Source organism: Staurois parvus, unplaced genomic scaffold (assembly GCF_062004578.1).
Source record: "Staurois parvus isolate SC_StPar_1 unplaced genomic scaffold, SC_StPar_1.0 ptg001110l, whole genome shotgun sequence".
NCBI lineage: Eukaryota > Metazoa > Chordata > Amphibia > Anura > Ranidae > Staurois > Staurois parvus.
Genome location: NW_028318906.1, coordinates 298504 through 435278, shown reverse-complemented (window position 1 = coordinate 435278; position 136775 = coordinate 298504). Strand labels below are relative to the sequence as shown.

The 136775-nt window shown below is 49.8% G+C and overlaps 1 protein-coding gene, 57 non-coding genes and 3 pseudogenes across 58 annotated transcripts; all 61 read right to left on the bottom strand.

Moving 5' to 3' along the window:
* Positions 1-25368: 25368 nt before the first annotated feature.
* On the bottom strand, positions 25369-25567 carry LOC149440196 (U2 spliceosomal RNA). Its single transcript, XR_016307719.1, has one exon. It is a non-coding gene; the product is annotated as a U2 spliceosomal RNA (small nuclear RNA).
* A 6590-nt stretch (positions 25568-32157) lies between these two features.
* LOC149440195 (U2 spliceosomal RNA) lies at positions 32158-32370 on the bottom strand (annotated as a pseudogene).
* Positions 32371-38404: 6034 nt separating this feature from the next.
* Positions 38405-39583, bottom strand: LOC149440194 (uncharacterized). The gene has a single exon (XM_089658891.1). It carries the CDS (start codon positions 39581-39583, stop codon positions 38405-38407), a length of 1179 nt encoding a protein of 392 aa, XP_089515017.1.
* A 19583-nt stretch (positions 39584-59166) lies between these two features.
* On the bottom strand, positions 59167-59357 carry LOC149440193 (U2 spliceosomal RNA). The gene has a single exon (XR_016307707.1). It is a non-coding gene; the product is annotated as a U2 spliceosomal RNA (small nuclear RNA).
* A 957-nt stretch (positions 59358-60314) lies between these two features.
* Positions 60315-60505, bottom strand: LOC149440192 (U2 spliceosomal RNA). Its single transcript, XR_016307706.1, has one exon. It is a non-coding gene; the product is annotated as a U2 spliceosomal RNA (small nuclear RNA).
* A 957-nt stretch (positions 60506-61462) lies between these two features.
* On the bottom strand, positions 61463-61653 carry LOC149440191 (U2 spliceosomal RNA). The gene has a single exon (XR_016307705.1). It is a non-coding gene; the product is annotated as a U2 spliceosomal RNA (small nuclear RNA).
* A 957-nt stretch (positions 61654-62610) lies between these two features.
* Positions 62611-62801, bottom strand: LOC149440190 (U2 spliceosomal RNA). The gene has a single exon (XR_016307704.1). It is a non-coding gene; the product is annotated as a U2 spliceosomal RNA (small nuclear RNA).
* Positions 62802-63758: 957 nt separating this feature from the next.
* LOC149440189 (U2 spliceosomal RNA) lies at positions 63759-63949 on the bottom strand. Its single transcript, XR_016307703.1, has one exon. It is a non-coding gene; the product is annotated as a U2 spliceosomal RNA (small nuclear RNA).
* Positions 63950-64906: 957 nt separating this feature from the next.
* Positions 64907-65097, bottom strand: LOC149440188 (U2 spliceosomal RNA). Its single transcript, XR_016307772.1, has one exon. It is a non-coding gene; the product is annotated as a U2 spliceosomal RNA (small nuclear RNA).
* Positions 65098-66054: 957 nt separating this feature from the next.
* Positions 66055-66245, bottom strand: LOC149440187 (U2 spliceosomal RNA). The gene has a single exon (XR_016307771.1). It is a non-coding gene; the product is annotated as a U2 spliceosomal RNA (small nuclear RNA).
* A 957-nt stretch (positions 66246-67202) lies between these two features.
* Positions 67203-67393, bottom strand: LOC149440186 (U2 spliceosomal RNA). The gene has a single exon (XR_016307770.1). It is a non-coding gene; the product is annotated as a U2 spliceosomal RNA (small nuclear RNA).
* A 957-nt stretch (positions 67394-68350) lies between these two features.
* Positions 68351-68541, bottom strand: LOC149440185 (U2 spliceosomal RNA). Its single transcript, XR_016307769.1, has one exon. It is a non-coding gene; the product is annotated as a U2 spliceosomal RNA (small nuclear RNA).
* A 957-nt stretch (positions 68542-69498) lies between these two features.
* LOC149440184 (U2 spliceosomal RNA) lies at positions 69499-69689 on the bottom strand. Its single transcript, XR_016307768.1, has one exon. It is a non-coding gene; the product is annotated as a U2 spliceosomal RNA (small nuclear RNA).
* Positions 69690-70646: 957 nt separating this feature from the next.
* LOC149440183 (U2 spliceosomal RNA) lies at positions 70647-70837 on the bottom strand. The gene has a single exon (XR_016307766.1). It is a non-coding gene; the product is annotated as a U2 spliceosomal RNA (small nuclear RNA).
* Positions 70838-71794: 957 nt separating this feature from the next.
* Positions 71795-71985, bottom strand: LOC149440182 (U2 spliceosomal RNA). Its single transcript, XR_016307765.1, has one exon. It is a non-coding gene; the product is annotated as a U2 spliceosomal RNA (small nuclear RNA).
* Positions 71986-72942: 957 nt separating this feature from the next.
* LOC149440181 (U2 spliceosomal RNA) lies at positions 72943-73133 on the bottom strand. The gene has a single exon (XR_016307764.1). It is a non-coding gene; the product is annotated as a U2 spliceosomal RNA (small nuclear RNA).
* Positions 73134-74090: 957 nt separating this feature from the next.
* LOC149440180 (U2 spliceosomal RNA) lies at positions 74091-74281 on the bottom strand. Its single transcript, XR_016307762.1, has one exon. It is a non-coding gene; the product is annotated as a U2 spliceosomal RNA (small nuclear RNA).
* Positions 74282-75238: 957 nt separating this feature from the next.
* Positions 75239-75429, bottom strand: LOC149440179 (U2 spliceosomal RNA). Its single transcript, XR_016307761.1, has one exon. It is a non-coding gene; the product is annotated as a U2 spliceosomal RNA (small nuclear RNA).
* Positions 75430-76386: 957 nt separating this feature from the next.
* On the bottom strand, positions 76387-76577 carry LOC149440178 (U2 spliceosomal RNA). The gene has a single exon (XR_016307760.1). It is a non-coding gene; the product is annotated as a U2 spliceosomal RNA (small nuclear RNA).
* A 957-nt stretch (positions 76578-77534) lies between these two features.
* Positions 77535-77725, bottom strand: LOC149440177 (U2 spliceosomal RNA). The gene has a single exon (XR_016307759.1). It is a non-coding gene; the product is annotated as a U2 spliceosomal RNA (small nuclear RNA).
* Positions 77726-78682: 957 nt separating this feature from the next.
* On the bottom strand, positions 78683-78892 carry LOC149440176 (U2 spliceosomal RNA; annotated as a pseudogene).
* A 4817-nt stretch (positions 78893-83709) lies between these two features.
* Positions 83710-83866, bottom strand: LOC149440175 (U2 spliceosomal RNA; annotated as a pseudogene).
* A 957-nt stretch (positions 83867-84823) lies between these two features.
* Positions 84824-85014, bottom strand: LOC149440174 (U2 spliceosomal RNA). The gene has a single exon (XR_016307758.1). It is a non-coding gene; the product is annotated as a U2 spliceosomal RNA (small nuclear RNA).
* Positions 85015-85971: 957 nt separating this feature from the next.
* On the bottom strand, positions 85972-86162 carry LOC149440173 (U2 spliceosomal RNA). Its single transcript, XR_016307757.1, has one exon. It is a non-coding gene; the product is annotated as a U2 spliceosomal RNA (small nuclear RNA).
* Positions 86163-87119: 957 nt separating this feature from the next.
* On the bottom strand, positions 87120-87310 carry LOC149440172 (U2 spliceosomal RNA). The gene has a single exon (XR_016307756.1). It is a non-coding gene; the product is annotated as a U2 spliceosomal RNA (small nuclear RNA).
* A 957-nt stretch (positions 87311-88267) lies between these two features.
* On the bottom strand, positions 88268-88458 carry LOC149440171 (U2 spliceosomal RNA). Its single transcript, XR_016307754.1, has one exon. It is a non-coding gene; the product is annotated as a U2 spliceosomal RNA (small nuclear RNA).
* A 957-nt stretch (positions 88459-89415) lies between these two features.
* LOC149440170 (U2 spliceosomal RNA) lies at positions 89416-89606 on the bottom strand. Its single transcript, XR_016307753.1, has one exon. It is a non-coding gene; the product is annotated as a U2 spliceosomal RNA (small nuclear RNA).
* A 957-nt stretch (positions 89607-90563) lies between these two features.
* Positions 90564-90754, bottom strand: LOC149440169 (U2 spliceosomal RNA). Its single transcript, XR_016307751.1, has one exon. It is a non-coding gene; the product is annotated as a U2 spliceosomal RNA (small nuclear RNA).
* A 957-nt stretch (positions 90755-91711) lies between these two features.
* Positions 91712-91902, bottom strand: LOC149440168 (U2 spliceosomal RNA). The gene has a single exon (XR_016307750.1). It is a non-coding gene; the product is annotated as a U2 spliceosomal RNA (small nuclear RNA).
* Positions 91903-92859: 957 nt separating this feature from the next.
* On the bottom strand, positions 92860-93050 carry LOC149440167 (U2 spliceosomal RNA). Its single transcript, XR_016307749.1, has one exon. It is a non-coding gene; the product is annotated as a U2 spliceosomal RNA (small nuclear RNA).
* A 957-nt stretch (positions 93051-94007) lies between these two features.
* On the bottom strand, positions 94008-94198 carry LOC149440166 (U2 spliceosomal RNA). The gene has a single exon (XR_016307748.1). It is a non-coding gene; the product is annotated as a U2 spliceosomal RNA (small nuclear RNA).
* A 957-nt stretch (positions 94199-95155) lies between these two features.
* Positions 95156-95346, bottom strand: LOC149440165 (U2 spliceosomal RNA). The gene has a single exon (XR_016307747.1). It is a non-coding gene; the product is annotated as a U2 spliceosomal RNA (small nuclear RNA).
* Positions 95347-96303: 957 nt separating this feature from the next.
* On the bottom strand, positions 96304-96494 carry LOC149440164 (U2 spliceosomal RNA). The gene has a single exon (XR_016307746.1). It is a non-coding gene; the product is annotated as a U2 spliceosomal RNA (small nuclear RNA).
* A 957-nt stretch (positions 96495-97451) lies between these two features.
* Positions 97452-97642, bottom strand: LOC149440163 (U2 spliceosomal RNA). Its single transcript, XR_016307745.1, has one exon. It is a non-coding gene; the product is annotated as a U2 spliceosomal RNA (small nuclear RNA).
* Positions 97643-98599: 957 nt separating this feature from the next.
* LOC149440162 (U2 spliceosomal RNA) lies at positions 98600-98790 on the bottom strand. The gene has a single exon (XR_016307744.1). It is a non-coding gene; the product is annotated as a U2 spliceosomal RNA (small nuclear RNA).
* Positions 98791-99747: 957 nt separating this feature from the next.
* Positions 99748-99938, bottom strand: LOC149440161 (U2 spliceosomal RNA). Its single transcript, XR_016307742.1, has one exon. It is a non-coding gene; the product is annotated as a U2 spliceosomal RNA (small nuclear RNA).
* Positions 99939-100895: 957 nt separating this feature from the next.
* On the bottom strand, positions 100896-101086 carry LOC149440160 (U2 spliceosomal RNA). The gene has a single exon (XR_016307740.1). It is a non-coding gene; the product is annotated as a U2 spliceosomal RNA (small nuclear RNA).
* Positions 101087-102043: 957 nt separating this feature from the next.
* LOC149440159 (U2 spliceosomal RNA) lies at positions 102044-102234 on the bottom strand. Its single transcript, XR_016307739.1, has one exon. It is a non-coding gene; the product is annotated as a U2 spliceosomal RNA (small nuclear RNA).
* Positions 102235-103191: 957 nt separating this feature from the next.
* Positions 103192-103382, bottom strand: LOC149440158 (U2 spliceosomal RNA). Its single transcript, XR_016307738.1, has one exon. It is a non-coding gene; the product is annotated as a U2 spliceosomal RNA (small nuclear RNA).
* Positions 103383-104339: 957 nt separating this feature from the next.
* LOC149440157 (U2 spliceosomal RNA) lies at positions 104340-104530 on the bottom strand. The gene has a single exon (XR_016307737.1). It is a non-coding gene; the product is annotated as a U2 spliceosomal RNA (small nuclear RNA).
* Positions 104531-105487: 957 nt separating this feature from the next.
* Positions 105488-105678, bottom strand: LOC149440156 (U2 spliceosomal RNA). The gene has a single exon (XR_016307736.1). It is a non-coding gene; the product is annotated as a U2 spliceosomal RNA (small nuclear RNA).
* A 957-nt stretch (positions 105679-106635) lies between these two features.
* On the bottom strand, positions 106636-106826 carry LOC149440155 (U2 spliceosomal RNA). Its single transcript, XR_016307735.1, has one exon. It is a non-coding gene; the product is annotated as a U2 spliceosomal RNA (small nuclear RNA).
* A 957-nt stretch (positions 106827-107783) lies between these two features.
* LOC149440154 (U2 spliceosomal RNA) lies at positions 107784-107974 on the bottom strand. The gene has a single exon (XR_016307734.1). It is a non-coding gene; the product is annotated as a U2 spliceosomal RNA (small nuclear RNA).
* Positions 107975-108931: 957 nt separating this feature from the next.
* LOC149440153 (U2 spliceosomal RNA) lies at positions 108932-109122 on the bottom strand. The gene has a single exon (XR_016307733.1). It is a non-coding gene; the product is annotated as a U2 spliceosomal RNA (small nuclear RNA).
* A 955-nt stretch (positions 109123-110077) lies between these two features.
* On the bottom strand, positions 110078-110268 carry LOC149440152 (U2 spliceosomal RNA). Its single transcript, XR_016307732.1, has one exon. It is a non-coding gene; the product is annotated as a U2 spliceosomal RNA (small nuclear RNA).
* A 957-nt stretch (positions 110269-111225) lies between these two features.
* LOC149440151 (U2 spliceosomal RNA) lies at positions 111226-111416 on the bottom strand. Its single transcript, XR_016307730.1, has one exon. It is a non-coding gene; the product is annotated as a U2 spliceosomal RNA (small nuclear RNA).
* Positions 111417-112373: 957 nt separating this feature from the next.
* LOC149440150 (U2 spliceosomal RNA) lies at positions 112374-112564 on the bottom strand. Its single transcript, XR_016307729.1, has one exon. It is a non-coding gene; the product is annotated as a U2 spliceosomal RNA (small nuclear RNA).
* A 957-nt stretch (positions 112565-113521) lies between these two features.
* Positions 113522-113712, bottom strand: LOC149440149 (U2 spliceosomal RNA). Its single transcript, XR_016307728.1, has one exon. It is a non-coding gene; the product is annotated as a U2 spliceosomal RNA (small nuclear RNA).
* Positions 113713-114669: 957 nt separating this feature from the next.
* Positions 114670-114860, bottom strand: LOC149440148 (U2 spliceosomal RNA). Its single transcript, XR_016307727.1, has one exon. It is a non-coding gene; the product is annotated as a U2 spliceosomal RNA (small nuclear RNA).
* Positions 114861-115817: 957 nt separating this feature from the next.
* LOC149440147 (U2 spliceosomal RNA) lies at positions 115818-116008 on the bottom strand. Its single transcript, XR_016307726.1, has one exon. It is a non-coding gene; the product is annotated as a U2 spliceosomal RNA (small nuclear RNA).
* A 957-nt stretch (positions 116009-116965) lies between these two features.
* On the bottom strand, positions 116966-117156 carry LOC149440146 (U2 spliceosomal RNA). The gene has a single exon (XR_016307725.1). It is a non-coding gene; the product is annotated as a U2 spliceosomal RNA (small nuclear RNA).
* Positions 117157-118113: 957 nt separating this feature from the next.
* On the bottom strand, positions 118114-118304 carry LOC149440145 (U2 spliceosomal RNA). The gene has a single exon (XR_016307724.1). It is a non-coding gene; the product is annotated as a U2 spliceosomal RNA (small nuclear RNA).
* Positions 118305-119261: 957 nt separating this feature from the next.
* Positions 119262-119452, bottom strand: LOC149440144 (U2 spliceosomal RNA). Its single transcript, XR_016307722.1, has one exon. It is a non-coding gene; the product is annotated as a U2 spliceosomal RNA (small nuclear RNA).
* Positions 119453-120409: 957 nt separating this feature from the next.
* On the bottom strand, positions 120410-120600 carry LOC149440143 (U2 spliceosomal RNA). Its single transcript, XR_016307715.1, has one exon. It is a non-coding gene; the product is annotated as a U2 spliceosomal RNA (small nuclear RNA).
* Positions 120601-121555: 955 nt separating this feature from the next.
* Positions 121556-121746, bottom strand: LOC149440142 (U2 spliceosomal RNA). Its single transcript, XR_016307708.1, has one exon. It is a non-coding gene; the product is annotated as a U2 spliceosomal RNA (small nuclear RNA).
* A 957-nt stretch (positions 121747-122703) lies between these two features.
* LOC149440141 (U2 spliceosomal RNA) lies at positions 122704-122894 on the bottom strand. The gene has a single exon (XR_016307767.1). It is a non-coding gene; the product is annotated as a U2 spliceosomal RNA (small nuclear RNA).
* Positions 122895-123851: 957 nt separating this feature from the next.
* On the bottom strand, positions 123852-124042 carry LOC149440140 (U2 spliceosomal RNA). Its single transcript, XR_016307755.1, has one exon. It is a non-coding gene; the product is annotated as a U2 spliceosomal RNA (small nuclear RNA).
* Positions 124043-124999: 957 nt separating this feature from the next.
* LOC149440139 (U2 spliceosomal RNA) lies at positions 125000-125190 on the bottom strand. Its single transcript, XR_016307743.1, has one exon. It is a non-coding gene; the product is annotated as a U2 spliceosomal RNA (small nuclear RNA).
* Positions 125191-126147: 957 nt separating this feature from the next.
* Positions 126148-126338, bottom strand: LOC149440138 (U2 spliceosomal RNA). The gene has a single exon (XR_016307731.1). It is a non-coding gene; the product is annotated as a U2 spliceosomal RNA (small nuclear RNA).
* A 957-nt stretch (positions 126339-127295) lies between these two features.
* LOC149440137 (U2 spliceosomal RNA) lies at positions 127296-127486 on the bottom strand. The gene has a single exon (XR_016307702.1). It is a non-coding gene; the product is annotated as a U2 spliceosomal RNA (small nuclear RNA).
* Positions 127487-128443: 957 nt separating this feature from the next.
* LOC149440136 (U2 spliceosomal RNA) lies at positions 128444-128634 on the bottom strand. Its single transcript, XR_016307709.1, has one exon. It is a non-coding gene; the product is annotated as a U2 spliceosomal RNA (small nuclear RNA).
* Positions 128635-136775: the final 8141 nt, after the last annotated feature.

Sequence of the window (136775 nt, the reverse complement as noted above, 5' to 3'; positions counted from 1 at the left end):
AAATCCTCAATCTCAGAAAATTTGAATATTGTGAAAAGGTGCAATATTCTCGGCTCAAAGTGTCCCACTCTAATCAGCTAATTAAGCCATAACATCTGCAAAGGGTTCCTGAGCCTTAAAATGGTCTCTGTCTGGTTCAGTAGGAATCACAATCATGGGAAAGACTGTTGACCTGACAGTTGTGCAGAAAACCATCATTGACACCCTCCATAAGGAGGGAAAGCCTCAAAAGGTAATTGCAAAAGAAGTTGGATGTTCCCAAAGTGCTGTATCAAAGCACATTAATAGAAAGTTATGTGGAAGGGATAAGTGTGGGAGAAAAAGGTGCCCAAGCAGCAGGGATGACCGCAGCCCGAAGAGAATTGTCAGGAAAAGGCCATTCAAAAGTGTTGGGGACTTTCACAAGGAGTGGACTGAGGCTGGAGTCAGTGCATCAAGAGCCACCACACAGACGGATCCTGGACATGGGCTTCAGATGTTGTATTCCTCTTGTCAAGCTTCTCCTGAACATCAAACAACGTCAGAAGCATCTTACCTGGGCTAAAGAAAAACAGACCTGGTCTGTTGCTCAGTGGTCCAAAGTCCTCTTTTCTGATGAGAGCAACTTTTGCATCTCATTTGGAAACCAAGGACCCAGAGTATGGAGGAAGAATGGAGAGACACACACTGCAAGATGCTTGAAGTCCAGTGTGAAGTTTCCACAGTCTGTGTTGATTTGGGGATCCATGTCATCTGCTGGTGTTGGTCCACTGTGCTTCATTAAGTCCAGGGTCAACGCAGCCATCTACCATGATATTTTGGAGCACTTCATGTTTCCTTCCATAGATGAGCTTTATGGGGATGCTGGCTTCATTTTCCAACAGGACTTGGAACCTGCCCACACTGCAAAAATCACCAAAACCTGGTTCAATGACCGTGGGATTACTGTGCTGCAACACATTCCTGTGCAATTCACATTTGGTTCAGTGTAATGCAATTTGAACCCATTTATTTTGAATTGGCTCAAATCACACCACATCACATCAAAGAGGTGCATGCACCAATTTTGTAACCACAGTGCAACTGGATTGCATGTTTTGTTGTGTACCATGCAATCTGGTGTCTGCAAATGCACTGTGTTTGCAACCTGCGTTTTTAGGGTGCACTGACGTTGTAAGTAGTATAATTTCTATATTTGCTAGGATTGGAGAGTGTATTGATCATTACAAGAAATTTTGATAAACAAATCTTTTTTGAAGTATAGTGGAGATCTGATAAAAAAAAAATGTGAGGCCTTTTGAAAGGTGTAGAAAATGTTTCACTTGTGACAATAGACGTAGAGTCGTATACAAGTATTGATCAGGATGATGGTATTAAAGCAGTTCATTGGGCATTGAAATCTAAAACAAAACTCACTCATAGAGTTCATTATTGGAATTTGCGATGATTATTCATTCTTTTGAATAACTTCTTTTGGAATAATAAAGTTTATCAGCAGTGTAGGGGTATAGCTATGGGAGCCAAATATGCCCCTAGTGTTGTCAATTTGGTGATGGCAAAATGGGAGGAAGAATTTATCTATAATAATTGGCCAGAGATGGTACTATATAAGAGGTACATTGATGATGATGATGATGATGATATAGTGTGGAAGGGTATCCAAGATGAGATAGATTTTTTTTTTTCTAAATCTATCAATATTAATAATTATGGTCTGAAATTTACTATGACCAGTAATTTCAATCAAGTTGATTTTTTGGACCTGATTCTATTTAAGTTTGAAGGTCAAATTTATACCAATACTTTGTTCAAAGATGGGGACAGGAATAGCCATATACCTGTATCCAGTTGTCACCATCCAAGGGGGCTTTATAGTACACCCAGGAGTCAGTTTACGCGAATAAGGAGAAATTGTGATTTTGGAAACTGATTTTTTTGACAAACTGATTTAATAATGGAGAGATTTATTGAGAGGATATAATGATACATTTTTGGAGAAAGAGATCAGGTAAAATTTAAAAGTAGAGAGTCCTTATTGGAGAAAAATAACATCAATAAAGGAGTTATGTTTATCACAGATTTCAATGACCAATAAAAGGATATAGAAATTAAAAAAAAAAAAAATATTGGCCTAGAATAATGGGGGATGAGACTCTAAGGAATATATTTCCAAATAAACTGAATTTCGTGTATAGGAAAAATCATTAAGAACAAAATGTATGCATAATATCATAGATCCACCAAAACGCATTAGTTTTTTTCCAGGTTTGGAAGGGTTTTATTGTATAAAAAAAAAATGTAAGGCATGTAGAAATACTTAAAAAAAAAAAGAGTGGTAAAACAATTTAGATCGACTTCAACAAATAAAGAATATAAGATTAAATCATTGATATCCTGTGATTCTACACATGTAGTTTACATCTTAGCATGTCCTTGCCACTTTCAGTTCATAGGAAGAGCAGAGAGATCCTTGAAAACAGGAATAGGAGAACATATTAAAGGAGTTGACAAACACAGAGTCTCTATACAAGAATAGGAGAACATATTAATGTTAAAGGATTCGACAAACATCTCTAGACATGAATTGTTCTAGTAATTTGTCCTCGGATGAGCGGGGTGTAAATTGCTGGGTTGTGTATGTAGTGACATTCATCCTTCCACTCCATGAAGACGTCAAGTGACAAAACTGATAGGGTGGAGCTTCGGACTGACGTCACTACGTTCCGTATGAGGCCGGAGTCTCCGGCTTTTGAGATGATTTTAATGTTCTGCGGTTCATGCTAGTGTCAGCTGTGACACTTTACCATGTGAGTGGTTTGGATATGTTTTTAAATACAAATAAACCTGCTATACAGTGTTACACTAGCACCTGCTTTTTCTGTTCCCTTTTGAGCCTATGTAAGGGGAGTTGTATATATTGGAGAGTCTTGTTGCCGAGGTATCCTGTCTGCAGAACATTACTCCCAAAGCTAAGAGGAGTTGGATATATTGGAGAGCCTTGTTGCTGTGGTACCTGTCTGCAGTTCATTGCTCCCAGAGCAAATGTTCAAATTGCTAGTTTATAATATTACTAGTAATATGCTCTGGTGAGTTAATTCATGTCTACTGGTGGTGGATTGGTACACTTTGATATATTTCAAACAATGTGAAAAAAGTCCATCACCAGAGACATTATTTGAGCACTTTTATTGTATTTAATTATTTGATGATTTTTCAATTTCACATTTTTTTTTTTTTTAATTGATATAAACGCAACCTTTTTGTTGATTTATACTGTTACCTTTTTTAGAAAGTGAGGTTTAGCAGCTTATTTCAATTTGATTTTTTTAATTTTCTTTGGCGCTGTATTCACTTATGTTATTTTATTGTGCTGATGATATATCTGCCTGCTTCCTGTACTCACTATGGACAGTAATCCTGTCTGCTGCCTGAACAATTGCTTTTCATGTCGCTGACCATGTCCCTGCCTGCTGCCTGAACCAATGCTCTCCTCTGTGGACAACTGCACTACTGAAACCACAGGTAATCTTTTTCTTACCATTTTCTCAAATGTATTTTGGGATGTAATTCTTGGTATGTACATGCTATGTGTTAGACATATGAAGGGTCTTCAAAAATGATAGGTTGTCTTGAAATTAGATGTGTAATTTATGTCCCTAGAAAGCCTGACGATGCTACCTGGATGTTGGGCCTCTGTATGTGGCTAGACTGTTATAAAGTCTCATGTGGTATTGCCATGTTCAGGAGGAGTAGAATGTATTTTGATGTGTATTTTGTGGTATTTACATGCTATGTGTTAAAAATATCTTATAAATGAACAACTTTGTGTAAAAAAAAAAAAAAAGTTTTAATTTTCCACATAGTCCGAAAACTTGAGGACAAAAACAAAATTTTCAAAATAATCATTATGCCTCAGAATATATGTTGGGGTGTTTGCTTCTCAAAATTGGGTCATTTTGTGGGTAATTCCATTGTCCTGGTGCTTCAGGGTGTTAAAGTGCACATCTAATATCTTGACTACCCATTACATTTTTTATGTCCCTAGAACACCTGATGGTGCTCCTTGCATGTTGGGCCTCTCTATGTGGTCAGGCTGTAGAAAAGTCTCTCACATGTGGTATTACCATACTAAGGAAGAGTAGCAGAATGTATATTGGTGTGTATTTTGTGGTATTTACATGTTATGTGTTAGAAACATCTTATAAACCAACAACTTTGTTGTAAAATTACGTTTTCTTTTTTCCACATTTTCTGAAAACTTGTGGAAAAAAACGACATGTTCAAAAGACTCATGCCTCCTAAAAAATACGTTTTGAGTGTTTGCTTTCCAAAACTGTGTCATTTTGTGGGTGCTTCCTCTTTGTCCTGGTCCTCCAGAGCCTTCAAAAGTGTAATAGGTTGTCAAGAAATTAGATATGTTATTTTTGCCCTTAGAATGCCTAAAGGTGGTACTTGGATGTTGGGCCTCTGTATATGGCCAGGCTGTGGAAAAGTCTCACACATTTTGGTATTGCCATACTCAGGAGAGGTAGCAGAAGGTATTTTGGGTTGTTTTTTTTTTTTTTTGTATTTTACGTGCTATGTGTTAGAAATATTTTATAAATTAACAACTTTGTGTAGGGAAAAAAAAAAAAAAGTTTTCATTTTCTTCCCGCATATTCTGAAAACTTTTGGAAATGTCATGTTCAAAAGACTCATTATGCCTTTTATAGGTTGGGGTGTTTGCTTCTCAAAGCACCAGGACAATGGAATTACCCACAAAATGATGGTATTTTGAGACCTTCAAAATTGTAATAAATAGTCAATATGTTGTGCAATTTATGTTCCTAGAACACCTGTTGGTGCTCCTTGCATGTTGGGCCTCTCTATGTGGTCAGGCTGTGGGAAAGTCTAATACATTTGGCATGATTCTATTCAGGAGAAGCAGCAGAAAATATTTTGGGGTGTAGTTGCAAGTGTGCCTGTGCTGTCTGTGAGAAATCACTTAATATGGCAACTTTGTGGGTGAAAAAAAACACATTTAATTTTCCAAAGAATTTTGAGAAAAAATTATAACTTGAAAAACTCACCATGCCTCTTACTAAATATTTTGTAATGTCTGCTTTACAAAAAGGGGTCATTTAGAGGGTATTTGTACAGTCCTGGCTTGTTAGGGCCTCAAGAAATGAGAGAGGCCATCTGTACATCAGGTGTGATCAATTTTCAATGATTGGTACCATAGCTTGTAGACTCTATAGCTTTCACACAGACCAAATAATATGCACTGATTTTGTTTATTGAAATGTAGCAGTATAAATTTTGGTCAAAATATAAAGAAAAATTACTTGCAAAATTTTATAACAAAAACTAAGAATGCATTTTTTTTTCTTTTATTTTAAATTTTCGGTCTTTTTTTTGTTTATTGTGCAAAAAATTAAAAACCCCAATGTTAGAGTTTGGCTTTAACCACCTCCTGGTTATAGTAATATGACGGACGCAAGGTGGTTCTCTCGTTCTGGGAGGACGTCATATGATGTCCTCCCATTCTAACCACGCATGCGCGGCTCCTGGAGCGTGCAGCGTGGCGATCAGCGGTGCGCTGTGCCCCTAGGACACAGTGGATCACCGATCCATGTAAAGAGCCGAAGAGGTCGGCTCAGTCATGTGATCAGCTGTATCCAATCACAGCTGATCTCATTTAAACAGGGAAAATCCGGTTATTGGTATTTCTGTCCTCTCAAGCTGTCACGGTGACAGCTCGAGAGGAGAGTCGGTAATCGGCATTCCGCGGAGGGGACATTTACACTGATCATCAGAGCACTGATGATCAGTGTAGCCCCAGCAGTGCCACCTATCAATGCCACATATCCGTGCCTACCAGTGCACATCAATGCCACATCAGTGCCCATCTGAGCTGCCAGTCAGTGCCACCTATCAATGCTGCCCTTCAGTGCCCATCAGTGATGCCTGTCAATGCCCATCAGTGCCACCTATCAGTGCCCATCACTGCAGCACACATCAGTGAAGGAGAAAAATCACGTATTTACAAACTTTTATAGCAAAAACTAAGAACTTTTTTTTTTTTTTTTTCAAAATTTTCAGTTTTTGGTTTGTTAAAGAAAAAATAAACCCAGAGGTGATTAAATACCACCAAAATAAAACTCTATCTGTCACAAAAAAATGGTAACAATTTCATATGTGTATAGTGTTGCATGACCGAGCAATTATTCAAAATGCAACAACGCTGAAAGCTGGAAATTGGCCTGGACAGCAAGGGGGTATAAGTGCCCTATAGGCTTGTGGTTAAGGTTACTGACCCCTTAAGGTGGTATATGAAATACTGAACAAATCCAAGGTTTTTTAGGTTATTTTATAATTGCATCTGATTAATATTGTAGTGAGGCAGTTGTTTTGTCTTAATATTGGAATTGTATATGAATTGATCCAGTATATTGTCTTCGGACGAGCGGGGTATAAATTGCTGCGTTGTGTATGTAGTGACGTTCATCCTTCCACTCCGTGATGACGTCAAGTGACAAAATGCATAGGGTGGAGCTTCGGTCTGATGTCACTACGTTCCGTAAGAGGCTGGAGTCTCCGGCTTTTGAGATGATTTTAATGTTCTGCGGTTCATGCTAGTGTCAGCTGTGACACTTTTTATAGCAGGTTTATTTGTATTTAAAAACATATCCAAACCACTCACATGGTACAGTGTTACACTATCGCCTGCTTTGTTTCTCTTCCCTTTTGAGCCTTTTGAGTCTTGTTGCTGTGGAACCTGTCTGAACATTTGCTCTGGGAGCAATGATCTGCAAATTGCTAGTTTATAATCTTACTAGCAATATGCTCTGGTGAGTTAATTCATTTCTACTTGTGGTGGATTGGTACACTTTGATATCTTTCAAACAATGTGAAAAAAGTCCATCACCAGAGACATTTTTTTGACCACTTTTACTGTATTTAATTATTTGATTGTTTTTCAATTTCACAATATAATTTTTTTTAATTATAATTCTGATATAAACGCAACCTTTTTGTTTTATACTGTTACCTTTTTTTAGAGGGTGAGGTTTAGCAGGTTATTTCAATTTTATTTTTTTAATTTCCTTTGGCGCTGTTCACTTATGTTATTTTATTGTGCTGATGATATATCTGCCTACTTCCTGTACTGACTATGGACAATAATCCTGTCTGCTGCCTGGACCAATGCTCTCCTCTGTGGACAACTGCACTACTGAAACCACAGGTAATCTTTTGCTTACCATTTTCTCAAATGTATTTTGGGGGTGTAATTCTTGGTATGTACATGCTATGTGTTAGAAATATGACGGGTCTTCAAAAATGATAGGTTATCTGGAAATTAGATATGTAATTGATGTCCCTAGAAAGCCAGACGATGCTACCTGGATGTCGGGCCTCCTTATGTGGCCAGGCTGTTATAAAGTCTCACACATGTGGTATTGCCATGCTCAGGAGGAGTAGAAGAATGTATTTTGATGTGTATTTTGTGGTATTTACATGTGCTAGAAATATCTTATAAATGAACAACTTTGTTTAAGAAAAAAAAAAAAAGTTTTCATTTTCCACATAGTCTGAAAACTTGTGGACAAAAACATGTTCAAAAGACTAATTATGCCTCAGAATATATTTTGGGGTGTTTGCTTCTCAAAATAGGTTTTTTTTGGGTAATTCCATTGTCCTGGTGTTTCAGGGGTTAAAAAAAATATACTAGGTAGTCAAGATATTAGATGTGTAAACTATGTCTCTAGAACACCTGATGGTGCTCTTTGCATGTTGGGCCTCTCTGTGGTAAAAATATCTTATAAACTGAGAACTTTGAAAATGTGGAAAAAAAAATGAAAGTTTTTTTTTTTTTTTTTTTTTCACAAACTTGTGAATAAAACCGACATGTTCAATAGACTCATTATGCCTCCTAAAAAATATGTTTGAGTGTTAGCTTTCCAAAACTGGGTCATTTTGCGGGTGCTTCCTTTTTGTCCTGGTCCTCCAGAGCCTTCAAAAGTGTGATAGATTGTCAAGAAATTGTCATTTTTGCCCTCAGGATGCCTAAAGGTGCTATTTGTATGTTGGGCCACTGTATAAGGCCAGGCTATCAAAGTCTCACACGTTTGGTATTGCCATACTCAGAAGAGGTGGCAGAATGTATTTTAGGTTTTTTTTTGTATTTTCATGCTAGGTGTTAAAAATATTTTATAAATGGAAACTTTGTGTAAAAAAAAAAAAAATACGTTTTCATTTTCTTCCTACATATTCTGAAAACTTTGGGAAATAATCAACATGTTCAAAAGACTCATTATGCCTCATGGAATATACGTAGGGGTGTTTGCTTCTCAAAATTTGGTCATTTTGTGGGTAATTCTATTGTCCTTATTGTCTGTACATCAGGTGTGATCAATTTTCAATGATTGGTACCATAGCATGTAGACTCTATATAGCTTTCACACAGACCAAATATGCACTGATTTGTGTTTTTACCAAAGAAATGTAGCAGTATAAATTGTGGTCAAAATATATGTAAAAAAATTACTTGCAAAATTTTATAACAAAAACTAAGAAAAATGCATTTTTTTTTTCGGTCTTTTTTTTGTTAAAAATTAAAATTAAAAACCCAGTGGTGATTAAATACCACCAAAAGAATGCTCTATTTGTGTTAAAAAAGGACAAACCTTTTATATGGGTACAGTGTTGCATGACTGAGTAATTGTTATTCAAAGTGTGAGAGCACTGAAAGCTGAAATATTGGCCTAGTAAGGAAGGGGGTACAAGTGCCCAGTAGGCAAGTGGTTAAACCCGTCAATCCTTCCACCATCCACCACAAACTATTCCAAACGTCTTTCACAAAACCACATTCCCAAAACAAATGAATCACACTTTAATTCTTCCCACAGCCCTCACTGTCAACCAATCTCCTTCTCTGAAACACTCTCGTACGTAGACATCCATGCACTGCCATCCTTGCCACATCCTTCTGACGATTCACCAAATCTTTACTACACACCCTTTTTCCAAACATTCTCAAACTCCACTAAGCTCAATCCACCTATCAACTCCATTCCTTCTCTCTTATACATTAGACCCATAACTTTCTTACCTTCACACCACACCTCTACTTATTCCATCCAATTCATACTTCTTTATCCCCCCTCTCAATCCTAACTTAAAACCAGGGGGCATTACCACACTCTACTCAACACACTCCCCCCTACATACCTCATCATACGTCTGGTCATACTCTCTTAGCAATCTTTACACACAACCCAATATATTTCACCACCAAAAATCTCTCAATACTTCCCAATCCTTCCCCCACTCAACACCATCTTCACAACTTTCTCTCTTCAATTTCTCTATTTTCGACAACCAAAAGAACGTAAAACAAATTGACAATTTTCTTTAGCACCCTATCTGGCACTGGGAATACAGAATATAAAAACCACAAAATCGGCATAACAGACTTATTATTTTTCCCTCCAACAATGTTCTTAAAGACCAAAATTATACTTTTTTTTTTTTTTTTGTACCCTCAAGCTCACATCCTCCCAACGCTTTAATCCAAATAAATCATTATTAAACTTCACTCCTAACACCCTTACCCCCATTTTCACACTCCTTCCATCCTCATTGCCTCCCATCATTCCACTCACCAAAAAACTTACACACACTCTTATTCTTATTGACACTAAAACCACTTGCCATACAAAACACATTCACCAACAATTTTGCCCTCCTCAATCTTTCACCACTCTTACAAATCACTGTGACATCATCCATATATCCAATCACACTTGAAAACTTTCCCCCACTCCCAGGCACCTCCACACCCCTTACCAATTTATCCTTTCCTAACATTCTTAACAATGGCTCAGTTGCACATACAAACAATACTGGAGACAATGGGCATTCCTGTCTCACACCAGACCTAATCCTCACCACCTATGTCAACCATCCATTCACTTAAACTCTACCTCTCATTCCTTGATACATACACTTAATCCAACCAATCATTTTTTTCAGGCACTCCCATCTCCATTAACACCTTAAACATATATGCATGAACCACTCTATCATAAGCCTTCTCAAAATCAATTGTCAATACCGCCAGTTTCTCCTTTCTCTTCTTACACCACCATAACCCATCCCTCAAACATATAAAACTTTTCTGTTATTGCTATTGCCCGCACTGCACATACTTGCTAGTCACCAACCATCCCTTCCACAACATGTCCCAATCTATCAGCCACTATTTTTGCAATAATCTTATAATCTGTGTTTCATAATGTAATTGGCCTCCAATTCCTTAAGTCATTCCTGTCCTCTTTCTTATATAGCAACACTATCACACATTGATTTAGCCAATTTCCCATACGCCAACACTTTTACACACACTTCAAACACATCCTTACCTATAACATCCCAAAACGTACTGTAAAAATCCACCGGGAGCCCATCGTTTATCGGTGATTTACTTATTTTCATGTTTTTCACACACTTTCAAATTCCTCCATACTCACATTCTCTCCCAACCACTCCCTATCTTCCATTCCTAACCGTGTCTTAATTTCTACCAATACCTCCCTCTCTATGCTTTCATCTCTCCCCTTTTCAACATATAATCCAGAATACATTTTTCACACTTCCTCTCTATCATTCCCATTTACTATATTCCCATCCTCCTCCAATACATTCTTCATCTCCATCCTTCCATCACACTTTTTTTAAAGAAAAAACTGGATAATTTCTCATCCTTTTCTCTAATTACTGTCTTAGCCTGTATTAAAATATTATTCCCTTTCTTGTAAACAATTCACACCTGGAAAAGCTAAAAAAATCCCAGGTATGTCTAAAGTAACACAGGCCAACAAAAATCACTCAGCACTTTTGAGAAATTCTGTCCAATTTCAAAGAGAATTTGATTCTGGACCACAGTATAATACACACAATTTTTTGGTACTCATAGAGGTGGAAGAGGAAGATTTATGAGAGGTTCCTCTCAGGGGTCTGGATCGAATAGAGGAAGTTGGACACATAGAGGGGATTTTCAGATGGGACCAATGAGGAAAGGAGGTCTTTAGAACTCATACAGAGGTTGGAACCCTTCTATGAGAGGCCACAATTTTTCAAGGAGAGGGTGGAGAAAGCAAGAAAATTATGGAAGAAAGTAAGGTACGGGGGAAGAGAGGAGGAAAAGGAAAAGAGAATAGGTGCAGGAATTTTTAAGTGATGTTATTTTAACAGAGAATGAAATGTACTAGATTTGGGTTTGAAATCTGTTCTGTGGGCCAGTATCAACAAATTTGATACATTCGTAGATGTACAGAAGTTTGTGAGAAAATTAAATATATATAAAACATTTTTGAGATAAATAAAAAGACAGCAAATAATTTAAAGTAATTATAAAAAATGCGTCTACATTTAATCTAAAAAAATAAGGGGAATTAATTTATTGAAGTATTTAAAAACATGGTGGAGAATATTAAGAAAATTCAATTTTAAGAATAAAGGTATTTTTACTTGAGAAATTGAGATGGGTATAAAAGAATTAGAACAAAAGAACAATGTTATAATTAGAGCAGCAGATAAAGGAGGAAGTATAGTAGTTTTAAATAAAACAGACTATGAAAATGAGATGGAGAGGTTATTAACATTTAAAGGATACCTATAAGAAATTAAGTAAAAATCCTACAAAAAATTTAAGAAATCAACTAAAGAATATTAAGAAAAGAGATATTGGAGTCCTTAATAACAAAGAAGCTAGATATCTGCTGTTAAAAAATCCTTGGATTCCCACTATTTATCATTTACCTAAATTACATAAACATAAAAGTAAACCACCTGGGAGGACGATTGCAAGTGGTATAAATTCTATATTTGCTAGTAGATGAGCGAAGTATTCAAAAATTCGATTCGACTGATTCGGCGAATTCGTGAAAAAAAAATCGATTCGAGTCGAATATATTCGCTGCGATTTTAACTTATAAAAGGGTGTTTCTAGGCTTCAGAGAGCCTTTATATTAGTGCAGGACACTGTACCTTTAATTTAAATGCCCTTGGAGTCTTCTGGGGAAGAGAAATAATACTGTCAGTCAGTATGACATGCAGATGAGTGCCGTCGATCTTAGAATCACCGCACACTTCACTCATTTGGGCAGTCACGGGGCCAAAACCAGAGTGTGGAGCCACAGTGTGGCGGTGGAGGCAGCAGCAATGGGAGGCCATACAGCACCCTATGACAAAATGGAACCCACCAGCAGTGTGAGGAGACCTGAAAGTGGCACATGGCAGAGTGTGGCGATGGAGACAGCAGCAATGGGAGGCCGTACAGGGACCCACGCTGCTGGTGGAGCTGCCACTGCTCCTACCACCCCACCCCTCCCCTGCTGCCATGGCAGCGGAACGCGAGCGCACAGGGCCCACAGTGTCTGAGGATGGACGTTGGCGCAGAAAGGCAGAGACCAACTGACTACATAGGTGGTTTTTATAGTACTTTATTTTGGCCTCCCTCTCAGCAGGTGTGAGAGAGGCCACCATTTTGGAACGGTAGCGAGGGTCCAACAAGCTGGACAGCCAAAAGTCATCCCTCTGTCTGATGGTTATTATTCGGCTGTCGCTACGCAAGCAACCGAGCATGCTATGGGCCATTTGTGCCAAGGAATGCGAGGGACTCCCTGCCTCCATCTCCACAGCATACTGCCACGGTGCGTCTGGTGCTCAGGAATTATTGAGTGAAGTGGGTGGTTTTTCCACTCAGCGGACAGGAGTGGAGGAGCAGGAGCATCTGGTAGAGGAGGAGGAGACAGAGGACCCAATGTCCTCCTCTACATCCTCCTCTTCTTCCTGTCCTGCCCCCACAGGGGTCACGTGGCGTTGAGATCTGTGCGCCACGTCTACCGCACCCTGACCAGCCATTGTTAACAGCATTTGTTCCAGGACGTGCAACAGAGGAATGACGTCGTTCATCCCATTGTCCTGCCGACTCACAAATAGCGTGGCCTCCTCAAAGGGCCTGAGCAAGCGGCAGGTGTCACGCATGAGCTGCCAATGGCTGACATCTAAGTTACACAGGGGAGTACCTTTATCCGCTTGTAACATCAGGAAATGGGTGATGGCCTTTCGCTGTTCGTAAAGGCGGTCTAACATATGTAGGGTTGAATTCCACCTTGTTGCAATGTCACAGCATGAGGAGTCGGTACAGGGGCCCATGGCAGATTAGGGGCCTGGCCGCAGCAATGTGAGGCCCGTAATCTGCCAGCACCCTATGACAAAATGGAACCCAGCAGCAGTGTGAGGAGACCTGAAAGTGGCACATGGCAGAGTGTGGCGATGGAGACAGCAGCAATGGGAGGCGGTACAGGGGCCCATGGCAGATTAGGGGCCTGGCAGCAGCTATGGGAGGCCCGTAATCTGCCAGCACCCTATGACAAAATGTAACACACCAGCAGTGTGAGGAGACCTGAAAGTGGCACATGGCATGACACACTGTGGACCTGTCCCTGAGTAACAATTCTGTGTCTGTCCCTGAGTAACAATTCTGTGTCTGTCCCTGAGTAACAATTCTGTGTCTGTCCCTGAGTAACAATTCTGTGTCTGTCCCTGAGTAACAATTCTGTGTCTGTCCCTGAGTAACAATTCTGTGTCTGTCCCTGAGTAACAATTCTGTGTCTGTCCCTGAGTAACAATTCTGTGTCTGGCCCTAAGTAACGTTTCTGTGGCCCTAAGTAACGTTTCTGTGGCCCTAACTCTCTCCCTCAATACAGTAAGGTCTGCCTCTCTTGAATGACTGGAGGCAAATGGAGAATTCTAAAATGGCCACCATTTATAGCTCGACCATTACACAGTGCTGGCTGGCTGGCTGCTGATTGGCTAATGCGATCACATGTCATGAATGAATGCATTATGGGTCAGCGCGCCTTGTCTGCGCGCCTTCCCAGACATCCCCGCTCCATCGCCGCACATGTCGCCGCCATTTTAGGAAAAATTTCGATTCGCGTATCCGAAGTATGCTAATTTTCGGATTCGGCGCGAATCGAAATTTTTCTAATATTCGAAACGAATTCCACTTCGCCTAGTTCGATTCGCTCATCTCTATTTGCTAGGATTGGAGAGTATATTGATCATTACTTACAAGAAATTGTGATAAACAAATCTTTTTTGAAGGATAGTGGAGATCTGATAAAAAAAAAAATTGAGGCATTTTGAAAGGTGTAGAAAATGTTTCACTTGTGACAATAGACATAGTCGTATACAAGTATTGATCAGGATGATATTAAAGCAGTTCATTGGGCATTGAAATATAAAACAAAACTCAAAAAGACTCGTAGAGAGTTCATTAGTGGAATTTGCAATGAATAACAACCTCTTTTGGTATAATAAAGTTTATCAGCAGTGTAAGGGTGTAGCTATGGGAGCCAAATATGCCCCTAGTGTTGCCAATTTGGTGATGGCAAAATGGGAGGAAGAATTTATCTATAATAATTGGCCAGAGATGGTACTATATAAGAGGTACATTGATGATATAATAGTGTGGAAGGGTACCCAAGATGAGCTGGATATTTTTTTCTAAATCTATCAATAATAATTATGGTCTGAAATTTACTATGACCAGTAATTTCAAAAAAGTTGATTTTTTGGACCTGATTCTATTTAAGTTTGAAGGTCAAATTTATACCAATACTTTTTTCAAAGATGGGGACAAGAATCGCTATATACCTGTATCCAGTTGTCACCATCCAAGGTGGCTTTATAGTACACCCAGGAGTCAGTTTACGTGAATCAGGAGTAATTGTGATTTGGAAACTGATTTACTAATGGAGAGATTTATTGAGAGAGGATATAATGATACTTTTTTGGAGAAAGAAAGATCAGGTAAAATTTAAATTAGAGAGTCCTTATTGGAGAAAAATAAGAATAACATCAATAAAGAAGTTATGTTTGTCACAGATTTCAATGCCCAATACAAGGATATAGATTTTTTTTTTTTTTTTTTTTTTTAAATATTGGCCTATATTAATGAGGGATGAGAGTAAGGAATATAATTCCAAATAAACCAAATTTTGTGTATAGGAAAAATAAATCCTTAAGAACAAAAATTATGCATAATATCGATGCACCAAAACGCATTAGTCTCTTTCCAGGTTTGGAAGGGTTTTATTGTAAAAAATGTAAGGCATGTAGAAATACTTCTAAATTGTTTTACCACTCTATTCTTATTTTTTGATCGACTTCAACAAATTAATATAAGATTAAATCATTGGTATCCTGTGATTCCATACATGTAGTTTACATCTTAGAATGTCCTTTCCACTTTCAGTACATAGGAAGAATAGTGAGATCCTTGAAAACAGGAATAGGAGAACATATTAATATTAAAGGATTCAACAAACACAGCATCTCTAGACATTGCAAGCTGTATCATAATTGTGATCCAAATTTGCTGACTTTTTGGGGAATTTGATAAAATTGACCAACATTGGAGAGGAATTGATATGCTAAAAGTTTCTGGAAGGGCGACTTAATGGATTTATAATTTAGATACCCTGAGACCTCAAGGTTTGAATATTGATATTGATCTCAATTGTTTGCTCACAGATTTCTAGATTTAATAATGTTGTAACACTTTGAACAACATCTGGTATGAGATAATTATAATATATTTTTTATTAATTTTGTTTGTTATTTTATGATAATTGTAAGGAGGAGTGTACACTTTATATTTATAGTCTACTTTCCTTCTTTGTTTATAATTTATGGGGTTTTTGGAATGTTAGAGTTCGACTTTAAGGTTACTGACCCCTTAAGGTGGTATATGAAATATTGAACAAATCAAGTTTTTTTTAGGTTATTTTTTAATTGCATCTGATTAATATTGTAGTGAGGCAGTTGTGTTGCCTTAATATTGTAATTGTATATGAATTGTTCTGGTAATTTGTCCTCGGACGAGCGGGGTATAAATTGCTGGGTTGTGTATGTAGTGACGTTCATCCTTCCACTCCACGAAGTCGTCAAGTGACAAAACGCATAGGGTGGAGCTTCGGACTGACGTTACTAAGTTCCATATGGGGCCGGAGTCTCTGGATTTTGAGATGATTTTAATGTTCTGCGGTTCATGCTAGTGTCAGCTGTGACACTTTACCATGTGAGTGGTTTGGATATGTTTTATATACAAATAAACCTGCTATACAGTGTTACACTATCGCCTGCTTTGTTTCTCTTCCCTTTTGAGCCTATGTAAGGGGAGTTGTATATATTGGAGAGTCTTGTTGCCGTGGTACCTGTCTGCAGTTCATTGCTCCCAGAGCAAATGTTCAAATTGCTAGTTTATAATATTACTAGCAATATGCTCTGGTGAGTTAATTCATGTCTACTGGTGGTGGATTGGTACACTTTGGTGATGGACTTTTTTCACATTGAAAGATATCAGAGACGTTTTTTGAGCACTTTTATTGTATTTAATTATTTGATTATTGTTCAATTTTCACAATATAAGGTTTTTTTTTTATTATTATTATGATATAAACGCAACCTTTTTGTTGATTTTGTACTGTTGATTTGATCTGCCTGCTTCCTGTACTGACTATGGACAATAATCCTGTCTGCTGCCTGGACAATTGCTTTTGATGTCGCTGACCATGTCCCTGCCTGCTGCCTGGACCAATGCTCTCCTCTGTGGACAACTGCACTACTGAAACCACAGGTAATCTTTTGCTTACCATTTTCTCAAATGTATTTTGGGATGTAATTCTTGGTATGTACATGTTATGTGTTAGAAATATGAAGGGTCTTCAAAAATGATAGGTTGTCTTGAAATTAGATATGTAATTTATGTCACTAGAAAGCCTGACGATGCTACCTGGATGCCGGGCCTCTGTATGTGGCCAGGCTGTTATAAAGTCTCACATATGTGGTATCGCCATGCTCAGGTGGAGTAGCAGAATGTATTTTGAGGTGTATTTTGTGGTATGTACATGTTATGTGTTAGAAATATCTTTTTGTGAAAAAAACAAAAATTTCATTTTCCACATAATCTGAAAACTTGTGAACAAAAACAAAATTTTCAAAAGACTCATACCTCAGAATATATGTTGGGGTGTTTGCTTCTCAAAATGGGGTCATTTTGTGGGTAATTCCATTGTCCTGGTGCTTCAGGGTGTTAAAAAATGCAATGGGTATTCAAGATATTAGATGTGGTATTTATGTCCCTAGAACACCTGATGGTGCTCCTTGCATGTTGGGCCTCTCCATGTGGTCAGGCTGTAGAAAAGTCTCTCACATGTGGTATTACCATACTAAGGAAGAGTAGCAGAATGTATATTGGTGTGTATTTTGTGGTATTTACATGTTATGTGTTAGAAACATCTTAAAAACGTAATTTTACAAGTTGCTGGTTTATCTTTTTTTTCCACATTTTCTGAAAACTTGTGGAAAAAAACATGTTTAAAAGACTCATTATGCCACCTAAAAAATATGTTGGAGTGCTTGCTTTCCAAAACTGTCATTTTGTGGGTGCTTCCTTTTTTGTCCTGGTCCTCCACAGCCTTCAAAAGTGTAATAGGTTGTCAAGAAATTGACAACCTATTACAGAATGTGTAATTTTTGCCCTTAGAACGCCTAAAGGTGATACTTGGATGTTGGGCTTCTGTATATGGCCAGGCTGTGGAAAAGTCTCACACATTTGCTATTGCCATACTCAGGAGAGGTAGCAGAATGTATTTTGGGTTGGTTTATTTTGTATTTTACGTGCTATGTGTTAGAAATATTTTATAAATTAACAAATTGTGTAAAAAAAAAAAAAAAAAAAAAAAAAAGTTTTCATTTTCTTCCCGCATATTCTGAAAACTTTTGGAAATGTCATGTTCAAAAGACTCATTATGCCTCTTATAGGTTGGAGTGTTTGCTTCTCAAAATACAGTAATTTTATGGGTAATTCCATTGTCCTGGTGCTTTAAGACCTTCAAAATTATAATAGTCAATGTTAGATGTGCAATTTATGTTCCTAGAACACCTGTTGGTGCTCCTTGCATGTTGGGCCTCTCTATGTGGTCAGGCTGTGGGAAAGTCTAATACATTTGGCATCATTATATTCAGGAGAAGTAGCAGAAAATATTTTGGGGTGTAGTTGCAAGTGTGCCTGTGCTGTGTGAGAAATAACTTTAATATGGCAACTTTGTGGGTGAAAAATAAAATATAATTTTTTCTTAAAATTCTTTGGAAAATTAAAACTTGAAAAAACTCACCATGCCTTTTACTAAATATTTTGGAATGTCTACTTTACAAAAAGGGGTCATTTAGGGGGTATTTGTACAGTCCTGGCTTGTTATTGCCTCAAGAAATGAGAGAGGTCATCTGTACATCAGGTGTGATCAATTTTCAATGATGGGTACCATAGCTTGTAGACTCTATAGCTTTCACACAGACCAAATAATATGCACTGATTTTGTTTATTGAAATGTAGCAGTATAAATTTTGGTCAAAATATATGAAGAAAAATTACTTGCAGAGCACTGATGATCAGTGTAGCCCCAGCAGTGCCACGTGCTAGTGCCCATCAGTGCCACATCAATGCCACATATCAGTGCCTACCAGTGCACATCAATGCCACATATCAGTGCCCATCTGAGCTGCCAATCAGTGCCACCTATCAGTGCTGCCCTTCAGTGCCCATCAGTGATGCCTGTCAATTCCCATCACTGCCACCTACCAGTGCCACCTATCAGTGCCCATCACTGCAGCCTCATTAGCGCACATCAGTGAAGGAGAAAAATCACTTATTTACAAAATTTTATAACAAAAACTAAGAACTTTTTTTTATTTTTTTTTTAATTTCAAAATTTTCAATTTTTGGTTTGTTAAAGAAAAAAATAAACCCAGAGGTGATTACCACCAAAATAAAGCTCTATCTGTCACAAAAAAATGCTAAAAATTTCATATGAGTACAGTGTTGCATTTTGAATGACAATTGCTCGGTCATGCAACAGCTCTGAAAGCTGGAAATTGGCCTGGGCAGGAAGGGGGTATAAGTGCCCTGTAGGCTTGTGGTTAGGGTTACTGACCCCTTAAGGTGGTATATTTAATATTGAACAAATCAAGGTTTTTTAGGTTATTTTATAATTGCATCTGATTAATATTGTAGTGAGGCAGTTGTTTTGTCTTAATATTGGAATTGTATATGAATTGTTCCGGTAATTTGTCCTCGGACGAGCGGGGTATAAATTGCTGGGTTGTGTATGTAGTGACGTTCATCCTTCCACTCCGTGACGACGTCAAATGACAACGTATAGGGTGGAGCTTCGGACTGACGTCACTTATCCGTAAGAGGCCGGAGTCTCCGGCTTTTGAGATGATTTTAATGTTATGCAGTTCATGCTAGTGTCAGCTGTGACACTTTACCATGTGAGTGGTTTGGATATGTTGGATTGGTACACTTTGGTGATTGATATCTTTCAAACAATGTGAAAAAAGTCTGAGACATTTTTTGAGCACTTTTACTGTATTTAATTATTTGATTGTTTTTCAATTTCACAATGTTTTTTTTTTTTTTATTATTATGATATAAACACAACCCTTTTGTTTTATACTGTTACCTTTTTTTAGAGGGTGAGGTTTAGCAGGTTATTTCAATTTTACTCTTTTAATTTCCTTTTGGTGCTGTATTCACTTGTTGTTTTATTGTGCTGATATATCTGCCTACTTCCTGTACTGACTATGGACAATAATCCTGTCTGCTGCCTGGACAATTGCTTTTGATGTCGCTGACCATGTCCCTGCCTGCTGCCTGGACCAATGCTCTCCTCTGTGGACAACTGCACTACTGAAACCACAGGTAATCTATTGCTTAACATTTTCTCAAATGTATTTTGGGGTGTAATTCTTGGTATGTACATGCTATGTGTTAGAAATATGAAGGGTCTTCAAAAATGTTAGGTTATCTGGAAATGTGTAATTTATGTCCCTAGAAAGCCTGACGATGCTACCTGGATGTCGGGCCTCTGTATGTGGCCAGGCTGTTATAAAGTCTCACACATGTGGTATTGCCATGCTCAGGAGTAGCAGAATGTATTTTGTGGTGTTTTTTGTGGTATTTACATGCTAGGTGCTAAAAATATCTTATAAATGAACGTTTGTGTTAAAAAAAAAAAAAAATTTCATTTTCCACATAGTCTGAAAACTTGTGAACAAAAACACAATTTTCAAAAAACTCATTATGTCTCACAATATATGTGGGGTGTTTGCTTCTCAAAATGTGGTCATTTTGTGGGTAATTCCATTGTCCTGGTGCTTCAGGGTGTTAAAAAATATAGGTAGTCAAGATATTAGATGTATAAATTATGTTTCTAGAACACCTGATGGTGCTCCTTGCATGTTGGGCCTCTCTATGTGGTAAACATATCTTATAAACCGAAAAAAAAAAAAATTCATTTTTTTTCCCCACATTTTCTGAAAACTGGTGAAAAAAACACGATATGTTCAAAACACTCATTATGCCTCCTAAAAAAAAATACGTTGGAGTGTTTGCTTTCCAAAACTGGGTCATTTTGCGGGTGCTTCCTTTTTGTCCTGGTCCTCCAGAGCCTTCAAAAGTGTGATAGATTGTCAAGAAATTTGATGTCATTTTTGCCCTTAGAACGCCTAAAGGTGCTATTTGTATGTTGGGCCTCTGTATATGGCCAGGCTGTATAAAAGTCTCACACGTTTGGTATTGCCATACTCAGAAGAGGTAGCAGACTGTATTTTGTTTTGTTTTTTTTGTATTTTTATGCTATGTGTTAGAAATATTTTATAAATGGAAAAAAAATAAGTTTTAATTTTCTTCCTGCATATTCCAATTCTTTCCAATCACTCCCAAAACACGCAGTAGAACTCCACGGGAAGTCCATCCAGCCCAGGAATTTTCCCTTTTTTCATGCCATTCAAACTCATTTCAATCTCACTCAGACTCACATCCTCACTCAGAACCACTCTGTCATCTTCTCCCAGCCTCTCCTCAATTTCACCAATCACATCTTTCGCCACATTCGCATCTCTTACTCACAGAAAACAACTTGCTATAAAATTTCCACACTTCCCCAGCCACCCGCTCATTCCCACTTCGCATCCATTCTCATCCAACACACTCACCATCTCATTCTTCCATACAACTTCTTAAAGAAAAATCTAGTACACCTTTCATCCTGCTCTTTCACCACCATTCTCGCTTGCACAATCAAAGCCTTCCCTTTCAACTCCAAGAACCTTCAAACCTTCACCCTCGCTTCCGCCATCTCATTCTCTACACTCTCTCCCCATTCACCCATTTCTTCTAAGTAACTCAATTGTTTGTGCCACCATGCATACTCTTCTCTCTCTCGCCCTCTCGCCCTCTCGCCCTCTCGCCCTCTCGCCCTCTCGCCCTCTCGCCCTCTCTCCCCCCCCCTCTCGCCCTCTCGCCCTCTCTCCCCCCCCCTCTCGCCCTCTCGCCCTCTCTCCCCCCCCCTCTCGCCCTCTCTCCCCCCCCCTCTCGCCCTCTCGCCCTCTCTCCCCCCCCCTCTCGCCCTCTCGCCCTCTCTCCCCCCCCCCTCTCGCCCTCTCGCCCTCTCTCCCCCCCCCTCTCGCCCTCTCGCCCTCTCTCTCCCCCCCTCTCGCCCTCTCTCTCCCCCCCTCTCGCCCTCTCGCCCTCTCTCTCCCTCTCTCTCCCTCTCTCTCCCTCTCTCTCCCTCTCTCTCCCTCTCTCTCCCTCTCTCTCCCTCTCTCTCCCCCTCTCTCTCCCCCTCTCTCTCCCCCTCTCTCTCCCCCTCTCTCTCCCCCTCTCTCTCCCCCTCTCTCTCCCCCTCTCTCTCCCCCTCTCTCTCCCCCTCTCTCTCCCCCTCTCTCTCCCCCTCTCTCTCCCCCTCTCTCTCCCCCTCTCTCACATCCCTTCCTCACAAAAAACCTCTTTGTTTGCACATTCACCCAATCCCACCATTCAATCACACTCTCAAACTCCAACCTCTTTCTTTTCCACCTTTCAAACATCTTACAATATTCCTCTCACATCCTCAAGCAGCTCCACATTCAGCTTCCATACACCTGTTCCATACACCTTATCAGACTCCATACTCACACTACATTTGATCCGGCCATGGTCCGTGAATGACACTGGCTGCACAATAAAGGAAACAGGAGTAATGTCACTGGAACAAAAAAGAAAATCAATCTGTGAGCTTACATGTCTGCCAGCCAAAAAAAATGTATGGCCTTTGTCCTTGCCCACGTCCTTCAGGCCAAAGTCATTACACAATTCCAGTAACACTTTGCCAGATTTATCAATGCCACCAGCCCCCCCCCCCCCCCATTAGGTTTTGGAGGTTTTTCACCTGCCCACAGCTGGCAAAGTATTTGGTTGACTTCTGCGAGGAATCCGAGTCCTCCTCAAGGCTTGGAAACTCTGAGATAACTTGCGATTCTGGGAGAGCCTCAGCAACCACTTTCTTCCTCTTAAGTGTATCCCTGGAGAGATCCATCACCTCTTCGGTGCTTGCCCCACCACCTTCCGCCACGGTCAGTGGTGTATTTGTTTTGTTCTGCCCTAGGCAACACAATCACAGCCCCCCCCCTTTTCCCACCCCCACTGTCTCTAGTGCACCGTTTGCTGGGTGGAACTTAGTGGTCGGCCACATCTTTCTGTGAAGGAGTCGTTGGTGGTATGAGTGGTGAGAAGGTGTCATTAGTGGTATGAGCAGTGAGAAGGTGTTGTCATTAGTGGTATAAATGCCGAGAAGGTGTCAGTGGTATGAGCTGCTAGAAGGTGTCAGTGGTATGAGCAGCTAGAAGGTGTCGTTAGTGGTATGAGCGGCGTGAAGGTGTCGTTAGTGGTATGAGCGCTGTGAAGGTGTCGTTAGTGGTATGAGCGGCGTGAAGGTGGTGTTAGTGGTATGAGTCAGTCACCTGGCAGTCTTTCTGGTCAGTCTCTGTCCGCTCTCTGCCCCCCCCCACAATAGTATACATGGTATACAGAGTAGCAGGATGGAGATCACTCACCAGGCCTGGTGGAGGGGTGGAGACCCCTGCCTCTGCTGGACACTGCCGTCCTCCAGGATCATCACTCAGCCCTGGCTCCTCACCGCCATCCACTGTGGAGAGCTCTGACCCTCAGAGCAGCCTACAGCCTGGCCAGGCGCACTGGATGCTGGGACTTGTAGTCCTTCCCCCGCACACTGTGCTGGAATTGTAGTTTGCTCCTGTGGAGGTGGCAGGTCGGAGGTGGGGGTAAGACTTCAACTCCCAGTATGCAGTGCGCCCGGCCAGGCTGTATGCTGCTCTGAGGGTCAGAGCTCCCAGAGCTCTCCACAGTGGATGGCGGTGAGAAGCCAGGACTGAGGCCTACCACTCCCACTACTCACTGGATTCCTCTGCTGTAGTGACATCACTTGCCGAGGTGCAGCGCTGCTCCCCTGAAAAGTGCCACCCTAGGCAAGTGCCTTGTTTGCCTCGTGGAAAATACGCCCATGGCCACGGTAGCCTCAGACGGCTCTTTGACCCCCACAGCCGGGACTTGAGCCACTACCGCCGCATCATTGGGCTTAGCTCCTGCCACTTCGCTTCCTGGAGGGACTTCCACACATTTGGCCGCAGTCACTCCACTGGTGACCTCGGCATAAGACAGGGTCCTTTCTTCGGTGGTCCCAGCCACCTGCTGCACAGAGTCTGGTGTGTCCACATCCATGTTAGGACACTGCCGAGCCAGATGATCACTATTGCCGCATAGATGGCACTTATGGCCATCTGGGCATTCTGCAGTCCTGTGCCCCAGCTCAAAACAGTTCCTGCACACCATGCCGGCTTCACACTGCTCCTTAGTGTGCCCAAAGGAAAAACTATTTTGGCAGTACTGTGGCTGCTCTGGGTACCATAGCACACCCCTATTCGGCCCAATAGAGAAAGTCTGCAGGGGGTGCGCACAGCCACCAATACCATTGTCATCCTTTCTTAATTGGACATAGTAGCACCTATGCCTATTAAATGTCCCGAGAATGTTAGTTTCTGCAGGCGTAAAGCAGACAAAGGAACAGTATCTGGCGTGGAAGGCCCGAATTGCCTCTTCCCGGACAAAGGGATTGTACATCTGCAGAGTTAGTGGGATTCTCTGCTTGGATTTGTTACTCATGAAGGTAACTCAAAGGAGTTACCATCAATGGGTCCTTGGCTTTCTCACGGCTCCGTATCATACAGGTCTGAACATCTGCCATCTGGAAAAAGGTCAAATCATAAAATCCAGTTGTTGGGATTGTTGGGAAGGCTTGAACACAGAACATAGACAATTTCTTTTGAATGTGGTATAAACCACATTTGCCACATATGTCTTCTCTCACACACACCCTGATGGTGTTGGGAGCATCTGAAGGGACGTTTGCCATGCTCTGACTACCAAGCTTCACCAGCCCCAAAGGGAAGGATCAGCTCGGTGATCACAGCTTGTGGGCTATCAGGAAAGCACCACCCCCAATAGCAGCAAGGACACTTTGGAATACGTCAAAGGGCCGAGGGTGCAGATTCCCTTACACACCTCTGCCAATTTACTTGCAACACATGGATCACAAGCCAAAAGGCTGAGAAGTGATAACCAGAAATTTGGGCCTTGCCGAGGGGCGCCTGAGCTGGCAGAAGGGAACTGCTCACTGAGAGCTCTCCAGACTGGTTGGGCACACTCCTCAGCTGTCTGGCAGGTGGGTGGGGCTTCCAAAATTAACACCTTCCATCCCCTGGGGCCAGAGCTGCCACCCAGTCTGCTTCTCCATCCAAAGTGGGCACCAACAGGTGCTGCTGGTTTTAGGAGAAATGAGCATGGTCATTTGCATGGGCCCGCCTCTAGAGCCACGTGGGCAAGACTGGTCACTAGAGGGAGACACAGGCCTTGGCATGGCATCCTTGCAGCTGCTCGAGCGTCCCAGAGTCAAGCCGAGCAGCAGCACTCTCGGGCTGCCAGGCCAGGCAGGCCTGCTCCTACATGCTGCAAGCTAGGCTTCCGAGCTGCCTTCCTCCTTTCGGACAGAGAGCTTGCTGACTCTCTTCCTTAATGGGCCATTGGGCACATCGTCCCATCCAGGCCATGGCTTCCAGGCAACATGAGCAAGCAGAGAGCAAGAAAGAGACACCAACAAAACCACACAGGCACACCAGGGGTTAAGATGCTTTAATGGCAGCTATTCACACCTCCTTAGCAGCAACAAACAGATAAGACAGGTAACAATGAAGCCCACTGGTGGCTTGAAGGCAGGGTCTGCAGGAGCAAAGCCAAGGCTTGTTGGGACCACTCGGAGAGGCCTCCCTCACTCCCATCATTGTTGTCCTGAACTTCTGCCCTTTCCTTTCCATTCCTTCTTGGTTGAAAGGAGAGTGACTACTTGTCATTTTTGTCTGCTTTTGGAAAACTGCATAAGAGAGGGGTGCACCGGTCCTGGAGGTACTGCAATACCAGGTCGATGTGTGGAGTGGACAGAGCAAGCTCTTCTTCCATCTCTCTGTTCTAAAAATCCATTTAATATATGGTCCCCAGAGAGGGGACGTATCAGATATTAAACTGATAACAGATTTTTTTTTTTTTTTAATTCTTTTATGAAAATATCTATCAAAAATATATTAGTTTTACAACTTCACGTGAAAAAAACAAATCAAAACAAGGTCATGTTTAGACACATAATTGTCTTGGAAATTCGCTTTAACGAATTTCTCCTTACCGTGAGTACTCGCAGTTGGATGCGCAGAAATCCCCCATAAAGCTGTGCGAATCTCGCTTACCACGACTGCAGCCAAACTACACGATTCCTGCCCATCCAAATACTTTGGTTCTGTTGAATTTGTGGGTGATTGGAGCTCCGTTACCCTAGAATGATCACACGACACTCTAAGGCTGGTTGCAACTCACATAAGGGCCGGCTTTAGGCTCAGCTCTCTGTTTTTATTAAAAATACACACATGCCCCCCACATGAATAAAGTCAATCCCTCCCACCGAACAATACAATGGGGATTGCCTATACAGAGGATGTACATTCCAATTGGAGCATAGCCTTTGCTATTATCTATCACTGGTCCTCCCCCATGAGTCTTCTGAGGTCAGCAGACTTCCTCCCCTTCCCCCCTATGAGCCATCTGAGGTCATATTTCCTGTCCTACTAGCTTCTATTGGTATGCAAAATTCTCTGCACAAGCATCTCCCTAAAAATATCAGTCTGTACCTGGATGGGCCCGATACGATCTTTATTAAAACACATCCATCCCAGATACAGTTCAGATTAGTAATGGGTTGTAAGATATGCACAAGCCTACACGTGGAGTTCACACCGCTTGCGCCTTGCGTTATGAAGCCCACGCGGTACCATGCTGCTGATATGTGGATACAGGCCCACGGTCTACTGACAGCAGCATTCGCATGGAATGCCGTGGTGGTATACACGCCGGTCTATAAGCGCAGATCTGCCATCTCATCCATTACCAAGCTGAGTACTGTAATACATACATTGTACATGCGCATGGCCCAATTGCAGCCTTCAGAGCTTTAATTAAGCCACACGAGAGACATATGAATAACACGAATATATGACACATTTAAAGTTCGACCAACAATACAAAATTTCCATGACATAATCTCAATAGAAACATAATAGCAAAGGAACTACAATTTGCAAAAAAAACTTAAATAGAAATCAACAAAGAAATGTGCAATTATCACCATTGCTGTAGAAGACTTTTGTTATTTCTTTGCCTTTTAATCTTCATTTGGAGAGCTCTGTACTCACTTGGTTTTTGGTTTCCAGATCTTCTCCGTAAAGCATTCCATGTGAGTTGAACCTTCTGACCCTGTTCACTAGACATTCAACAAACCTAGTTACTTTCCCTCAAAAGCATCCCTTCCCCCCTCCACCGTACGTATCCCACCTATGGGGAAATAAAAAAAAGGTATTAATAATCACAAAAACAACAAAACAAGCTCTGTATCGCATATCCTCAAAGGATTCTTATGACCTTCAGAATCCCTGACATCCTGTTAAAGGAGACCAGGGTGACATAAACTTAATTCTTTAAACATAGCAACTAGAGATTAATGGGCTAGGGAAAAAAAATTATGCTACTGCTCACGTCTTGCAATTTCTAAAACGCCATAGTCTTTCTGCCTCATCAGTACCTAATTTCATGCGGTCATAGTATGCATAGGAAAATAACCGTCCACGGATCATGGCCGTGCACTCTCACGCTCAAACATTCCTTTTTATATACCACAATGTTCCTCGCATCCCACAGACATTCCTTCAGACAGCACACCAACATCCACAACACTCCTTTCTTTTCCAACTTCCACAACCCATACAACACCATCTCATACGTTAACTTTCTCACACAAGACAAGCCTTCAATCATCTTTTCCAAACACTTCCATACATCTTTTGCCAACTCACACTCCCAAAACAAATGAAATACATTCTCAAAACCCACACACCCCTCTCCCGGACATTTTTCAGAATCACGAATACCTCTGTTCCACTCAAACACCCTCACTGGCAGACAACCATGTACTCCCATCCATGTAATATCACTCTGCCTATTCTCCACCTCTTTCATACCCACATTCTTCCATGTCCTCTCACTCTCAGCAACAGTCAGACCACCAATCCACACCATTTCTTCTTTTTCATCCAACATTTTCTTACATTCACACCACGCATCTTTTTCCACCCCATTCAACCCAAACTTATCCATACCTCTTTCAATCTGTGTGTAGAACCACAGACTCTTGAAACTCACAGGTGTTTTTAAGTCCGTTTCACACCATCCAAACCTCCGCACCACTTTCCCACCAACATACCTCAACATACATCCAGCCAAATTCTCTTTCTTGCACAACTTCACACGCATCCCTACATACCGCACAAACAAAACTCTCTCCATACATACCATCCCTTTCCCACCATTCATCAGTCTTCATCACTTTCTCTCTTTAGTTTCTCCACCCTAGAAGACCAGAAGAAAAGAAAAATTTGCCTTTGTTTTTTTCAGGATTCTATCCTGGGCTGGAAAGACTTGGTATAAATACCACAGGATAGGCAAAAGTACCGCTTTAACTATTAACACTTTCCCTTCAAGCCCTTTAAAGACCATAAAGAAATTTTTTTTTTTTTTTGCTCTTTCCCGGCTACGTCCTCCCAACTTGCTCTCCCAAACAAATCACACTCAAACTTCACACCCAGAACTCTCACACTCTGCCCAATCTCTCTCTATTCGCCAAAAAATTTACACGGTCTTCCCCAGATTCATTCTAAATCCACTCGCCATACAAAAAATGTCAATCAATAACTCTCCTCAGACTCTCCACATTCTTGCACACCACAGTCACATCATCCATATAGCCTATCACTTTTAACATTCTTCCTCCGCTACCAGGCACCACCAGACCATTCACACATTTATCTTTAGCAATCATTCTTATCAGTGGTTCAATTACACAAACAACACGGGGGACAAAGGGCACCCCTGCCTTACACCCGACCTCACATTCACTCCCTCAGTCACCCATCCATTCACCTGCACTCTACTCATACCTGTATACAAAGATTTCACCAACCCACTCATTCTTGCAGGCACCCCCATTCTCTTCAACACACCAAACAAAGTCATGCACCACCCTATCCTACGCTTTCTCAAAGTCCACATTTAACACAGCCGCTACTTGTTTTCTCTCCTTGCAATCCCACAACGTGTCTCTCAAGCATACCAAACTTTCTGAAATCATCCGTCCAGGCATAGCACACACTTGCTCCTCCCCAATCATCCTATTAACCACTCCACGCAATCTATTAGCCAGTACTTTTGCAATCATTTTGTAATCTACATTTAGAAGTGATATTGGCCTTCAATTCCTTAAATCTCTTTTATCCCCTTTTTTATATAATACGACCACACTCTCAGACATACTTTTTGGTAACACACCCTCTTTCAGAACCGTCATGCACACTTCATGCACCCATTTCTCAATCAACTCCCAAAACACACAATAAAATTCAACAGGCAAACCAACCAAACCAGGGATTTTTCCTTTCCTCATATCTTTCATACTCCTTTCTACTTCACCCAAACTCACATCCTCGCTCAAAGCCACTATATCATCCTCTCTCAAACATTCTTCAATTTCACCCAATACATCCTTTTCCACATTCATATCTCACTCACTGAAAACAACTTGTCATAAAACTTCATACTTCACCCGCTCATTTCCACTTACCTCACTACCATTCTCATCCAACACACTCATCACCTCTTTCTTACTACCATACGCTTTTTTGAAAAAAAACTTAGTACATTTCTCTCATCACGGCTTTAGTTTGTGCCAGAATCGCTCTCCCTTTCGCTTCCATAAACTTTCCTACTTTCACTCATGCTTCCGCAATCTCGTTCTTTACATTCTCTCCCAACTCACTTCACTTCTTCCAAATACTTCAGTTTTCCCTGCCACCATTCATACGCCTCACGCTTTCTCTTCACTCTTTCACCACAAAAAACCTCTTAGTACTTTCTTTCACCCATTCCCACCACTCAATCACATTCTGAAACTCCAGCCTCTTCTTCTTCCATCTTTCAAACAACATACAATACTCTTTTCTCACATTCACATCTTCAAGCAAATCCACATTCAATTTCCAAACACCTCTACCGTGCACTCTATCTGACTTCATACTTCACATTCAATCCGGCCAAGATCTGTGAATGGAACCCGCTGAATGATGAAAAACTCAGCCGCGATATCTCTGGAGACAAAACAAAAGTCAATGGGAGAGCTTATCACTTGATATACCGAAAAATGTGTGACCTATATTTTTTTCTGTGTCTGTCAGACCAAGGTCAATGCATAATTCTCTCATAAGATTTCCTGAGCTATCTACACCACAACCATCACCTCCCCCCACCCTATTCCCAACCCCCAGCACACAACTGAAATCACCAAAAACTAATAGGGGCTCTCTGTCCCCCCAAAAAAACCTTAGTTTTTCAAATAACGTAATCCTTTTCTTTCTAACTGTAGAGGCGTATATATTTGCCACTCTAAATACAGAGCCACCCACCTCCACTCTTACTAGTAATGCCCTCCCCCTCTCTATGTGTATAACCATCAAGATATTAACGTTCCAACTTTTAAAGCGAATCCCCATACCCTTGTTTTTTTGGGTACCCAAAGACCACACAGCTGGTCCATATAGCCAATCCTTCTGGTGAGGTTCATCCTTAATGTTACATTCCTGCAGGAAATGAATGTCTCCAGGTACTAGTGAAAGGCATTTTAGTACCGCCACCCTTCTAGGTGCAGGCAAGATGCTCCTCACATTTAAGGATGAAATTTTGATATTCAGGCTGGAAAGATAAAGGTCACATACACATGATCAAGTTATGTTCTTTTTGGCCCGACGCCACCCCCCTTTACCATTTCTTTTGGCTCCTGCCACTCCCCCCATACCGCCCTTCTCCTCCCCACTTTTGCAAGCATGTTTTTTGAACCCTATCAGGGATTGTTAGTGTGGGACAAGTAGAAAATCTGCAAAGTCCGGAGGTGGATTCAGACTCCACTCAGTCAACAGGGTCTTAAGACTAAAGAACTCCTGGATGATATCCTGTGAGGCCTGTATTGCCTCTGCGTCATCCTTCTTCCTCTTTAATGTGTCCCTAGACAGATCCATTCCTTCTTCCTCTGCCCTTCTGCCATCCACTGCCATGGGCGCTTCCTCTAAGGCATGAACCTGAGTAACCACCACGGCTTGATCCGGCTTGGGCTGCTCTGATGTCTCCGGGACCTCCTCTTCTTCCCTTTTGGGTCACACCCCTGGTCACATCCGCATAGGAAAGAGTTGCTGTTCTTTCCACCACCACCGGTTTACCGCCCAAACATGAGCACTGCCTCGCCAGATGGGCCTCACTCCCACAGAGATGAATTTCCTTCCCTCGGGGCACTACATTGTATTGTATTCCAATTTAAAACAATTGCGGCACACAATTCAGGCCTCACACTGGTCTTTTATGTGGCCAAAGGAGAAACAGTTCCTACAAAACTGGGGCTGGCTCGGGTACCAGAGCACCCCTCCTATTTGGGCCAACAGAGAATGCTTGCAGTGGGTGTGCACATCCTCCCACCCTGCTAATGTCCTCTTTAAGTTGTACAAAGAACCTTCTGTGGCCATTAAATGTGCCCAAGATGTTAGTCTGCTTGATGCCTGCAGACACAGTGCAATATTTCCAGAGGAATGCCCATATCTTGTCCTCCCTCCATAAAAGGGTTGTACATTTGTATTGTTATTGGTATTCTCTGCTGGGCTTCATTCGCCACAAAGGAAATTCCCTCCAATAAGGGGTTCTGCGCCTTTTCCTGGTATCTCAGAAGACACGTCTGCAAATCAGCCAGCCTGAAAAATGTTATGTCGAAAATCCCACTGGTGGGGAAGGCTTGGACACAAAAAATACTTTCAAGTGGCATTCCAAGCAGCTCCATGACAATCCTCTTCTATACAAAATACAGTCCACATTCAGCCTGACGGTTCTCCTGAATAGCCACCCTCATAGTGTTGGGCGCTTCTGGCACCATTGCCATTCCTCCTTCAAACACCGTACCAACCCCAAAGGGAAGGTTTAGCAGGCAATCAAAACTCATACGGTTCAGGGAGCGCCACCCCCAATAGCAGCAGACTGCGCTTGGTAATACGCAGCCAGGCTAAGGGCGCTGGTCCCCTGCTTCCTAACCTTTTAGCAATAACCAAGATGATCGTGCCAAAAGGCCGAGAAGTGATAACCGGAAATGTGCGCCTTGCCGAGGGGCGCCCGAGCCGGCAGAAGGGAGCTGTTAGCTGAGAGCTCCCCAGACTGGACGGGCTCACTTCCAGGCAACAGGAGCAAGAAAGTGACACCAACAAAAGCACACAGGCACACCAGGGGTTAAAATAAATGTTAATTGGAGGCTATTCACACCTCCTTAGCAGCAATGCACACAGGACAATAACACACAGATAAGACGGGTAACAATGAAGCCCACTGCAGGCTTGAAGACAGGGTCTGCAGGAGCAAAGCCAAGACTTGTTGGGACAACTCGGAGAGGCCTCACTCACTCCCATAATCGTGGTCCTGAACTTGTGCCCTTTCCTTTACTTCTTGGAGAAAGGAGAGTGACTTCTTTTCTGCTTTTGGAAAACTGCATAAGAGAGGGGTGCACCGGTCCTGGAGGTACTGCAATACCAGGTCGATGCGTGGAGTGGATAGAGCAAGCTCTTCTTCCATCTCCCTGTTCTAAAAATCCATTTAATATATGGTCCCCTGATAGGGGAAGTATCGGATATTAAACTAACAGATTTTTTTATTTCTTTTATTTAAAATATTCAAGTTAAAACAAAAGCTCCGTTTTTACAAAAAGGTATCAAACACAAATTCTCACAGAATTCCATACATCATATACAAAAGAGACTTATAACACAGGTTTTTTTACAAAATTTACATATCCCAGCCCACAAACCCTCCCCCCTTATGTATACAAAAGAAAACAAACTAACAGTCCAAAAAACTCCCATCACCACTTTCTATATATCACATTATCAAATCCCATCCCTCTCCCACCCTCCTTCCCCTCCCACCCTCCTTCCCCTCCCACCCTCCTTCCCCTCCCACCCTCCTTCCCCTCCCACCCTCCTTCCCCTCCCTCCCTCCTTCCCCTCCCTCCCTCCTTCCCCTCCCTCCCTCCTTCCCCTCCCTCCTCCCCCTCCGCAATATACAACACACATAATCATATACCAAATATTTACAAAAACAAAAAACTTTACAAAAATGTGCATAATCAATCCCATACCATCCTCCCCTTTATTATGTATACAAGAAAAAAAAAATGGTGGTGGGAATGTGTTTGTTCTATGGTTCTAATACATAACTCCCATCCCTTACCCGCCCTCCTCCATATACAATAACCCCATCAAAAAGAAAAAACAAATCAACCATATCTGTGGTTGTTCTGTACAGAAGAAAAAAACTGTACATAAAAACTGTACATTCATATCACAGAAAAACACATCTTATGTACACCATTTTTTCCATTCTTGAAGCTTCCAGGTGCTTTTTGCTGTTGTCTCTCCTAGTTTTTTTTGAAATCATGGTATGTGTAGCTGTAGATCCTCCCACAGATCATGGCCACACAATCTTTCACATCCACTCTTTCTTGCCTGAAAACCAAAATATTTCTCACATCCCACAACCATTCTTTTACACAATTCACTATAATCCTTAACACCCTTTCCTCCTCCCTCCCTACATTATTCAAACCATACAAGACTGTTAAATACATCACCCTCACAATCCCAGTAAATCCTTTCACCATATTTTTCCATTCTCTTCCACACTTTTTTTTTTTTTTTGCAAAACTACACTCCCAAAATACATGCAACACTCTTTTGATCCTACCACACCCCTCTCTTGGACATACTTCACTATCTGCCAATCTCCTTCTTCTCTGAAACTCTCTTGTAGGCAAGCAACCATGCACATTCATCCATGCAATATCCTTTTGTCTATTATCCAACCATTTACACACCACATTCTTCCATACCTTTTTCATTTTGTACCACATTCAATCCACTGATCCCTTCCAACTTTTGATCACTCAAATGAAAAGCACAGGCGATAATGGGCAGCCCTGCCTCACACCAGATCCAATACATATCTCCTCTGTTAAACATCCATTAACCAACATCTTACTCACCATCCCTTTATATAAGGACTTCACCCACCCAATCAATTTTTCTGGCATCCCCATTTTCTCCAAAACTTTAAACATAAAGTCATGCGAAACTCTATCATACCCTTTTTCAAAATCAATCGCCAACACAGCCACCTCTTGCTTCCTTTTCTCACATAACCATAGTATATCTCTCAAACTTACCAAACTCTCAACAATTGATCTTTCAGGCACTGCACACACCTGCTCTTCTCCAACCAATTTTTCTACCACCATATGTATTCTGTTTGCCAGTATTTTTGCCATAATCTTATCAACATTCAATAAGGATATCTGCCTCCAATTTTTAAAATCTTTTTTATCCCCTTTCTTATAAAACAAGACCATCACACTTTCTGCCATTGATCCTGCCATTCTTCCTTCCACCAATACTCTCTCAACCACCTCATACACACATTCTCCAAACGCATTTCAAAACTTGCAAAAAAATTCAACAGGCAACCTGTCATTCCCAGGCGTCTTTCCTTTCTTCATACCTTTTTTATACACTCTTCCACCTCCTCTTTTCTCACATCTTCACCTAGCCATTCCTTATCTTCCATCCCCAGACATTCCTTCACCTCATTTAGTACTTCACTTTCAACTCTCTTATCCCTTTCCTTCTCAGTAAATAGAATATTATAGAACTTCCAAACCTCTCCACTCATCTTCTCATTCTCTCTCACCTCACACCCATTTTCATCCAATACTCCAGACATCTCCACTTTTCAACCATAAACTTTTTTAAAGAAAAAACTCGTGCATTTCTCATCCTTCTCTTTCATCACCATTCTTGCTTGTGACACAATCTCTCTTCCTCTCCATTCCAAAAACATCCTCAATTTTTCCCTTGCTTCCACCAGTTCAGTCCCAACATTCTCTCCCCATTCTCTTAATTTCTCCAAATACCTCAATCTTTTCTGCCACCATTCATACGTTTCTTGCTCCTTCTTTGCTTGCTCACACCCTTTTTTAATGAAAATCACTTTTGTCCTCACCTTCACCCATTCCCACCACTCAATCACATTTTTAAAATCATTCCTCCTTTGTTTTAGTTTCTCAAACCCCACCACATATTCATTCTGAATCCCTTCATCCTCCAACAATTCTACATTTAACTTCCATACTCCTGTCTCATACATTACCTTTGATGCCATACTTACAGTACATTCAATTTGGCCATAGTCCGTGAAGTCCTCCCTCTGAATTGTATAAGATCCAACTCCTAAATTTTTGGACAAAAAGCAAAAATCAATCCTGGATTGCAGATTACCCCTGTCACAAAAATATGTACATCCACCCCCTTCCCCTACATCCCTTAATCCAAATATTCTTCCCTGATTTATCTACACCACTACCATCTCCACCACCACCCCCACACCTATCCCCCGCATGCAAAATACAATTTAAATCCTCCAAAATGATGGTAGGATCCCTCCCTCCCAAATACAACTTCTTTTTGCAAAACAAATCCACCCTCCCTTTTTTATTAGTGGGTGCATATATACAAAATACTTTAAACATAACACCCCCATTTTCACAAACCACTAATAAACACCTTCCCACCTCCACCTTCCTTTCAAATTTGTATTTGGTTTTTAAAAAGAATCCCCACGCCACTAGACTACTTTTGGTCCAAGGACCAAATAGCCTCCCCATGGTTCCATTTTGCAACTGATGGCTCTTCTTTCATGTTGCAGTCTTGCAAGCAAAGGATATCTGACGATACTTGGCAAGGATCTGAAAGATTGCAGTTTTTCTATGTATCGCTCCGATGCTTCTCACATTCAGCGAAGAGAACCGTAGTTGCATGTTAATGAAAAGAAAGGATCACACTTCTGTTTTGTCATCTCTTAGTAGTTTTTCCTCTTGCTTTTGCGCTTAGTGTCCTGGGCCCCTCCTCCGGCTTGGCACCAGACATTTCAGGTTTATTGGCCTAAGTTTTTTTTTTTTTTTTTTTTTTTTACCTTCTCTTTTGGCTCCGCTTTCCCGTACCCAATTACCTCCTGCAGACAGGCCACCTGACCAGTGCTTGTATACGCCTGCGATGAGTTAGACTCTATAGACTCTATTGCCATCTCTGACTCCCCTGAGGCCGGGCTATCCGGAAAGGCACCGATATCCTCCGAGGAAGAAACAGGCCCCATGGCCTCCATTTTCCATTTCAAGGAGAGTTGCCCCACCTCCATCTCAGCAACCTCCTTGTCTTCCTCATCCTCCAGCACTTCCCCCTCCGCCATCAGGCTCTCAGGGACATTCTCCTCTATCCCAGGAGAAGCCCCCTCCGTGCCTCCGGCCTCCACAGGGGGGGGACCTGGCTCACCCTCCGTAGGCAAGCAAACATTTGTTTGCCCCATTTCTTCCTCAGGCAGCCTTTTGATCCCCTCTAAGGTGGTTCGGTCACCCCCTTTGCCACATCCGCATAGGACAGTGTCCCAGGCAATTCTTTCGCCCTCTGCCTCCGCTACCTCTGATGTGGTATTTGGCACCTTGAGACACTCTTGACAAATGATCACTGCTTCCGCAGATATGACATTTCCTCCTCTCCTTGCAATCAGTCGTCCTAGGCCCCTGCTTAAAGCAGTTACGACATACTAGCCCGGCCTCGCACTGGTCTTTTGTATGGCCAAACGTTAAGCACGGTCTGCAGAAGAGAGGCTACCCTAGGTACCAAAGGTATCCCCGATTTACTGCCTTTTGAGGAGGTCTGAGGGGGTGCCATGCACCACCTGCACCCCCCGGGTCAGCCTTAAAGACTACTCAGAATTTGCGATGGCAATTAAAATTGCCCAACACATTTTGTCTGCTTCACTCCGGCCGACACTGAGACACAATAGCGCATGAGGAACGCTCTGATCTCCTCATCCCTTACAAAAGGGATGAGGACCGTCACCGGAACCCGTAACTTTGTCTCACTGCTCAGAAAGGTAATACCTTCCAAAATGTCCTCGCCTTCCTTCTCACCCTTCCGTAGCAACACTGTCCTCCCTCTTCCAGAAAGTAACATCATACTGACCAGAATTGGGAAACACTGCACGCAAAAAATCGATTCTCTCGCCATCCCAAGACCGTCTTCAATCAACTCCTTCTGAATGAAGTACAGTCCAACATTGTCTTCTAGGCTCAGTCACGACCACCCTCAAGGTGTTATGTGCATCTGGAGCACCTGTCGCCATACAGTAGCCCACCCTCTGCCAACCTGTCACCAGCCTGCCTAGCAGACTGGTAGGGGTGATCATAACTTGTTGCCTGGGGACTAAGCCTATAGCAGCAAAGGAGGGCCCTCCGAAAAGGGACGCTCCCACCAAGGCCGATCTTCGGGTACCCCAGGCACCTTCTGACAAAAAAAAAATGGCTACTTGTTTAAGTCCGAACGTATGAAAAACCCGTAAGTGTTCACAAAAATGTGCAAGTGCAAAACGCCACACAAAAAAGTGCACTTAGGGGTGTGCTTTGTCCTTCCCCCGAAGGGGATGGACCTCCACCCTGATGCCCCGGGGCATGAAGCTCCTGACAGGGACAAGGTTCCCATTTGGTCCACCTAGCCAAAAGGCCTGGCGGACCCCGTTCCTTGTGGCCAGCTGAAGCCAGCCACCCAGTACTTGGTAAGGGGGCTCTCCTGAGGAGAAAACCCCCTAGTGACAGGGGAGGAAGGAACCAAAAGGCCACACATCCTCCCCCTAGACTTCAGGATAGGCCCAAGGACCCACACCCTACCATCCTGTAAGAAAGAAAACACACACAAAAGTGACAAACGTGGGAGAAAAAATAAATAAATAAGTGGCCGTGCAAATTGTGCACTGGCCAGGCCCTGAGGCCCGTAGCAAAAATTGCCCAGGACTTAGCCAAAAGGTGCAGTGCAAGAAAAGTGTTTGAACACAGTGACCATGTGCCTTTTCGCACGTTGGGGTCCCACACCCAAGTGTTACTAAGAGCACCCCTGAGGCGACCACTCAGGGGGCACTGGTTCACAGACTTTCTGCCTTCCTGGCCCCTGGCCAGACCAGGTAGATCTGTTCAAATCAGGAGGAACTGGGCCCCTTCAGTTTTCCAGGGGGAATTACTCCTGGGCCCCAGCAGCCTGTGGGCACCTCTGTTTCTGTTCCAGCCTGTACTAACCATCAGGACCCCCATCATACCAGCAGGGGTACTATACAACCAATCATCCCTGCAAAGCAGGAGTGATGGTGGAGCCCCCCTACTGGACACTGATAAGAACAGATTTTTTTTGATTGAAAAACAAACTTTATTTACAGAAGTATAAAAAAAAAAAACAATACTTGTATTTGGGGTACATCTCACCCTATACTGCGACGCAGCGCATAATACACCACATTACAATATAGTTCAAGGCATACAATATATACAATAAATACATTCACTCAGCGGTATGATGCCTGACGTGGTGTGCATGGCGGACGAATCTCCAGACCATTACGTCATGCATAACTCCGCTTACCCAAAGACTGTGGCCCCCTAGGTTACCCCCATGGGCGCCACCACACAAAAACCATAGCATGCATAAAAAGAGACATTTATGGGATATACAGAATCATGCAAGTTCAAACATGTTCAAATTCCAACAAGCATCGGATGTGTGGGGGGGGGGGGGGGAGAGAGAGGGGAAAAGGGGTCACAGGCCCAAAGCTTTATTGAAGGGGCAAAGACACGCAAGGGGGAAGAGGAGATCTTCAGACATCCTCTTCCTCAAAGTCCATCAAGTTATAGTCCCTGAGCAGACTGAGGATCAGTCTGCGGCAGTCCTCGATGGACATCCTCTCCGGCTGGTGGATGAGGCGCTTCCTGGTGCACCATAAAGTGTCCTTAAAACAACACAGCACCCGCCAGGTGCTGTCAATGTTCTCCAGGGTAAAAGTTCCACAAAAGAGTCCGTTCAACACCCCAAAGAGTGTGATGGCTGTCTGTGGCACAAAGTCCTTGAGTTCAGGTTCCAGGGCCCTCAACAGGTGCTGAGCAAAAGAGCACTCCCAGAAAATGTGCTGAGCTGTTTCCTCCTGGATGATGCAGAAGGGGCAGTGTCTGTATCTGCTCAGGTTCCTGGCATGCATAAATGTCCTGAGAGGCAACCCCCCTTGGATTGCCATCCATGCCAGGTCCTTGTGCCTGTTGGTGAGGCTCTTTGAAGAAACATTCCTCCAGACCACCTTGCAGGTATCTGAAGGCAGGCCTGTAACTGACTCCAAAATGTCACTTGCTCTGATGAGCTTGTAAATGATCTTTGGTTTCCACAAGTCAGGCTTTACTCCCTGTAGCCCCTGCTCCTTTATAAACTTGAAGGTATCCAGGTAGTACCAAGGAGTGTCCCAGTTGTAGGGGATGGAACTGTCCCAATTGTCCCATCCGAGGGACTGCCTAAGAGGCAAAAGGAAGAAGCGTGAAATTACTTTAACACCAGAATCCATATTCCTTTTCGTTAAAGTCCTGCGGATGCAGTTGCAGGCAAAGAACACCCTCAGTTGGGTGGCGATGTCGGGCACGCCCTTACCGCCCTTGAGGGGTTCCTTGAACATGACTGCCCGCTTCACTCTGTTCATCTTGGAGCCCCAGATGAAGTGAAACATCGCCCTGGTGATGGCCTTGCAGGTGTTGGCACGTGGGGGCCAGGCCTGGGCGAGGTACTGCAACACAGGGAGAATCTCGCTGAGGAGTACCAGTGTCTTCCCTTCGATGGTAAGTTCTCTGAGGCTCCAAAGTCCAAACTTTTGCTTCATCTTTGACAGTCTCTCCTCCCAAGACTTCAGGGCTGCGCCCTCCGCGCCAAACCAAACTCCCAGAATTTTGATGAAGTCCGTCTTGATGCCAAAGGGCATGGATGCAGAAGAAGGCAGGAACCACTTTCCGAAGAGCATGACCTCCGACTTCCCGCAGTTGACTTTTGCCCCCGAAGCTTGGCCGAAGTCCTCGCAGGTCTGGACGAGCAGGTCGATGGAGCGCTGGTTGGCACAGAACACCGTCATGTTGTCCATGTAGATCGAGCACTTCACTTCCCTTCTGTGTGGTCCTGGCGCGGTGATTCCCTCTATCTCTGGATTCTGCCTGATGCATTCTGCGAAGAGCTCTATACAGCAAACAAAAAGCAGAGGTGAGAGAGGGTAGCCTTGTCTGACCCTGGAGAGGACCAGAAGGGGTCAGTTTTTCAGCCATTCACCAGCACCGTACTATAAATGTCATTATACATAAGGTCGACATACAAACAAAACATTTCCCCCAGACCAAACCTGCGCAGGGCTCTGCACATAAACCCATGGGAGACATGGTCAAAGGCCTTTTCCTGATCAAGGCTGACCAGGGCCGTGTGCACACGGCAGTCCTTGATGTATTGGACAGTGTCCCGGATGAGCGCTAGGCTGTCCGCAATCCTGCGGCCAGGAATGCTGCAAGTCTGATCTGGGTGGATGATCTGTCCTATGACGGCCTTCAGCCTGTTGGCCAGAACTTTGGCCAGGATTTTGTAGTCCACGTTCAGGAGAGAGATGGGATGCCAGTTTTTTTAAATCACATCTCTCCCCCTTATGCTTGTACAGGATAGTGATCATCCCCTCCCTCAACGAAGGAGGCATCCTGCCCTCCACCACCATCTCCTCGTACAGCTCGAGCAGGTCCGGGCCCACGAGGTCCCACAGCGCTACATAGAGCTCTGCTGGGAGACCGTCGCAGCCCGGGGTCCTGCCCCGCCTAAAGGATTTAGCGGCAGAGTGCAGCTCCTCCAACGTCAAGGGGGCGTTGGTGGCCGACAAACCTGCAGGATCAATGGTGTTCGTGATACCTGACAAGAATCTGTCGGCTGTTGTCATGTTCGTTTCTTTGGGGGAATAGAGGTCGGTGTAGAAGTCGCTGACCACTTCCATAACGGCTTCTTTCCCCTTCTGGAGTGTTCCAGTCTTGTCACGCAGCTCCGACAGGGGTGTGTGTCCTGAGTGGAGTTTCCTGAAAAAGAGTTACACTTCTCACCTTTCTCCAGATGCTCCACCTTGGCACGAAAGACAATGTGCCTGGATTCTTCCTTGAAGTGCTTTTTTCAAGCTCTTCCTGGTGTCCTCCAGGTCCTGCCTAACGTCCCAGCCACAGTGATGAAGGTCCTGCAGGGACTGCAGCTGACGCTGCAGTCTCCTGAGTTCCCCCCTCCTGGCACACACTTGCTGGCATCCCCTGGCCTGAAAGAAGCTGCGCAGCTTAACTTTCACAAACTCCCACCAGTCGCTTACCCTGGGGAAAAGGATCTTCTCCTCCTGCCAGGCACCATAGGTTTCCCTGAGCTCCTCCAGCAGTTCCTCATTTTCCAGCAGGGTGCAATTCAGCTTCTAGGAGCCCAGGCTGGGGGCAAAGCTCTCTCCCAGGTCACCCTGAAAGTGAATTGCCCTGTGGTCAGAGAAAAAGCAGGGGACCATGGAGAACCCACGATGCCTGACTGCCTTAGAGGTGAGCACAAAGTTGATCCTGGAAAGCACAGATCTATCGGGGCGGCTCCATGAGTAGTTCACGAAGCCGGGTCCCACGGCGTCCTGCAGAGAGGCCTCCGCAATCACCTCCCAAAGCAGCTTCGAGGTGGCATCGAGTTTACCATACATGCTGGAGCTGCGCCTGTCCTGCTCTATCGGACAGTTAAAATCGCCACCGATCACTACTGTTCTCGTTGTGACGAGTTGTGCCCGCAGGTTCTGGAAAAGCTCCAGCCATGCGTTAGGCTCATCAACGTATACGCCTCCCTGGAGAATAACTGGCTCTCCCGCCCATGAGCCGTCTATGACCAAGAGGCGGCCAAAGACGAGCTCATGGATGGAGTCAACAGAGAAACTACCTCCCCTGACAAGAACCACTACCCCTGCAGACTTGCAATCGCCACCCCCAGACCAGTAGGAGGGACCGTGGGTCCACTGGGAGGACAAATGAGTGTACCTCCTCGGAGGGGGCAGGGTGCACTCCTGAAGCATGTAGACATCACTCTGCTGCGAGGAAAGAAAGGTCAGCACTGTCTGCTTCCTAGACGCATCCTTGATGCTCCTCACATTAATGGAAAAGATAGATATCTCAGCCATCATGGGAAGGAGATGAAGGGGTTAGTTGGCAGGGGCTGTACTTGCCTCCCCTGGAGAGGGGGGGGCTTCTCTGCAGCCTGACCGGTGCCCTGGCTCAGTCTTATCTGATTGAGGACCTCATTGAGGACCTCATTGAAGTTGGTGGAGAGGTCTGGCTCCGACCGGGTCAGTGCCATCTCCTCTTCCACCTCCTCCTCCTCCAGTGTGTCGAGGTCCTCTCCCACGGGGTCAGGACCTGCAGCATCCTGGAGGACAGCAGGTCATTTGGTGGAGGAGGAGGGATCCTCCGCCGCCGGGCTGGCCTGCTCCTTCTCCCGCTTCAGATTCCCTGCCACAGAGCTGCTGGCGGGGGCGGGAGGTACAAGGGCTGGGAAATCCTTCTCCTGTGAGGACAGGTCAGGGGGGGGCGGAACCGGGCCAGGGAGGGGTTGAGCAGGGCCCGGGGGGGAGGGGCAGGAGGGCCAGGGTCCGGGCGGCCTTCGACACCAGAGGGGTAGGGAGGTTCCTCTTACTGTTATTCTTCTGGGGTTTCGGTGGTGATGGTCCAGCGGTGCCCTTGCTCAGAGCTCCCGCATACGTTCTGCTTCTCTGGGGGCAGTCCTTGTAGATGTTCTCTGACCGTCCACAAAGGTTGCAGGTTTTGGACCTCGGGCAATCCTTGGTCTCATGGCCCACAACCTGGCAGAACCTACAAGAAAGCTCGTGGCAATCCTTACCCTCGTGCCCCTGCTGTCCGCACCTGCAGCAGGTCTGGGGTTGATCCGGGTAGTGCAGGATTTCTGCGGAGGCTCCCAGGGAGAAGCACTGTTGCAGGTGTTGGAGGCCTCCAGAGGGTCGATCTCTCATCAACCTGCAAAACACAGCCCACTTACCCGTCCAGAAGCCGTTAGCATCCAGTATCCGGACTGGGTCCTTCAACACGACGCAGAACCTCTGTAGGTGGGGGGCGATATTCCTTCTGGGGACGTGAAGGTTCCTCATGGAAACCGTAATCCGCCTTTCATCCCTTTTGAATGGGAGAGTTACGTAGAAAATACTTCTCATGAAGGACTGCACCGACAGGGTCTCTGCCTTACTGAATCCTTGTTCGAGGATCATCTTCTTGCCGAAGACTTCCAGGGTCATGTCCGGGACTCTGCCTTCCACTTCCTTCAGCCGCAGCACGAATGTCTGCTTCATCCAGGGCTCCAGGGAGGGGAGTCCTTCTGCAGGGCCGGTGCCTTTGGAGGTGGAAGGGGATTCTCCTGGGGTGTTGGCAGGAGCGGTGGTCAGCGGCTTCTTGGCGGTCTGCTTCTTCCACATCTTGTCGCCGAGGAGTTTTGCTCAGGAGGGCTTCCAAAGATCTTAAAGTGGATTCCTTCTCCTTCTTCCTCGGCGTCTTCACTCTTGCTTAGCCTTTGAAAAGGCTATTTGGCGTCTACTGCCCGGAGGTAGTAATGCAGAGTGGGGAGGGGGGAAGATCACAAACTCGTTCTGTGTGGGGGGGCTAAGCCTCAAACCCAATAGCAGCAGGCAGGTGAAGCCGAATTTAATCGATGATCCTACCAGGCCGAGTAGAGGGTACCCCACACAGACCAAATGGCTGGGATAGATACAAGTGTTTCTCAATGTCCTAGCTGGAAGCAGGGACACCCCTAAAGGCAAGGTCGATTTTTTTATTTTTTATTTATTTTTTTTTCTCCCCATCAAACTGAACCACAAACACTCAGCAGTAACTGTCAAAAACTAACCGAGCTGTGTTCCTTGCATCATCTAGGCAGTAAAAAGTGTTGTACAAAAGCTAAAAAACCCCACATTTTAGGAAGGCTCCTGCCTCCCCTCCCTCTACCTCCAATACCTCCACAGTACATTCGCACTATCCTCTCCCATACGCTTTCTTTCCACCACTAACATGCAGTACAGCTTAGCGAAACACCAATCAACACAATCTCGTTCAGTCAGATCCAACTTCCTCTTTTGCAGGGCTCACCGAGCCTCCCACATCACCTCCCTAAAAATTGCAGAAAAAACATACGCCCTCCTTCGTACCACCTTACCTCCTTCCACCAATTCAAACAGTCCAGCTTCAAACGTAATGTCCTTAATACCCACCACCCTTTGCACAAAACCACCTAACCTCCTCCACACCTCCTTTGCAAAATAGCACTCCCAATAGACGTGTCTGACATTCTCAATTCCCCCACAACCTCCTCTCGGGCACCTCTCGCTCCTCACCAGATCTCTCCCCTTCACAAATTCCATCGTAGGCAAGACATTTTTTAGCGACATCCACATGACTTCTTTCTGTTTATTCATCACTCCTATGACTCCCATGTTCTTCCAACATTCTTCCATCTGTTTTGGGCCTAAGCCCCTGATATTAGATAAAAGCTCTGCCCTCCTCAACCATCTCCAAAGACTCACTTTCTTCCCTGCCTCCTGCCCCAACTCACCCAGAGAGCGGTCCCTGAAAAACTTCCCCATGCCTAGATAATATGCAGAGGACACTAGGGACATGGGCTGCGTAAGGTCCTTCTCACACCATCCCCATCTCAACAAAGGCCATCCTATGAGAAACCTCTTCAAGGCAGCTACAGCACCTCCAGTCTTAAACGCCTTCCGATGGACCAACCACCACTGTACCTCTAAAAACAGGGCAATATTGGGAAAGTCATACCCTTCCAAGGACACAGCCTTCATCACCACCTCTCTGGCAACCCTCTCCATCTTGGATGTTATTTCAGTTTTTCTGGGGATCAGAGTCACTTTCTGACACATACTTCTATTCAATGGAAAAACAACCCCGAAGTACAACAACATGGGGAGGACTACTGCTTTAACAACCAGGGTTTTTCCAGATAAGGACAGTCTCCTCGTCTTCCATAACTCCAGCTTCTTTGCCACCTTCCCTACACTTCTCTCGGCGTTCACCTGGTTCGTCAGGTTCCTCTCAAAGTGAACCCCCAAAACATTCAACTCCTCTACCTTCTCCAATCTACTCTGGGACACATCACATGATCCGCTTAGGACACAGACCCTACTCTTGCTCCAGTTGATTCTCAAGCCAGACATTCCACCAAAGATGTTAAACTGAAGCTCCGCCCTTCCCAAATCTCTGGCTGACCCACACAAAAGCGTTATGTCATCCATGTAACAAAGAGCCTTAGTGCACTCCCTTCCACAGCCCGGGACAAAAATCCCTTGGAAAATTGTCTTTCTGCAGGTGCCTCAGCAGCGGCTCCATGACACAAATAAATGCAATAGGCGACAGGGGACACCCCTGCCGTACCCCAGATTTCACCTCCACCTCCCCTGTCAATTTGCCATTGACCAGGATTCTACTCTGTATTCCCTGATACAGACCCTCCACCATATTCACAAAACCTCCAGGCAAACCCATCTGCCTTAACACAGCAAAAAGATACTTGTGGGACACCCGGTCATAAGCCTTCTCCAGGTCTATTCCTGCAACTGCTAACGGCGTATTATTACATTGGGCATAATAGACCAGATCCCTCAAGAGGATAAGGTTATCTGAAATTCTCCTGCCTGGCACTGCACATACATGCCATTTCCCAATCACTCCGGCAATGATGACACGCAACCTGTTGGCCAAAAGCTTTGCTAAGATCTTATAATCACAATTTGTCAAGAATTGGAGGCCAATCACATTGCTATTCCTCGGATCCCCTTTTTTAAATAACAGTGTTATTATGCTCTCCTTCATAGATCTAGACACCACCTTCCTCTCAAAACATACTCTCACCACTTCCCACACATATTTTCCCACCACTGGCCAGAACTTCACATAAAATTCTATTGGCAATCCATCCTCACCTGGGGTCTTATTCCTGCTCATGTTCCTCACAACACCCTCCACTTCTGTCACAGGATCCAACAAGGTCTCAGCTTCCTCCTTGCACAAATTTCCTTCCACCACGGCACAGTAGTTTTCAATCTCCTTCTCCACACCACCTCCACTCCCATCATACAACTTAGCATAAAAAGCTTTAACTGCCTCCTCCATCCTCTCCACACACACCTCTTCACCTCCTTCCAACACAGTATGAAAAGCTCTTTGGACCAAAGGTTTTTTTGAAAAAGAATCTTGAACATTGCTCATCCTCCTCCATAACCTTTATCTTGGCCCAAAACACGATCTCCCTGCCTCGCCTCTCCAGAAAAGCCTTCCTCTCCTTCCGTTCCTCCTTGATTTCTTCTTCCACCTCCACTCCCATCCTCCTACACTGCATCAAAAAGTGCAGCCTATCTATCAAACTCTGACCCTCCTCACGCCTCCTCCGTGCTTTCTCACTCCCCAACCTCTTGAAAAAGCCTCCGATCCTTTTCTTTGCCCAGTCCCACCACTCCAAAGCATCCTCAAAGAAACGCTTCCTGAAAGTAAGTCCCTCAAAGAAGGACACAAAAGCCTCATATACTCCCTCCTCCTCCAAACAAGCCCAATTCAATTTCCACAGGCCCCTTCCGAACTGCACCCCTGCTTCCAAATCAAAATTAGCAGTAACTAATTGTCTGAAAACAGGGTGGGCTCCACACGGTACCCTTCAATTTTTACAAAATGCGACACAAAAACAAAATCAATCTGGGACCTAACGGATCCCTTATCTGAAAAAAATGTAAAAGAAAGTTTCCCCCTCTGCACCTCCATCGCCACATCCTTCAAATGAAAGTCTCCCACCATCTCATTCAACACCTTAGATGACACATCTGTTCTTCCACCCTCTCCACCTGTCCCCTGTCTCTCCTCACTCCTCCTCACACAATTAAAGTCTCCAACCAACGTTGTTGGGACTCTACCAGGCAACCACAATTTCACTGTATTCAGAAAATCACACCTCTCTCTCTTGTCAGCAGGAGCATAACAATTCATCACATGGAATCTTTTCCCCAAAAATTCCAGAATTGCCACTTGCAGTCTACCTGGCACCACCACCTCATGTGACACACACTGTATAGCCGCATTCTTGATCAGGATCCCCATACCTTCACGCCGTACCCCACACATAGGAGCCCAAAAAGACGCTCCCTGTTTCCACTCCTCCTCAAGACCTCTCCCCATTCCACACTCCTGCAAGCAGATCATGTCCGCTTTCACCTTACTCAATTCATCCAGGATCACAGCCCTCCTCTCTCTAAAAACAATGCTCCTTACGTTAATGGAGCTAATGACCAGCGCCATCACAATGAAGCAATTAAGCCAACACACAGCCATCAGTCAAAATATTAAAGGTCCATCTGTGACTCATCCAAACCCAGACTCGAACCAATCCCTTGACTTTTCCAACGCCTTCTCGGCACAGGTGAGCTGGCGGACTCCACCTCGGAATCCCCATCAAAAGACACGGGTGCACTACTTCCACCACCCGCCTCCTGCACCTCCACTCACGCTCTTACATGAAGACAGAGCCTCTGCCCCAGACCCCGGCACATGTACAATCAACCGCTGCCCACATTCCAGGCTAGCTTCGCTATCCACCTCTTCAAACTCATCCTCCTCATCTCCAGAGGAAAGGCCACTCATCAAAGCCTCCAGCATACCAGGACTGGAAGCACTGGTTAACATAAAATCGTTCTCCCGCTTCAAATCCTCCTCTCCCGGCAGAGACAGTAGCAGACGCCGCTCTTCCTCATCTCCTTCATAGTCTCTGGACAAAACCCCTTCCACTACAGTGCTGGCTTCACCCGTCTCAGGCACAGCGTTCCCACGCAGCACTGTACACCCAGCAGTCACACTGGCACCTCCTGCTCTGTTCACTTCCACCGTGCCCTCGGCGGGCGCAGCGTCATTTGCCTGAATGCCTGGGGGGAGGACGGGCAGATCCCTACCAATGGGTCCCGCACCATCCTTCTCCTCCCATGCCTTCCTTCTAGGCCTCTGCTGCCCTTTAGCTCCCACCTTCTCCTGTTGCTCGGTGATCTTCCTCTCCACCGCCGCCCATCTCTTTGCCGCAAAGTACTCCTCACATTGCTTAGCCAGGTGGCCCACTTTCTTGCAAATATCACAGAGCTTTCTGTCTCTGCATTCTCCAGAAGGATGACCCTCTCTCTTGCAGAACCTGCATTTGGGCCTCTGATCGCAGTCACCACTTGTATGTCCATACACTAAGCATTTCCTACAGTAGCTAGGCTGTCCCGGCTAAAAGAGAAAACCCCTCTCACCTCCAATAGTAAAGACCGTGGGAGGCCTCCGCACCCCACCCACTTGGTCAGAATCCATTTTAAACCTTCCAACAAATCTGTATTTTCCAGACCAGATTCCAAACTTGTTCAAGATTTCTCACCCCCTCTCAGCTCCTCGCAATAGGAATTCAAGAAAGCCCTCAACAAACTCAGGTCCGCAAAGGGATTGTACATGTGTACTGTTATTACCTTTTCCTCTTGCATAAATAATGGCGTCACCTCAAATTTCCCCATAACTGTAGCATCCACAGCTTCTCTGGCCTTCTCATACGTGTTCCAACATACCTTGGTAGACACAAAGGTGATATCATAAATTCTCTGCTGCGGGAAATCCTGCAAGCACATTATGTCTCTTACCGCTAGGCCTAGAGAATCCAGCAACAAGTCCACCACGACAGTCCTCAGATCCACTTCATCTTTGAACTCCGGCTCCACCGTAATCCGCAGCGAGTCTCTCAAACCTCGAGTTGCCATTTTGGTGCCGACGCACCTCACTTCCCTCTCCTACCAGGGGGACCCCCCAAAAGGGGAACCCCAGGGAGCTCTCTTGGAACATGACCAGTTGCGCACGAATGACACTGATAGTGCCAAAAAAAAAAAGATATATTAATACCACAAAAATCACATCTATCCTTATTTTACCATCCCCTCCCACCTCCCTTTTTTTTTTTTTTTTTTTTTTTTTTTTTTAAGTCTGCAAACGTGCAACTATAACGAAAAAACCCGTAAGTGTTCCCAAAAAAAGTGCAAGTGCAAAACACCACACGAAAAAGTGCACTTAGGGGTGTGCTGTGTCCTACCCCTAAAGGGGCTTAGACCGCTTACCCTGATCCCCCGGGGCACGAAGCTCCTGACGGGGACAAGGTTCCCAATTGGTCCTCCTGGCCAAAAAGGCCTGGTGGACCACCGTTCCCTATGCCCAGCGGAAGCCGGACATCCAGTACTAGGCAAGGGGACTCTCCTGAAGAAGAGTCCTCTAGGGATCAGGGGAGGAAGGAACCGTATGGCCACACATCCTCCCCCTAGACTTCAGGGTAGGCCCGAGGACCCACACCCTCCATCCGTGAAATCTGTGAAAAACACACATAAGAGCAAAAAAGTGACAAACGTGGGAAGTGCATAATAAATAAAGAGAGAGAAAAAATAAAAAAGTGGTACCGTGCCGAATTGTGCACAGACCAGGCCCTGAGGCCCGTAGCAAAAATTGCCCTGGACTTAGTCAATGTTTTTCACCTCTTTTTGCACAGCGCCCCAAGGACCAGGCCTTTTGGCTAAGTGTCATTTTCACACCGTGGGGTCCCACACCCAAGTGTTATTAGTGACACCCCTGAGCGTGTCTCCCCAGGGGGCACTGAGTTTGCGGACTTTTTGCGTCCCCAGCCCCTGGCCAGACCAAGGTAGCTTGCTCAAATCAGGAGGTACTGGGTCTTTCCAGCCTTCCCAGAGGAATTACTCCTGAGGCCCCAGAACGAATCATGGCGCTCCCCGGTTTCTATCCCTCCGGTCCAGCCTTCTGGACCCCCATCATACCAGTGAGGGTACTATCCAACCAACCCCACAAAGACAGAGTGGTCGGGAGCACCCCCACTGGACACTGATAAGAACAGATTTTTTTTTTTAATTCTTTTACTTAAAAGGTCATAAAATTATTTACATACATAAATGAAAATACATTTTTCCATCAATACAATATCAACAAAATTTCACAACAAAAATTCATATCTTCAGAAAAAAATACACAATATCCCCTCCCACCCACAAAACACACAAAAAACTCTCCCTCGATTCCTTTCCCTTTTTCTAGACAGATATTCATCCTGTGCTCTCCCTTCACCGCTGTCCCTTTCACCGTTCCATTCTGAAAAAAAACAAAAAAGACACATCAGTACCACAAAAATCACATCTATCCTTATATTACCATCCCCTCCCATCTCCCACCTCCCATTTATTTTTTAATTCTTTTATTTAAAATTTGCAAGTAAAAACATAAATTCCAAAGTATAAATCAAACAAAAACACATAATACAAAGCAAACAAAAGACCATCTTTACATCATATACAAAACATGTTCCAATATTTACATATCCCCTCCCACAAGAAAAACTTCCCTTTTATTTTACATACATACAAAAACCCAAACCACAAAACCCCAATCCATCACCATATATCATCACATCCCCCTTTTCCCCCCTCCTCCCACCTCCCCCTCCCATTATAATACAACATAATCACATAACCAACCACCCAAAAAGGACATATTTACATAATCCCTCCCATACCATCCTCTCCCTTAATACATATGCAAATTCCAACCACCAAGCCCAAAACATACCAAACAAAAATACAAGAAATTCAAAAACAAAATTACCCCATTTTTTCATAACTTCCCTCCCTCCTCCCATCCACCCTCCACATCCCACAGAACCCCCACACAAATATATACACAAAAAACAAGAAAAACAACTGTACAAAAACAATTCAGAAAAGTATCCTATGTACACCAGTTCCTCCACTCTTGAGTCTTCCAGATGACTTTTGCTTCAGTTTCTCCACGCTTTTTAAAATCGAAGTAAGCATAGTTATAAATCTGTCCACGGACCATGGTCGCACAATTTTTTACGTCCACTCTCTCTTGTCTGAAAATCAAAATATTACGCACATCCCACAAGCATTCTTTCACACAATTCACAATTATCCACAACACCCTTTCCTCCTCCCTCCCCACATTACATAATCCATACAAAACCATCTCATATGTCACTCTCACCACCCCAGTCAGCCCTTCCACCATTTTTTCCATCTTCTTCCACACTTTTCTAGCAAAATTACATTCCCAAAAAACATGCGCCACCCTTTCAATCCTACCACACCCCTCCCTCGGACATACTTCACTATCGACCAATCTTCTCCTCTGAAACTCTCTCGTAGGTAAACATCCATGCACACTCATCCATGCAATATCTTTATGTCCATTATCCAAACATTTACATGCTACCTTCTTCCATACCTTTCCACTCTGCACCATATTCAACCCACTAATTCCTTCCAATTTTTCCCTCTCATCCAACACTTTCATCACTTTCCTACTCTCACACCACTTTCCACGCGTTACCTCTTGTAATTCATACCTTCTTACACACCTCTCTATCCTCACATAAAACCACGGCGCATGAAAACAAACTGGCTTCTTCAAATCCACCTCATACAACTTACATCTTCTTAACACTCCCCCCCCCCCCCCCCCCCAGCATACCTCACCATACATCCTGCCAAATTTTCTTTCCCACTCAACCTTACACACATACTTACATACTTTATTACCAGAAATCTCTCAATATTTATCATACCTTTTCCACCATTCGTCACACTCTTCATCACTTTCACTCTCCGCAATTTCTCCATCTTTGACGACCAGAAAAACACATAACACATTCTTATCACTCGCTTCAACACTCTATCCGGGGCTGGAAACACATAATACAAAAACAATAACATAGGCAACACAACAGATCTCACAATAACCACCTTCCCTTCCAAAGTTAAAGTCCTAATAGACCAAAAATTTATTTTTTTCCTCATTCTCACCAACACATCCTGCCAACTCTCTCTCCCATACAAATCTCCATCAAACTTAACACCCAACATCCTTACCCCCCCCCCCCACACATAACTTCCATCCACATTGTTCACGCTCCCTCCATTCACCAAACAACTTACACTCACTTTTCTCCATATTCACACTGAAACCACTCGCCATACAAAAAATCCCTATCAACAATTTCACTCTCTTCAGACTTGCTACATTTCTACACACCACTGTCACATCATCCATATATCCAATCACCTTCAAACTCTTCCCACTACTACCAGGCACCTCCACCCCTCTCACACATTTATCTTTAACCAACATCCTTATTAACGGCTCTATTACACACACAAAAAGCATGGGCGACAATGGGCAGCCCTGCCTCACACCAGATTCAATCCCTATTTCTTCCGTCAAACATCCATTCACCAACACCTTGTTCATCATCCCTCTATATAAAGACTTCACCCATCCTATCAATCTTTCACGCATCCCCATTTTCTCCAGCACCTTAAACATAAACTCGTGTGAAACTCTATCATACGCCTTTTCAAAATCCACTGCTAACACAGCCACCTCTTGCTTTCTTTCCTTACATAACCACAACACATCTCGCAAACTCACCAAACTCTCCCCAATCGACCTTTCTGGCACCGCACACACCTGCTCTTCTCCCACCAACTTCTCCACAACCATACGTATCCTATTCGCCAACATTTTCGCCACAATCTTGTAATCCACATTCAACAAAGATATCGGTCTCCAATTTTTTAGGTCTTTTTTTATCCCCCTTCTTATACAGTAATACAATCACACTTTCAGCCATCGATCTTGCCATCCTTCCTTCCACCAAAACTTTCTCAATCACCTCATACACACACTCTCCAATCGTTTTCCAAAACATACTATAAAATTCAGCAGGCAAACCATCACTCCCTGGCGTCTTCCCTTTCTTTATACCTTTCATACATTCTTCCACCTCCTCCTTCCTCACATCCTCAACTAACCATTCCTTATCTTCCACCTCCAAACATCCCTTCACCTCATTCAGAACTTCACTTTCAATTCTCACATCCTTCCTCTTCTCAGAAAATAAATTTTTATAAAACTTCCAAACCTCTCCACTCATCTTTTCACTTTCTTTCACCTCACACCCATTCTCATCCAACACTCCAGACATCTCCACTTTCCCACCATACACCTTTTTAAAGAAAAAACTTGTACACTTCTCATCCTTTTCTTTCGCCACCATTCTCGCTTGTGATACAATCTCTCTCCCTCTTCGCTCCAAAAACAGTCAACTTCTGTCTTGCTTCCACCAATTCAGTCCCTACATTCTCACCCCACTCTCGCAATTCTTCCAAATATCTCAATCTTTTTTGCCACCATTTATACGTTTCTTTTTCTTTCTTTGCTTTCTCACACCCTTTTATTATAAAAAATACTGTTGTCCTCACTTTCACCCATTCCCACCATTCCACCACATTCTTAAAATCATAGCTCCTCCTTTTCAGTTTTTCAAACAGTACCACATATTCATTTTGAATCCTTTCATCCTCCAATAACTCCACATTCAACTTCCATACTCCCTTCCCATACATTACCTCAGATTTCATACTTACAACACATTCAATCCAGCCATGGTCTGTGAAGGCCTCCCTCTGGACTACATAGGATCCCACTCCTAAATATTTTGACAGAAAGCAAAAGTCAATCCTTGACTGTAACTTCTCCCTATCTGAAAAATATGTACACCCCCCTCCCTCACCCACATTCCTTAAACCAAAGATTTTTAGAATCTCCCCCAAATCCTTCCCTGATTTATCCACCCCGCCACCACTACCGCCACCACCCCCACACCTATCACCCGCATGCAATATACAATTAAAATCCCCCTAAATAATAGGATCCCTCCCCCCTAAAAATAATTTCATTTTACAGAATAACTCCACCCTCCCTTTCCTATCAGTAGGTGCATAAACACAGAAAATTTTAAACAAGACCCCCCCATACTAAGAGAAAACCACTATACACCTCCCCACCTCCACCTCCACCTTCCTTAACACCTTTAATTTGAGTGTTTAAACAAAATCCCAACCCCACTAGATTTCTTTTGGTCCAAGGACCATATGGCTTCCCCACAGGTCCATTTGGCCACCGACGGCTCCTCCTGCATGTTGCAGTCCTGCACACAAAGGATGTCCATATGATATTTTGCAAAAATGTGAAAAATTGCCGCTCTCCTGTGTACAGATCCGATGCTTCTTACATTCAAGGAGGATAGCCGCAGTTGCATATTTTATGGGTAGAAAGGATCACTCTTCTCATCATCTTTTACTCGCCTTACCTCTGGCTTTCGCACTCCGAAGCCTAGACCCCTCCTCTGACCTGACACCGGGCATCTCTAATCTCTCAGCCTACGTTTTCTTGACCTTCTCCCTAGGCTCCGTTTTTCCACACCCCACTACCTCCTGCAGACAGGCTGCCTGACCAGTACTTGTGCAGGCCTGGGATGAGTCAGACTCGATCGCTAGCTCTGACCTCCCTGGGGCCGGGCTGTCTGGGAAGACATCAATCACTTGAGAGGGAGCGACAGGCCCTGCGGCCTACATTTTTCTCTTAAGGAGAGTTGCTCCACCTCCATCTTGGCAACTTCCTCCTCATCTGTCTCCGCCACATCCTTCAACACTTCCCCCTCCACCATCAAGCTTTCAGGGACATCCTCCCCTATTCCGAGAGAAGCCCCCCTCTAAGCCTCCGGCCTCCACAGGGCAGGGGCCTGGCTCACCCTCCGTAGGTAGGCAAACCTTCGTTCGCCCCACCTCTTCCTCGGGTAGCCTTCCGGTCCCTTCTAGGATGGGTTGATTCAGTCCAGGGGCCGCCCCCATAGTCACCTCCGCATAAGACAGTGCCCTTTCCGGCTCAGTTCTAATGCCCTCCACCTCAACCACCTCTGCTGTGGTTTTTGGTACCTTGGGACACTGTCTTGCCAAATGGTTGCAACTGCCACATATGTGGCACTTCCTCCTCTCCGCACACTCAGATGTCTTGTGTCCCTGCTGAAAGCAGTTATGACACACTGGCCCGGCCCCGCACTGGTCCTTGGTGTGACCGAAGGTGAAGCACTGCCTGCAGAAGTGGGGTTGCCCTGGATACCACAAGTATCCCCTGTTGCTGCCAATGGAGAAGGTCTGAGGGGGGTGGCATACGCCTCCAGCACCCCCCAAGTCAGGCTTGAAGATGACTCAAAACTTCCGGTGCCCATTAAACGTGCCCAGCACATTTGTCTGTTTCACACCTGCTGATACAGACACGCAGTACCTCATGAGGAAAGCCTGAATCTCCTCATCTCTCACAAAGGGGTTAAACATATGAACAGTGATTGGCACCCGTACCTTCGTCTCACTGCTCATGACCGTGATACCTTCCAGTATGTCCTCACCTTCTTTCTCGCCCATCCGTAGCAACACTGTCTGTAAATCTTCCCTCTTCCAGAATGTAACATCATACAAGCCAGTACTGGGGAAACACTGCACGCAAAATATACTCTCCCGTGCCATTCCAAACAGGTCCTCGATTACCTTCTTCTGCACATAATGCAGACCAACCTCCGCTCGTTTTTTTGTTTTTTTTTAATTCTTTTATTTAAAATGTCATGAAAAGATTTATTTTTGTTTATGTATGTAAATATTTTTATCAGAATACAATTTCAACAAAAAATTTCACAACAACAAAACAAACCATATTACAGAAAATAACACACAATCCCCCCCTCCCTCAAATCACACAAAAACTCTCCCTCGATTCCTTTCCCTTCTTCTAAACAAGTATTCATCCTGTGCTTTCCCTTCACCGCTGTCCCTCTCACCGTTCCAGTCTGAAAAACAAAAAAAACAAATCAATATCACGCACAATCACATCTATCCTCATATTACTGCCCTTCCCACCTCTGTACTGTATTTCCATACACCTCATTACCATCTTCCTTCACCACACGCCGCATCTCACCTTTCTCACTATACACTTTCTTAAAAAAGAATTTCGTACACTTCTCATCACACTCTCTTAGCACGGCCTTTGCCTGTGATATAATATTTTTTCCTCTCTGTTCCATAAATGCATTCAACTTCTCTCTCGCTTCCTCAATCTCACACTTCACATCCTCTCCCAACATTCTCAGCTCATTCAAATATTCCAACCTTTTCTGCCACATGTCATACCCCACCCTCTCTTTTTTTGCTCTCTCACACCCTTTTTTTATAAAGAAAAATTTCGTTCTTACCTTCACCCACTCCCACCACCCAACCACATCCTCAAAATCCCTCATTCTCTTCCATTACACAAACTGACCCACATATTCACTCCTTATAGCCTCATCCTCCAACAAGCTTACATTTAACTTCCACACCCCTTTCCCATACAAACCTTCATCCGTTATACTTACAGCGTATTCGATCCTTCCATGATCCGTGAAAGGCTCCCTTGATATGACAAAGGATTCCACATCCACCGATTTAGAAACAAAATAAAAATCAATACGTGAACATACTCTCCCACTATCCCCAAAATATGTGAAACCTTTATCCCTCCCAACATCCCTCAAATTAAATATTCTGACCACCTCCCCTCACTCCTTCCCAGACATATCAACCCCCCCTCTCCCCCCACCCCCCTGTCTATCCTTCCCTTCCAGAACACAAGTACAGTCCCCTATCAATATTGTAGGTTCCCTCCCTCCCAAGAAAAAACCCAATTTCTTAAATAAATCCACCCTCTCGTGCCTATTAGTACTTGCATATATCCCGCACACCTTCCATATAACACCCCCCACCACTCCACATACACCACCACACACCTCCCCACCACCACATGAATTATTTTTTTAACCATAAATTTTTTACTCTTAAAGAGCACCCCCACCCCCCTATTCTGTTCTTAACTCAGAGACCATACCGCCTCGCCGTATGGCCATTCAGAAGTCCTGGGTGCTTCTTGCAGATTGCAGTCCTGCAAAACAAAAAAGTCATTTTTTGATGCGGCCAAGAGCTTCAGCACTGCAGCCCGTCTGTAGGCTGATTTTATACTCCTCACGTTCAGCGAGCATACCCTTAGCCGCACCATCAATTTTTAGATATGTATAGAGGACATGACTACTTTCACTTCTCAGGCCCTCTCCCTCGGGACCTTGTCCTCATACCGGATGAGCCTACCCGATCAAGTAAGACACCTCTCATGGCCTCAGCCTTTTGGGCCCTTGTCATGGCTGGTTTCCGAAACCCAGTAACTTCCTGGAGATTCTCCACCTGGCCAGTGCTGGCAAAGGACAAAGTGGCAAGCAGGCCGAGGAGTCTGACGCATCCGTGCAGAGTCCACACCGCTAGGAAATTCCTCGATGACTCTGGAGGGGGAAGGGGATTCAGGAGTCTTTCTCTTTAGACAAGTTGTCTGGTCCATCTCCTCCACACTCTCCTCCACATGGCGTGTCCCCTCCTCCTCTCCCTCTGCTTGCAGGGTCTCAGGGACATATCCCTCCTTGGGAAGGACAGCCCCCTCATCCCCGGTCGCTTCCTTGGGAGGATCCAGAGAGGTAACCTCTGTAACAGGGGCACTCACCCTGGGGACCACACCCCTTGCCACATTGGCATATGAGACCTGTGCCTGTGGCGCTGCCACAGTCTCACTGCCACCGCCATCGCCATCCATACTGGTGCTTTCTGCTTTTTTTGCGCAACCTCTGGGCACTGCCTTGCCAGGTGCGTCTTACTGCCACAAATGTGACACTGCCGCCCCTCAGGGCAATCCGCCATTCGGTGTCCTGCCTGGTAGCAGTTCCTGCACACCTGACCCGTTTCACATGTCTCCTTTGTGTGTCCAAAGGCGAAGCATAACCTACAAAATTCAGGCTGACCGGGGTACCAGAGGTAGCCTCGGTTACTACCAATCGAAAAAGCCTGCGGGGGGTGCCGCACCCCCCCAACCCCACCTTGGTCAGCCATAAATTGCACCCAGAACCTGTGATGACCGTTGAAGGTCCCAAAAATATTTGTCCGATTTGTGCCCTGAGACACAAAATCACAGTACCGTCCCAAAAACGCCCTGATTTCCTCGTTCTTAACGAAAGGGTTGTACATGTGGACCGTAATTGGCACCTGCTGCTTACTTTCACTGCACCTAAAGGAGATGCCCTCCAGCAGCGGGTCCCCTTCCTTCTCCGCTTTCCACATCAAAACTGTCTGCAGATCTTCCTTTTTCCAGAATCTTACATCAAACAAACCGGTTGCCGGGAAACACTGCATGCAAAATATGCTCTCCCGTGCCATTACAAACAGGTCCTCGATCACCTTCTTCTGCACATAATGCAGACCAACCTCCGCTCGTTTCTGCTCGGTCACTACCAGCCGCAAGGTATTCGGTGCATCCGGAGCACCAGCCGCCATACCTCCGGTTCGCTTGCCTCCAACCCACCACCAGCCACCCTAGGGAGACTGGCGGGGGCGATCGCAACCCGTTGCCTGGGGACTAAGCCTTAGGCCAATAGCAGCAAGGGGGGGCCCTCCGAAGAGAGACGCTCCCCCCAAGGCCGACCGTCGGGTACCCCAGGCACCTTCTGACCAAGGATCAAGGAGCTGAAACTCACTTGATCTTAGCCAAAAGGCCGAGAAGCGATAACCGGAAACTCGGGCCTACCCGAGGGCCGCCCGAGCGGGCAGAGGGGACGTGCTCGCTGAGAGCTCCACAGGCCGGAGGCGGCCCCCCCACCTCCGCAGGGCTCTTCCAGGTAGCTGGGGCTGCCAAAAGGCTTCACACCTCTGGCCCAGGGCCTGGCTCTCCTGCCTACACTCCACTCCCTCCTTCCCTCCCTGGACACTTGGCTTCCATCCCCTGGGCCCAGTCTGCCCAAGTGGGCACCAGCAGGTGCTGCTGGTTTGGGGAGAAATCAGCAGCACGGTCGTTTGCATGGCCCCGCCTCTAGGGCGACGCGGGCGAGGCGGGCCACTAGAGGGAGACACAGGCCTTGGCATGGCATATCCGTGCGGCAGCTCGAGCGGCCGTCCCAGAGTCGAGCTGAGCAGAGCAGCAGCTCTCTCTCTCGGGTTGCTTCCAGCCAGGCCTCCCTCCTTCCTCCTTCGGACGGGCTGAAAGCTCGGCTTCCCAGCCAGCTGACTTCCTGCTTTCCTTCGGATGGAGAGACAGAGAGCTTGCTGACTCTCCTCGCTTCTTTTCAGGCCATTGGGCACGTCGTCCCATCCAGGCAAGCCCAGCAAGAATGAAAGCAAGAAAGTGACACGCACCAAACAAAAGCACACAGGCACACCCAGGGTTAAAAACACCTTTAATGGAATGAGGCTTTTCACACCTCGTTAGGAGTTATCAGCAACAAACACAGATAAGGCACAATGAGGAGGAGGACAACAACAATAACACACAACACAATGAAGCCAGCAGGCTGCCGTCTGGTCTGCAGGAGCCAAGGCCAAGGCTGGTTGGGACCACTGGGATGGGCCTCGATCACTCCCATCACAGGTGTGACCTTGTGCCCTTTCCTTTCCTTCTTGGGGAAAGAAAGGAGAGTGACTGCTTGTCGTAGTCATTTCTCTTCTTCTTTGTCTGCTTTTGGAAAACCGCATAAGAGGGGTGCACCGGTCCTGGAGGTACTGCAATACCAGGTCGATGCGTGGAGTGGACAGAGCAAGCTCTTCTTCCATCTCCCTGTTCTAAAAATCCATTTAATATATGGTCCCCAGATAGGGGACGTATCAGATATTAAACTGATAAGAACAGATACTACACTTGATCTTAGCCAAAAGGCCGAGAAGCGATAACCGGAAACTCGGGCCTACCCGAGGGCCGCCCGAACGGGCAGAGGGGACGGGCTCGCTGAGAGCTCCACGGGCCGCAGGGGGCCCACTCCTCCGCAGGGCTCTCCCAGGTGGCTGGGGCTGCCAAAATTCACACCTCTGGCCCAGGGCCTGGCTCCCCTGCCTCCACTCCCTCCCTGGACACTTGGCTTCCATCCCCTGGGCCCAGTCTGCTCCTCCTCTAGCCCAAGTGGGCACCAGCAGGTGCTGCTGGTTTGGGGAGAAATCAGCAGCACGGTCGTTTGCATGGCCCCGCCTCTAGGGCGACGCGGGCGAGGCGGGCCACTAGAGGGAGACACAGGCCTTGGCATGGCATATCCGTGCGGCAGCTCGAGCGGCCGTCCCAGAGTCGAGCTGAGCAGAGCAGCAGCTCTCTCTCTCGGGTTGCTTCCAGCCAGGCCTCCCTCCTTCCTCCTTCGGACGGGCTGAAAGCTCGGCTTCCCAGCCAGCTGACTTCCTGCTTTCCTTCGGATGGAGAGACAGAGAGCTTGCTGACTCTCCTCGCTTCTTTTCAGGCCATTGGGCACGTCGTCCCATCCAGGCAAGCCCAGCAAGAATGAAAGCAAGAAAGTGACACGCACCAAACAAAAGCACACAGGCACACCCAGGGTTAAAAACACCTTTAATGGAATGAGGCTTTTCACACCTCGTTAGGAGTTATCAGCAACAAACACAGATAAGGCACAATGAGGAGGAGGACAACAACAATAACACACAACACAATGAAGCCAGCAGGCTGCCGTCTGGTCTGCAGGAGCCAAGGCCAAGGCTGGTTAGGACCACTGGGATGGGCCTCGATCACTCCCATCACAGGTGTGACCTTGTGCCCTTTCCTTTCCTTCTTGGGGAAAGAAAGGAGAGTGACTGCTTGTCGTAGTCATTTCTCTTCTTCTATGTCTGCTTTTGGAAAACCGCATAAGAGGGGTGCACCGGTCCTGGAGGTACTGCAATACCAGGTCGATGCGTGGAGTGGACAGAGCAAGCTCTTCTTCCATCTCCCTGTTCTAAAAATCCATTTAATATATGGTCCCCAGATAGGGGACGTATCAGATATTAAACTGATAAGAACAGATACTACACTTGATCTTAGCCAAAAGGCCGAGAAGCGATAACCGGAAACTCGGGCCTACCCGAGGGCCGCCCGAACGGGCAGAGGGGACGGGCTCGCTGAGAGCTCCACGGGCCGCAGGGGGCCCACTCCTCCGCAGGGCTCTCCCAGGTGGCTGGGGCTGCCAAAATTCACACCTCTGGCCCAGGGCCTGGCTCCCCTGCCTCCACTCCCTCCCTGGACACTTGGCTTCCATCCCCTGGGCCCAGTCTGCTCCTCCTCTAGCCCAAGTGGGCACCAGCAGGTGCTGCTGGTTTGGGGAGAAATCAGCAGCACGGTCGTTTGCATGGCCCCGCCTCTAGGGCGACGCGGGCGAGGCGGGCCACTAGAGGGAGACACAGGCCTTGGCATGGCATATCCGTGCGGCAGCTCGAGCGGCCGTCCCAGAGTCGAGCTGAGCAGAGCAGCAGCTCTCTCTCTCGGGTTGCTTCCAGCCAGGCCTCCCTCCTTCCTCCTTCGGACGGGCTGAAAGCTCGGCTTCCCAGCCAGCTGACTTCCTGCTTTCCTTCGGATGGAGAGACAGAGAGCTTGCTGACTCTCCTCGCTTCTTTTCAGGCCATTGGGCACGTCGTCCCATCCAGGCAAGCCCAGCAAGAATGAAAGCAAGAAAGTGACACGCACCAAACAAAAGCACACAGGCACACCCAGGGTTAAAAACACCTTTAATGGAATGAGGCTTTTCACACCTCGTTAGGAGTTATCAGCAACAAACACAGATAAGGCACAATGAGGAGGAGGACAACAACAATAACACACAACACAATGAAGCCAGCAGGCTGCCGTCTGGTCTGCAGGAGCCAAGGCCAAGGCTGGTTAGGACCACTGGGATGGGCCTCGATCACTCCCATCACAGGTGTGACCTTGTGCCCTTTCCTTTCCTTCTTGGGGAAAGAAAGGAGAGTGACTGCTTGTCGTAGTCATTTCTCTTCTTCTATGTCTGCTTTTGGAAAACCGCATAAGAGGGGTGCACCGGTCCTGGAGGTACTGCAATACCAGGTCGATGCGTGGAGTGGACAGAGCAAGCTCTTCTTCCATCTCCCTGTTCTAAAAATCCATTTAATATATGGTCCCCAGATAGGGGACGTATCAGATATTAAACTGATAAGAACAGATACTACACTTGATCTTAGCCAAAAGGCCGAGAAGCGATAACCGGAAACTCGGGCCTACCCGAGGGCCGCCCGAACGGGCAGAGGGGACGGGCTCGCTGAGAGCTCCACGGGCCGCAGGGGGCCCACTCCTCCGCAGGGCTCTCCCAGGTGGCTGGGGCTGCCAAAATTCACACCTCTGGCCCAGGGCCTGGCTCCCCTGCCTCCACTCCCTCCCTGGACACTTGGCTTCCATCCCCTGGGCCCAGTCTGCTCCTCCTCTAGCCCAAGTGGGCACCAGCAGGTGCTGCTGGTTTGGGGAGAAATCAGCAGCACGGTCGTTTGCATGGCCCCGCCTCTAGGGCGACGCGGGCGAGGCGGGCCACTAGAGGGAGACACAGGCCTTGGCATGGCATATCCGTGCGGCAGCTCGAGCGGCCGTCCCAGAGTCGAGCTGAGCAGAGCAGCAGCTCTCTCTCTCGGGTTGCTTCCAGCCAGGCCTCCCTCCTTCCTCCTTCGGACGGGCTGAAAGCTCGGCTTCCCAGCCAGCTGACTTCCTGCTTTCCTTCGGATGGAGAGACAGAGAGCTTGCTGACTCTCCTCGCTTCTTTTCAGGCCATTGGGCACGTCGTCCCATCCAGGCAAGCCCAGCAAGAATGAAAGCAAGAAAGTGACACGCACCAAACAAAAGCACACAGGCACACCCAGGGTTAAAAACACCTTTAATGGAATGAGGCTTTTCACACCTCGTTAGGAGTTATCAGCAACAAACACAGATAAGGCACAATGAGGAGGAGGACAACAACAATAACACACAACACAATGAAGCCAGCAGGCTGCCGTCTGGTCTGCAGGAGCCAAGGCCAAGGCTGGTTAGGACCACTGGGATGGGCCTCGATCACTCCCATCACAGGTGTGACCTTGTGCCCTTTCCTTTCCTTCTTGGGGAAAGAAAGGAGAGTGACTGCTTGTCGTAGTCATTTCTCTTCTTCTATGTCTGCTTTTGGAAAACCGCATAAGAGGGGTGCACCGGTCCTGGAGGTACTGCAATACCAGGTCGATGCGTGGAGTGGACAGAGCAAGCTCTTCTTCCATCTCCCTGTTCTAAAAATCCATTTAATATATGGTCCCCAGATAGGGGACGTATCAGATATTAAACTGATAAGAACAGATACTACACTTGATCTTAGCCAAAAGGCCGAGAAGCGATAACCGGAAACTCGGGCCTACCCGAGGGCCGCCCGAACGGGCAGAGGGGACGGGCTCGCTGAGAGCTCCACGGGCCGCAGGGGGCCCACTCCTCCGCAGGGCTCTCCCAGGTGGCTGGGGCTGCCAAAATTCACACCTCTGGCCCAGGGCCTGGCTCCCCTGCCTCCACTCCCTCCCTGGACACTTGGCTTCCATCCCCTGGGCCCAGTCTGCTCCTCCTCTAGCCCAAGTGGGCACCAGCAGGTGCTGCTGGTTTGGGGAGAAATCAGCAGCACGGTCGTTTGCATGGCCCCGCCTCTAGGGCGACGCGGGCGAGGCGGGCCACTAGAGGGAGACACAGGCCTTGGCATGGCATATCCGTGCGGCAGCTCGAGCGGCCGTCCCAGAGTCGAGCTGAGCAGAGCAGCAGCTCTCTCTCTCGGGTTGCTTCCAGCCAGGCCTCCCTCCTTCCTCCTTCGGACGGGCTGAAAGCTCGGCTTCCCAGCCAGCTGACTTCCTGCTTTCCTTCGGATGGAGAGACAGAGAGCTTGCTGACTCTCCTCGCTTCTTTTCAGGCCATTGGGCACGTCGTCCCATCCAGGCAAGCCCAGCAAGAATGAAAGCAAGAAAGTGACACGCACCAAACAAAAGCACACAGGCACACCCAGGGTTAAAAACACCTTTAATGGAATGAGGCTTTTCACACCTCGTTAGGAGTTATCAGCAACAAACACAGATAAGGCACAATGAGGAGGAGGACAACAACAATAACACACAACACAATGAAGCCAGCAGGCTGCCGTCTGGTCTGCAGGAGCCAAGGCCAAGGCTGGTTAGGACCACTGGGATGGGCCTCGATCACTCCCATCACAGGTGTGACCTTGTGCCCTTTCCTTTCCTTCTTGGGGAAAGAAAGGAGAGTGACTGCTTGTCGTAGTCATTTCTCTTCTTCTATGTCTGCTTTTGGAAAACCGCATAAGAGGGGTGCACCGGTCCTGGAGGTACTGCAATACCAGGTCGATGCGTGGAGTGGACAGAGCAAGCTCTTCTTCCATCTCCCTGTTCTAAAAATCCATTTAATATATGGTCCCCAGATAGGGGACGTATCAGATATTAAACTGATAAGAACAGATACTACACTTGATCTTAGCCAAAAGGCCGAGAAGCGATAACCGGAAACTCGGGCCTACCCGAGGGCCGCCCGAACGGGCAGAGGGGACGGGCTCGCTGAGAGCTCCACGGGCCGCAGGGGGCCCACTCCTCCGCAGGGCTCTCCCAGGTGGCTGGGGCTGCCAAAATTCACACCTCTGGCCCAGGGCCTGGCTCCCCTGCCTCCACTCCCTCCCTGGACACTTGGCTTCCATCCCCTGGGCCCAGTCTGCTCCTCCTCTAGCCCAAGTGGGCACCAGCAGGTGCTGCTGGTTTGGGGAGAAATCAGCAGCACGGTCGTTTGCATGGCCCCGCCTCTAGGGCGACGCGGGCGAGGCGGGCCACTAGAGGGAGACACAGGCCTTGGCATGGCATATCCGTGCGGCAGCTCGAGCGGCCGTCCCAGAGTCGAGCTGAGCAGAGCAGCAGCTCTCTCTCTCGGGTTGCTTCCAGCCAGGCCTCCCTCCTTCCTCCTTCGGACGGGCTGAAAGCTCGGCTTCCCAGCCAGCTGACTTCCTGCTTTCCTTCGGATGGAGAGACAGAGAGCTTGCTGACTCTCCTCGCTTCTTTTCAGGCCATTGGGCACGTCGTCCCATCCAGGCAAGCCCAGCAAGAATGAAAGCAAGAAAGTGACACGCACCAAACAAAAGCACACAGGCACACCCAGGGTTAAAAACACCTTTAATGGAATGAGGCTTTTCACACCTCGTTAGGAGTTATCAGCAACAAACACAGATAAGGCACAATGAGGAGGAGGACAACAACAATAACACACAACACAATGAAGCCAGCAGGCTGCCGTCTGGTCTGCAGGAGCCAAGGCCAAGGCTGGTTAGGACCACTGGGATGGGCCTCGATCACTCCCATCACAGGTGTGACCTTGTGCCCTTTCCTTTCCTTCTTGGGGAAAGAAAGGAGAGTGACTGCTTGTCGTAGTCATTTCTCTTCTTCTATGTCTGCTTTTGGAAAACCGCATAAGAGGGGTGCACCGGTCCTGGAGGTACTGCAATACCAGGTCGATGCGTGGAGTGGACAGAGCAAGCTCTTCTTCCATCTCCCTGTTCTAAAAATCCATTTAATATATGGTCCCCAGATAGGGGACGTATCAGATATTAAACTGATAAGAACAGATACTACACTTGATCTTAGCCAAAAGGCCGAGAAGCGATAACCGGAAACTCGGGCCTACCCGAGGGCCGCCCGAACGGGCAGAGGGGACGGGCTCGCTGAGAGCTCCACGGGCCGCAGGGGGCCCACTCCTCCGCAGGGCTCTCCCAGGTGGCTGGGGCTGCCAAAATTCACACCTCTGGCCCAGGGCCTGGCTCCCCTGCCTCCACTCCCTCCCTGGACACTTGGCTTCCATCCCCTGGGCCCAGTCTGCTCCTCCTCTAGCCCAAGTGGGCACCAGCAGGTGCTGCTGGTTTGGGGAGAAATCAGCAGCACGGTCGTTTGCATGGCCCCGCCTCTAGGGCGACGCGGGCGAGGCGGGCCACTAGAGGGAGACACAGGCCTTGGCATGGCATATCCGTGCGGCAGCTCGAGCGGCCGTCCCAGAGTCGAGCTGAGCAGAGCAGCAGCTCTCTCTCTCGGGTTGCTTCCAGCCAGGCCTCCCTCCTTCCTCCTTCGGACGGGCTGAAAGCTCGGCTTCCCAGCCAGCTGACTTCCTGCTTTCCTTCGGATGGAGAGACAGAGAGCTTGCTGACTCTCCTCGCTTCTTTTCAGGCCATTGGGCACGTCGTCCCATCCAGGCAAGCCCAGCAAGAATGAAAGCAAGAAAGTGACACGCACCAAACAAAAGCACACAGGCACACCCAGGGTTAAAAACACCTTTAATGGAATGAGGCTTTTCACACCTCGTTAGGAGTTATCAGCAACAAACACAGATAAGGCACAATGAGGAGGAGGACAACAACAATAACACACAACACAATGAAGCCAGCAGGCTGCCGTCTGGTCTGCAGGAGCCAAGGCCAAGGCTGGTTAGGACCACTGGGATGGGCCTCGATCACTCCCATCACAGGTGTGACCTTGTGCCCTTTCCTTTCCTTCTTGGGGAAAGAAAGGAGAGTGACTGCTTGTCGTAGTCATTTCTCTTCTTCTATGTCTGCTTTTGGAAAACCGCATAAGAGGGGTGCACCGGTCCTGGAGGTACTGCAATACCAGGTCGATGCGTGGAGTGGACAGAGCAAGCTCTTCTTCCATCTCCCTGTTCTAAAAATCCATTTAATATATGGTCCCCAGATAGGGGACGTATCAGATATTAAACTGATAAGAACAGATACTACACTTGATCTTAGCCAAAAGGCCGAGAAGCGATAACCGGAAACTCGGGCCTACCCGAGGGCCGCCCGAACGGGCAGAGGGGACGGGCTCGCTGAGAGCTCCACGGGCCGCAGGGGGCCCACTCCTCCGCAGGGCTCTCCCAGGTGGCTGGGGCTGCCAAAATTCACACCTCTGGCCCAGGGCCTGGCTCCCCTGCCTCCACTCCCTCCCTGGACACTTGGCTTCCATCCCCTGGGCCCAGTCTGCTCCTCCTCTAGCCCAAGTGGGCACCAGCAGGTGCTGCTGGTTTGGGGAGAAATCAGCAGCACGGTCGTTTGCATGGCCCCGCCTCTAGGGCGACGCGGGCGAGGCGGGCCACTAGAGGGAGACACAGGCCTTGGCATGGCATATCCGTGCGGCAGCTCGAGCGGCCGTCCCAGAGTCGAGCTGAGCAGAGCAGCAGCTCTCTCTCTCGGGTTGCTTCCAGCCAGGCCTCCCTCCTTCCTCCTTCGGACGGGCTGAAAGCTCGGCTTCCCAGCCAGCTGACTTCCTGCTTTCCTTCGGATGGAGAGACAGAGAGCTTGCTGACTCTCCTCGCTTCTTTTCAGGCCATTGGGCACGTCGTCCCATCCAGGCAAGCCCAGCAAGAATGAAAGCAAGAAAGTGACACGCACCAAACAAAAGCACACAGGCACACCCAGGGTTAAAAACACCTTTAATGGAATGAGGCTTTTCACACCTCGTTAGGAGTTATCAGCAACAAACACAGATAAGGCACAATGAGGAGGAGGACAACAACAATAACACACAACACAATGAAGCCAGCAGGCTGCCGTCTGGTCTGCAGGAGCCAAGGCCAAGGCTGGTTAGGACCACTGGGATGGGCCTCGATCACTCCCATCACAGGTGTGACCTTGTGCCCTTTCCTTTCCTTCTTGGGGAAAGAAAGGAGAGTGACTGCTTGTCGTAGTCATTTCTCTTCTTCTATGTCTGCTTTTGGAAAACCGCATAAGAGGGGTGCACCGGTCCTGGAGGTACTGCAATACCAGGTCGATGCGTGGAGTGGACAGAGCAAGCTCTTCTTCCATCTCCCTGTTCTAAAAATCCATTTAATATATGGTCCCCAGATAGGGGACGTATCAGATATTAAACTGATAAGAACAGATACTACACTTGATCTTAGCCAAAAGGCCGAGAAGCGATAACCGGAAACTCGGGCCTACCCGAGGGCCGCCCGAACGGGCAGAGGGGACGGGCTCGCTGAGAGCTCCACGGGCCGCAGGGGGCCCACTCCTCCGCAGGGCTCTCCCAGGTGGCTGGGGCTGCCAAAATTCACACCTCTGGCCCAGGGCCTGGCTCCCCTGCCTCCACTCCCTCCCTGGACACTTGGCTTCCATCCCCTGGGCCCAGTCTGCTCCTCCTCTAGCCCAAGTGGGCACCAGCAGGTGCTGCTGGTTTGGGGAGAAATCAGCAGCACGGTCGTTTGCATGGCCCCGCCTCTAGGGCGACGCGGGCGAGGCGGGCCACTAGAGGGAGACACAGGCCTTGGCATGGCATATCCGTGCGGCAGCTCGAGCGGCCGTCCCAGAGTCGAGCTGAGCAGAGCAGCAGCTCTCTCTCTCGGGTTGCTTCCAGCCAGGCCTCCCTCCTTCCTCCTTCGGACGGGCTGAAAGCTCGGCTTCCCAGCCAGCTGACTTCCTGCTTTCCTTCGGATGGAGAGACAGAGAGCTTGCTGACTCTCCTCGCTTCTTTTCAGGCCATTGGGCACGTCGTCCCATCCAGGCAAGCCCAGCAAGAATGAAAGCAAGAAAGTGACACGCACCAAACAAAAGCACACAGGCACACCCAGGGTTAAAAACACCTTTAATGGAATGAGGCTTTTCACACCTCGTTAGGAGTTATCAGCAACAAACACAGATAAGGCACAATGAGGAGGAGGACAACAACAATAACACACAACACAATGAAGCCAGCAGGCTGCCGTCTGGTCTGCAGGAGCCAAGGCCAAGGCTGGTTAGGACCACTGGGATGGGCCTCGATCACTCCCATCACAGGTGTGACCTTGTGCCCTTTCCTTTCCTTCTTGGGGAAAGAAAGGAGAGTGACTGCTTGTCGTAGTCATTTCTCTTCTTCTATGTCTGCTTTTGGAAAACCGCATAAGAGGGGTGCACCGGTCCTGGAGGTACTGCAATACCAGGTCGATGCGTGGAGTGGACAGAGCAAGCTCTTCTTCCATCTCCCTGTTCTAAAAATCCATTTAATATATGGTCCCCAGATAGGGGACGTATCAGATATTAAACTGATAAGAACAGATACTACACTTGATCTTAGCCAAAAGGCCGAGAAGCGATAACCGGAAACTCGGGCCTACCCGAGGGCCGCCCGAACGGGCAGAGGGGACGGGCTCGCTGAGAGCTCCACGGGCCGCAGGGGGCCCACTCCTCCGCAGGGCTCTCCCAGGTGGCTGGGGCTGCCAAAATTCACACCTCTGGCCCAGGGCCTGGCTCCCCTGCCTCCACTCCCTCCCTGGACACTTGGCTTCCATCCCCTGGGCCCAGTCTGCTCCTCCTCTAGCCCAAGTGGGCACCAGCAGGTGCTGCTGGTTTGGGGAGAAATCAGCAGCACGGTCGTTTGCATGGCCCCGCCTCTAGGGCGACGCGGGCGAGGCGGGCCACTAGAGGGAGACACAGGCCTTGGCATGGCATATCCGTGCGGCAGCTCGAGCGGCCGTCCCAGAGTCGAGCTGAGCAGAGCAGCAGCTCTCTCTCTCGGGTTGCTTCCAGCCAGGCCTCCCTCCTTCCTCCTTCGGACGGGCTGAAAGCTCGGCTTCCCAGCCAGCTGACTTCCTGCTTTCCTTCGGATGGAGAGACAGAGAGCTTGCTGACTCTCCTCGCTTCTTTTCAGGCCATTGGGCACGTCGTCCCATCCAGGCAAGCCCAGCAAGAATGAAAGCAAGAAAGTGACACGCACCAAACAAAAGCACACAGGCACACCCAGGGTTAAAAACACCTTTAATGGAATGAGGCTTTTCACACCTCGTTAGGAGTTATCAGCAACAAACACAGATAAGGCACAATGAGGAGGAGGACAACAACAATAACACACAACACAATGAAGCCAGCAGGCTGCCGTCTGGTCTGCAGGAGCCAAGGCCAAGGCTGGTTAGGACCACTGGGATGGGCCTCGATCACTCCCATCACAGGTGTGACCTTGTGCCCTTTCCTTTCCTTCTTGGGGAAAGAAAGGAGAGTGACTGCTTGTCGTAGTCATTTCTCTTCTTCTATGTCTGCTTTTGGAAAACCGCATAAGAGGGGTGCACCGGTCCTGGAGGTACTGCAATACCAGGTCGATGCGTGGAGTGGACAGAGCAAGCTCTTCTTCCATCTCCCTGTTCTAAAAATCCATTTAATATATGGTCCCCAGATAGGGGACGTATCAGATATTAAACTGATAAGAACAGATACTACACTTGATCTTAGCCAAAAGGCCGAGAAGCGATAACCGGAAACTCGGGCCTACCCGAGGGCCGCCCGAACGGGCAGAGGGGACGGGCTCGCTGAGAGCTCCACGGGCCGCAGGGGGCCCACTCCTCCGCAGGGCTCTCCCAGGTGGCTGGGGCTGCCAAAATTCACACCTCTGGCCCAGGGCCTGGCTCCCCTGCCTCCACTCCCTCCCTGGACACTTGGCTTCCATCCCCTGGGCCCAGTCTGCTCCTCCTCTAGCCCAAGTGGGCACCAGCAGGTGCTGCTGGTTTGGGGAGAAATCAGCAGCACGGTCGTTTGCATGGCCCCGCCTCTAGGGCGACGCGGGCGAGGCGGGCCACTAGAGGGAGACACAGGCCTTGGCATGGCATATCCGTGCGGCAGCTCGAGCGGCCGTCCCAGAGTCGAGCTGAGCAGAGCAGCAGCTCTCTCTCTCGGGTTGCTTCCAGCCAGGCCTCCCTCCTTCCTCCTTCGGACGGGCTGAAAGCTCGGCTTCCCAGCCAGCTGACTTCCTGCTTTCCTTCGGATGGAGAGACAGAGAGCTTGCTGACTCTCCTCGCTTCTTTTCAGGCCATTGGGCACGTCGTCCCATCCAGGCAAGCCCAGCAAGAATGAAAGCAAGAAAGTGACACGCACCAAACAAAAGCACACAGGCACACCCAGGGTTAAAAACACCTTTAATGGAATGAGGCTTTTCACACCTCGTTAGGAGTTATCAGCAACAAACACAGATAAGGCACAATGAGGAGGAGGACAACAACAATAACACACAACACAATGAAGCCAGCAGGCTGCCGTCTGGTCTGCAGGAGCCAAGGCCAAGGCTGGTTAGGACCACTGGGATGGGCCTCGATCACTCCCATCACAGGTGTGACCTTGTGCCCTTTCCTTTCCTTCTTGGGGAAAGAAAGGAGAGTGACTGCTTGTCGTAGTCATTTCTCTTCTTCTATGTCTGCTTTTGGAAAACCGCATAAGAGGGGTGCACCGGTCCTGGAGGTACTGCAATACCAGGTCGATGCGTGGAGTGGACAGAGCAAGCTCTTCTTCCATCTCCCTGTTCTAAAAATCCATTTAATATATGGTCCCCAGATAGGGGACGTATCAGATATTAAACTGATAAGAACAGATACTACACTTGATCTTAGCCAAAAGGCCGAGAAGCGATAACCGGAAACTCGGGCCTACCCGAGGGCCGCCCGAACGGGCAGAGGGGACGGGCTCGCTGAGAGCTCCACGGGCCGCAGGGGGCCCACTCCTCCGCAGGGCTCTCCCAGGTGGCTGGGGCTGCCAAAATTCACACCTCTGGCCCAGGGCCTGGCTCCCCTGCCTCCACTCCCTCCCTGGACACTTGGCTTCCATCCCCTGGGCCCAGTCTGCTCCTCCTCTAGCCCAAGTGGGCACCAGCAGGTGCTGCTGGTTTGGGGAGAAATCAGCAGCACGGTCGTTTGCATGGCCCCGCCTCTAGGGCGACGCGGGCGAGGCGGGCCACTAGAGGGAGACACAGGCCTTGGCATGGCATATCCGTGCGGCAGCTCGAGCGGCCGTCCCAGAGTCGAGCTGAGCAGAGCAGCAGCTCTCTCTCTCGGGTTGCTTCCAGCCAGGCCTCCCTCCTTCCTCCTTCGGACGGGCTGAAAGCTCGGCTTCCCAGCCAGCTGACTTCCTGCTTTCCTTCGGATGGAGAGACAGAGAGCTTGCTGACTCTCCTCGCTTCTTTTCAGGCCATTGGGCACGTCGTCCCATCCAGGCAAGCCCAGCAAGAATGAAAGCAAGAAAGTGACACGCACCAAACAAAAGCACACAGGCACACCCAGGGTTAAAAACACCTTTAATGGAATGAGGCTTTTCACACCTCGTTAGGAGTTATCAGCAACAAACACAGATAAGGCACAATGAGGAGGAGGACAACAACAATAACACACAACACAATGAAGCCAGCAGGCTGCCGTCTGGTCTGCAGGAGCCAAGGCCAAGGCTGGTTAGGACCACTGGGATGGGCCTCGATCACTCCCATCACAGGTGTGACCTTGTGCCCTTTCCTTTCCTTCTTGGGGAAAGAAAGGAGAGTGACTGCTTGTCGTAGTCATTTCTCTTCTTCTATGTCTGCTTTTGGAAAACCGCATAAGAGGGGTGCACCGGTCCTGGAGGTACTGCAATACCAGGTCGATGCGTGGAGTGGACAGAGCAAGCTCTTCTTCCATCTCCCTGTTCTAAAAATCCATTTAATATATGGTCCCCAGATAGGGGACGTATCAGATATTAAACTGATAAGAACAGATACTACACTTGATCTTAGCCAAAAGGCCGAGAAGCGATAACCGGAAACTCGGGCCTACCCGAGGGCCGCCCGAACGGGCAGAGGGGACGGGCTCGCTGAGAGCTCCACGGGCCGCAGGGGGCCCACTCCTCCGCAGGGCTCTCCCAGGTGGCTGGGGCTGCCAAAATTCACACCTCTGGCCCAGGGCCTGGCTCCCCTGCCTCCACTCCCTCCCTGGACACTTGGCTTCCATCCCCTGGGCCCAGTCTGCTCCTCCTCTAGCCCAAGTGGGCACCAGCAGGTGCTGCTGGTTTGGGGAGAAATCAGCAGCACGGTCGTTTGCATGGCCCCGCCTCTAGGGCGACGCGGGCGAGGCGGGCCACTAGAGGGAGACACAGGCCTTGGCATGGCATATCCGTGCGGCAGCTCGAGCGGCCGTCCCAGAGTCGAGCTGAGCAGAGCAGCAGCTCTCTCTCTCGGGTTGCTTCCAGCCAGGCCTCCCTCCTTCCTCCTTCGGACGGGCTGAAAGCTCGGCTTCCCAGCCAGCTGACTTCCTGCTTTCCTTCGGATGGAGAGACAGAGAGCTTGCTGACTCTCCTCGCTTCTTTTCAGGCCATTGGGCACGTCGTCCCATCCAGGCAAGCCCAGCAAGAATGAAAGCAAGAAAGTGACACGCACCAAACAAAAGCACACAGGCACACCCAGGGTTAAAAACACCTTTAATGGAATGAGGCTTTTCACACCTCGTTAGGAGTTATCAGCAACAAACACAGATAAGGCACAATGAGGAGGAGGACAACAACAATAACACACAACACAATGAAGCCAGCAGGCTGCCGTCTGGTCTGCAGGAGCCAAGGCCAAGGCTGGTTAGGACCACTGGGATGGGCCTCGATCACTCCCATCACAGGTGTGACCTTGTGCCCTTTCCTTTCCTTCTTGGGGAAAGAAAGGAGAGTGACTGCTTGTCGTAGTCATTTCTCTTCTTCTATGTCTGCTTTTGGAAAACCGCATAAGAGGGGTGCACCGGTCCTGGAGGTACTGCAATACCAGGTCGATGCGTGGAGTGGACAGAGCAAGCTCTTCTTCCATCTCCCTGTTCTAAAAATCCATTTAATATATGGTCCCCAGATAGGGGACGTATCAGATATTAAACTGATAAGAACAGATACTACACTTGATCTTAGCCAAAAGGCCGAGAAGCGATAACCGGAAACTCGGGCCTACCCGAGGGCCGCCCGAACGGGCAGAGGGGACGGGCTCGCTGAGAGCTCCACGGGCCGCAGGGGGCCCACTCCTCCGCAGGGCTCTCCCAGGTGGCTGGGGCTGCCAAAATTCACACCTCTGGCCCAGGGCCTGGCTCCCCTGCCTCCACTCCCTCCCTGGACACTTGGCTTCCATCCCCTGGGCCCAGTCTGCTCCTCCTCTAGCCCAAGTGGGCACCAGCAGGTGCTGCTGGTTTGGGGAGAAATCAGCAGCACGGTCGTTTGCATGGCCCCGCCTCTAGGGCGACGCGGGCGAGGCGGGCCACTAGAGGGAGACACAGGCCTTGGCATGGCATATCCGTGCGGCAGCTCGAGCGGCCGTCCCAGAGTCGAGCTGAGCAGAGCAGCAGCTCTCTCTCTCGGGTTGCTTCCAGCCAGGCCTCCCTCCTTCCTCCTTCGGACGGGCTGAAAGCTCGGCTTCCCAGCCAGCTGACTTCCTGCTTTCCTTCGGATGGAGAGACAGAGAGCTTGCTGACTCTCCTCGCTTCTTTTCAGGCCATTGGGCACGTCGTCCCATCCAGGCAAGCCCAGCAAGAATGAAAGCAAGAAAGTGACACGCACCAAACAAAAGCACACAGGCACACCCAGGGTTAAAAACACCTTTAATGGAATGAGGCTTTTCACACCTCGTTAGGAGTTATCAGCAACAAACACAGATAAGGCACAATGAGGAGGAGGACAACAACAATAACACACAACACAATGAAGCCAGCAGGCTGCCGTCTGGTCTGCAGGAGCCAAGGCCAAGGCTGGTTAGGACCACTGGGATGGGCCTCGATCACTCCCATCACAGGTGTGACCTTGTGCCCTTTCCTTTCCTTCTTGGGGAAAGAAAGGAGAGTGACTGCTTGTCGTAGTCATTTCTCTTCTTCTATGTCTGCTTTTGGAAAACCGCATAAGAGGGGTGCACCGGTCCTGGAGGTACTGCAATACCAGGTCGATGCGTGGAGTGGACAGAGCAAGCTCTTCTTCCATCTCCCTGTTCTAAAAATCCATTTAATATATGGTCCCCAGATAGGGGACGTATCAGATATTAAACTGATAAGAACAGATACTACACTTGATCTTAGCCAAAAGGCCGAGAAGCGATAACCGGAAACTCGGGCCTACCCGAGGGCCGCCCGAACGGGCAGAGGGGACGGGCTCGCTGAGAGCTCCACGGGCCGCAGGGGGCCCACTCCTCCGCAGGGCTCTCCCAGGTGGCTGGGGCTGCCAAAATTCACACCTCTGGCCCAGGGCCTGGCTCCCCTGCCTCCACTCCCTCCCTGGACACTTGGCTTCCATCCCCTGGGCCCAGTCTGCTCCTCCTCTAGCCCAAGTGGGCACCAGCAGGTGCTGCTGGTTTGGGGAGAAATCAGCAGCACGGTCGTTTGCATGGCCCCGCCTCTAGGGCGACGCGGGCGAGGCGGGCCACTAGAGGGAGACACAGGCCTTGGCATGGCATATCCGTGCGGCAGCTCGAGCGGCCGTCCCAGAGTCGAGCTGAGCAGAGCAGCAGCTCTCTCTCTCGGGTTGCTTCCAGCCAGGCCTCCCTCCTTCCTCCTTCGGACGGGCTGAAAGCTCGGCTTCCCAGCCAGCTGACTTCCTGCTTTCCTTCGGATGGAGAGACAGAGAGCTTGCTGACTCTCCTCGCTTCTTTTCAGGCCATTGGGCACGTCGTCCCATCCAGGCAAGCCCAGCAAGAATGAAAGCAAGAAAGTGACACGCACCAAACAAAAGCACACAGGCACACCCAGGGTTAAAAACACCTTTAATGGAATGAGGCTTTTCACACCTCGTTAGGAGTTATCAGCAACAAACACAGATAAGGCACAATGAGGAGGAGGACAACAACAATAACACACAACACAATGAAGCCAGCAGGCTGCCGTCTGGTCTGCAGGAGCCAAGGCCAAGGCTGGTTAGGACCACTGGGATGGGCCTCGATCACTCCCATCACAGGTGTGACCTTGTGCCCTTTCCTTTCCTTCTTGGGGAAAGAAAGGAGAGTGACTGCTTGTCGTAGTCATTTCTCTTCTTCTATGTCTGCTTTTGGAAAACCGCATAAGAGGGGTGCACCGGTCCTGGAGGTACTGCAATACCAGGTCGATGCGTGGAGTGGACAGAGCAAGCTCTTCTTCCATCTCCCTGTTCTAAAAATCCATTTAATATATGGTCCCCAGATAGGGGACGTATCAGATATTAAACTGATAAGAACAGATACTACACTTGATCTTAGCCAAAAGGCCGAGAAGCGATAACCGGAAACTCGGGCCTACCCGAGGGCCGCCCGAACGGGCAGAGGGGACGGGCTCGCTGAGAGCTCCACGGGCCGCAGGGGGCCCACTCCTCCGCAGGGCTCTCCCAGGTGGCTGGGGCTGCCAAAATTCACACCTCTGGCCCAGGGCCTGGCTCCCCTGCCTCCACTCCCTCCCTGGACACTTGGCTTCCATCCCCTGGGCCCAGTCTGCTCCTCCTCTAGCCCAAGTGGGCACCAGCAGGTGCTGCTGGTTTGGGGAGAAATCAGCAGCACGGTCGTTTGCATGGCCCCGCCTCTAGGGCGACGCGGGCGAGGCGGGCCACTAGAGGGAGACACAGGCCTTGGCATGGCATATCCGTGCGGCAGCTCGAGCGGCCGTCCCAGAGTCGAGCTGAGCAGAGCAGCAGCTCTCTCTCTCGGGTTGCTTCCAGCCAGGCCTCCCTCCTTCCTCCTTCGGACGGGCTGAAAGCTCGGCTTCCCAGCCAGCTGACTTCCTGCTTTCCTTCGGATGGAGAGACAGAGAGCTTGCTGACTCTCCTCGCTTCTTTTCAGGCCATTGGGCACGTCGTCCCATCCAGGCAAGCCCAGCAAGAATGAAAGCAAGAAAGTGACACGCACCAAACAAAAGCACACAGGCACACCCAGGGTTAAAAACACCTTTAATGGAATGAGGCTTTTCACACCTCGTTAGGAGTTATCAGCAACAAACACAGATAAGGCACAATGAGGAGGAGGACAACAACAATAACACACAACACAATGAAGCCAGCAGGCTGCCGTCTGGTCTGCAGGAGCCAAGGCCAAGGCTGGTTAGGACCACTGGGATGGGCCTCGATCACTCCCATCACAGGTGTGACCTTGTGCCCTTTCCTTTCCTTCTTGGGGAAAGAAAGGAGAGTGACTGCTTGTCGTAGTCATTTCTCTTCTTCTATGTCTGCTTTTGGAAAACCGCATAAGAGGGGTGCACCGGTCCTGGAGGTACTGCAATACCAGGTCGATGCGTGGAGTGGACAGAGCAAGCTCTTCTTCCATCTCCCTGTTCTAAAAATCCATTTAATATATGGTCCCCAGATAGGGGACGTATCAGATATTAAACTGATAAGAACAGATACTACACTTGATCTTAGCCAAAAGGCCGAGAAGCGATAACCGGAAACTCGGGCCTACCCGAGGGCCGCCCGAACGGGCAGAGGGGACGGGCTCGCTGAGAGCTCCACGGGCCGCAGGGGGCCCACTCCTCCGCAGGGCTCTCCCAGGTGGCTGGGGCTGCCAAAATTCACACCTCTGGCCCAGGGCCTGGCTCCCCTGCCTCCACTCCCTCCCTGGACACTTGGCTTCCATCCCCTGGGCCCAGTCTGCTCCTCCTCTAGCCCAAGTGGGCACCAGCAGGTGCTGCTGGTTTGGGGAGAAATCAGCAGCACGGTCGTTTGCATGGCCCCGCCTCTAGGGCGACGCGGGCGAGGCGGGCCACTAGAGGGAGACACAGGCCTTGGCATGGCATATCCGTGCGGCAGCTCGAGCGGCCGTCCCAGAGTCGAGCTGAGCAGAGCAGCAGCTCTCTCTCTCGGGTTGCTTCCAGCCAGGCCTCCCTCCTTCCTCCTTCGGACGGGCTGAAAGCTCGGCTTCCCAGCCAGCTGACTTCCTGCTTTCCTTCGGATGGAGAGACAGAGAGCTTGCTGACTCTCCTCGCTTCTTTTCAGGCCATTGGGCACGTCGTCCCATCCAGGCAAGCCCAGCAAGAATGAAAGCAAGAAAGTGACACGCACCAAACAAAAGCACACAGGCACACCCAGGGTTAAAAACACCTTTAATGGAATGAGGCTTTTCACACCTCGTTAGGAGTTATCAGCAACAAACACAGATAAGGCACAATGAGGAGGAGGACAACAACAATAACACACAACACAATGAAGCCAGCAGGCTGCCGTCTGGTCTGCAGGAGCCAAGGCCAAGGCTGGTTAGGACCACTGGGATGGGCCTCGATCACTCCCATCACAGGTGTGACCTTGTGCCCTTTCCTTTCCTTCTTGGGGAAAGAAAGGAGAGTGACTGCTTGTCGTAGTCATTTCTCTTCTTCTATGTCTGCTTTTGGAAAACCGCATAAGAGGGGTGCACCGGTCCTGGAGGTACTGCAATACCAGGTCGATGCGTGGAGTGGACAGAGCAAGCTCTTCTTCCATCTCCCTGTTCTAAAAATCCATTTAATATATGGTCCCCAGATAGGGGACGTATCAGATATTAAACTGATAAGAACAGATACTACACTTGATCTTAGCCAAAAGGCCGAGAAGCGATAACCGGAAACTCGGGCCTACCCGAGGGCCGCCCGAACGGGCAGAGGGGACGGGCTCGCTGAGAGCTCCACGGGCCGCAGGGGGCCCACTCCTCCGCAGGGCTCTCCCAGGTGGCTGGGGCTGCCAAAATTCACACCTCTGGCCCAGGGCCTGGCTCCCCTGCCTCCACTCCCTCCCTGGACACTTGGCTTCCATCCCCTGGGCCCAGTCTGCTCCTCCTCTAGCCCAAGTGGGCACCAGCAGGTGCTGCTGGTTTGGGGAGAAATCAGCAGCACGGTCGTTTGCATGGCCCCGCCTCTAGGGCGACGCGGGCGAGGCGGGCCACTAGAGGGAGACACAGGCCTTGGCATGGCATATCCGTGCGGCAGCTCGAGCGGCCGTCCCAGAGTCGAGCTGAGCAGAGCAGCAGCTCTCTCTCTCGGGTTGCTTCCAGCCAGGCCTCCCTCCTTCCTCCTTCGGACGGGCTGAAAGCTCGGCTTCCCAGCCAGCTGACTTCCTGCTTTCCTTCGGATGGAGAGACAGAGAGCTTGCTGACTCTCCTCGCTTCTTTTCAGGCCATTGGGCACGTCGTCCCATCCAGGCAAGCCCAGCAAGAATGAAAGCAAGAAAGTGACACGCACCAAACAAAAGCACACAGGCACACCCAGGGTTAAAAACACCTTTAATGGAATGAGGCTTTTCACACCTCGTTAGGAGTTATCAGCAACAAACACAGATAAGGCACAATGAGGAGGAGGACAACAACAATAACACACAACACAATGAAGCCAGCAGGCTGCCGTCTGGTCTGCAGGAGCCAAGGCCAAGGCTGGTTAGGACCACTGGGATGGGCCTCGATCACTCCCATCACAGGTGTGACCTTGTGCCCTTTCCTTTCCTTCTTGGGGAAAGAAAGGAGAGTGACTGCTTGTCGTAGTCATTTCTCTTCTTCTATGTCTGCTTTTGGAAAACCGCATAAGAGGGGTGCACCGGTCCTGGAGGTACTGCAATACCAGGTCGATGCGTGGAGTGGACAGAGCAAGCTCTTCTTCCATCTCCCTGTTCTAAAAATCCATTTAATATATGGTCCCCAGATAGGGGACGTATCAGATATTAAACTGATAAGAACAGATTTTTTTTTTTTTTTTTTTTTTTTTTTTTTTTTTTTTTTTTTTTTTTACCAAAATATCAGCACTGCAATTAGGAACTTAACTGCAGATAGACATCAGCACAGGAACTCCTTATGTTGAGTCTACTAGGCACATCACTTATTTTGGGTTTTTCTCTTTTTTTTTTTTTTTTTTTTTTTTTTTTTTTTTTTAATAAGTGTACATCAAGTAAAGTGAACCAAAAAAAACCTTACTTAAACTGGGACCAGGTATCTACTCCCCACTCTATTTTAGCAGTATCTCCCAAGCTCCGCCGATCCCATAAGTAATATAAAAACATTTTTGCTAACAAAAATTTAATGCTTTCATCCACTGAAATCAATTCCCGCTGTCGTACCAAAATACCCCGACATTGCCACAATACTTCTTTCCCAGCACTTATAATTCTCCACGCCATGGTTTGTTTACCGGACACTGCACCTAAAAGCAGGCCGTACACCACCTTCTCATAACACAAAGATTGTATTCCCGTTAGACAACGCAAAATGTTCCCAACTCGCTTCCAAAAACACTGTGCAAAAGGACAATTCCAGATGAAATGCATGACCGATTCCTCATTAGCACAAGGATGTCTGGGGCAACGACCTGATCTTATTAACCCCCTCCTATACTGAAATGCTTTGACCGGTAAACATTCATGAACCACCTGCCAACCCAGGTCCCTCTGACTATTAGTAAGATTTCGATTGAGTACCATGTTCCACACGTCCTTGGACACATCCTCACTGTACCTCTCCACTCTCACTATACATTGAGCTCTCAAAATTCTTTGGATAATTAGTTTAGGTCTTTGAAAATCATGAGCCTCACATTCATACAACGCATATTTTTGGATAAACCCAAATAGAATTTTATAAGGAGGTGTTAGAACATCTGAGCATGGCTTGTTCAATTCCGCAGACACCCACTTATATCTCCTCCAGATACGACCTCCACTATACCGGATCATATGCCCAGGAAGAGTATTCTGCCCACTGATTTTAATCATCATACTCACATACCTTACGCTTAGAAATAAACGCACATCAGGCATACCCCTACCCCCCTTTTCTTCTTCTTTATATAAAATTGCACGTTTGACTCTCTCCATTTTTGCACCCCAAAGAAACATAAAGAGGTCTCTAATAATTCGTTTAACAAAAATCTCAGCAGGGAAATAAACTAAGCCCGTGTAGAGCAAAATTGGCAATATGATGGCTTTAATCAATAAAATTTTCCCTGTGAAGGTTAAATCACGAAGTTTCCAGAAATCCACTTTTTTTTTGATTCGCTCAACAACACCCTCCCAGCATTTGACTCCAGTATTTTGTGAATCAAAAATAATCCCCAACACCTTTATTTGCTCATTAATCACCTTAAGCTTAAGACCTACACAATCATTCCAAGTACCAAACCCACAACACACACTCTTATCTAAATTTATCTTGAACCCTGATGCTGCACAAAAACATTCAGCCACAAACACCGCTCTCTTAACTGACCTCACATCCGCACACAATACCGCCACATCATCCATATAGCTTAAAACTTTAGCATCCCTCCCACCACTCCCAGGGATAGTAACCCCCCTTATCACTTTCTCCTTTACTAAACTAACGATCAAAGGTTCTATGCAGCAGATGAATAGGACAGGCGACAAAGGACACCCTTGACGAACCCCAGAAAATATATCAATATTATCAGTCAACCTACCGTTCACTAAAACACGAGAGAACACATTATTATATAACGTTTTCACCATTCTCACAAAACCAGCAGGTAAATTCATTCTCTCCAACACAAGAAACATAAAGTCATGACTCACTCTATCATAAGCTTTCTCAAAATCAAACGAAAGCACAGCCACCCCACGTTTCCTACTCATGACATCACTCAAAACATCTCTCAACAATATCAAATTTTCCCATACACTCCTACCTGGTACGGCGCACACTTGACTTTCACCCACCACACAAGAAATCACATCTTTCATTCTATTTGCTAACACTTTCGCAATGATCTTATAATCCACATTCAATAAGGTAATGGGTCTATAATTTTTAATATCCGTTCTATCCCCCTTTTTAAATATTAAAGTAACGATACCTCCTTTCTGTGACTCACTCAATTCTCCGGACTCAAATACAGCATTCACCATTTCACACAAATCTTCCTTCACATCCTCCCAAAATTGTAAATAGAATTCCACACTCAGCCCATCATCCCCTGGCGTTTTCCCTTTTGTCATACTCTTAACCGTCAGCTCCAACTCCGCACACGTCACGTCCCGAAGCAAGCCATCATGCATACTCCTGTCCAACTGATACTCTAATTTAGCCAAAAAATCGTTATAAAAAGAAGGATCAATATGTTTCCGAGAAAATAACCTGGTATAAAAATCAAAAACTTTATTTTCCATTCCTGCAGCATCCTTACATCCATCAATCTCAGCAATCACAGCTTTCTTCTGCACACACCTTTTAAAAAAGAACCGCGTACATTTCTCATTCAATTCTAATGCATCCACTTTTGCCCTATATATAATTTCTTTCCCTTTTTCAACTATCCATTTATTCCTCTCTTCTCTAACCTGCTTCAAGTCCTCCTGTACATCCATCCCCATTCCCTCTAATTTCAACAAACACTGCCATCTAGCGTTCAAAGTAAAGTACTGTCGCATTTGTTCTTTTTTTCTTTTAATTCCTATGCGACAGAAAAAAACCTTGCACTTTTGTTTAAACCAATCCCACCACTTTCGTGTATTCCTAAACTTGAGTTTGGCATTCTTCCACCTTGCATACAACTCACGAAACTCCTTACAACTCTGTTCACTCTGCAATAACAAGACATTCAACTTCCACAAACTTCTCTGTACCCTCACACAACCCTCTACACGCAGTTGGACCAATAGCATCATGTGATCCGAAAACAAGTTAGGTTTCACTTCCCAAGTCACTGCCTCAAAGCCAGCAGAGACAAGGCAATGATCAATCCTGGATTTGAAATTTGCATTTTGCCAGGTAAACCTATTCTCTTCTGTCCCCACCAATCGCCACACATCATGCAAATTAAGATCCTCACATATGTCCCTTAGGAGTTTAGAAGATCTATCCAGTGTACCATCTCCTTGTCTATCCTCAGGGCATAAGATGCAATTAAAATCGCCCATCACTAATACCGGTTCCCTACCCACTAAGAAAAATTTTATTTTTTCTAATAACTCACACCGTTCATTCTTTCTGACCGACGCATAAACATTAATAATTCGGATGCATTCACCCCAAGCTGAAATTTTTACTAACAGCGCTCTTCCTGGTTCAATATGTATCACATTTTCAACTGTCAGATGAGAAGATTTAACTAGGACACCCACACCTGTGCTTTTAACCCCATTCTCCCCAGACCACACAGAGGGCCCACACTTCCAATCCTTCTCCATCTCTTCATATGACAACCTAAAATCCACCCCACATTCTTGTATTAAAATAATATCAGCACAAACTGTATAAAAGAAGTCAAAAATTGCCATTCGCCGCTTATCATTTGCAATTGATCGCACATTTAAGGATGCGATGGACAGCAACATTGCTGAGGCAAAGGAGATAAGCAAATGGCACACAGGGATTTTATCCCGTGTCTAAATGCCTGGTATCTTGTAGCAGACGTTCCACACCAGGTTCAGAAGACACTGACACTGCATCCTCCTCTTCCTTTGCTAGATCTACAGTCCAGGAAAAAGAATCTGGCGACCCCAGACCACTGAAAAGGTCTTCCGCCGTATCCGGAGACACCTTTCTTCTTTTGCACTGCACTTCCTCCTCCTGATTCCCCTCCGGGGGTCTCTCTTCCTTGTCTACATGACAGTCCATGTCCTCATTTCCTTCATGCACACTATCTTCTTCCTCCACCAACTCTAGAGGTGCAAACGCATTTGCTAACTGTACCGCACAGCTGTAGGTTGGCATAGCTACACTTTTCACCGCCTCCTGATTTCCATCAGCAGAACTTTTCTCCATCTCAATCTCCTTCTCCATCTCCACCACTTGTCGCAAGACATCCTCATCCTCTACTTCAGGTGGTGTGCATCTAGCTTTCTTACCCCCTGCAACTTTCTCAGCAAAAGTTTGCACCCTATCAGGGCAGTCCGCGTACAGATGATCAGTGCTTTGACAATGGGTACAGGCTTTAGGGATGTCACATTTATCAGCCAAATGACCTAGTGCTGAGCAGTTAGTGCATTTTTTTAAAAGATCACAGTTTTGAGTCACATGCCCCATCTCTCCACATTTCCAGCAGTAAGCAGGCATTCCTGAGTATTTTAAGAAACCTCTATTGCGCCCAATTTGAAATGTTTGCTTGATATGCTCCACATGATCCTCAGTAAAGTCATTTGCAAAGAAACGACAGCGGTATAGTCGTTTTCCTGACCACACTCCCACACTGTTGTAGATAAGTTTTACAAATTCCACCGATTCACATTCAATTTTAAGATACTCAGTAACTTCTCTTGTAGTGACATATGGGTTATACATCATAACCGTGACCATCTTCCAAGGACTCCTATGCAGAAACTCCACTCTAAAATTATGCATGCAGGGCTCCTCCCTCTTCTCTTCCCAGCAGGCTTTGAAGCTGTTATATCTTGCATAGTCAGTAAACACTAATTCTACCACTCCCTGGTTCCTGTATTCAGCCATGCAAATGAGTTGCTTACCCTCCACTCCACAGGGCATCAAGACTTTCTCCATCACGAGTTTCGCACAGTCCTCGTCCACCGCACCATCCAAGATTGCAATTTTAGCTGCATTGCGAAAGCGCACTTCAGGAGCCGCTGAGGTGTGTCCGTCTCTCTCCATCCTATAGTTTGGAAGGAAAACACCACCAATATATGCTTCAGGATAACCAGATCCCTGGTTACCAAATCAAGTGTAGTCAGACTCAGGCCCAGGCCCTAAGGCCTGGACTGATAAGAACAGATACTACACTTGATCTTAGCCAAAAGGCCGAGAAGCGATAACCGGAAACTCGGGCCTACCCGAGGGCCGCCCGAACGGGCAGAGGGGACGGGCTCGCTGAGAGCTCCACGGGCCGCAGGGGGCCCACTCCTCCGCAGGGCTCTCCCAGGTGGCTGGGGCTGCCAAAATTCACACCTCTGGCCCAGGGCCTGGCTCCCCTGCCTCCACTCCCTCCCTGGACACTTGGCTTCCATCCCCTGGGCCCAGTCTGCTCCTCCTCTAGCCCAAGTGGGCACCAGCAGGTGCTGCTGGTTTGGGGAGAAATCAGCAGCACGGTCGTTTGCATGGCCCCGCCTCTAGGGCGACGCGGGCGAGGCGGGCCACTAGAGGGAGACACAGGCCTTGGCATGGCATATCCGTGCGGCAGCTCGAGCGGCCGTCCCAGAGTCGAGCTGAGCAGAGCAGCAGCTCTCTCTCTCGGGTTGCTTCCAGCCAGGCCTCCCTCCTTCCTCCTTCGGACGGGCTGAAAGCTCGGCTTCCCAGCCAGCTGACTTCCTGCTTTCCTTCGGATGGAGAGACAGAGAGCTTGCTGACTCTCCTCGCTTCTTTTCAGGCCATTGGGCACGTCGTCCCATCCAGGCAAGCCCAGCAAGAATGAAAGCAAGAAAGTGACACGCACCAAACAAAAGCACACAGGCACACCCAGGGTTAAAAACACCTTTAATGGAATGAGGCTTTTCACACCTCGTTAGGAGTTATCAGCAACAAACACAGATAAGGCACAATGAGGAGGAGGACAACAACAATAACACACAACACAATGAAGCCAGCAGGCTGCCGTCTGGTCTGCAGGAGCCAAGGCCAAGGCTGGTTAGGACCACTGGGATGGGCCTCGATCACTCCCATCACAGGTGTGACCTTGTGCCCTTTCCTTTCCTTCTTGGGGAAAGAAAGGAGAGTGACTGCTTGTCGTAGTCATTTCTCTTCTTCTATGTCTGCTTTTGGAAAACCGCATAAGAGGGGTGCACCGGTCCTGGAGGTACTGCAATACCAGGTCGATGCGTGGAGTGGACAGAGCAAGCTCTTCTTCCATCTCCCTGTTCTAAAAATCCATTTAATATATGGTCCCCAGATAGGGGACGTATCAGATATTAAACTGATAAGAACAGATACTACACTTGATCTTAGCCAAAAGGCCGAGAAGCGATAACCGGAAACTCGGGCCTACCCGAGGGCCGCCCGAACGGGCAGAGGGGACGGGCTCGCTGAGAGCTCCACGGGCCGCAGGGGGCCCACTCCTCCGCAGGGCTCTCCCAGGTGGCTGGGGCTGCCAAAATTCACACCTCTGGCCCAGGGCCTGGCTCCCCTGCCTCCACTCCCTCCCTGGACACTTGGCTTCCATCCCCTGGGCCCAGTCTGCTCCTCCTCTAGCCCAAGTGGGCACCAGCAGGTGCTGCTGGTTTGGGGAGAAATCAGCAGCACGGTCGTTTGCATGGCCCCGCCTCTAGGGCGACGCGGGCGAGGCGGGCCACTAGAGGGAGACACAGGCCTTGGCATGGCATATCCGTGCGGCAGCTCGAGCGGCCGTCCCAGAGTCGAGCTGAGCAGAGCAGCAGCTCTCTCTCTCGGGTTGCTTCCAGCCAGGCCTCCCTCCTTCCTCCTTCGGACGGGCTGAAAGCTCGGCTTCCCAGCCAGCTGACTTCCTGCTTTCCTTCGGATGGAGAGACAGAGAGCTTGCTGACTCTCCTCGCTTCTTTTCAGGCCATTGGGCACGTCGTCCCATCCAGGCAAGCCCAGCAAGAATGAAAGCAAGAAAGTGACACGCACCAAACAAAAGCACACAGGCACACCCAGGGTTAAAAACACCTTTAATGGAATGAGGCTTTTCACACCTCGTTAGGAGTTATCAGCAACAAACACAGATAAGGCACAATGAGGAGGAGGACAACAACAATAACACACAACACAATGAAGCCAGCAGGCTGCCGTCTGGTCTGCAGGAGCCAAGGCCAAGGCTGGTTAGGACCACTGGGATGGGCCTCGATCACTCCCATCACAGGTGTGACCTTGTGCCCTTTCCTTTCCTTCTTGGGGAAAGAAAGGAGAGTGACTGCTTGTCGTAGTCATTTCTCTTCTTCTATGTCTGCTTTTGGAAAACCGCATAAGAGGGGTGCACCGGTCCTGGAGGTACTGCAATACCAGGTCGATGCGTGGAGTGGACAGAGCAAGCTCTTCTTCCATCTCCCTGTTCTAAAAATCCATTTAATATATGGTCCCCAGATAGGGGACGTATCAGATATTAAACTGATAAGAACAGATACTACACTTGATCTTAGCCAAAAGGCCGAGAAGCGATAACCGGAAACTCGGGCCTACCCGAGGGCCGCCCGAACGGGCAGAGGGGACGGGCTCGCTGAGAGCTCCACGGGCCGCAGGGGGCCCACTCCTCCGCAGGGCTCTCCCAGGTGGCTGGGGCTGCCAAAATTCACACCTCTGGCCCAGGGCCTGGCTCCCCTGCCTCCACTCCCTCCCTGGACACTTGGCTTCCATCCCCTGGGCCCAGTCTGCTCCTCCTCTAGCCCAAGTGGGCACCAGCAGGTGCTGCTGGTTTGGGGAGAAATCAGCAGCACGGTCGTTTGCATGGCCCCGCCTCTAGGGCGACGCGGGCGAGGCGGGCCACTAGAGGGAGACACAGGCCTTGGCATGGCATATCCGTGCGGCAGCTCGAGCGGCCGTCCCAGAGTCGAGCTGAGCAGAGCAGCAGCTCTCTCTCTCGGGTTGCTTCCAGCCAGGCCTCCCTCCTTCCTCCTTCGGACGGGCTGAAAGCTCGGCTTCCCAGCCAGCTGACTTCCTGCTTTCCTTCGGATGGAGAGACAGAGAGCTTGCTGACTCTCCTCGCTTCTTTTCAGGCCATTGGGCACGTCGTCCCATCCAGGCAAGCCCAGCAAGAATGAAAGCAAGAAAGTGACACGCACCAAACAAAAGCACACAGGCACACCCAGGGTTAAAAACACCTTTAATGGAATGAGGCTTTTCACACCTCGTTAGGAGTTATCAGCAACAAACACAGATAAGGCACAATGAGGAGGAGGACAACAACAATAACACACAACACAATGAAGCCAGCAGGCTGCCGTCTGGTCTGCAGGAGCCAAGGCCAAGGCTGGTTAGGACCACTGGGATGGGCCTCGATCACTCCCATCACAGGTGTGACCTTGTGCCCTTTCCTTTCCTTCTTGGGGAAAGAAAGGAGAGTGACTGCTTGTCGTAGTCATTTCTCTTCTTCTATGTCTGCTTTTGGAAAACCGCATAAGAGGGGTGCACCGGTCCTGGAGGTACTGCAATACCAGGTCGATGCGTGGAGTGGACAGAGCAAGCTCTTCTTCCATCTCCCTGTTCTAAAAATCCATTTAATATATGGTCCCCAGATAGGGGACGTATCAGATATTAAACTGATAAGAACAGATACTACACTTGATCTTAGCCAAAAGGCCGAGAAGCGATAACCGGAAACTCGGGCCTACCCGAGGGCCGCCCGAACGGGCAGAGGGGACGGGCTCGCTGAGAGCTCCACGGGCCGCAGGGGGCCCACTCCTCCGCAGGGCTCTCCCAGGTGGCTGGGGCTGCCAAAATTCACACCTCTGGCCCAGGGCCTGGCTCCCCTGCCTCCACTCCCTCCCTGGACACTTGGCTTCCATCCCCTGGGCCCAGTCTGCTCCTCCTCTAGCCCAAGTGGGCACCAGCAGGTGCTGCTGGTTTGGGGAGAAATCAGCAGCACGGTCGTTTGCATGGCCCCGCCTCTAGGGCGACGCGGGCGAGGCGGGCCACTAGAGGGAGACACAGGCCTTGGCATGGCATATCCGTGCGGCAGCTCGAGCGGCCGTCCCAGAGTCGAGCTGAGCAGAGCAGCAGCTCTCTCTCTCGGGTTGCTTCCAGCCAGGCCTCCCTCCTTCCTCCTTCGGACGGGCTGAAAGCTCGGCTTCCCAGCCAGCTGACTTCCTGCTTTCCTTCGGATGGAGAGACAGAGAGCTTGCTGACTCTCCTCGCTTCTTTTCAGGCCATTGGGCACGTCGTCCCATCCAGGCAAGCCCAGCAAGAATGAAAGCAAGAAAGTGACACGCACCAAACAAAAGCACACAGGCACACCCAGGGTTAAAAACACCTTTAATGGAATGAGGCTTTTCACACCTCGTTAGGAGTTATCAGCAACAAACACAGATAAGGCACAATGAGGAGGAGGACAACAACAATAACACACAACACAATGAAGCCAGCAGGCTGCCGTCTGGTCTGCAGGAGCCAAGGCCAAGGCTGGTTAGGACCACTGGGATGGGCCTCGATCACTCCCATCACAGGTGTGACCTTGTGCCCTTTCCTTTCCTTCTTGGGGAAAGAAAGGAGAGTGACTGCTTGTCGTAGTCATTTCTCTTCTTCTATGTCTGCTTTTGGAAAACCGCATAAGAGGGGTGCACCGGTCCTGGAGGTACTGCAATACCAGGTCGATGCGTGGAGTGGACAGAGCAAGCTCTTCTTCCATCTCCCTGTTCTAAAAATCCATTTAATATATGGTCCCCAGATAGGGGACGTATCAGATATTAAACTGATAAGAACAGATACTACACTTGATCTTAGCCAAAAGGCCGAGAAGCGATAACCGGAAACTCGGGCCTACCCGAGGGCCGCCCGAACGGGCAGAGGGGACGGGCTCGCTGAGAGCTCCACGGGCCGCAGGGGGCCCACTCCTCCGCAGGGCTCTCCCAGGTGGCTGGGGCTGCCAAAATTCACACCTCTGGCCCAGGGCCTGGCTCCCCTGCCTCCACTCCCTCCCTGGACACTTGGCTTCCATCCCCTGGGCCCAGTCTGCTCCTCCTCTAGCCCAAGTGGGCACCAGCAGGTGCTGCTGGTTTGGGGAGAAATCAGCAGCACGGTCGTTTGCATGGCCCCGCCTCTAGGGCGACGCGGGCGAGGCGGGCCACTAGAGGGAGACACAGGCCTTGGCATGGCATATCCGTGCGGCAGCTCGAGCGGCCGTCCCAGAGTCGAGCTGAGCAGAGCAGCAGCTCTCTCTCTCGGGTTGCTTCCAGCCAGGCCTCCCTCCTTCCTCCTTCGGACGGGCTGAAAGCTCGGCTTCCCAGCCAGCTGACTTCCTGCTTTCCTTCGGATGGAGAGACAGAGAGCTTGCTGACTCTCCTCGCTTCTTTTCAGGCCATTGGGCACGTCGTCCCATCCAGGCAAGCCCAGCAAGAATGAAAGCAAGAAAGTGACACGCACCAAACAAAAGCACACAGGCACACCCAGGGTTAAAAACACCTTTAATGGAATGAGGCTTTTCACACCTCGTTAGGAGTTATCAGCAACAAACACAGATAAGGCACAATGAGGAGGAGGACAACAACAATAACACACAACACAATGAAGCCAGCAGGCTGCCGTCTGGTCTGCAGGAGCCAAGGCCAAGGCTGGTTAGGACCACTGGGATGGGCCTCGATCACTCCCATCACAGGTGTGACCTTGTGCCCTTTCCTTTCCTTCTTGGGGAAAGAAAGGAGAGTGACTGCTTGTCGTAGTCATTTCTCTTCTTCTATGTCTGCTTTTGGAAAACCGCATAAGAGGGGTGCACCGGTCCTGGAGGTACTGCAATACCAGGTCGATGCGTGGAGTGGACAGAGCAAGCTCTTCTTCCATCTCCCTGTTCTAAAAATCCATTTAATATATGGTCCCCAGATAGGGGACGTATCAGATATTAAACTGATAAGAACAGATACTACACTTGATCTTAGCCAAAAGGCCGAGAAGCGATAACCGGAAACTCGGGCCTACCCGAGGGCCGCCCGAACGGGCAGAGGGGACGGGCTCGCTGAGAGCTCCACGGGCCGCAGGGGGCCCACTCCTCCGCAGGGCTCTCCCAGGTGGCTGGGGCTGCCAAAATTCACACCTCTGGCCCAGGGCCTGGCTCCCCTGCCTCCACTCCCTCCCTGGACACTTGGCTTCCATCCCCTGGGCCCAGTCTGCTCCTCCTCTAGCCCAAGTGGGCACCAGCAGGTGCTGCTGGTTTGGGGAGAAATCAGCAGCACGGTCGTTTGCATGGCCCCGCCTCTAGGGCGACGCGGGCGAGGCGGGCCACTAGAGGGAGACACAGGCCTTGGCATGGCATATCCGTGCGGCAGCTCGAGCGGCCGTCCCAGAGTCGAGCTGAGCAGAGCAGCAGCTCTCTCTCTCGGGTTGCTTCCAGCCAGGCCTCCCTCCTTCCTCCTTCGGACGGGCTGAAAGCTCGGCTTCCCAGCCAGCTGACTTCCTGCTTTCCTTCGGATGGAGAGACAGAGAGCTTGCTGACTCTCCTCGCTTCTTTTCAGGCCATTGGGCACGTCGTCCCATCCAGGCAAGCCCAGCAAGAATGAAAGCAAGAAAGTGACACGCACCAAACAAAAGCACACAGGCACACCCAGGGTTAAAAACACCTTTAATGGAATGAGGCTTTTCACACCTCGTTAGGAGTTATCAGCAACAAACACAGATAAGGCACAATGAGGAGGAGGACAACAACAATAACACACAACACAATGAAGCCAGCAGGCTGCCGTCTGGTCTGCAGGAGCCAAGGCCAAGGCTGGTTAGGACCACTGGGATGGGCCTCGATCACTCCCATCACAGGTGTGACCTTGTGCCCTTTCCTTTCCTTCTTGGGGAAAGAAAGGAGAGTGACTGCTTGTCGTAGTCATTTCTCTTCTTCTATGTCTGCTTTTGGAAAACCGCATAAGAGGGGTGCACCGGTCCTGGAGGTACTGCAATACCAGGTCGATGCGTGGAGTGGACAGAGCAAGCTCTTCTTCCATCTCCCTGTTCTAAAAATCCATTTAATATATGGTCCCCAGATAGGGGACGTATCAGATATTAAACTGATAAGAACAGATACTACACTTGATCTTAGCCAAAAGGCCGAGAAGCGATAACCGGAAACTCGGGCCTACCCGAGGGCCGCCCGAACGGGCAGAGGGGACGGGCTCGCTGAGAGCTCCACGGGCCGCAGGGGGCCCACTCCTCCGCAGGGCTCTCCCAGGTGGCTGGGGCTGCCAAAATTCACACCTCTGGCCCAGGGCCTGGCTCCCCTGCCTCCACTCCCTCCCTGGACACTTGGCTTCCATCCCCTGGGCCCAGTCTGCTCCTCCTCTAGCCCAAGTGGGCACCAGCAGGTGCTGCTGGTTTGGGGAGAAATCAGCAGCACGGTCGTTTGCATGGCCCCGCCTCTAGGGCGACGCGGGCGAGGCGGGCCACTAGAGGGAGACACAGGCCTTGGCATGGCATATCCGTGCGGCAGCTCGAGCGGCCGTCCCAGAGTCGAGCTGAGCAGAGCAGCAGCTCTCTCTCTCGGGTTGCTTCCAGCCAGGCCTCCCTCCTTCCTCCTTCGGACGGGCTGAAAGCTCGGCTTCCCAGCCAGCTGACTTCCTGCTTTCCTTCGGATGGAGAGACAGAGAGCTTGCTGACTCTCCTCGCTTCTTTTCAGGCCATTGGGCACGTCGTCCCATCCAGGCAAGCCCAGCAAGAATGAAAGCAAGAAAGTGACACGCACCAAACAAAAGCACACAGGCACACCCAGGGTTAAAAACACCTTTAATGGAATGAGGCTTTTCACACCTCGTTAGGAGTTATCAGCAACAAACACAGATAAGGCACAATGAGGAGGAGGACAACAACAATAACACACAACACAATGAAGCCAGCAGGCTGCCGTCTGGTCTGCAGGAGCCAAGGCCAAGGCTGGTTAGGACCACTGGGATGGGCCTCGATCACTCCCATCACAGGTGTGACCTTGTGCCCTTTCCTTTCCTTCTTGGGGAAAGAAAGGAGAGTGACTGCTTGTCGTAGTCATTTCTCTTCTTCTATGTCTGCTTTTGGAAAACCGCATAAGAGGGGTGCACCGGTCCTGGAGGTACTGCAATACCAGGTCGATGCGTGGAGTGGACAGAGCAAGCTCTTCTTCCATCTCCCTGTTCTAAAAATCCATTTAATATATGGTCCCCAGATAGGGGACGTATCAGATATTAAACTGATAAGAACAGATACTACACTTGATCTTAGCCAAAAGGCCGAGAAGCGATAACCGGAAACTCGGGCCTACCCGAGGGCCGCCCGAACGGGCAGAGGGGACGGGCTCGCTGAGAGCTCCACGGGCCGCAGGGGGCCCACTCCTCCGCAGGGCTCTCCCAGGTGGCTGGGGCTGCCAAAATTCACACCTCTGGCCCAGGGCCTGGCTCCCCTGCCTCCACTCCCTCCCTGGACACTTGGCTTCCATCCCCTGGGCCCAGTCTGCTCCTCCTCTAGCCCAAGTGGGCACCAGCAGGTGCTGCTGGTTTGGGGAGAAATCAGCAGCACGGTCGTTTGCATGGCCCCGCCTCTAGGGCGACGCGGGCGAGGCGGGCCACTAGAGGGAGACACAGGCCTTGGCATGGCATATCCGTGCGGCAGCTCGAGCGGCCGTCCCAGAGTCGAGCTGAGCAGAGCAGCAGCTCTCTCTCTCGGGTTGCTTCCAGCCAGGCCTCCCTCCTTCCTCCTTCGGACGGGCTGAAAGCTCGGCTTCCCAGCCAGCTGACTTCCTGCTTTCCTTCGGATGGAGAGACAGAGAGCTTGCTGACTCTCCTCGCTTCTTTTCAGGCCATTGGGCACGTCGTCCCATCCAGGCAAGCCCAGCAAGAATGAAAGCAAGAAAGTGACACGCACCAAACAAAAGCACACAGGCACACCCAGGGTTAAAAACACCTTTAATGGAATGAGGCTTTTCACACCTCGTTAGGAGTTATCAGCAACAAACACAGATAAGGCACAATGAGGAGGAGGACAACAACAATAACACACAACACAATGAAGCCAGCAGGCTGCCGTCTGGTCTGCAGGAGCCAAGGCCAAGGCTGGTTAGGACCACTGGGATGGGCCTCGATCACTCCCATCACAGGTGTGACCTTGTGCCCTTTCCTTTCCTTCTTGGGGAAAGAAAGGAGAGTGACTGCTTGTCGTAGTCATTTCTCTTCTTCTATGTCTGCTTTTGGAAAACCGCATAAGAGGGGTGCACCGGTCCTGGAGGTACTGCAATACCAGGTCGATGCGTGGAGTGGACAGAGCAAGCTCTTCTTCCATCTCCCTGTTCTAAAAATCCATTTAATATATGGTCCCCAGATAGGGGACGTATCAGATATTAAACTGATAAGAACAGATACTACACTTGATCTTAGCCAAAAGGCCGAGAAGCGATAACCGGAAACTCGGGCCTACCCGAGGGCCGCCCGAACGGGCAGAGGGGACGGGCTCGCTGAGAGCTCCACGGGCCGCAGGGGGCCCACTCCTCCGCAGGGCTCTCCCAGGTGGCTGGGGCTGCCAAAATTCACACCTCTGGCCCAGGGCCTGGCTCCCCTGCCTCCACTCCCTCCCTGGACACTTGGCTTCCATCCCCTGGGCCCAGTCTGCTCCTCCTCTAGCCCAAGTGGGCACCAGCAGGTGCTGCTGGTTTGGGGAGAAATCAGCAGCACGGTCGTTTGCATGGCCCCGCCTCTAGGGCGACGCGGGCGAGGCGGGCCACTAGAGGGAGACACAGGCCTTGGCATGGCATATCCGTGCGGCAGCTCGAGCGGCCGTCCCAGAGTCGAGCTGAGCAGAGCAGCAGCTCTCTCTCTCGGGTTGCTTCCAGCCAGGCCTCCCTCCTTCCTCCTTCGGACGGGCTGAAAGCTCGGCTTCCCAGCCAGCTGACTTCCTGCTTTCCTTCGGATGGAGAGACAGAGAGCTTGCTGACTCTCCTCGCTTCTTTTCAGGCCATTGGGCACGTCGTCCCATCCAGGCAAGCCCAGCAAGAATGAAAGCAAGAAAGTGACACGCACCAAACAAAAGCACACAGGCACACCCAGGGTTAAAAACACCTTTAATGGAATGAGGCTTTTCACACCTCGTTAGGAGTTATCAGCAACAAACACAGATAAGGCACAATGAGGAGGAGGACAACAACAATAACACACAACACAATGAAGCCAGCAGGCTGCCGTCTGGTCTGCAGGAGCCAAGGCCAAGGCTGGTTAGGACCACTGGGATGGGCCTCGATCACTCCCATCACAGGTGTGACCTTGTGCCCTTTCCTTTCCTTCTTGGGGAAAGAAAGGAGAGTGACTGCTTGTCGTAGTCATTTCTCTTCTTCTATGTCTGCTTTTGGAAAACCGCATAAGAGGGGTGCACCGGTCCTGGAGGTACTGCAATACCAGGTCGATGCGTGGAGTGGACAGAGCAAGCTCTTCTTCCATCTCCCTGTTCTAAAAATCCATTTAATATATGGTCCCCAGATAGGGGACGTATCAGATATTAAACTGATAAGAACAGATACTACACTTGATCTTAGCCAAAAGGCCGAGAAGCGATAACCGGAAACTCGGGCCTACCCGAGGGCCGCCCGAACGGGCAGAGGGGACGGGCTCGCTGAGAGCTCCACGGGCCGCAGGGGGCCCACTCCTCCGCAGGGCTCTCCCAGGTGGCTGGGGCTGCCAAAATTCACACCTCTGGCCCAGGGCCTGGCTCCCCTGCCTCCACTCCCTCCCTGGACACTTGGCTTCCATCCCCTGGGCCCAGTCTGCTCCTCCTCTAGCCCAAGTGGGCACCAGCAGGTGCTGCTGGTTTGGGGAGAAATCAGCAGCACGGTCGTTTGCATGGCCCCGCCTCTAGGGCGACGCGGGCGAGGCGGGCCACTAGAGGGAGACACAGGCCTTGGCATGGCATATCCGTGCGGCAGCTCGAGCGGCCGTCCCAGAGTCGAGCTGAGCAGAGCAGCAGCTCTCTCTCTCGGGTTGCTTCCAGCCAGGCCTCCCTCCTTCCTCCTTCGGACGGGCTGAAAGCTCGGCTTCCCAGCCAGCTGACTTCCTGCTTTCCTTCGGATGGAGAGACAGAGAGCTTGCTGACTCTCCTCGCTTCTTTTCAGGCCATTGGGCACGTCGTCCCATCCAGGCAAGCCCAGCAAGAATGAAAGCAAGAAAGTGACACGCACCAAACAAAAGCACACAGGCACACCCAGGGTTAAAAACACCTTTAATGGAATGAGGCTTTTCACACCTCGTTAGGAGTTATCAGCAACAAACACAGATAAGGCACAATGAGGAGGAGGACAACAACAATAACACACAACACAATGAAGCCAGCAGGCTGCCGTCTGGTCTGCAGGAGCCAAGGCCAAGGCTGGTTAGGACCACTGGGATGGGCCTCGATCACTCCCATCACAGGTGTGACCTTGTGCCCTTTCCTTTCCTTCTTGGGGAAAGAAAGGAGAGTGACTGCTTGTCGTAGTCATTTCTCTTCTTCTATGTCTGCTTTTGGAAAACCGCATAAGAGGGGTGCACCGGTCCTGGAGGTACTGCAATACCAGGTCGATGCGTGGAGTGGACAGAGCAAGCTCTTCTTCCATCTCCCTGTTCTAAAAATCCATTTAATATATGGTCCCCAGATAGGGGACGTATCAGATATTAAACTGATAAGAACAGATACTACACTTGATCTTAGCCAAAAGGCCGAGAAGCGATAACCGGAAACTCGGGCCTACCCGAGGGCCGCCCGAACGGGCAGAGGGGACGGGCTCGCTGAGAGCTCCACGGGCCGCAGGGGGCCCACTCCTCCGCAGGGCTCTCCCAGGTGGCTGGGGCTGCCAAAATTCACACCTCTGGCCCAGGGCCTGGCTCCCCTGCCTCCACTCCCTCCCTGGACACTTGGCTTCCATCCCCTGGGCCCAGTCTGCTCCTCCTCTAGCCCAAGTGGGCACCAGCAGGTGCTGCTGGTTTGGGGAGAAATCAGCAGCACGGTCGTTTGCATGGCCCCGCCTCTAGGGCGACGCGGGCGAGGCGGGCCACTAGAGGGAGACACAGGCCTTGGCATGGCATATCCGTGCGGCAGCTCGAGCGGCCGTCCCAGAGTCGAGCTGAGCAGAGCAGCAGCTCTCTCTCTCGGGTTGCTTCCAGCCAGGCCTCCCTCCTTCCTCCTTCGGACGGGCTGAAAGCTCGGCTTCCCAGCCAGCTGACTTCCTGCTTTCCTTCGGATGGAGAGACAGAGAGCTTGCTGACTCTCCTCGCTTCTTTTCAGGCCATTGGGCACGTCGTCCCATCCAGGCAAGCCCAGCAAGAATGAAAGCAAGAAAGTGACACGCACCAAACAAAAGCACACAGGCACACCCAGGGTTAAAAACACCTTTAATGGAATGAGGCTTTTCACACCTCGTTAGGAGTTATCAGCAACAAACACAGATAAGGCACAATGAGGAGGAGGACAACAACAATAACACACAACACAATGAAGCCAGCAGGCTGCCGTCTGGTCTGCAGGAGCCAAGGCCAAGGCTGGTTAGGACCACTGGGATGGGCCTCGATCACTCCCATCACAGGTGTGACCTTGTGCCCTTTCCTTTCCTTCTTGGGGAAAGAAAGGAGAGTGACTGCTTGTCGTAGTCATTTCTCTTCTTCTATGTCTGCTTTTGGAAAACCGCATAAGAGGGGTGCACCGGTCCTGGAGGTACTGCAATACCAGGTCGATGCGTGGAGTGGACAGAGCAAGCTCTTCTTCCATCTCCCTGTTCTAAAAATCCATTTAATATATGGTCCCCAGATAGGGGACGTATCAGATATTAAACTGATAAGAACAGATACTACACTTGATCTTAGCCAAAAGGCCGAGAAGCGATAACCGGAAACTCGGGCCTACCCGAGGGCCGCCCGAACGGGCAGAGGGGACGGGCTCGCTGAGAGCTCCACGGGCCGCAGGGGGCCCACTCCTCCGCAGGGCTCTCCCAGGTGGCTGGGGCTGCCAAAATTCACACCTCTGGCCCAGGGCCTGGCTCCCCTGCCTCCACTCCCTCCCTGGACACTTGGCTTCCATCCCCTGGGCCCAGTCTGCTCCTCCTCTAGCCCAAGTGGGCACCAGCAGGTGCTGCTGGTTTGGGGAGAAATCAGCAGCACGGTCGTTTGCATGGCCCCGCCTCTAGGGCGACGCGGGCGAGGCGGGCCACTAGAGGGAGACACAGGCCTTGGCATGGCATATCCGTGCGGCAGCTCGAGCGGCCGTCCCAGAGTCGAGCTGAGCAGAGCAGCAGCTCTCTCTCTCGGGTTGCTTCCAGCCAGGCCTCCCTCCTTCCTCCTTCGGACGGGCTGAAAGCTCGGCTTCCCAGCCAGCTGACTTCCTGCTTTCCTTCGGATGGAGAGACAGAGAGCTTGCTGACTCTCCTCGCTTCTTTTCAGGCCATTGGGCACGTCGTCCCATCCAGGCAAGCCCAGCAAGAATGAAAGCAAGAAAGTGACACGCACCAAACAAAAGCACACAGGCACACCCAGGGTTAAAAACACCTTTAATGGAATGAGGCTTTTCACACCTCGTTAGGAGTTATCAGCAACAAACACAGATAAGGCACAATGAGGAGGAGGACAACAACAATAACACACAACACAATGAAGCCAGCAGGCTGCCGTCTGGTCTGCAGGAGCCAAGGCCAAGGCTGGTTAGGACCACTGGGATGGGCCTCGATCACTCCCATCACAGGTGTGACCTTGTGCCCTTTCCTTTCCTTCTTGGGGAAAGAAAGGAGAGTGACTGCTTGTCGTAGTCATTTCTCTTCTTCTATGTCTGCTTTTGGAAAACCGCATAAGAGGGGTGCACCGGTCCTGGAGGTACTGCAATACCAGGTCGATGCGTGGAGTGGACAGAGCAAGCTCTTCTTCCATCTCCCTGTTCTAAAAATCCATTTAATATATGGTCCCCAGATAGGGGACGTATCAGATATTAAACTGATAAGAACAGATACTACACTTGATCTTAGCCAAAAGGCCGAGAAGCGATAACCGGAAACTCGGGCCTACCCGAGGGCCGCCCGAACGGGCAGAGGGGACGGGCTCGCTGAGAGCTCCACGGGCCGCAGGGGGCCCACTCCTCCGCAGGGCTCTCCCAGGTGGCTGGGGCTGCCAAAATTCACACCTCTGGCCCAGGGCCTGGCTCCCCTGCCTCCACTCCCTCCCTGGACACTTGGCTTCCATCCCCTGGGCCCAGTCTGCTCCTCCTCTAGCCCAAGTGGGCACCAGCAGGTGCTGCTGGTTTGGGGAGAAATCAGCAGCACGGTCGTTTGCATGGCCCCGCCTCTAGGGCGACGCGGGCGAGGCGGGCCACTAGAGGGAGACACAGGCCTTGGCATGGCATATCCGTGCGGCAGCTCGAGCGGCCGTCCCAGAGTCGAGCTGAGCAGAGCAGCAGCTCTCTCTCTCGGGTTGCTTCCAGCCAGGCCTCCCTCCTTCCTCCTTCGGACGGGCTGAAAGCTCGGCTTCCCAGCCAGCTGACTTCCTGCTTTCCTTCGGATGGAGAGACAGAGAGCTTGCTGACTCTCCTCGCTTCTTTTCAGGCCATTGGGCACGTCGTCCCATCCAGGCAAGCCCAGCAAGAATGAAAGCAAGAAAGTGACACGCACCAAACAAAAGCACACAGGCACACCCAGGGTTAAAAACACCTTTAATGGAATGAGGCTTTTCACACCTCGTTAGGAGTTATCAGCAACAAACACAGATAAGGCACAATGAGGAGGAGGACAACAACAATAACACACAACACAATGAAGCCAGCAGGCTGCCGTCTGGTCTGCAGGAGCCAAGGCCAAGGCTGGTTAGGACCACTGGGATGGGCCTCGATCACTCCCATCACAGGTGTGACCTTGTGCCCTTTCCTTTCCTTCTTGGGGAAAGAAAGGAGAGTGACTGCTTGTCGTAGTCATTTCTCTTCTTCTATGTCTGCTTTTGGAAAACCGCATAAGAGGGGTGCACCGGTCCTGGAGGTACTGCAATACCAGGTCGATGCGTGGAGTGGACAGAGCAAGCTCTTCTTCCATCTCCCTGTTCTAAAAATCCATTTAATATATGGTCCCCAGATAGGGGACGTATCAGATATTAAACTGATAAGAACAGATACTACACTTGATCTTAGCCAAAAGGCCGAGAAGCGATAACCGGAAACTCGGGCCTACCCGAGGGCCGCCCGAACGGGCAGAGGGGACGGGCTCGCTGAGAGCTCCACGGGCCGCAGGGGGCCCACTCCTCCGCAGGGCTCTCCCAGGTGGCTGGGGCTGCCAAAATTCACACCTCTGGCCCAGGGCCTGGCTCCCCTGCCTCCACTCCCTCCCTGGACACTTGGCTTCCATCCCCTGGGCCCAGTCTGCTCCTCCTCTAGCCCAAGTGGGCACCAGCAGGTGCTGCTGGTTTGGGGAGAAATCAGCAGCACGGTCGTTTGCATGGCCCCGCCTCTAGGGCGACGCGGGCGAGGCGGGCCACTAGAGGGAGACACAGGCCTTGGCATGGCATATCCGTGCGGCAGCTCGAGCGGCCGTCCCAGAGTCGAGCTGAGCAGAGCAGCAGCTCTCTCTCTCGGGTTGCTTCCAGCCAGGCCTCCCTCCTTCCTCCTTCGGACGGGCTGAAAGCTCGGCTTCCCAGCCAGCTGACTTCCTGCTTTCCTTCGGATGGAGAGACAGAGAGCTTGCTGACTCTCCTCGCTTCTTTTCAGGCCATTGGGCACGTCGTCCCATCCAGGCAAGCCCAGCAAGAATGAAAGCAAGAAAGTGACACGCACCAAACAAAAGCACACAGGCACACCCAGGGTTAAAAACACCTTTAATGGAATGAGGCTTTTCACACCTCGTTAGGAGTTATCAGCAACAAACACAGATAAGGCACAATGAGGAGGAGGACAACAACAATAACACACAACACAATGAAGCCAGCAGGCTGCCGTCTGGTCTGCAGGAGCCAAGGCCAAGGCTGGTTAGGACCACTGGGATGGGCCTCGATCACTCCCATCACAGGTGTGACCTTGTGCCCTTTCCTTTCCTTCTTGGGGAAAGAAAGGAGAGTGACTGCTTGTCGTAGTCATTTCTCTTCTTCTATGTCTGCTTTTGGAAAACCGCATAAGAGGGGTGCACCGGTCCTGGAGGTACTGCAATACCAGGTCGATGCGTGGAGTGGACAGAGCAAGCTCTTCTTCCATCTCCCTGTTCTAAAAATCCATTTAATATATGGTCCCCAGATAGGGGACGTATCAGATATTAAACTGATAAGAACAGATACTACACTTGATCTTAGCCAAAAGGCCGAGAAGCGATAACCGGAAACTCGGGCCTACCCGAGGGCCGCCCGAACGGGCAGAGGGGACGGGCTCGCTGAGAGCTCCACGGGCCGCAGGGGGCCCACTCCTCCGCAGGGCTCTCCCAGGTGGCTGGGGCTGCCAAAATTCACACCTCTGGCCCAGGGCCTGGCTCCCCTGCCTCCACTCCCTCCCTGGACACTTGGCTTCCATCCCCTGGGCCCAGTCTGCTCCTCCTCTAGCCCAAGTGGGCACCAGCAGGTGCTGCTGGTTTGGGGAGAAATCAGCAGCACGGTCGTTTGCATGGCCCCGCCTCTAGGGCGACGCGGGCGAGGCGGGCCACTAGAGGGAGACACAGGCCTTGGCATGGCATATCCGTGCGGCAGCTCGAGCGGCCGTCCCAGAGTCGAGCTGAGCAGAGCAGCAGCTCTCTCTCTCGGGTTGCTTCCAGCCAGGCCTCCCTCCTTCCTCCTTCGGACGGGCTGAAAGCTCGGCTTCCCAGCCAGCTGACTTCCTGCTTTCCTTCGGATGGAGAGACAGAGAGCTTGCTGACTCTCCTCGCTTCTTTTCAGGCCATTGGGCACGTCGTCCCATCCAGGCAAGCCCAGCAAGAATGAAAGCAAGAAAGTGACACGCACCAAACAAAAGCACACAGGCACACCCAGGGTTAAAAACACCTTTAATGGAATGAGGCTTTTCACACCTCGTTAGGAGTTATCAGCAACAAACACAGATAAGGCACAATGAGGAGGAGGACAACAACAATAACACACAACACAATGAAGCCAGCAGGCTGCCGTCTGGTCTGCAGGAGCCAAGGCCAAGGCTGGTTAGGACCACTGGGATGGGCCTCGATCACTCCCATCACAGGTGTGACCTTGTGCCCTTTCCTTTCCTTCTTGGGGAAAGAAAGGAGAGTGACTGCTTGTCGTAGTCATTTCTCTTCTTCTATGTCTGCTTTTGGAAAACCGCATAAGAGGGGTGCACCGGTCCTGGAGGTACTGCAATACCAGGTCGATGCGTGGAGTGGACAGAGCAAGCTCTTCTTCCATCTCCCTGTTCTAAAAATCCATTTAATATATGGTCCCCAGATAGGGGACGTATCAGATATTAAACTGATAAGAACAGATACTACACTTGATCTTAGCCAAAAGGCCGAGAAGCGATAACCGGAAACTCGGGCCTACCCGAGGGCCGCCCGAACGGGCAGAGGGGACGGGCTCGCTGAGAGCTCCACGGGCCGCAGGGGGCCCACTCCTCCGCAGGGCTCTCCCAGGTGGCTGGGGCTGCCAAAATTCACACCTCTGGCCCAGGGCCTGGCTCCCCTGCCTCCACTCCCTCCCTGGACACTTGGCTTCCATCCCCTGGGCCCAGTCTGCTCCTCCTCTAGCCCAAGTGGGCACCAGCAGGTGCTGCTGGTTTGGGGAGAAATCAGCAGCACGGTCGTTTGCATGGCCCCGCCTCTAGGGCGACGCGGGCGAGGCGGGCCACTAGAGGGAGACACAGGCCTTGGCATGGCATATCCGTGCGGCAGCTCGAGCGGCCGTCCCAGAGTCGAGCTGAGCAGAGCAGCAGCTCTCTCTCTCGGGTTGCTTCCAGCCAGGCCTCCCTCCTTCCTCCTTCGGACGGGCTGAAAGCTCGGCTTCCCAGCCAGCTGACTTCCTGCTTTCCTTCGGATGGAGAGACAGAGAGCTTGCTGACTCTCCTCGCTTCTTTTCAGGCCATTGGGCACGTCGTCCCATCCAGGCAAGCCCAGCAAGAATGAAAGCAAGAAAGTGACACGCACCAAACAAAAGCACACAGGCACACCCAGGGTTAAAAACACCTTTAATGGAATGAGGCTTTTCACACCTCGTTAGGAGTTATCAGCAACAAACACAGATAAGGCACAATGAGGAGGAGGACAACAACAATAACACACAACACAATGAAGCCAGCAGGCTGCCGTCTGGTCTGCAGGAGCCAAGGCCAAGGCTGGTTAGGACCACTGGGATGGGCCTCGATCACTCCCATCACAGGTGTGACCTTGTGCCCTTTCCTTTCCTTCTTGGGGAAAGAAAGGAGAGTGACTGCTTGTCGTAGTCATTTCTCTTCTTCTATGTCTGCTTTTGGAAAACCGCATAAGAGGGGTGCACCGGTCCTGGAGGTACTGCAATACCAGGTCGATGCGTGGAGTGGACAGAGCAAGCTCTTCTTCCATCTCCCTGTTCTAAAAATCCATTTAATATATGGTCCCCAGATAGGGGACGTATCAGATATTAAACTGATAAGAACAGATACTACACTTGATCTTAGCCAAAAGGCCGAGAAGCGATAACCGGAAACTCGGGCCTACCCGAGGGCCGCCCGAACGGGCAGAGGGGACGGGCTCGCTGAGAGCTCCACGGGCCGCAGGGGGCCCACTCCTCCGCAGGGCTCTCCCAGGTGGCTGGGGCTGCCAAAATTCACACCTCTGGCCCAGGGCCTGGCTCCCCTGCCTCCACTCCCTCCCTGGACACTTGGCTTCCATCCCCTGGGCCCAGTCTGCTCCTCCTCTAGCCCAAGTGGGCACCAGCAGGTGCTGCTGGTTTGGGGAGAAATCAGCAGCACGGTCGTTTGCATGGCCCCGCCTCTAGGGCGACGCGGGCGAGGCGGGCCACTAGAGGGAGACACAGGCCTTGGCATGGCATATCCGTGCGGCAGCTCGAGCGGCCGTCCCAGAGTCGAGCTGAGCAGAGCAGCAGCTCTCTCTCTCGGGTTGCTTCCAGCCAGGCCTCCCTCCTTCCTCCTTCGGACGGGCTGAAAGCTCGGCTTCCCAGCCAGCTGACTTCCTGCTTTCCTTCGGATGGAGAGACAGAGAGCTTGCTGACTCTCCTCGCTTCTTTTCAGGCCATTGGGCACGTCGTCCCATCCAGGCAAGCCCAGCAAGAATGAAAGCAAGAAAGTGACACGCACCAAACAAAAGCACACAGGCACACCCAGGGTTAAAAACACCTTTAATGGAATGAGGCTTTTCACACCTCGTTAGGAGTTATCAGCAACAAACACAGATAAGGCACAATGAGGAGGAGGACAACAACAATAACACACAACACAATGAAGCCAGCAGGCTGCCGTCTGGTCTGCAGGAGCCAAGGCCAAGGCTGGTTAGGACCACTGGGATGGGCCTCGATCACTCCCATCACAGGTGTGACCTTGTGCCCTTTCCTTTCCTTCTTGGGGAAAGAAAGGAGAGTGACTGCTTGTCGTAGTCATTTCTCTTCTTCTATGTCTGCTTTTGGAAAACCGCATAAGAGGGGTGCACCGGTCCTGGAGGTACTGCAATACCAGGTCGATGCGTGGAGTGGACAGAGCAAGCTCTTCTTCCATCTCCCTGTTCTAAAAATCCATTTAATATATGGTCCCCAGATAGGGGACGTATCAGATATTAAACTGATAAGAACAGATACTACACTTGATCTTAGCCAAAAGGCCGAGAAGCGATAACCGGAAACTCGGGCCTACCCGAGGGCCGCCCGAACGGGCAGAGGGGACGGGCTCGCTGAGAGCTCCACGGGCCGCAGGGGGCCCACTCCTCCGCAGGGCTCTCCCAGGTGGCTGGGGCTGCCAAAATTCACACCTCTGGCCCAGGGCCTGGCTCCCCTGCCTCCACTCCCTCCCTGGACACTTGGCTTCCATCCCCTGGGCCCAGTCTGCTCCTCCTCTAGCCCAAGTGGGCACCAGCAGGTGCTGCTGGTTTGGGGAGAAATCAGCAGCACGGTCGTTTGCATGGCCCCGCCTCTAGGGCGACGCGGGCGAGGCGGGCCACTAGAGGGAGACACAGGCCTTGGCATGGCATATCCGTGCGGCAGCTCGAGCGGCCGTCCCAGAGTCGAGCTGAGCAGAGCAGCAGCTCTCTCTCTCGGGTTGCTTCCAGCCAGGCCTCCCTCCTTCCTCCTTCGGACGGGCTGAAAGCTCGGCTTCCCAGCCAGCTGACTTCCTGCTTTCCTTCGGATGGAGAGACAGAGAGCTTGCTGACTCTCCTCGCTTCTTTTCAGGCCATTGGGCACGTCGTCCCATCCAGGCAAGCCCAGCAAGAATGAAAGCAAGAAAGTGACACGCACCAAACAAAAGCACACAGGCACACCCAGGGTTAAAAACACCTTTAATGGAATGAGGCTTTTCACACCTCGTTAGGAGTTATCAGCAACAAACACAGATAAGGCACAATGAGGAGGAGGACAACAACAATAACACACAACACAATGAAGCCAGCAGGCTGCCGTCTGGTCTGCAGGAGCCAAGGCCAAGGCTGGTTAGGACCACTGGGATGGGCCTCGATCACTCCCATCACAGGTGTGACCTTGTGCCCTTTCCTTTCCTTCTTGGGGAAAGAAAGGAGAGTGACTGCTTGTCGTAGTCATTTCTCTTCTTCTATGTCTGCTTTTGGAAAACCGCATAAGAGGGGTGCACCGGTCCTGGAGGTACTGCAATACCAGGTCGATGCGTGGAGTGGACAGAGCAAGCTCTTCTTCCATCTCCCTGTTCTAAAAATCCATTTAATATATGGTCCCCAGATAGGGGACGTATCAGATATTAAACTGATAAGAACAGATACTACACTTGATCTTAGCCAAAAGGCCGAGAAGCGATAACCGGAAACTCGGGCCTACCCGAGGGCCGCCCGAACGGGCAGAGGGGACGGGCTCGCTGAGAGCTCCACGGGCCGCAGGGGGCCCACTCCTCCGCAGGGCTCTCCCAGGTGGCTGGGGCTGCCAAAATTCACACCTCTGGCCCAGGGCCTGGCTCCCCTGCCTCCACTCCCTCCCTGGACACTTGGCTTCCATCCCCTGGGCCCAGTCTGCTCCTCCTCTAGCCCAAGTGGGCACCAGCAGGTGCTGCTGGTTTGGGGAGAAATCAGCAGCACGGTCGTTTGCATGGCCCCGCCTCTAGGGCGACGCGGGCGAGGCGGGCCACTAGAGGGAGACACAGGCCTTGGCATGGCATATCCGTGCGGCAGCTCGAGCGGCCGTCCCAGAGTCGAGCTGAGCAGAGCAGCAGCTCTCTCTCTCGGGTTGCTTCCAGCCAGGCCTCCCTCCTTCCTCCTTCGGACGGGCTGAAAGCTCGGCTTCCCAGCCAGCTGACTTCCTGCTTTCCTTCGGATGGAGAGACAGAGAGCTTGCTGACTCTCCTCGCTTCTTTTCAGGCCATTGGGCACGTCGTCCCATCCAGGCAAGCCCAGCAAGAATGAAAGCAAGAAAGTGACACGCACCAAACAAAAGCACACAGGCACACCCAGGGTTAAAAACACCTTTAATGGAATGAGGCTTTTCACACCTCGTTAGGAGTTATCAGCAACAAACACAGATAAGGCACAATGAGGAGGAGGACAACAACAATAACACACAACACAATGAAGCCAGCAGGCTGCCGTCTGGTCTGCAGGAGCCAAGGCCAAGGCTGGTTAGGACCACTGGGATGGGCCTCGATCACTCCCATCACAGGTGTGACCTTGTGCCCTTTCCTTTCCTTCTTGGGGAAAGAAAGGAGAGTGACTGCTTGTCGTAGTCATTTCTCTTCTTCTATGTCTGCTTTTGGAAAACCGCATAAGAGGGGTGCACCGGTCCTGGAGGTACTGCAATACCAGGTCGATGCGTGGAGTGGACAGAGCAAGCTCTTCTTCCATCTCCCTGTTCTAAAAATCCATTTAATATATGGTCCCCAGATAGGGGACGTATCAGATATTAAACTGATAAGAACAGATACTACACTTGATCTTAGCCAAAAGGCCGAGAAGCGATAACCGGAAACTCGGGCCTACCCGAGGGCCGCCCGAACGGGCAGAGGGGACGGGCTCGCTGAGAGCTCCACGGGCCGCAGGGGGCCCACTCCTCCGCAGGGCTCTCCCAGGTGGCTGGGGCTGCCAAAATTCACACCTCTGGCCCAGGGCCTGGCTCCCCTGCCTCCACTCCCTCCCTGGACACTTGGCTTCCATCCCCTGGGCCCAGTCTGCTCCTCCTCTAGCCCAAGTGGGCACCAGCAGGTGCTGCTGGTTTGGGGAGAAATCAGCAGCACGGTCGTTTGCATGGCCCCGCCTCTAGGGCGACGCGGGCGAGGCGGGCCACTAGAGGGAGACACAGGCCTTGGCATGGCATATCCGTGCGGCAGCTCGAGCGGCCGTCCCAGAGTCGAGCTGAGCAGAGCAGCAGCTCTCTCTCTCGGGTTGCTTCCAGCCAGGCCTCCCTCCTTCCTCCTTCGGACGGGCTGAAAGCTCGGCTTCCCAGCCAGCTGACTTCCTGCTTTCCTTCGGATGGAGAGACAGAGAGCTTGCTGACTCTCCTCGCTTCTTTTCAGGCCATTGGGCACGTCGTCCCATCCAGGCAAGCCCAGCAAGAATGAAAGCAAGAAAGTGACACGCACCAAACAAAAGCACACAGGCACACCCAGGGTTAAAAACACCTTTAATGGAATGAGGCTTTTCACACCTCGTTAGGAGTTATCAGCAACAAACACAGATAAGGCACAATGAGGAGGAGGACAACAACAATAACACACAACACAATGAAGCCAGCAGGCTGCCGTCTGGTCTGCAGGAGCCAAGGCCAAGGCTGGTTAGGACCACTGGGATGGGCCTCGATCACTCCCATCACAGGTGTGACCTTGTGCCCTTTCCTTTCCTTCTTGGGGAAAGAAAGGAGAGTGACTGCTTGTCGTAGTCATTTCTCTTCTTCTATGTCTGCTTTTGGAAAACCGCATAAGAGGGGTGCACCGGTCCTGGAGGTACTGCAATACCAGGTCGATGCGTGGAGTGGACAGAGCAAGCTCTTCTTCCATCTCCCTGTTCTAAAAATCCATTTAATATATGGTCCCCAGATAGGGGACGTATCAGATATTAAACTGATAAGAACAGATACTACACTTGATCTTAGCCAAAAGGCCGAGAAGCGATAACCGGAAACTCGGGCCTACCCGAGGGCCGCCCGAACGGGCAGAGGGGACGGGCTCGCTGAGAGCTCCACGGGCCGCAGGGGGCCCACTCCTCCGCAGGGCTCTCCCAGGTGGCTGGGGCTGCCAAAATTCACACCTCTGGCCCAGGGCCTGGCTCCCCTGCCTCCACTCCCTCCCTGGACACTTGGCTTCCATCCCCTGGGCCCAGTCTGCTCCTCCTCTAGCCCAAGTGGGCACCAGCAGGTGCTGCTGGTTTGGGGAGAAATCAGCAGCACGGTCGTTTGCATGGCCCCGCCTCTAGGGCGACGCGGGCGAGGCGGGCCACTAGAGGGAGACACAGGCCTTGGCATGGCATATCCGTGCGGCAGCTCGAGCGGCCGTCCCAGAGTCGAGCTGAGCAGAGCAGCAGCTCTCTCTCTCGGGTTGCTTCCAGCCAGGCCTCCCTCCTTCCTCCTTCGGACGGGCTGAAAGCTCGGCTTCCCAGCCAGCTGACTTCCTGCTTTCCTTCGGATGGAGAGACAGAGAGCTTGCTGACTCTCCTCGCTTCTTTTCAGGCCATTGGGCACGTCGTCCCATCCAGGCAAGCCCAGCAAGAATGAAAGCAAGAAAGTGACACGCACCAAACAAAAGCACACAGGCACACCCAGGGTTAAAAACACCTTTAATGGAATGAGGCTTTTCACACCTCGTTAGGAGTTATCAGCAACAAACACAGATAAGGCACAATGAGGAGGAGGACAACAACAATAACACACAACACAATGAAGCCAGCAGGCTGCCGTCTGGTCTGCAGGAGCCAAGGCCAAGGCTGGTTAGGACCACTGGGATGGGCCTCGATCACTCCCATCACAGGTGTGACCTTGTGCCCTTTCCTTTCCTTCTTGGGGAAAGAAAGGAGAGTGACTGCTTGTCGTAGTCATTTCTCTTCTTCTATGTCTGCTTTTGGAAAACCGCATAAGAGGGGTGCACCGGTCCTGGAGGTACTGCAATACCAGGTCGATGCGTGGAGTGGACAGAGCAAGCTCTTCTTCCATCTCCCTGTTCTAAAAATCCATTTAATATATGGTCCCCAGATAGGGGACGTATCAGATATTAAACTGATAAGAACAGATACTACACTTGATCTTAGCCAAAAGGCCGAGAAGCGATAACCGGAAACTCGGGCCTACCCGAGGGCCGCCCGAACGGGCAGAGGGGACGGGCTCGCTGAGAGCTCCACGGGCCGCAGGGGGCCCACTCCTCCGCAGGGCTCTCCCAGGTGGCTGGGGCTGCCAAAATTCACACCTCTGGCCCAGGGCCTGGCTCCCCTGCCTCCACTCCCTCCCTGGACACTTGGCTTCCATCCCCTGGGCCCAGTCTGCTCCTCCTCTAGCCCAAGTGGGCACCAGCAGGTGCTGCTGGTTTGGGGAGAAATCAGCAGCACGGTCGTTTGCATGGCCCCGCCTCTAGGGCGACGCGGGCGAGGCGGGCCACTAGAGGGAGACACAGGCCTTGGCATGGCATATCCGTGCGGCAGCTCGAGCGGCCGTCCCAGAGTCGAGCTGAGCAGAGCAGCAGCTCTCTCTCTCGGGTTGCTTCCAGCCAGGCCTCCCTCCTTCCTCCTTCGGACGGGCTGAAAGCTCGGCTTCCCAGCCAGCTGACTTCCTGCTTTCCTTCGGATGGAGAGACAGAGAGCTTGCTGACTCTCCTCGCTTCTTTTCAGGCCATTGGGCACGTCGTCCCATCCAGGCAAGCCCAGCAAGAATGAAAGCAAGAAAGTGACACGCACCAAACAAAAGCACACAGGCACACCCAGGGTTAAAAACACCTTTAATGGAATGAGGCTTTTCACACCTCGTTAGGAGTTATCAGCAACAAACACAGATAAGGCACAATGAGGAGGAGGACAACAACAATAACACACAACACAATGAAGCCAGCAGGCTGCCGTCTGGTCTGCAGGAGCCAAGGCCAAGGCTGGTTAGGACCACTGGGATGGGCCTCGATCACTCCCATCACAGGTGTGACCTTGTGCCCTTTCCTTTCCTTCTTGGGGAAAGAAAGGAGAGTGACTGCTTGTCGTAGTCATTTCTCTTCTTCTATGTCTGCTTTTGGAAAACCGCATAAGAGGGGTGCACCGGTCCTGGAGGTACTGCAATACCAGGTCGATGCGTGGAGTGGACAGAGCAAGCTCTTCTTCCATCTCCCTGTTCTAAAAATCCATTTAATATATGGTCCCCAGATAGGGGACGTATCAGATATTAAACTGATAAGAACAGATACTACACTTGATCTTAGCCAAAAGGCCGAGAAGCGATAACCGGAAACTCGGGCCTACCCGAGGGCCGCCCGAACGGGCAGAGGGGACGGGCTCGCTGAGAGCTCCACGGGCCGCAGGGGGCCCACTCCTCCGCAGGGCTCTCCCAGGTGGCTGGGGCTGCCAAAATTCACACCTCTGGCCCAGGGCCTGGCTCCCCTGCCTCCACTCCCTCCCTGGACACTTGGCTTCCATCCCCTGGGCCCAGTCTGCTCCTCCTCTAGCCCAAGTGGGCACCAGCAGGTGCTGCTGGTTTGGGGAGAAATCAGCAGCACGGTCGTTTGCATGGCCCCGCCTCTAGGGCGACGCGGGCGAGGCGGGCCACTAGAGGGAGACACAGGCCTTGGCATGGCATATCCGTGCGGCAGCTCGAGCGGCCGTCCCAGAGTCGAGCTGAGCAGAGCAGCAGCTCTCTCTCGGGTTGCTTCCAGCCAGGCCTCCCTCCTTCCTCCTTCGGACGGGCTGAAAGCTCGGCTTCCCAGCCAGCTGACTTCCTGCTTTCCTTCGGATGGAGAGACAGAGAGCTTGCTGACTCTCCTCGCTTCTTTTCAGGCCATTGGGCACGTCGTCCCATCCAGGCAAGCCCAGCAAGAATGAAAGCAAGAAAGTGACACGCACCAAACAAAAGCACACAGGCACACCCAGGGTTAAAAACACCTTTAATGGAATGAGGCTTTTCACACCTCGTTAGGAGTTATCAGCAACAAACACAGATAAGGCACAATGAGGAGGAGGACAACAACAATAACACACAACACAATGAAGCCAGCAGGCTGCCGTCTGGTCTGCAGGAGCCAAGGCCAAGGCTGGTTAGGACCACTGGGATGGGCCTCGATCACTCCCATCACAGGTGTGACCTTGTGCCCTTTCCTTTCCTTCTTGGGGAAAGAAAGGAGAGTGACTGCTTGTCGTAGTCATTTCTCTTCTTCTATGTCTGCTTTTGGAAAACCGCATAAGAGGGGTGCACCGGTCCTGGAGGTACTGCAATACCAGGTCGATGCGTGGAGTGGACAGAGCAAGCTCTTCTTCCATCTCCCTGTTCTAAAAATCCATTTAATATATGGTCCCCAGATAGGGGACGTATCAGATATTAAACTGATAAGAACAGATACTACACTTGATCTTAGCCAAAAGGCCGAGAAGCGATAACCGGAAACTCGGGCCTACCCGAGGGCCGCCCGAACGGGCAGAGGGGACGGGCTCGCTGAGAGCTCCACGGGCCGCAGGGGGCCCACTCCTCCGCAGGGCTCTCCCAGGTGGCTGGGGCTGCCAAAATTCACACCTCTGGCCCAGGGCCTGGCTCCCCTGCCTCCACTCCCTCCCTGGACACTTGGCTTCCATCCCCTGGGCCCAGTCTGCTCCTCCTCTAGCCCAAGTGGGCACCAGCAGGTGCTGCTGGTTTGGGGAGAAATCAGCAGCACGGTCGTTTGCATGGCCCCGCCTCTAGGGCGACGCGGGCGAGGCGGGCCACTAGAGGGAGACACAGGCCTTGGCATGGCATATCCGTGCGGCAGCTCGAGCGGCCGTCCCAGAGTCGAGCTGAGCAGAGCAGCAGCTCTCTCTCTCGGGTTGCTTCCAGCCAGGCCTCCCTCCTTCCTCCTTCGGACGGGCTGAAAGCTCGGCTTCCCAGCCAGCTGACTTCCTGCTTTCCTTCGGATGGAGAGACAGAGAGCTTGCTGACTCTCCTCGCTTCTTTTCAGGCCATTGGGCACGTCGTCCCATCCAGGCAAGCCCAGCAAGAATGAAAGCAAGAAAGTGACACGCACCAAACAAAAGCACACAGGCACACCCAGGGTTAAAAACACCTTTAATGGAATGAGGCTTTTCACACCTCGTTAGGAGTTATCAGCAACAAACACAGATAAGGCACAATGAGGAGGAGGACAACAACAATAACACACAACACAATGAAGCCAGCAGGCTGCCGTCTGGTCTGCAGGAGCCAAGGCCAAGGCTGGTTAGGACCACTGGGATGGGCCTCGATCACTCCCATCACAGGTGTGACCTTGTGCCCTTTCCTTTCCTTCTTGGGGAAAGAAAGGAGAGTGACTGCTTGTCGTAGTCATTTCTCTTCTTCTATGTCTGCTTTTGGAAAACCGCATAAGAGGGGTGCACCGGTCCTGGAGGTACTGCAATACCAGGTCGATGCGTGGAGTGGACAGAGCAAGCTCTTCTTCCATCTCCCTGTTCTAAAAATCCATTTAATATATGGTCCCCAGATAGGGGACGTATCAGATATTAAACTGATAAGAACAGATACTACACTTGATCTTAGCCAAAAGGCCGAGAAGCGATAACCGGAAACTCGGGCCTACCCGAGGGCCGCCCGAACGGGCAGAGGGGACGGGCTCGCTGAGAGCTCCACGGGCCGCAGGGGGCCCACTCCTCCGCAGGGCTCTCCCAGGTGGCTGGGGCTGCCAAAATTCACACCTCTGGCCCAGGGCCTGGCTCCCCTGCCTCCACTCCCTCCCTGGACACTTGGCTTCCATCCCCTGGGCCCAGTCTGCTCCTCCTCTAGCCCAAGTGGGCACCAGCAGGTGCTGCTGGTTTGGGGAGAAATCAGCAGCACGGTCGTTTGCATGGCCCCGCCTCTAGGGCGACGCGGGCGAGGCGGGCCACTAGAGGGAGACACAGGCCTTGGCATGGCATATCCGTGCGGCAGCTCGAGCGGCCGTCCCAGAGTCGAGCTGAGCAGAGCAGCAGCTCTCTCTCTCGGGTTGCTTCCAGCCAGGCCTCCCTCCTTCCTCCTTCGGACGGGCTGAAAGCTCGGCTTCCCAGCCAGCTGACTTCCTGCTTTCCTTCGGATGGAGAGACAGAGAGCTTGCTGACTCTCCTCGCTTCTTTTCAGGCCATTGGGCACGTCGTCCCATCCAGGCAAGCCCAGCAAGAATGAAAGCAAGAAAGTGACACGCACCAAACAAAAGCACACAGGCACACCCAGGGTTAAAAACACCTTTAATGGAATGAGGCTTTTCACACCTCGTTAGGAGTTATCAGCAACAAACACAGATAAGGCACAATGAGGAGGAGGACAACAACAATAACACACAACACAATGAAGCCAGCAGGCTGCCGTCTGGTCTGCAGGAGCCAAGGCCAAGGCTGGTTAGGACCACTGGGATGGGCCTCGATCACTCCCATCACAGGTGTGACCTTGTGCCCTTTCCTTTCCTTCTTGGGGAAAGAAAGGAGAGTGACTGCTTGTCGTAGTCATTTCTCTTCTTCTATGTCTGCTTTTGGAAAACCGCATAAGAGGGGTGCACCGGTCCTGGAGGTACTGCAATACCAGGTCGATGCGTGGAGTGGACAGAGCAAGCTCTTCTTCCATCTCCCTGTTCTAAAAATCCATTTAATATATGGTCCCCAGATAGGGGACGTATCAGATATTAAACTGATAAGAACAGATACTACACTTGATCTTAGCCAAAAGGCCGAGAAGCGATAACCGGAAACTCGGGCCTACCCGAGGGCCGCCCGAACGGGCAGAGGGGACGGGCTCGCTGAGAGCTCCACGGGCCGCAGGGGGCCCACTCCTCCGCAGGGCTCTCCCAGGTGGCTGGGGCTGCCAAAATTCACACCTCTGGCCCAGGGCCTGGCTCCCCTGCCTCCACTCCCTCCCTGGACACTTGGCTTCCATCCCCTGGGCCCAGTCTGCTCCTCCTCTAGCCCAAGTGGGCACCAGCAGGTGCTGCTGGTTTGGGGAGAAATCAGCAGCACGGTCGTTTGCATGGCCCCGCCTCTAGGGCGACGCGGGCGAGGCGGGCCACTAGAGGGAGACACAGGCCTTGGCATGGCATATCCGTGCGGCAGCTCGAGCGGCCGTCCCAGAGTCGAGCTGAGCAGAGCAGCAGCTCTCTCTCTCGGGTTGCTTCCAGCCAGGCCTCCCTCCTTCCTCCTTCGGACGGGCTGAAAGCTCGGCTTCCCAGCCAGCTGACTTCCTGCTTTCCTTCGGATGGAGAGACAGAGAGCTTGCTGACTCTCCTCGCTTCTTTTCAGGCCATTGGGCACGTCGTCCCATCCAGGCAAGCCCAGCAAGAATGAAAGCAAGAAAGTGACACGCACCAAACAAAAGCACACAGGCACACCCAGGGTTAAAAACACCTTTAATGGAATGAGGCTTTTCACACCTCGTTAGGAGTTATCAGCAACAAACACAGATAAGGCACAATGAGGAGGAGGACAACAACAATAACACACAACACAATGAAGCCAGCAGGCTGCCGTCTGGTCTGCAGGAGCCAAGGCCAAGGCTGGTTAGGACCACTGGGATGGGCCTCGATCACTCCCATCACAGGTGTGACCTTGTGCCCTTTCCTTTCCTTCTTGGGGAAAGAAAGGAGAGTGACTGCTTGTCGTAGTCATTTCTCTTCTTCTATGTCTGCTTTTGGAAAACCGCATAAGAGGGGTGCACCGGTCCTGGAGGTACTGCAATACCAGGTCGATGCGTGGAGTGGACAGAGCAAGCTCTTCTTCCATCTCCCTGTTCTAAAAATCCATTTAATATATGGTCCCCAGATAGGGGACGTATCAGATATTAAACTGATAAGAACAGATACTACACTTGATCTTAGCCAAAAGGCCGAGAAGCGATAACCGGAAACTCGGGCCTACCCGAGGGCCGCCCGAACGGGCAGAGGGGACGGGCTCGCTGAGAGCTCCACGGGCCGCAGGGGGCCCACTCCTCCGCAGGGCTCTCCCAGGTGGCTGGGGCTGCCAAAATTCACACCTCTGGCCCAGGGCCTGGCTCCCCTGCCTCCACTCCCTCCCTGGACACTTGGCTTCCATCCCCTGGGCCCAGTCTGCTCCTCCTCTAGCCCAAGTGGGCACCAGCAGGTGCTGCTGGTTTGGGGAGAAATCAGCAGCACGGTCGTTTGCATGGCCCCGCCTCTAGGGCGACGCGGGCGAGGCGGGCCACTAGAGGGAGACACAGGCCTTGGCATGGCATATCCGTGCGGCAGCTCGAGCGGCCGTCCCAGAGTCGAGCTGAGCAGAGCAGCAGCTCTCTCTCTCGGGTTGCTTCCAGCCAGGCCTCCCTCCTTCCTCCTTCGGACGGGCTGAAAGCTCGGCTTCCCAGCCAGCTGACTTCCTGCTTTCCTTCGGATGGAGAGACAGAGAGCTTGCTGACTCTCCTCGCTTCTTTTCAGGCCATTGGGCACGTCGTCCCATCCAGGCAAGCCCAGCAAGAATGAAAGCAAGAAAGTGACACGCACCAAACAAAAGCACACAGGCACACCCAGGGTTAAAAACACCTTTAATGGAATGAGGCTTTTCACACCTCGTTAGGAGTTATCAGCAACAAACACAGATAAGGCACAATGAGGAGGAGGACAACAACAATAACACACAACACAATGAAGCCAGCAGGCTGCCGTCTGGTCTGCAGGAGCCAAGGCCAAGGCTGGTTAGGACCACTGGGATGGGCCTCGATCACTCCCATCACAGGTGTGACCTTGTGCCCTTTCCTTTCCTTCTTGGGGAAAGAAAGGAGAGTGACTGCTTGTCGTAGTCATTTCTCTTCTTCTATGTCTGCTTTTGGAAAACCGCATAAGAGGGGTGCACCGGTCCTGGAGGTACTGCAATACCAGGTCGATGCGTGGAGTGGACAGAGCAAGCTCTTCTTCCATCTCCCTGTTCTAAAAATCCATTTAATATATGGTCCCCAGATAGGGGACGTATCAGATATTAAACTGATAAGAACAGATACTACACTTGATCTTAGCCAAAAGGCCGAGAAGCGATAACCGGAAACTCGGGCCTACCCGAGGGCCGCCCGAACGGGCAGAGGGGACGGGCTCGCTGAGAGCTCCACGGGCCGCAGGGGGCCCACTCCTCCGCAGGGCTCTCCCAGGTGGCTGGGGCTGCCAAAATTCACACCTCTGGCCCAGGGCCTGGCTCCCCTGCCTCCACTCCCTCCCTGGACACTTGGCTTCCATCCCCTGGGCCCAGTCTGCTCCTCCTCTAGCCCAAGTGGGCACCAGCAGGTGCTGCTGGTTTGGGGAGAAATCAGCAGCACGGTCGTTTGCATGGCCCCGCCTCTAGGGCGACGCGGGCGAGGCGGGCCACTAGAGGGAGACACAGGCCTTGGCATGGCATATCCGTGCGGCAGCTCGAGCGGCCGTCCCAGAGTCGAGCTGAGCAGAGCAGCAGCTCTCTCTCTCGGGTTGCTTCCAGCCAGGCCTCCCTCCTTCCTCCTTCGGACGGGCTGAAAGCTCGGCTTCCCAGCCAGCTGACTTCCTGCTTTCCTTCGGATGGAGAGACAGAGAGCTTGCTGACTCTCCTCGCTTCTTTTCAGGCCATTGGGCACGTCGTCCCATCCAGGCAAGCCCAGCAAGAATGAAAGCAAGAAAGTGACACGCACCAAACAAAAGCACACAGGCACACCCAGGGTTAAAAACACCTTTAATGGAATGAGGCTTTTCACACCTCGTTAGGAGTTATCAGCAACAAACACAGATAAGGCACAATGAGGAGGAGGACAACAACAATAACACACAACACAATGAAGCCAGCAGGCTGCCGTCTGGTCTGCAGGAGCCAAGGCCAAGGCTGGTTAGGACCACTGGGATGGGCCTCGATCACTCCCATCACAGGTGTGACCTTGTGCCCTTTCCTTTCCTTCTTGGGGAAAGAAAGGAGAGTGACTGCTTGTCGTAGTCATTTCTCTTCTTCTATGTCTGCTTTTGGAAAACCGCATAAGAGGGGTGCACCGGTCCTGGAGGTACTGCAATACCAGGTCGATGCGTGGAGTGGACAGAGCAAGCTCTTCTTCCATCTCCCTGTTCTAAAAATCCATTTAATATATGGTCCCCAGATAGGGGACGTATCAGATATTAAACTGATAAGAACAGATACTACACTTGATCTTAGCCAAAAGGCCGAGAAGCGATAACCGGAAACTCGGGCCTACCCGAGGGCCGCCCGAACGGGCAGAGGGGACGGGCTCGCTGAGAGCTCCACGGGCCGCAGGGGGCCCACTCCTCCGCAGGGCTCTCCCAGGTGGCTGGGGCTGCCAAAATTCACACCTCTGGCCCAGGGCCTGGCTCCCCTGCCTCCACTCCCTCCCTGGACACTTGGCTTCCATCCCCTGGGCCCAGTCTGCTCCTCCTCTAGCCCAAGTGGGCACCAGCAGGTGCTGCTGGTTTGGGGAGAAATCAGCAGCACGGTCGTTTGCATGGCCCCGCCTCTAGGGCGACGCGGGCGAGGCGGGCCACTAGAGGGAGACACAGGCCTTGGCATGGCATATCCGTGCGGCAGCTCGAGCGGCCGTCCCAGAGTCGAGCTGAGCAGAGCAGCAGCTCTCTCTCTCGGGTTGCTTCCAGCCAGGCCTCCCTCCTTCCTCCTTCGGACGGGCTGAAAGCTCGGCTTCCCAGCCAGCTGACTTCCTGCTTTCCTTCGGATGGAGAGACAGAGAGCTTGCTGACTCTCCTCGCTTCTTTTCAGGCCATTGGGCACGTCGTCCCATCCAGGCAAGCCCAGCAAGAATGAAAGCAAGAAAGTGACACGCACCAAACAAAAGCACACAGGCACACCCAGGGTTAAAAACACCTTTAATGGAATGAGGCTTTTCACACCTCGTTAGGAGTTATCAGCAACAAACACAGATAAGGCACAATGAGGAGGAGGACAACAACAATAACACACAACACAATGAAGCCAGCAGGCTGCCGTCTGGTCTGCAGGAGCCAAGGCCAAGGCTGGTTAGGACCACTGGGATGGGCCTCGATCACTCCCATCACAGGTGTGACCTTGTGCCCTTTCCTTTCCTTCTTGGGGAAAGAAAGGAGAGTGACTGCTTGTCGTAGTCATTTCTCTTCTTCTATGTCTGCTTTTGGAAAACCGCATAAGAGGGGTGCACCGGTCCTGGAGGTACTGCAATACCAGGTCGATGCGTGGAGTGGACAGAGCAAGCTCTTCTTCCATCTCCCTGTTCTAAAAATCCATTTAATATATGGTCCCCAGATAGGGGACGTATCAGATATTAAACTGATAAGAACAGATACTACACTTGATCTTAGCCAAAAGGCCGAGAAGCGATAACCGGAAACTCGGGCCTACCCGAGGGCCGCCCGAACGGGCAGAGGGGACGGGCTCGCTGAGAGCTCCACGGGCCGCAGGGGGCCCACTCCTCCGCAGGGCTCTCCCAGGTGGCTGGGGCTGCCAAAATTCACACCTCTGGCCCAGGGCCTGGCTCCCCTGCCTCCACTCCCTCCCTGGACACTTGGCTTCCATCCCCTGGGCCCAGTCTGCTCCTCCTCTAGCCCAAGTGGGCACCAGCAGGTGCTGCTGGTTTGGGGAGAAATCAGCAGCACGGTCGTTTGCATGGCCCCGCCTCTAGGGCGACGCGGGCGAGGCGGGCCACTAGAGGGAGACACAGGCCTTGGCATGGCATATCCGTGCGGCAGCTCGAGCGGCCGTCCCAGAGTCGAGCTGAGCAGAGCAGCAGCTCTCTCTCTCGGGTTGCTTCCAGCCAGGCCTCCCTCCTTCCTCCTTCGGACGGGCTGAAAGCTCGGCTTCCCAGCCAGCTGACTTCCTGCTTTCCTTCGGATGGAGAGACAGAGAGCTTGCTGACTCTCCTCGCTTCTTTTCAGGCCATTGGGCACGTCGTCCCATCCAGGCAAGCCCAGCAAGAATGAAAGCAAGAAAGTGACACGCACCAAACAAAAGCACACAGGCACACCCAGGGTTAAAAACACCTTTAATGGAATGAGGCTTTTCACACCTCGTTAGGAGTTATCAGCAACAAACACAGATAAGGCACAATGAGGAGGAGGACAACAACAATAACACACAACACAATGAAGCCAGCAGGCTGCCGTCTGGTCTGCAGGAGCCAAGGCCAAGGCTGGTTAGGACCACTGGGATGGGCCTCGATCACTCCCATCACAGGTGTGACCTTGTGCCCTTTCCTTTCCTTCTTGGGGAAAGAAAGGAGAGTGACTGCTTGTCGTAGTCATTTCTCTTCTTCTATGTCTGCTTTTGGAAAACCGCATAAGAGGGGTGCACCGGTCCTGGAGGTACTGCAATACCAGGTCGATGCGTGGAGTGGACAGAGCAAGCTCTTCTTCCATCTCCCTGTTCTAAAAATCCATTTAATATATGGTCCCCAGATAGGGGACGTATCAGATATTAAACTGATAAGAACAGATACTACACTTGATCTTAGCCAAAAGGCCGAGAAGCGATAACCGGAAACTCGGGCCTACCCGAGGGCCGCCCGAACGGGCAGAGGGGACGGGCTCGCTGAGAGCTCCACGGGCCGCAGGGGGCCCACTCCTCCGCAGGGCTCTCCCAGGTGGCTGGGGCTGCCAAAATTCACACCTCTGGCCCAGGGCCTGGCTCCCCTGCCTCCACTCCCTCCCTGGACACTTGGCTTCCATCCCCTGGGCCCAGTCTGCTCCTCCTCTAGCCCAAGTGGGCACCAGCAGGTGCTGCTGGTTTGGGGAGAAATCAGCAGCACGGTCGTTTGCATGGCCCCGCCTCTAGGGCGACGCGGGCGAGGCGGGCCACTAGAGGGAGACACAGGCCTTGGCATGGCATATCCGTGCGGCAGCTCGAGCGGCCGTCCCAGAGTCGAGCTGAGCAGAGCAGCAGCTCTCTCTCTCGGGTTGCTTCCAGCCAGGCCTCCCTCCTTCCTCCTTCGGACGGGCTGAAAGCTCGGCTTCCCAGCCAGCTGACTTCCTGCTTTCCTTCGGATGGAGAGACAGAGAGCTTGCTGACTCTCCTCGCTTCTTTTCAGGCCATTGGGCACGTCGTCCCATCCAGGCAAGCCCAGCAAGAATGAAAGCAAGAAAGTGACACGCACCAAACAAAAGCACACAGGCACACCCAGGGTTAAAAACACCTTTAATGGAATGAGGCTTTTCACACCTCGTTAGGAGTTATCAGCAACAAACACAGATAAGGCACAATGAGGAGGAGGACAACAACAATAACACACAACACAATGAAGCCAGCAGGCTGCCGTCTGGTCTGCAGGAGCCAAGGCCAAGGCTGGTTAGGACCACTGGGATGGGCCTCGATCACTCCCATCACAGGTGTGACCTTGTGCCCTTTCCTTTCCTTCTTGGGGAAAGAAAGGAGAGTGACTGCTTGTCGTAGTCATTTCTCTTCTTCTATGTCTGCTTTTGGAAAACCGCATAAGAGGGGTGCACCGGTCCTGGAGGTACTGCAATACCAGGTCGATGCGTGGAGTGGACAGAGCAAGCTCTTCTTCCATCTCCCTGTTCTAAAAATCCATTTAATATATGGTCCCCAGATAGGGGACGTATCAGATATTAAACTGATAAGAACAGATACTACACTTGATCTTAGCCAAAAGGCCGAGAAGCGATAACCGGAAACTCGGGCCTACCCGAGGGCCGCCCGAACGGGCAGAGGGGACGGGCTCGCTGAGAGCTCCACGGGCCGCAGGGGGCCCACTCCTCCGCAGGGCTCTCCCAGGTGGCTGGGGCTGCCAAAATTCACACCTCTGGCCCAGGGCCTGGCTCCCCTGCCTCCACTCCCTCCCTGGACACTTGGCTTCCATCCCCTGGGCCCAGTCTGCTCCTCCTCTAGCCCAAGTGGGCACCAGCAGGTGCTGCTGGTTTGGGGAGAAATCAGCAGCACGGTCGTTTGCATGGCCCCGCCTCTAGGGCGACGCGGGCGAGGCGGGCCACTAGAGGGAGACACAGGCCTTGGCATGGCATATCCGTGCGGCAGCTCGAGCGGCCGTCCCAGAGTCGAGCTGAGCAGAGCAGCAGCTCTCTCTCTCGGGTTGCTTCCAGCCAGGCCTCCCTCCTTCCTCCTTCGGACGGGCTGAAAGCTCGGCTTCCCAGCCAGCTGACTTCCTGCTTTCCTTCGGATGGAGAGACAGAGAGCTTGCTGACTCTCCTCGCTTCTTTTCAGGCCATTGGGCACGTCGTCCCATCCAGGCAAGCCCAGCAAGAATGAAAGCAAGAAAGTGACACGCACCAAACAAAAGCACACAGGCACACCCAGGGTTAAAAACACCTTTAATGGAATGAGGCTTTTCACACCTCGTTAGGAGTTATCAGCAACAAACACAGATAAGGCACAATGAGGAGGAGGACAACAACAATAACACACAACACAATGAAGCCAGCAGGCTGCCGTCTGGTCTGCAGGAGCCAAGGCCAAGGCTGGTTAGGACCACTGGGATGGGCCTCGATCACTCCCATCACAGGTGTGACCTTGTGCCCTTTCCTTTCCTTCTTGGGGAAAGAAAGGAGAGTGACTGCTTGTCGTAGTCATTTCTCTTCTTCTATGTCTGCTTTTGGAAAACCGCATAAGAGGGGTGCACCGGTCCTGGAGGTACTGCAATACCAGGTCGATGCGTGGAGTGGACAGAGCAAGCTCTTCTTCCATCTCCCTGTTCTAAAAATCCATTTAATATATGGTCCCCAGATAGGGGACGTATCAGATATTAAACTGATAAGAACAGATACTACACTTGATCTTAGCCAAAAGGCCGAGAAGCGATAACCGGAAACTCGGGCCTACCCGAGGGCCGCCCGAACGGGCAGAGGGGACGGGCTCGCTGAGAGCTCCACGGGCCGCAGGGGGCCCACTCCTCCGCAGGGCTCTCCCAGGTGGCTGGGGCTGCCAAAATTCACACCTCTGGCCCAGGGCCTGGCTCCCCTGCCTCCACTCCCTCCCTGGACACTTGGCTTCCATCCCCTGGGCCCAGTCTGCTCCTCCTCTAGCCCAAGTGGGCACCAGCAGGTGCTGCTGGTTTGGGGAGAAATCAGCAGCACGGTCGTTTGCATGGCCCCGCCTCTAGGGCGACGCGGGCGAGGCGGGCCACTAGAGGGAGACACAGGCCTTGGCATGGCATATCCGTGCGGCAGCTCGAGCGGCCGTCCCAGAGTCGAGCTGAGCAGAGCAGCAGCTCTCTCTCGGGTTGCTTCCAGCCAGGCCTCCCTCCTTCCTCCTTCGGACGGGCTGAAAGCTCGGCTTCCCAGCCAGCTGACTTCCTGCTTTCCTTCGGATGGAGAGACAGAGAGCTTGCTGACTCTCCTCGCTTCTTTTCAGGCCATTGGGCACGTCGTCCCATCCAGGCAAGCCCAGCAAGAATGAAAGCAAGAAAGTGACACGCACCAAACAAAAGCACACAGGCACACCCAGGGTTAAAAACACCTTTAATGGAATGAGGCTTTTCACACCTCGTTAGGAGTTATCAGCAACAAACACAGATAAGGCACAATGAGGAGGAGGACAACAACAATAACACACAACACAATGAAGCCAGCAGGCTGCCGTCTGGTCTGCAGGAGCCAAGGCCAAGGCTGGTTAGGACCACTGGGATGGGCCTCGATCACTCCCATCACAGGTGTGACCTTGTGCCCTTTCCTTTCCTTCTTGGGGAAAGAAAGGAGAGTGACTGCTTGTCGTAGTCATTTCTCTTCTTCTATGTCTGCTTTTGGAAAACCGCATAAGAGGGGTGCACCGGTCCTGGAGGTACTGCAATACCAGGTCGATGCGTGGAGTGGACAGAGCAAGCTCTTCTTCCATCTCCCTGTTCTAAAAATCCATTTAATATATGGTCCCCAGATAGGGGACGTATCAGATATTAAACTGATAAGAACAGATACTACACTTGATCTTAGCCAAAAGGCCGAGAAGCGATAACCGGAAACTCGGGCCTACCCGAGGGCCGCCCGAACGGGCAGAGGGGACGGGCTCGCTGAGAGCTCCACGGGCCGCAGGGGGCCCACTCCTCCGCAGGGCTCTCCCAGGTGGCTGGGGCTGCCAAAATTCACACCTCTGGCCCAGGGCCTGGCTCCCCTGCCTCCACTCCCTCCCTGGACACTTGGCTTCCATCCCCTGGGCCCAGTCTGCTCCTCCTCTAGCCCAAGTGGGCACCAGCAGGTGCTGCTGGTTTGGGGAGAAATCAGCAGCACGGTCGTTTGCATGGCCCCGCCTCTAGGGCGACGCGGGCGAGGCGGGCCACTAGAGGGAGACACAGGCCTTGGCATGGCATATCCGTGCGGCAGCTCGAGCGGCCGTCCCAGAGTCGAGCTGAGCAGAGCAGCAGCTCTCTCTCTCGGGTTGCTTCCAGCCAGGCCTCCCTCCTTCCTCCTTCGGACGGGCTGAAAGCTCGGCTTCCCAGCCAGCTGACTTCCTGCTTTCCTTCGGATGGAGAGACAGAGAGCTTGCTGACTCTCCTCGCTTCTTTTCAGGCCATTGGGCACGTCGTCCCATCCAGGCAAGCCCAGCAAGAATGAAAGCAAGAAAGTGACACGCACCAAACAAAAGCACACAGGCACACCCAGGGTTAAAAACACCTTTAATGGAATGAGGCTTTTCACACCTCGTTAGGAGTTATCAGCAACAAACACAGATAAGGCACAATGAGGAGGAGGACAACAACAATAACACACAACACAATGAAGCCAGCAGGCTGCCGTCTGGTCTGCAGGAGCCAAGGCCAAGGCTGGTTAGGACCACTGGGATGGGCCTCGATCACTCCCATCACAGGTGTGACCTTGTGCCCTTTCCTTTCCTTCTTGGGGAAAGAAAGGAGAGTGACTGCTTGTCGTAGTCATTTCTCTTCTTCTATGTCTGCTTTTGGAAAACCGCATAAGAGGGGTGCACCGGTCCTGGAGGTACTGCAATACCAGGTCGATGCGTGGAGTGGACAGAGCAAGCTCTTCTTCCATCTCCCTGTTCTAAAAATCCATTTAATATATGGTCCCCAGATAGGGGACGTATCAGATATTAAACTGATAAGAACAGATACTACACTTGATCTTAGCCAAAAGGCCGAGAAGCGATAACCGGAAACTCGGGCCTACCCGAGGGCCGCCCGAACGGGCAGAGGGGACGGGCTCGCTGAGAGCTCCACGGGCCGCAGGGGGCCCACTCCTCCGCAGGGCTCTCCCAGGTGGCTGGGGCTGCCAAAATTCACACCTCTGGCCCAGGGCCTGGCTCCCCTGCCTCCACTCCCTCCCTGGACACTTGGCTTCCATCCCCTGGGCCCAGTCTGCTCCTCCTCTAGCCCAAGTGGGCACCAGCAGGTGCTGCTGGTTTGGGGAGAAATCAGCAGCACGGTCGTTTGCATGGCCCCGCCTCTAGGGCGACGCGGGCGAGGCGGGCCACTAGAGGGAGACACAGGCCTTGGCATGGCATATCCGTGCGGCAGCTCGAGCGGCCGTCCCAGAGTCGAGCTGAGCAGAGCAGCAGCTCTCTCTCTCGGGTTGCTTCCAGCCAGGCCTCCCTCCTTCCTCCTTCGGACGGGCTGAAAGCTCGGCTTCCCAGCCAGCTGACTTCCTGCTTTCCTTCGGATGGAGAGACAGAGAGCTTGCTGACTCTCCTCGCTTCTTTTCAGGCCATTGGGCACGTCGTCCCATCCAGGCAAGCCCAGCAAGAATGAAAGCAAGAAAGTGACACGCACCAAACAAAAGCACACAGGCACACCCAGGGTTAAAAACACCTTTAATGGAATGAGGCTTTTCACACCTCGTTAGGAGTTATCAGCAACAAACACAGATAAGGCACAATGAGGAGGAGGACAACAACAATAACACACAACACAATGAAGCCAGCAGGCTGCCGTCTGGTCTGCAGGAGCCAAGGCCAAGGCTGGTTAGGACCACTGGGATGGGCCTCGATCACTCCCATCACAGGTGTGACCTTGTGCCCTTTCCTTTCCTTCTTGGGGAAAGAAAGGAGAGTGACTGCTTGTCGTAGTCATTTCTCTTCTTCTATGTCTGCTTTTGGAAAACCGCATAAGAGGGGTGCACCGGTCCTGGAGGTACTGCAATACCAGGTCGATGCGTGGAGTGGACAGAGCAAGCTCTTCTTCCATCTCCCTGTTCTAAAAATCCATTTAATATATGGTCCCCAGATAGGGGACGTATCAGATATTAAACTGATAAGAACAGATACTACACTTGATCTTAGCCAAAAGGCCGAGAAGCGATAACCGGAAACTCGGGCCTACCCGAGGGCCGCCCGAACGGGCAGAGGGGACGGGCTCGCTGAGAGCTCCACGGGCCGCAGGGGGCCCACTCCTCCGCAGGGCTCTCCCAGGTGGCTGGGGCTGCCAAAATTCACACCTCTGGCCCAGGGCCTGGCTCCCCTGCCTCCACTCCCTCCCTGGACACTTGGCTTCCATCCCCTGGGCCCAGTCTGCTCCTCCTCTAGCCCAAGTGGGCACCAGCAGGTGCTGCTGGTTTGGGGAGAAATCAGCAGCACGGTCGTTTGCATGGCCCCGCCTCTAGGGCGACGCGGGCGAGGCGGGCCACTAGAGGGAGACACAGGCCTTGGCATGGCATATCCGTGCGGCAGCTCGAGCGGCCGTCCCAGAGTCGAGCTGAGCAGAGCAGCAGCTCTCTCTCTCGGGTTGCTTCCAGCCAGGCCTCCCTCCTTCCTCCTTCGGACGGGCTGAAAGCTCGGCTTCCCAGCCAGCTGACTTCCTGCTTTCCTTCGGATGGAGAGACAGAGAGCTTGCTGACTCTCCTCGCTTCTTTTCAGGCCATTGGGCACGTCGTCCCATCCAGGCAAGCCCAGCAAGAATGAAAGCAAGAAAGTGACACGCACCAAACAAAAGCACACAGGCACACCCAGGGTTAAAAACACCTTTAATGGAATGAGGCTTTTCACACCTCGTTAGGAGTTATCAGCAACAAACACAGATAAGGCACAATGAGGAGGAGGACAACAACAATAACACACAACACAATGAAGCCAGCAGGCTGCCGTCTGGTCTGCAGGAGCCAAGGCCAAGGCTGGTTAGGACCACTGGGATGGGCCTCGATCACTCCCATCACAGGTGTGACCTTGTGCCCTTTCCTTTCCTTCTTGGGGAAAGAAAGGAGAGTGACTGCTTGTCGTAGTCATTTCTCTTCTTCTATGTCTGCTTTTGGAAAACCGCATAAGAGGGGTGCACCGGTCCTGGAGGTACTGCAATACCAGGTCGATGCGTGGAGTGGACAGAGCAAGCTCTTCTTCCATCTCCCTGTTCTAAAAATCCATTTAATATATGGTCCCCAGATAGGGGACGTATCAGATATTAAACTGATAAGAACAGATACTACACTTGATCTTAGCCAAAAGGCCGAGAAGCGATAACCGGAAACTCGGGCCTACCCGAGGGCCGCCCGAACGGGCAGAGGGGACGGGCTCGCTGAGAGCTCCACGGGCCGCAGGGGGCCCACTCCTCCGCAGGGCTCTCCCAGGTGGCTGGGGCTGCCAAAATTCACACCTCTGGCCCAGGGCCTGGCTCCCCTGCCTCCACTCCCTCCCTGGACACTTGGCTTCCATCCCCTGGGCCCAGTCTGCTCCTCCTCTAGCCCAAGTGGGCACCAGCAGGTGCTGCTGGTTTGGGGAGAAATCAGCAGCACGGTCGTTTGCATGGCCCCGCCTCTAGGGCGACGCGGGCGAGGCGGGCCACTAGAGGGAGACACAGGCCTTGGCATGGCATATCCGTGCGGCAGCTCGAGCGGCCGTCCCAGAGTCGAGCTGAGCAGAGCAGCAGCTCTCTCTCTCGGGTTGCTTCCAGCCAGGCCTCCCTCCTTCCTCCTTCGGACGGGCTGAAAGCTCGGCTTCCCAGCCAGCTGACTTCCTGCTTTCCTTCGGATGGAGAGACAGAGAGCTTGCTGACTCTCCTCGCTTCTTTTCAGGCCATTGGGCACGTCGTCCCATCCAGGCAAGCCCAGCAAGAATGAAAGCAAGAAAGTGACACGCACCAAACAAAAGCACACAGGCACACCCAGGGTTAAAAACACCTTTAATGGAATGAGGCTTTTCACACCTCGTTAGGAGTTATCAGCAACAAACACAGATAAGGCACAATGAGGAGGAGGACAACAACAATAACACACAACACAATGAAGCCAGCAGGCTGCCGTCTGGTCTGCAGGAGCCAAGGCCAAGGCTGGTTAGGACCACTGGGATGGGCCTCGATCACTCCCATCACAGGTGTGACCTTGTGCCCTTTCCTTTCCTTCTTGGGGAAAGAAAGGAGAGTGACTGCTTGTCGTAGTCATTTCTCTTCTTCTATGTCTGCTTTTGGAAAACCGCATAAGAGGGGTGCACCGGTCCTGGAGGTACTGCAATACCAGGTCGATGCGTGGAGTGGACAGAGCAAGCTCTTCTTCCATCTCCCTGTTCTAAAAATCCATTTAATATATGGTCCCCAGATAGGGGACGTATCAGATATTAAACTGATAAGAACAGATACTACACTTGATCTTAGCCAAAAGGCCGAGAAGCGATAACCGGAAACTCGGGCCTACCCGAGGGCCGCCCGAACGGGCAGAGGGGACGGGCTCGCTGAGAGCTCCACGGGCCGCAGGGGGCCCACTCCTCCGCAGGGCTCTCCCAGGTGGCTGGGGCTGCCAAAATTCACACCTCTGGCCCAGGGCCTGGCTCCCCTGCCTCCACTCCCTCCCTGGACACTTGGCTTCCATCCCCTGGGCCCAGTCTGCTCCTCCTCTAGCCCAAGTGGGCACCAGCAGGTGCTGCTGGTTTGGGGAGAAATCAGCAGCACGGTCGTTTGCATGGCCCCGCCTCTAGGGCGACGCGGGCGAGGCGGGCCACTAGAGGGAGACACAGGCCTTGGCATGGCATATCCGTGCGGCAGCTCGAGCGGCCGTCCCAGAGTCGAGCTGAGCAGAGCAGCAGCTCTCTCTCTCGGGTTGCTTCCAGCCAGGCCTCCCTCCTTCCTCCTTCGGACGGGCTGAAAGCTCGGCTTCCCAGCCAGCTGACTTCCTGCTTTCCTTCGGATGGAGAGACAGAGAGCTTGCTGACTCTCCTCGCTTCTTTTCAGGCCATTGGGCACGTCGTCCCATCCAGGCAAGCCCAGCAAGAATGAAAGCAAGAAAGTGACACGCACCAAACAAAAGCACACAGGCACACCCAGGGTTAAAAACACCTTTAATGGAATGAGGCTTTTCACACCTCGTTAGGAGTTATCAGCAACAAACACAGATAAGGCACAATGAGGAGGAGGACAACAACAATAACACACAACACAATGAAGCCAGCAGGCTGCCGTCTGGTCTGCAGGAGCCAAGGCCAAGGCTGGTTAGGACCACTGGGATGGGCCTCGATCACTCCCATCACAGGTGTGACCTTGTGCCCTTTCCTTTCCTTCTTGGGGAAAGAAAGGAGAGTGACTGCTTGTCGTAGTCATTTCTCTTCTTCTATGTCTGCTTTTGGAAAACCGCATAAGAGGGGTGCACCGGTCCTGGAGGTACTGCAATACCAGGTCGATGCGTGGAGTGGACAGAGCAAGCTCTTCTTCCATCTCCCTGTTCTAAAAATCCATTTAATATATGGTCCCCAGATAGGGGACGTATCAGATATTAAACTGATAAGAACAGATACTACACTTGATCTTAGCCAAAAGGCCGAGAAGCGATAACCGGAAACTCGGGCCTACCCGAGGGCCGCCCGAACGGGCAGAGGGGACGGGCTCGCTGAGAGCTCCACGGGCCGCAGGGGGCCCACTCCTCCGCAGGGCTCTCCCAGGTGGCTGGGGCTGCCAAAATTCACACCTCTGGCCCAGGGCCTGGCTCCCCTGCCTCCACTCCCTCCCTGGACACTTGGCTTCCATCCCCTGGGCCCAGTCTGCTCCTCCTCTAGCCCAAGTGGGCACCAGCAGGTGCTGCTGGTTTGGGGAGAAATCAGCAGCACGGTCGTTTGCATGGCCCCGCCTCTAGGGCGACGCGGGCGAGGCGGGCCACTAGAGGGAGACACAGGCCTTGGCATGGCATATCCGTGCGGCAGCTCGAGCGGCCGTCCCAGAGTCGAGCTGAGCAGAGCAGCAGCTCTCTCTCTCGGGTTGCTTCCAGCCAGGCCTCCCTCCTTCCTCCTTCGGACGGGCTGAAAGCTCGGCTTCCCAGCCAGCTGACTTCCTGCTTTCCTTCGGATGGAGAGACAGAGAGCTTGCTGACTCTCCTCGCTTCTTTTCAGGCCATTGGGCACGTCGTCCCATCCAGGCAAGCCCAGCAAGAATGAAAGCAAGAAAGTGACACGCACCAAACAAAAGCACACAGGCACACCCAGGGTTAAAAACACCTTTAATGGAATGAGGCTTTTCACACCTCGTTAGGAGTTATCAGCAACAAACACAGATAAGGCACAATGAGGAGGAGGACAACAACAATAACACACAACACAATGAAGCCAGCAGGCTGCCGTCTGGTCTGCAGGAGCCAAGGCCAAGGCTGGTTAGGACCACTGGGATGGGCCTCGATCACTCCCATCACAGGTGTGACCTTGTGCCCTTTCCTTTCCTTCTTGGGGAAAGAAAGGAGAGTGACTGCTTGTCGTAGTCATTTCTCTTCTTCTATGTCTGCTTTTGGAAAACCGCATAAGAGGGGTGCACCGGTCCTGGAGGTACTGCAATACCAGGTCGATGCGTGGAGTGGACAGAGCAAGCTCTTCTTCCATCTCCCTGTTCTAAAAATCCATTTAATATATGGTCCCCAGATAGGGGACGTATCAGATATTAAACTGATAAGAACAGATACTACACTTGATCTTAGCCAAAAGGCCGAGAAGCACTTTTTAACCGCGCGGCGGCGACGACGACGATTGCAAATGCATTAGACTAAGTCTTGTCTTAATAACTTATCTTAACAGCCATAACATTTCATATACTTTAGCATTAAACTCTATTTGAGTTACAAAGACTAATAAGAATATTTAGCAAATTAAAACTAATTGAAAAATGTTTAACGTTTAAAAAAATAAATAAATAAATACAATTATTAATAGATCATTTTTCAAATTAGAAATAGCATGCTTTATTTGTAAGATAACTTTTTAAATTAGCAAAAAAAACTGTCATATCTATATTAATATTTAAATATTTTATTATGATTTACATATTTCAAATTAATGCAAATTTATTAACTTATAACATATTCATATTAAGCGACCAGAGTGTATGTCTTCATTTTCTTTTTTTAATTTAAAAATTAGTTTTAGCAATAATAGTCCATAATTTCATTTTCTAAAATACATACATTCATTTTCTTAATTGATAGATAGATTTTTTTTTTTTTATTCTACTTTTTTATAATAAACTTGTGCAAATATTTTTACCAGTAAATTTTGATATGTGTTATTGTAATTAACATTATAGTTTTAAATTATGCATTTTAGAGATCGTGCGCACACAACGCCCACAATGATTAGCTGACAGGGTGTGTTCACATGCACCTATTATTTAGGGTTAGAGAAATAAGAGGGACTTAACTCTTAATATATGGAACCATATATAGAACCAGTCATGATATACTTTCGCAGCCCACACTACCTTTTAGACAACAACACATGGAGACTCCACTCCAATCATTAGGGCTGGCCAAACTGCATTATTCAAATCTTATATACAATATGGTGCACTAATTAGAGTTCAAAAGAAAGCAGTTTAGCTATCACACACCTGTCTAGGATTCCCTCCAGCTATCCAACAATCCAGAAAAACCAGGGTTATTCACTCACACTACCACTGTCCACACACCCCACAACAGACACACCACAAAAAGTAGCCTGCAACACCACAAAAGGTAGCCTGCAACCAACAGTCTTATCCACAAAATGGCCTACTGGGCCACCACTCAGAGAACTCGATCTGGCAGACCTGTTACCTTTAAAATCTGCACACAATGTGCCAACACACACTGCAATTGCTTACAGATTGGCAATAACCTTGGAGAAGTGTTGAAAGACACTAAATTAAAATACTATCTAATCCAATCTAATCTCTCTGAAGATATGAGCCCTTACTTAAATAGACAGAAGTCACTAATTAATTTTAATATTTAATATCACGGAAGTTGGAAGGGCATAAAATATGTACAAAATATAAACAGTTACAGATATACAAAAAATAGAAAAGACACATAGAATATCGATTCACTATAAAAAAAAAAAAAAATAAAAAAAAAGGAAATAACAAAGAAGTACAACTTTAACAAGCTTTACCCTGCAACTGGAGCAACTCAGAAAAAGTCTGTAATCCGTTAGTCGATCGACCATCTCCATATGAATCACACTACCCAAATAAATTTGTACTCTATTTATAAGGATATTAACATAGGTGGGACATTAATCCTCAGACAATAGAACAAAGGGGTATTAACATACACGTCCACAGGATGTTCAGGGTGACGAACTGCCCAAGGTCAATCGGACCAAGACAGGCTTGCATCAGCAAATCAGGCATTGTATTTCAAACACAAGCGCATCTGTACAATCACAACAGTAACAATCACTGTTTGGCTGTCGCAATACAGCGACACCGAAAAATTTCCTGCATTTGCAGGACAGTCTAACTAAGCCACAAATACAGTTTTTATATGTCGATGTGACCCAAAGAGTGCCACATCAGAAGAAAGTATTTTCATCTCTCTGCAAATAATATTTTAGCTTTTATGAGTGATGAAACATACCACTTTAATGTATGTATATTTCTTTGGAGCTCCCAATGTCAGATCGGAGACCCCCTGGTGTCATAAAGCCAAAATGTCAGCATTTCTCTTTTCAGCTTCAGGAAGGTGGCCAAGTCTGATTAGGTATAGGTTATAGGTGACAAAATATTATTAGCACTCAAGTGCCATTTCCTCACTTAGGAAGCTGATCGGTCTCTTTTCAGACGTTAATTGAAGAAAATCTGTCTCTGAATACCTATGACTGTATAGATCTTTAATGACAAGGACTGAAACTACATTTACGATTACATATTGCTACAGGTCACCTCTCATACTCACATCTGCAACATTTATGTCACACTAACAAATTAAAATTTCTTTCATTCCCTATGGGATTAGAACTAAAGGTTGGCAAATTAATGTCTATAAAATGGTTATAACCCAACAATACCTTTGATACAAAGGATGGATCACTTTTCATTACAATCCTATTGGGATAGACCATTAGAAATGGCTCTATGACTAGGAACACCTGTAGATCACTAATTCTGCATGCAGAGGTGACTACAATTAATAGAACAGTATTCAGTGTGACCTAATTCAGGGTCACAGAATACAAAGATTAAAAGGGAGACTTGGTAAAGGATCACTTCATCTTTGGAACATTTTTCAGCCAGTTTTAGGTTGGAACATGTAATATGCTCCTAACACACACCCCTCCCCAACAGGACATACAATGAGAAGTCTACATATATATATATATATATATATATATATATATATATATATATATATATATATATTATATGAATGATTTAATCACAGCGTGACCATGTGGGGGGGGGGGGGGGAACCCACACAGCCGCATCACTCATTCATACAGTTCTGTAAATGAGTGCCTACAAGTCCCGGCTGCCTTTGCGGCAATCAGATTGCAGTTTTCATTTAAGTTTCCAGTCCAAATATCTGCTTTGCTGTAGATTGCATACAACTAGCAGAAATTTTTACATATCTAAAGGAGACCATCATGGCATCAGCGATCTACTAATCACTGGTGCAATGCTCACAGGCTCCTTTGCACAACATTAATAAATTCAAAATGTTTAAAAAGAAATAAAATGTGCATTTTTTTCGAATGGGGGGGGGGGGGGTGTTAGAACTTATCCTTTGAGAAACGTGAACTTATCCATTGAAGCTAGCAAGACTAGTAAAAGATCGCATTTAGTTAATGTTTTTACTTTAACCAACATAGATCGAGAGAAGTCCATGAATATGATAACTAGGGGACAAGAGAAGACTGAGTACTCCAAAAAGACCACTAAAGCTGCAACATGGAATTTGAGTGTGCTAATTGCTAACTTCTTGTCATCCCCTTGTTGAACAAAGTTGATAGAAGAGTGTACACTCAGCATTTTAAGAAGCCCTTATTTTATAGCAGTTGCCTTTCAGGAACCACGCCACAAGGCGCAGATTTTCAACTTTTGGATGACGGAGAGAGAGAGGGAGGGAGGGAGGGAGGGAGGGAGGGAGGAAACTGTAATATCAGGTCCTTCCTGGGTGGACGTGTCCAATATGGTCTCATTAATAACAAACCAGAAAAGTTGCAAACCACAAGGGGGACACAAATATTACCTGTGCTCTTTCTGCTTAAACCTTCTTTAGAGACAGAATAATTAGTAGGAAGGGGGAACAACATAGCACAGCTTAACACAAATGTTAAATGAGGGCATCTATCAAAAAAACATCTTGGGGGGGAACAACTGCTAAATCTATTTAATAACTACCTGCTGACCAGATCTTGGATATACAGTCTCAGCGTATCTTCTCCCACTGTGGAAGGAATGCCTGTAGGCTTTCACCCACCAGAGGCAGTGGGTCATCAGTATTTTTAGGCTTTGCAGGAGTAAAGTAAAGAACTACTCTTTATCTTCCTTTCTGCTAAGCCCATACCTCTTTCTTTTCTTGAACCTTACCAACCCCACCCCCTTACAAGCTTCTCAGGGAAAGAAAAAACAATTTGGAACTTTTTAATGCTTCATAGGAACAGACTTTTTAATGTTGCGATCCAAAAGTAACTATAAGTCTGAACAAAAAAAGAAATCTCATGAAAAAGGGATTCCACACAGCCTAACTTTTGATGTGGATTTCCCCTACTGTGCGTTTATCTATAAGCTTGTTCTTTCCCAGTTAGACAATACAGCTGAGATAGCTGACATGTGCATGTATTCTGCAGACGCATCCACTGTACACCTTACATCTCTTGAGAATGTCGGGAAGGAATCTAAAATCTCATCCTTTGGGAGTCCATGCACTGAGATGATCCTTCCTTAAGATGGTTTAGCACATGCTCCAGATTTCTTGACATTTATTTGACTGCCATTGCTGACTTAAAATTATTAATTTTGGAATTCCATAATCTATTCAGCAACAAATCTATCCTTCCTTTTGTCCATTGTCTCTTTCGTACTCCCCATATCTTCAAAGACTAAATCTGTGCTTTGTAACACTTGGGAAAATACGTCTCCCTTAGGTACTTTGTTTCATACATGCGCAGTCTTCTTCAAATGGCAAACCTCTCTTGAAAGATATAGAAAAAGACAGTTTCCGTTAAGGATAATGCCATTTCTTCTTTATCATGTCTGAAATGGACAAATGCACTGGTAAACATCTCACTTTTGCTTCACTTACACACAAGTACTTTATATCATGGAGGGAGAGATCTCTTTCCTCCTTTTTAATACCTATGGCTGTGTGATTCGCTTTAAGGAGTTACTTCACACACTCCTTACTTCACACACTCCAGGATGATGATGGTTGATGTTTCATGGTTGATGGTTGATGGGTGATGGGTGATGGGTGATGGGTGATGGGTGATGATGGTGATGATGGTGGTGATGATGGTGATGATGATGATGATTCCTCCTCATCATCCCCATCATCCTCTAGGAACAACAGAAAACTGTGCATAAGGTTCTGACCCTGCTTCCAAGGAATCTGATAACTGTATTGTGCGGGTAGTCTCAGAAACAGTTTGGAAAGAAGACTGCAACATGTTCTTGAATGACTGCAGGGTCACACTTCACTCAGCCATTAAAGAAGCAAGAAAATCAGTAGTAGTTAAAGCTGCCTTTCTCAGTAAAGCATAAATGCAATACTTGCATAAAGGCTTTTTCTAAGCATTTCACAGTTTACTCTTACATGAAGGACATCTCCTCCCCTTGCTAGATTACTTTTCAATGTGCTACTCTTAGCCTAAGCACAAAGGAAAATAACCACTTAACCAAAAATTTTCCATGAACACAACAAAAAACACATCCAGTACAGCCGTAGCTATTTTCATAACCTGAAAATGTGTGACGGTCGTGTGGAAGATTACCACTCAATTAATGATTTGATTCTGCAGTTCTATGCTTCTCTATATGACCTCCCTGGTACACCTCCCAGTGTGGACAGCAGAGCTTCATTCCAATCACAACTACCTAAAAGACTCCCCTGCCCCATATTGCCTTCTACGATTATTGAAAAACTTGAATGATCAATCATGATAGAGGAATTGACAAGGGGGGGTTGCCTCCCTTCCCTTGGGAAAAAGCACGGGACCGGATGGCTTCACCAATCTGTATTATGAAAAATTATCACTTCTTGCTGGTCCCTTCTGTACTTACCTTAACTCACTTACCTTAACTCCCTTGCCTTAGCCAATTCATTGGCCCAGAAAGACTTTGGACTCATATTACTATTCTGCCTAAGCCCAGGAAAGAACCTCAACACTGTGCTAATTATAGGACCATATATTTATTAAATTCTGACAGTAAGCTGATGGTCTGGGACAGAATGAATGGGTCCAGGTTGTATGCTCCTGAGACTTCGCCACTGGCCCCATTAGGGGATTACCCATGGTTTTCCACAGGGGAGGATATTACATTTTTCAATTCATGGGGGTGCTGATGGGGATTTTTTTTCCTGTGCTAAGTTTGCTCTTGAGTACATCATTTTATCCCTCCCTCTTTTGCTCTCTAAATATGGAACCTTTCCCTTTGTTACATAAGCGAAAACACATAAAGAATGACTTTGTTATGTCTTTACTCCCTAGACTTCGCTCTAGACAAACCCTTACAGCGTATGAACGTATGTGTAATGCACTTCCTGATTCTAGAAATTTATTATCCCAAAGGTATAATTTGGTGTTAAGCGAGTATTCCGTTTCGGCTACATATTTTTGGAAGAAATGGGAGAAAAAACTGGGCCTTGATTTTTTTTTTTTTTGTTTAGGTCAAAATTTTACTAACGCTAACCCCCTCTGTTGGAGAGGTTGTGGTCATCATGGTACCTTTCTCCATCTCATCTCTGATGGACCTGCCCTAAAATTGCACCCTTTTGGACTGCAATTTTTACATGGATACAGAAATTGTCATTGAGTCCTCTTGAGCTATCCCCCTTTTGTTCACTCTTTCATGTGACTTCAATCTCTATGAAGGCCTACAGGCGTAGTGGAATACCTCTTTTATTTCATGACATCAGAAAATATTGATAAAGATTGCTTATTAAAAAATAATATTCATATTTATCCTAGATATACTACACTGTTATACTGTTTTTATGTTTTAGGTTTCTAACCAGACGAATGGAAACTGTTTAAAATCAAGTGCCTTGCTAAATTTATGTCAAATAACAAAACCATTTTTAAATTTTTTTTTAACATTTTTACTTACTAGATTTACGATTGTGTTAAGGTTTAAAAAAATTATGTATTAAATGAGTCAAATGAGAACATACTGTATATATTTTCTCCATTTACAATATTAACGATATTTTTAAGTTTGTATTAATTAATTTTATTCAAGTTGGCAGTACACAAATGAATAAAATTTTTTAAAAAAGACAGGGTTAATGGTAGATGGATGTGAGGAGGAAACATTTCACACCTAGCCTACAGTAATGAGTTTAGCAAACAATAGCCATATGTCTGCAGTCCTCTAGTCTCTCTCTTTTGTTAATAGAAATGAATGTTGTCAAAGAGGGAATTGAAACAACAGCCTTCAACAAAGGAATTAAAAGGTGTGAACGCGTTAAATACTAGAAAAGTTGTCAGATAACTGACAGGAGAAAATGGATTGTTTTGATTAACTTAATCTGGCATTTAAAAATTACAACAATCAATTCTCAAGAGCAGAGAAGAAAAAAATTAGATAGACATAAGAAATTAAAGGGGGCTCACTATGTTGTAAACTAATGCCACAGCAGAAGAGTTACTTTATAATTATGCCATAATGAGCTATTAATTATGGGAAAAGTATTTATATTTACAAACTACCATATAGATTGAAATTTGAATGGGTGGCGTGTCCAAGATGGCGACAGGAAACACCGCATAATCCATAGCTCTGGCGCATCACCCATTAATCCGCTGCCATCCAGGCAGTGTCGTGCCACCAACGGGCATTGGAGCTCCCCCCCTAACCCTGCCCATACCTGGAAGAGGGGAGCAGAGCGATTTTGCCATCTGAGGCAGCTGAAATGCCCGGGCTGACGGGGCCTGCCATGGCCTAATGGGATCTATGGCCTGAGATATTGCCAGCAAGGCCTCAATTGGGCCTGGGGACTTAAAGTGGCCTGGGAGTCAGGTATTTGGCCTCCCTACACATATTCTGAATCACTCTGGATCCTGGTACCTGGGAAATCCTGTACCTCATGGTTACCTGTACATCATCTGACCCCATAACAGAGGTTGGACCAGCATCTGGCTCCCTTGCTCCTAATGCACATAACTACTGCAGCTGATATCGATCCCTCACTTCCTCATGTTAAATCTCATTTTTCCAATACAGAAATTATACAATATGGAAGTTGAAGCTTGATTGCAGCTATGTAACTACTTCTCTACACCGGAACCAGGTGTTATAGATCCCCTGGGGTTGGTTAATACTACCCTTGGCTATACATAATTCAATTGGTCACCCCCAGGAGATTTCATGCATGCCATCGACCAAAAAGAAAAGTAGGGGTAATGCTCAAAAATCCTTTACCACATATTTAATAAAAATGCATGAGATTTGCAGCATGTCTCAGGATATCAGAGAAAGAGCATCTCCATCCAGCTCCACACTGGATATCACAGCCCATCCTTCAGCTCCAGACAGTGAGTATGCACAGCAACTTACAAAAGTGGATCTGGAATCTTGCCTGGAAATTATGTACACCAAGTTACCTGCTAAATTCCAATTAGAACTCCATAAAAGTACAAGGTCCTCTCTCAGGAAAAAGCCAC

Excerpts from the sequence above, each read along its gene's own strand:
- LOC149440194 (XM_089658891.1), bottom strand. The coding sequence starts at position 39,583 with ATGCTCTTCGGAAAGTGGTTCCTGCCTTCTTCTGCATCCATGCCCTTT.